The sequence below is a fragment of the Eptatretus burgeri genome, chromosome 2, assembly GCF_056783735.1.
Source record: "Eptatretus burgeri isolate ZD-2024b chromosome 2, Ebu_testis_v1, whole genome shotgun sequence".
NCBI lineage: Eukaryota > Metazoa > Chordata > Myxini > Myxiniformes > Myxinidae > Eptatretus > Eptatretus burgeri.
Window position 1 is genome coordinate 138,086,265 of NC_140962.1, and position 144,179 is coordinate 138,230,443.

The window sequence follows — 144,179 nt, forward strand, 5'->3', positions numbered from 1 at the left end:
TTTGGCTGTATTTCAGGAACATACATACATGATGAGAGTTTTAGTAATATAGAGATAGATGGTGCGTTCAAAATACGAAGGTCTCCTCCTTCTTCTTCTTCTTCTTGGCAGCTTAGTTGCCGGGTAGCTATCATTTTGTTGGGGCACGGCTGTGCCACAGATGCAATGCCCCTATACCAGTACACTGGCAATCATTTTGCCGACCTTGGAAGGATGACAGGATGAGTCAACCCCACCTGCTGTTAATTCAATGACTGACAGGAGCTCAAACTCAAGACCCAAAGATCGCAAGCCAGCCATCCCAACCACTAAACCAAGCACCAGGTATAGCCAAGGCCTCCTAATTTATGTCAAGCAAGTAAGCCTTCCAGAAATGACACACACTTCACTCCTCAACATATTCCTTGAGGAGTGCGACACATTTTGGCAGCTATTCATCCATGACATGAAAGTTGAAGCAAAACTTTCTTCAGGCATAAACAATCACACGAAGTCTCCTCTCATTTTCACAGGTCCTCCTTGATTGGGCAACTTCCTCCATCTTGGAAAGTTGCAAACATCACTGCTATCCATAACAAAGCTTCCAAAATTTAATCCCTCAACTACAAACGGATTAGCTTTCTCCCCATAAAAAGCAAAGTAATGGAACCCATCATTGCAGCTGACCTCAGCCCCCATCTCTTTTCCAACCTGCTCATTCGGCTTCTGACCTGGCCATTTCACCTTGGCTACTTACTCCTGACACCAGTGGATTGCCCTGAAACACAAGCAAGAGCTTCGGGCCATCTCTTCAGATATATCTCAGCCTTTGAAACTGTCTGGCATCCAGCCGAGATTTTAAATCGTCTTCCTTTGTTATTTCAGGCCCCCTGCCGATTTCCTATTTGGGGGGAAACAGTGAGTGGCCCTTGACGGTGTCCCTTCCCATGAACTTTACCTTCAGGCTGGAGTTCCACAAGGCAGGGTCTCTGAAAGTACATCATTCTTGATCTAATCAATGACCTCTCTGATTATATGGAACACTAACTTTACAACCAACTGGAGTCATCAGCAAAATTGTAATCTCCACTTGCGTGTTTCAGAAGGTGGAACGAGTCCTCGCAGAACTCAACGTATCTACCTCCAGTTTCGTGCAGAGTGACTCAAGTGCAGAATATTATTTGCAGTAAGGCCTAAGTCACATTTGCTCTACGGCGAGGATACGGTGGCCGTACGTCCTCTGAATTGACAGAAATGTGTGGCGGCCGCAGTGTTTCTGAGGTGGCCTCAGGGTGGCCCTACGCCGTATGGCTATATTTTACAGGCCTGGGGTCGCCGTGGAATTATAGCGCGGAGTTATAACTCTTTTCATTTCTACGTTCGCCGTCGCAATTCGACAAGCCGAAACAAAAGAACTGATAAAAAAAATAAAGAAAAAAAAGAACCCACTCGTTTCCGTCCGTCTGGCCGAACGTTCACCTTTGGGGCCCTGCGGTCGCCTTGCGGGCACCTTGCGTCTGCCTTGAAAATTCTATGGCCGCCGCAGGAACGCCCTAAGGTCACCGTGCAACATCAAATCAAAGACCGTACGGCACCCGCACGTTTTCGGTCTCCACAATTTCTAAATACGCCGTGCAGCTCCCCGAAAAATAAAAACATATGTGACTGCTACATTGTGTGACCGTGGAAAGATTCCTGACCAGACCAAGCTTGTCATGGTGTATACAAGGCTTTCATATGAAGATACCGAGAATATATGGCTCCTTGATCTGTTGTTGTTGCCCCTGCTTCACAATTTGCTGTCTTGAGGTGGTCAAAACAAAGCCTTCCATATCATTGGAATCACAAGACAGGAAGCAGATTCCCAAGGATTGTCACCCTCTCATCAGCTGAAAAATTGGTGGGGTCTATTTTTTAAAAGCCCACATCTGGCCTTGTATCTCCATCCCCCTCTTACCTCTACCCTCCCAAAGCTGCCCCTGGTCATGCACATTCTAAAAGAAAACGTCAGCTGCTCACGTCCAGGTTGGTTGGCAGCTTGCATTCATTTGCACCACGACTGTATTCTCCCAAATGTGGAACAGTCTTCCTGTGTCTGTTACCTGATCACCATCATTCAGTCTTTCAAATGTGCTGCCCATCATGACCTCAAACACACAACCATGATCGTTTAGACAACAGAGATAAACCATGATTGTTTCAACAATACGACAGTAGAGAATGTCAAAGGGGTGAGCAAAGGTCATTTGGCCCATCTTTCTTGCATCACAGGCCACAATCCCAGGGCTCCATACCACACGCACTCAGAATGACTACAAATCTGACACATAGTGATGTGTTCATTGAGTTGCAGATGTCACAAGGAAATTAAAGTGTAAAAGAAATAAAAGTGAGGAAGGAAAATATAGTAAGGATAATATTGAGTGATAAGGGAGGGTGAAGTGTTTTTTGTTTGTTTGGGATCCAAGAGATCGAGTGGGTAAAGGAGAGGATGGAAAATAAAGTGGGTGGAGGGTTATTGTTGGGAGTGGAGTATGGAATGAATGGTTGGGTTTCAGAAGAACCATCATGTATAGTATCCACCATTGTTTCATCCCAAACTTTCTAAACCTTTCAAACATCCGTTCTAATTTGTCGCCTTGAAGTAGAATTTCCAACTTTTGACTGTTTTTAGCTCCAAGGTTTGTCGGGCATTACTCCAAACATTTAATATTTGCCTCACAGCTTCTGTTCTCCCTCTACTTCACACTTTTCTCAATTGAATTGTTTTGCATTAAAAAAGAAAAGAAGTTATTTAGCAACAACTTTTTTTTATCAATTATTAGCTCACCTGGAACATCATTCCAGGGAGCTTATGGGACAGCACGTCGTCCGTCCACAAATACTTGCAACTTCTTCTCTGAAACTACGCTACAATTTCGATGAAACTTTACCACAATGTTCATCACCATGTATCAAATGTTGTTCATGGCATTTAAAAAAAAGATTTAAAAAATTCGGGCCCTGGGGGGAGGGGAGGGATTGCTCTCCAAAATAGGTATTTGCTATAACATTGGTAGGTACATTTTGCTGATTCTGTCCCACAATGATTTCCTCCTGAGTATCATTATTCTACCAGGTGAGCGCCCAGGGGTATTGCCCCTACGTTTCTGCATACAATCATGTGTTTGTCAAATTTTAGTGTTGTGAGACCAAATGGGGTCAAATTAAGAGTGGTATCAAAGAGTTTGAACCTCACCTCAGCTTTAAAAGCCATCCAGATATCACTCGGTTCATTTGAGAAGCATTCTGCTTCTCTTTTCGGCAGCATGTCATACATTTTCTTCAATGCCCATTCTTTGTTGTCATCGAGTTCCATCGACACAATCCTGTTCCATACAAGGAGAAAGTTAATAACAGAGCAATTGTGAAGGTACACATAGCTTTTATTTAATATCTAAGGCTGGTGGAGGAGATTGTACATGTATCACTTCCAGAACAAGGACATTAGGACAAGCAAATAACATCTTATATATTATTTCCCAGTTTAGCCTGGTGTTGGCACAGTGGTTAGGGCAGTGGCTTGGGATCCAAGAGATCCTGAGTTCAAGCCCCGTTGGGCCACTGAATTAATACACCAGGGGGTTCACTCAGCCTGTCATCCTTCCGAGGTCGGCGAAATGAGTACCAGTATACTGGGCCGGTGTATACCCCGGTTAAAATCGGTGTACCATATCCCTGTGTCGTAAGAGGCGACGAGGGTTGCATCAGGAAGGGCATCCGGCGTAAAACATGTGCCAAATCACTATGTGGATCATACGGATGATCCGCTGTGGCGACCCCTAACGGGAGCAGCCGAAAGAAGAAGATATTATTTCCCAGTTTGTGGTTTCGTGTCGCGCTATCTTCGACTTTGTTCTGTGCTCGAGTAGTGTGATATTCGGCTTACATTATCTCAAAGACCATATGAGGTGCATGGTACAAAAAAAAAGTAAATAAAATGGTTCTGAAACAGTGAAATCGTATTCCACTTACTGCATTAAAGTAAAATGACTGCTGATACTCTGCATCAGTTCCTTTCTCAAACACATCCACCCCAACATGTCGCGCAGAGCGTGGGTTATGCTAGTGGATTTTGATTCTGAAGTCTTAGCAGAGTTCAATGCTCCTACAATAATAAAATGGTTGCCTCAGGAGGAGAAAGTTAAATCAAATGCATTCTACAAGAATGGACAAAAGTAGTTTGTAAAATGACGTATTTGCAACTTTAAAATATACAAATTAAGGGTGTTGCTGGCAGTCCTTGTGCATCCTGCAGAATCTGGGGATGGGGGGAAGGGGTAGCACGGAAAGAACAGAGAGTGCAAGACCAGAAAGAAGGCAATAGAAAACAAGGGTACCACTGACCTGTTTGCAATAGGAAAGTAATAGGCCTATGTACTCAGCTTCATCATGGGAGATTCCATTGATATTGAAGGCTTTGGTTTCCATGGCGTCAAGCTGAGCAAGGTATGAGGCAGGGGCACCAATTTAGAGGGGAAAGGAGTACTCCATCGAGCTGCCGATGAAAGCCTTGTAGGTGATCAGAGTTCAGGTGTGCCAAGTAAGGACTTTGCACAACAGAGGATGCCCAGTCGGCGACTGCCTTTGGAGGTGAACTTCGTCACGTGGTTTGGCCAAGGCTGATAATGAAACCCAAGAGTTTGAGAGACTGAACTTGTTCAAGAGGATTGCTAAGAAAGTAGATTGGAGGGTTTGCCAGACTGACCTTTTAGAGAGAGATAGTGAGTGTGTGGGATTTGTCATCGGGATTGAAAGACATATTCCAACTGTTTGGGTGGGATGCAGACTGTATCGAATGCTCGAGATACTGCATGTCTGGAGAGATGGCCTGGATCTCATGTCTGACATTGAGAGCTTCCATCCATTGTTGAGAGAGCAGAGACAGCATGTTCAAGGTAGAGTGACCTGGTCTGAAACCAAACTTATGGTCAGAGATCAGGCCGTTTCAGAAGAAGAAGGATTTCATATCAACTGCATTTATGGACTCCATGACCTTGCTGATGATTGGAAGTAAGCTGATAGGTGTGTAGTGAAGGGGATCAGGTTTTATACCTGGGTTATTGTGATGCAATGATGTAGGGTGACTTCCAAGCAGATGGAAGGTTATACCGAGGGAAAGGTATATGGTGAACAGAGCAGAAAGAGAATGTGGAATCGCAGCCGAGCAAGTTTTTAGGACACGTGAGCCGATGCCGTCTGGTCCAGTTGAAGAATCAGAGTCGGGGGATGCAAGAAACGTCTCCACCTTCTCAGGTGAAGAAAAAGACACAGAAACCAGGAGCAATTGGGTCGACAGGGAAGGGTGGGTACAGAGGGCAAGTGTTTGGGGACACAAGATATGGAAGCAAACACAAAATTGAGGCATTCGACTTTCTCACAATTGGAGTCGGCTGTGGTGATATTTGAAGGGAAGGAAGAAATGGAGGGGGATCATACACCAGAGATAGACTTAAGGTGCCACCAGGTTTTAGAGGAGGGAGACAAGTTTGAAAGTTCATTCTTGAAATTGGACAGATGGTGTTTTCTGGCTCTACTGAGAGGGAACACACACTTGTTGCGGGCTTTGTGGAATGATCTGACGTGGCCTTCGGTCGGATTTGCCTTCCAGGAGGAGAATGCGAGTTGTTTCAAGGAAACTGCCGCACCACTGCATTCGGTGTACCATGGGTGGGAGGATGGATATGATAACTGAAGACAAGATGGGATGAATATGTGCATAAGGGAAACCAGGTTTCTGTGGAAGAATTCCCAGGCTGAGTCAATATTGGGGTGGCGAATATAGGAGACCAGTCCTGAAGTGAGATGGCTGCTTGCAGTCCCTGCCAACCTGCTCGAGGGAACTGCCAGACTCGCCGGCAACAAGTATTTTCTCTGAAAATTAATAGCGAGAGAGATGTTGACCTTCACAAGAACATGCTCAGATGAACCAATTGGAGCAGAGGAAGAGCAGGAGACATTAGCAGGGAAAAAATCCGGATCAGAAAGTTCACAGCTTGAGTCAGTCCCATGGAGTCAAAGAAGTCCGTTGCTGAAGTGCCATAGCTGGGGAGAGAGGTACCAGCACCCAGCCAATTGGCATGGTGACAATTTAAATCACCACATCCGAGGAAGAAAGAGTTGGGATGAGTGATTAAAAGTTGGTCCATGTTGTCTGAGAGAGAGAAGTAAAAATCGATTCATCGTTGGGAGAACGGTACAACACACAAACAAGAGGTGGGAGGGTAGAGAAAGTCGCAGAGTAGAAGAAGTGATTGGTCCGTGTACATAACTTCTGCAAAATTGACTTGTGAGGATTCCCAAACTGGACTTATGGAGAGAGACTTCATGGGAGGGGTGGAAAGATTAAAGGAACTGAGGAGAGTGGAGCTGCACATATGAGAGGAGGGTCGATTAACTAAGTGTTCAGGAGTGAAAACGTTTTGGGAAAAAAGCTTTGTGAAAAAAGGACAAGAATGCTTGGATTGTTCCTGATGGAGTAGGAAGAATGATGCATATTAAAATTAATGCATTTTAAAGCATTTTTTCAAATGTTATTAAGAACTTTAAAAGGAATAAATGTTTTATTAAATGAAGGCTCAGCTTGTGGATATTGAAAAAAGAAGGGAGAGAGCATGAAGGAGGAACTGTGCATGGTAGATCGAGTTCATATTTGTTTGTTTTCTTGGAGTGAAGAAGAGCTTTTGTTATTTGTATTGTTACGTTTGTGTGTGTGTGTGTGTGTGTGGGGGGTGGGGGGGAGTAGAGATTACCTTAGTACATAAAGAACCATATGGAGTAGTGTGGTCCACATGCAAGTAGTTAACCCACATAGCTTAAGAATTGCCTGTTTAAAAGTGCACCATACAGAGGGTGGTGCATTGTGATAAATCGGGTTTAAGGTAAGGAATCGTACGTATAACCTCTTGTATATCCCAATGGATGAGGCACCAAGGCGAGGTCAAAGCAAAAAAGAGAGAAAGGGCTTTAAAAGGGGCTGCACCGTCCTGAGAGCGAGGGGAGGAGCTTTTAATCACCTCCCGAGGGGGCAAAGTTACAGTTGCCTCTGAAGAGGCGGAGTTCGTCTTTCCGAAGGGAGAGCTCGCAAGATCCAGGAGAGTTGGAATCGTCTCGAAGGGAGAAGGAAATCGTGTGGAGAGGAAACAGTTGCTCTGTCCGTGGTGCCTGCCTGACTACCTGCCTTCTTTCTCATGTGCCTGCCTTCTCCTGTTCCTGCACTTGACGTTGCCCCATCCGTTGTGCCCGATTCCTCGTCCCTGGCTTCTGCTTGTGTGCCTTCGTCGCTTGCTTCATCGTCTACTCATCTCTCTAGCCCGTGGACCTGCTCCCTCCTCGTCCACCATTACAGTTAATTCCTCATCCGGGTTTTCTCATTGCTCATCCCTGTCTGTGTTTGAATCCGGTGTGTTGTGCAATAGGTTTCAGTGTCATTATACATAATTATTTATCGATTCAGTGTTCCCCCTCTTTCTTCCCCACCTCAATCCATCGTCGTCTCTACCGTCACGTCTCCACTGTTATTTGTTCGGGAAATAAACCCGTTGGTTTTATAAGAGTTAAGAGTATCATTGCTTCTTGTGATTCCTGCACACGCAAAGCCGCCATTGTTTGAACGCAGTCCAACGGAGTAAAAGCCAGTTTGGTCCATCCGTCCAGCGTCGGTCTTAATCGGCGTGGACACGACAGTATTTTTGGAGCGAGGACGAGGGAAAAGGATCAAGTTGAAGGATACAATACTTGGGAGAAAGGAATTGAAATAAAAGCACTGGTTGTCAAAGCAGAAACAGAAGCAACATGCCAACTATATCCAAGCCGCAAGCGAGTAGACCAGAATTTAACAAGGACACAAATCTGACAATTCAACGCAACTACGTACCGTTTGACATAGAAAATTGGATGAAAACATGAACAGCAACACATGAATGAAAATTTCAAAAAAAGGAAATAAAATACAATGGATCTGCTCTGGGAAACTTCACTTTGATGAGCTGGAGGGAGGAACTCTCGAACCAGCATCACACGTGAAGGCACCCGAAACCGGTTATGGCATTATCAGTGATCTCACATCTACAAGGTCCTTTTGGGATTTAAAGTACAGGCTAATTATCTGTTAAACACACCTGTGATTCTTGTATTTCTTCTTGGTATTGGTCTTTCTCTCTAAAACGTTGGAAATATGTTCCAGGAGGAAACTCTTTCCACAACCCTTGTTTCCTTCATAAACAAGAATATTCTTACTGGTGGATGACTTTTTGAAATTCTTGAAGATCCTCATCAACTTTTTCCACTTGGTCCCTGTGGAACAGTGACACAATGTACACAATCAGCATTGTCATTCGCTGGATGTTAAAAAAAAAAAAAAAATGTTCCAGATTATAATGGGTGTACAAAATTAGGAACGTTCGGGGTGAAAATCTAAAACATCAACTCTCCACCAATTCTCCGCAGGTAAGGCAATCCCAACCGATGGCAACCTGCAGCCCCTCTCTGCACAGGTCGGAATCAATGTGTATCTGTCATAACAAGAGCCAGGACCCCAAAACAGGCTCATCTATGAGACAAATTATCCAGCCTCTCACGATTCTTCAAAGGCTGGTGGGAGCTGGTCAGTATCTGGTACACATCCCTCTTTCATTCCTTCCCATCTTCATTCCTAAAGGATGGAGTCATGCTCGATAACTCCGTCTTCAATTAAAAGACCAATGTCCAAAATCCATCCCTTCCTACATCCACCCTTTCCACCTTTCCAGATTATTCCTGTCAGCATGTTGACTTCTGCCCTGCCACAGTCGAGATGTTTCTTAGCCAGCTCCAATTTCTTCCGCAATTGGTCGTGACGGCATTAGTGCTTTAATCCTCAGGAAATGCGCTTCGTTGTTATCAAACACTCTTTTTCTCTCTTGAACAGGTCCTTCTGGGACAGGCAAATTCCTCCTTGGGAATTTACAAACGTTACGATTCTTCCTGCTAAAATGGTTGCCCAATTTTCTCTTTGAGCAGAAACAACAGATGGTCCTTTATGGTGTCCTTTCCCGTTATTTTTCCTTTCAAGTTGGCGTTCCACAAGGCAGCTTAATAATAATACCATTCCATTTGTTCTGTAAAGGTGCATAGGGCTGCCGAAGCAGTTTCATTGGCAAAGAGTACAGACAGTCCTGGATGGGTCGCCACTCTGACGCAGGCTACCCTGAATAGTGAAGTTATCACCCCAATACACTGATGCTCATTTCGCCGACCTCGGAAGGATGACCCTAAGGTTCCAAGCCAGCCACATTAACCGCGAAGCCAACACCAGGCACAAGGAATCCAAGGACCTACATTATTCTTGATCTATGTCAATAATCTGTTTGATTCTCTGAAAAACAAACTTCAATATTTTGTGGATGACTGAATCCTGCGTAGAATGATCACAGTTGCAGACCTGAATAGGATACACTGCTAGTCAGCCACCAAAAACACCAATAAGTCCCATGCTCTCAATCTTTCCAACTACACTTGGCTGGACAGCCACTGGAAGAGGTGCAGTCATTGGAACTCCTTGGCTTCACATTGTGCCATAACTTTTCTTGGGAAGATCATATCACCAAGCTAGCTAGTGTCGGAGGCCAGTCACTGTCTAGATGTTCTCCAGAGCTAAGGCATTCCTCAGTCACGCCAAGCTCACGGTGTACAAATCTTTCAGAAGGAGCTCCACAAATTGTGACTCCACATTCTGGACTGGTGCTCCTGCTTCCCACCTTGCTTCTTTTGCAGTGGTTGAAAACAAGGCCTTCCCCACAATTGGCATGTTTTTGTGTGTATGTACATAATTGAGGAGAGTGGAAGGGCTAGAGCATAACTACAGAAGAGAACAAAATGGAAAGGGGGAAAGACCAACAGCAGAGTAGACATCAGAGTGAGAGCAAGTTCAAGGGGAGGGAGAGAAGAACACGTGGGGGTGAACAAGCTGCACACATGCTGAAACACAGCAAGAAGGGGAAAGGGAGGATAAGCAGTAACAAACCAACTGACAACTAAAACAAAATGAGGTGAGGGAGAAGAGGACCAATAACCTGGAAAAGGGAGTGCTTGGCAATGGGGTCATTTGGGGAAGAAAAGATCATGAGTGTGGATGAGGGGGGGGGGATAACCTAAGATAGTGGTGAACAGCTGTCTTGAATCCCTGGAGGCAAAAATGGGACTGAACAGACTGGGGAAGTTAGTTCCACGAGCAAGAGAAAAGATGAGTAAATGAGGAGGTGAGCAGTGAGCCTGGATTTTGGGAGTTTAACATAAAGAGGATTACTGGCAGACCATGTGCACCCTGCTGAAACTGAGGAGAGCAGAGCTAAGAGAGGACAGAGGGTGCAAGACCAAAAAGGAGGAAGTGGAATATAGAGGTCACTAACATGTGCTGTGTGAAAGGAACATGTTCATGGAGGAGGAAAATTTGCAAAGACCCACTCTCTTACTGGCGGAAAGTCAGTGGATTCTCAATTTTATACAGATCTCAACCTCTTATGCATTCCTTGGGAAACCCTAGTCTTTTCAGGTTCAATCTGTTCAATCTACTGTTGCATTGAATATGCCTCCTTTGACGTTTCTTCCAGCATCAAAAATAAAATAAAAAACCAATGTCACCCCCAGGGTGACCCTATCTTGCCAAAAGGTGACCACGTGTGACTTATTTAAGGTCACACTGACGTGAACAGAGCTGCTATCCACCAGGAGCGACTCCTTGAGGAATATCTGCCTACGAGAGATTCCGATGAGAATCGTTCTACAGAGTAACCATGAAAAATATGCGTTTGCCTCATAACGTCATAATGTCTCAAGCTTGACATATCTAGAAAGCACTCATCGAGGTGTTCAATTTGAGGTATTACACGATATGGTACCTAAGATTAAAAAATTTGACCTTGGGGTCAAAAAAACTTTCGACCTGAAGCGCTAACCATGAAGGTCAAGGCCGATCGCCACCAAAAATTAATCAGCTGAGCGCCAGATCATGAACTATATTCCCATGAAGTTTGAAGACGGTCCGATCAAAATTACTCCAAAAAATAAGGGTTTCGTCAACTCCCCTGATTTGCGACAAAGTGACCTTGACCTTTGACCCTGAAAATTTTATGCGCTGAAAGGGACCTCGATAGGACTCTGATATGCGAAGTTACAAAAATTTCCAATGATAACTGTGCTCTGCAGAATGATCGATACGCGATTACAGACAAAAAAAAAAAAAAACATTCAAGCTGATTAACATATCTTGCAAAAACTTCGTTTTCGCAACATAAAAAAACGATCACAATGGTGAGCAGGAAGAAAAGTGACTTACTGGAAGCTTGAAATGTCTGTATCCCATTGTTCATCAACTCATTCCTGTAGAAACATGAACAGGTGTTAACGTTTTTATTTTCAAGTCATTTTCTCCAAAGAAAATCATTTGCATATAAGTCACAAAACAGAAATGTTTCATATTACAAAATCGGGCTGGGCATTGTGGAGCCTGCTTTGGCTTTCCATGAGCCCATAATTACCCCCGTCACTGAAAGTGGAAGGAGGTTATGTTTTCACCCTCATCCATCCATCCATCGGGCCCAAATTCTGCACAGAGCATTGGTACTGCTCTCAATGCTGATGCAGTCTCCTGGGGCTATTGGGCACAATCCTGGACGAGTCTCCACTCCGGCACAGGATACTCGAATGACTCAATCATCCCAGCAAGCTGGTACTCATTTTGCCAACCTCGGAAGGATGACAGGCTGAGTCAACCCCACCTGGTATTAATTCAACAGCCAAGTGATATTTGAACTCAGGACCCAATAATCCCAAGCCCACCACCCTAACCATTAAGCCAACACTAGGCATACAAAGTTCTCAATCTTCATGTAATTAATAGGTTTGTCAGACTGAGAGAATGAGAGAATGAGAGAATGAGAGAATGAGAGAATGAGAGAATGAGAGAATGAGAGAATGAGAGAATGAGAGAATGAGAGAATGAGAGAATGAGAGAATGAGAGAATGAGAGAATGAGAGAATGAGAGAATGAGAGAATGAGAGAATGAGAGAAAGAGAGAAAGAGAGAAAGAGAGAAAGAGACAGGAGGATCTGTGTATAATAGAAATAACTACAATAACATTCCTTTGTGATGACTTAAACACACAATAAATGTATAAATCAGATCTGTTGTGTGAGAGAACTCTCCAGAGGTGTAGAGTAAACAATACCATCTGTCTTTCTGCATGATATCTCAAAAAGTTGTGGACAGATATGGATGAAATTTTGTGAGAAGATTGGGTGTGTGATAAGGACAAACTGATTACGTTTTGGTTAAGATCTGGATTTGGCTACTGGAATTTTTAAAGTGGTTCTTCACCATTGAGAGGCAGGGCCAAAATAGTGTATAGAGAACAATATCTCAATAAGTTGTGGATGGATTTGAATGAAACTTGGTGGACAGGTTGGGTGTTTAACAAGAACGAATTGATTTGATTTTGGTGAAAATCCGAATCCGGATCTGAGGTTCATTTCATTTTTAAAGTGATTCTTCAGCATTGAGAGATAGGGCCAAAAACTGTACGTAGCCGAGAGGTACACCTGCTCGCTCTAAGCTGTCTCACCTGGTTTCAAACTCTGACCCAACAATAAACTGTGATCCTGGTGTTTCCCATGTGCCATCTCTCGGATGGACGTTAAACTGGGCGTCACATCTGCCAGAATCCTCCCTCTTTCCTCTCCTCCCCTCCCCCCCTCCTCTCTCTCCTCTCTCTCTCTCTCTCTCTCTCTCTCTCTCTCTCTCTCTCTCTCTCTCTCTCTCTCTCTCTCTCTCTCCTTCCAAAGTATATCTCTTTATATATCAGGAAATGTAAGCTTAGTTGAGTACAAATCATTGTGGATGTTTACATCTGTGGTACCACACAATAAATATTCTTTGATCAAATGTACTTTTCCTTGTGGACAGTGGATTATTTGTGTATTACAAATTGAGGAATAGGATTTACACCGAGTTGGTTAAGACAACAAAATTCCACGACAAATTGGTGCCGTGACTCGGATGTACTAAATCCCTGGAGGCAGTCCATGGTCCGGAGGGACGGCAAACGCTTGAGCATCGCAGACTAGAAGCTGTCAGATGCCAACGAGATGCCATCCCTGACGGCGGACCTGTTCTTAGCGGGTAAAGTACATCGACATCGACAAAGGAAAGTACATGTCAGAGAATTTTTATTGATAGGCCTGAGGGGATCCTGCGGTTCGAGACCGCTTAAGCCTTCGGGGCTGAACAGAGCTCGGGGATTTCTTCACAGGGAGTTCAAGTCTTCACCGTACCTTGAGCGAGTTCGGTACTCGGCTCACTGAGCTGTACTTGGTACAGCAGAGGCAGAGCGGAAAAGGCCAATTCCCTCTGGCCAAAGGGAGGGGGTTGGAATCCCACCTCCTCAAAGAGAGGGGTTCGAGACCCAGCTCGCTGTGTGATAAAGTGTGATTGTTATGTGGTTATTGATTACTATGTGATTGTGATGTGTTATGTGGATTGAGGTTATGTGGTTCGAACCAACAGTACTATATAGTTGCTTTATCACAGTGCTGACCAGGATTTGTTGTATTATCGCTATATTGAAGTGCATATTATATGGCATTTGTGATCTTGTAACGGTTTGCAGGATGGGAAATCCTGTTGTGATGAGATTGGGTATACCGAAGCAACCGCCCCAGGCCACGCAGAGGGACATGCGCGAGATATATGTTCGATAAATACGGACCTGATTCTGTGAGAGACGTTGCAAATTGGTGCGTTTGAACTAGGAACAGTAAATTGCCTTTTCCTGAGAATGGTACTTTTGATTGGGATTGTTTGAATCACCTAAGGAAAGTTCTGGAGGAAAAAGGAAAGGACAAAAAGGCCTCGAGGCACGTACATTGGGGAGCATACATGGATTGCATGGAGGAGTGTCAGGACAGGGTCGAAAATACGCGGCTGTTAAACCTGAAGGGTCAGCTAGACCAGGTGACTAAGCAGATGCCCGTGAGACTTGAAAATAAATCAAAGAGAAAACAGCGAGCTGCCCCTGTCAAGTTTGAGGATGATGGAGAGGAGTCAGATAGGTGGCCAGACCTCATTCCAGGCATAGTTCCAACGGCGCCGCCGCTCGAGGACGAAGAACCAGGCGAAGAGGGAGATGATGGTACAGGGCAGGAAGAGCATCAACGAGGAGCCATAGGAGCAGTATCAAACGAGGAGCCACAGGAGGAGTATCAAAAGAGGAGAATACGGAGATCGTGGAGAGGAAGGAGGCTGCGACATAACGACAAGAGAGGGCTCTTCTTGGTGACAGGGTCGGAGTGCAGACCCGATCCAGATAGGCCACCTTGGAGGCTGCGAAGGAAGGAGATGAGGAGGCACCGTTAGGTATGTTCCCATTGCGAGATTACCCGGGGGGGGGGCAAGAGGCCTGCAAGCATTATGTCGGCCATTGGGTTCTGAGTTGAGTGCCATTGCAAACGAGATGCCGAAGGTACGAGAGGATCCGCAAAAATTTATCAGCAGTTTATCGCTCATGCCTTTATCAGCGGGTTGGCAGCAAAATTGCAGAACGAGATCAAGCGAGTGTGTATCGGCTGGGAATCAAAAGATGTGAAGGATCTGATGCCCTATGTGACCCATTGCAGTTCATTGATCGAACAGCGACATGCTCAGACGGAGGCTAAACTGATGCCGACCCAGGTAAACGAGCAATGAGAATGGGCAAGTGGGAGAACGAATAAGTGTTATGAATGTTTGTTGAGTTACCCGTTTGGATTTCTGTTTGTTCATGGAACTCACTGGAAGTTTGCTTGCTGTAAAACTGTTGCATTGTATTGTGTGGAGGTGTTACGGATTCGTAAATCCTATCGTTTTGCATCAAGGAGTTACCTCTTTGGACGGATTTGTGAATGCTTTGTGATTGGAAAGGTTGAGTTTTGTGTTAAGGACGCAAGTTGAGTGTTCCAACCTGGAACTCTTATGTGTTTGTATTTATATCTGATTTGTATGCACAGATTTGCATTGATCCGCATGTGGTACTAGGTGAGTGTTAAAATGGAGCATGTGCGAATCGAGTAGATTTTACTGGAATAAAACGTGCTGTTGTGTATTGTGACCTGTGAAGCTTATGGGAATGCATGAGTACAGAAAGTGGAGATAAGGATTGGTCGTCACCGTACACTGTGAAGACTCTGGATGAGGCGAAGTGCACACGCTGATTGCAGAGGAAAAACGATGACGACTGAATCTGCATGCACTGTTGCATCTTTGGCATGGACACAAATAACTGAGTATATGTAAGCTTGTATTGAAAGACAGAGCCCAAGCATTGTGCTGCGATCTATTTAGAGTGCAGGGCAGATGTCGTTGAGAGTGTTTTAAGACCAGATTGAGAGGTGTGTGTTTGTGTGTGTGTGAATTCAATCTTGGTGAAAATCTGAATTTGAAGCGATTGTGAGCTCGATAAGGAACTGAAGATTACTGTACGATGTCATACATGATAAATGATATTGCAACAACGAAAGAAACTTCAGGCAGGGAGTTAAAACAGCCTGTCTGTTCGTGGTTTAGTTACTGGCTCATGATGAGACCACTTTGGCTTGGGGCCACTTGCTTGGTGCTGATAAAAACCAAGGTCACAAATCTTCCTGAACGGGCTAACACTAAACTGGAACATCTGTGCTTTACCAGCAGGGAAGTGGTCCAATTAGGAGACTCGCTATCGCCGGCATTATGAGACAAAATTAATCAAATAGCCCTTTGTTCAGTACTGATGAAATAAATGGATGAAAAGTGGGAATTTGCCTACAATGACTCAGCCCAGCAAGCTGAGGTCTTAGAAGCAGCTGTTCATACTGCAAGACAAGATTTATGGGTACTGGAACCCCCCCCCCCCAATTCAATTCATATGCGGATTCAAGCACGGGGGGGGGGGCGGAAGGAATAATGCCCCCGAGAAAAAATGGCCCCAAAATGCGAGTGCCATCGTCATAAAAAAACCTAGCGTCCCTCAAGTGTGTGTGTGTGTGTGTGTGTGCGCGTGTGTGTGTGTGTGTGTGTGTGTGTGTGTGCGTGTGTGTTTCACCCACGGCACAGTTTGGGAGGGTGGGGGCTACTGTGTTGAAATGCACATGCGTGTGAGAAATGTTTCCAAAATTTTGATTTGAATAGTAACCATTGTACTTAAAATGTGATCGAAATATAGAAATGTGATTGATTTGGAATGATTTTAAAGTGATTTGATGATGTTTAGCACACAGGGGGATTCACAGATGATGCATGATCCCTCGGATGGACGTTAAACTAGGCGTGCTGTCTTCATTAGTCTGTGAATGTTAAAGTTAATAAACGACATTGGTTGATGGATGTTAAAGACAAATTCCTGCCAAACCACTGCTGGGAAGGCAATGGCAAACAACTCAGTGTAACCCTTTGATCGATTCAGGCAGGCAAAATTCATTGCATATATGAATGAAATAATGTTACCTCTTAAGGCCCTGTCACACCTTGACGTTTTAGCCAGCATATGGCAAGGTCTCAAAATGTATGTAAAACGCTGGCATACACTGAACTATTGCTGTTTTTTTAGGTTTTGGGTGTATAATAACGTGTTGGACGTATGCATAACGTTTTAGTAACGTACACAGAATGTTTTAAATCACATATAGATAACTTATACAAACGAATGCTGAGCGTGTTGTCGGCGTTCACAACCTATGCCCAACGATAGTCTAACTTATGCATAGTGCGGCAGCGTATCGCCGACGATCACGTGGCGTAGGCTATTCATAGGCTGCGGCTCGGCGATTCAAATCATAACCGCACTAGACATCGAAGTGTGAAGCCGCTGTCACACCTTGAAGTTTTAGCCAGCGTATGAAAAATTTGCTGAACCAAGCTGGCACACGTCAAATACGTTATGGGTAAGCTTTGTATACGTTAAGAGCACGCTGGCATACGTCTTTGTACGCCGAGTACGTCAAGAAATTTTCAGCATGTTGAAAATTTCTCGACGTACGACACACGTTCCGCATACGCTGGCCATAAGTTGTAGGCACGTTACGCGATTGTTGACACACGTCGACATACGTTACTTGCAAGGTACTCATAAGTCGAAATATGTCGAGGTAATGGTTCACGTCAGTGTTCCAGACTCCCTGGTTTTTTTTTTTTTCTTCAGTATGACGGTCATGTTGACACTTTGATTTCTCGTGCGGTTATGATTGAAATCGTTGAGCGGCAGCCTTCAAATTATATTATATTATAACCGCACTATAAATCGAAGTGTCAACATCACCGTCATACCGAAGAAAAAAAAAAAACCAGGGAGTCTGGAACACTGACGCTAACCATTACCTTGACGCGTTTTGACTTATGAGTACCTTACAAGTAACGTGTGTCAACGATCGCATAACGTGCCTACAACACGGTACTCATAGGTTAGAAATAAGTTTCGGTAAGCTAAACATTACCTCGACGCGTTTCAACTTATGAGTAACTTACATGCCTACAACTTACGTGCCTACAACTTATGGCCAGTGTTATGCGGAACGTGCGAGTCATACGCTGGCATACGTCGAAAAATTTCAAGCATGGAAAATTTGTCTAACAGCTCGGCATACTACGACGTATGCCAGCGTGCTCTTAACGCATACAAACTTATCCATAACGTATTCGACGTGTGCCAGCGTTTTAGCCAAATTTTTCATACGTCAGGCATACGTTGGCTAAATCGTCAAGGTGTGACAGGGCCTTTACAATGATTGATCCGTTAACCAAGTACATCAAGTTGAGAAGAAAATTAGGTTAAAATCCAGACAAAGCTAGTGCTCCTGAGATGGCTTTTGTACAGACTGGCTGTCTGGTGCTCCTTAAACACACACAGCCGTTGCAGGCCTTATCAAAAGAACATTCCAATCCTTTGCCTGCCAAGGTCGAGCTTTTTGTACGGGAAGCAGACAGAAAAAAAAAAAAAACATATATGGCCTCTATCTGTCAGGGTAAATTCATTAGATTTAATTGGACAATTCTATTTATTGTCACAATGATAGACCATAAAGCTGTTTAAGTGAGATTGGATAAATAATGCACTCAAAAGGTGGAGTTTTAACCTCATGGCCATCAGGAGTAGCCAATCAGGAGAGAGAGGGACCAGTTGGGAGCTAAATGCTATTCGCCTGATCACTCAATTTTGACAAATGATTTGACAATTTTTGTACACCTGTTTAAAAACAGGTTTATTTTTCCGAGATATTTCAGCTCCATTGACCATGAAAGAAATGGATGCTTATCAGGTTGATGAAACAATATTAGCATTTGGTATAAATAAACTGGAGAAATTTTGTATTTCGTAACCATATTGGCAAGTTTTGTTCCTAAATGTTTGCAAATGAACGCTCTGCAGCCAAAGTGTGGTCTGCAGCTCGGCAACTCGATGTCAAGGCTGAGCGGCGTGGAACTCTTACTATGGGGGAGTTTGCAGAGCTGAGAGCCCGAGAAAGACTTCCAAAAGACTCACCCTGTGATGACAATGATAGTCATGCTACTTGTTAATTAGTGTAATTATAACAACCTAGTTTTGAATTACCAGTGTGCTTTGACCTGAATGGTAATGATGGGATACTCTTATGGTCAATGGGACCAACAAGTGATACTCATGATAATGTTTGCATGCACCGGGTTTGTTGTCACATGCATTAACATGGGGAACAGTTAGTAACTAATGGAAGTTGTGTATGGGAACTTAGTTAATTACTTTCAGACTCAGCTCATAAAAAAAGAAAAGAAAAGGGAACTCATTAAGAACACTGGAGGCACATGATTTTTCTTCATTGTGTCTTTTCCTCCATGACAATTCATATTGGCATTCAAATCATCATGTTTCTTTTGGTTATAATTAATATCAACTTTTTTTTTGAGATTACAAATTGAGAAACCTTTTATCATACAAGTCTCGTAATCTTAATTTAAATGTATTGGGGTCTTCAAGTGACGGAGTATTCTCCCTATCCGTTTTTCCTAACTTCTTCTTGAATGGATCAAAATTTGCGGAGTAATTAGAGTCCGTATCTTTGAACCAGTAACTTGGGACGGATGTGAATGATTGGTTATATCACAGTTAGGTTATTGATAAGTTGTAGTGATTGATTGATATATTGTCAATCACTGTAGCTATGTACCTTGTTGATCTGTTAATTGAGGGTAGGGAAAAGTTTCTGAGAGTTGAATCGAGATAATATATTAAGTTGAGGTACTTACAAAACATTGAAAGAGGGTCTCTGTTATTAAATTGATCGACAGATTGGTCAACATTACATATTAAGAATCATAAGTTAACTGCAAGGGAAAATCAAGACATGAGGGAAAGCAGCATGGTATTTACATAAACATATTGCAGAATGGCTGGAAGAGTGGCTAGATCAACAGCAATTATGAAATCAATTAATGGAATAAGGAATTGTACCATGTACTGGAAATGCTTTCATATTTTGTGGGGGAAAAAAACAAAAAGGAGAAACAAGAATTATGCAGAGTACAGAAGGCATGACCATGTGAAATGAATGTTAAATCGGTCAGAATTTAAGAATTATATTATTGACAAGTCTGAAGACGACGATGGTTCACAAGCGGTATTTGACGATGTAGATTGTCTCATCCTTGACTTCTGAAACAATGTGATAATTTTTGACCAAGTTATAAAAATGATCAATATGATGTGGTACGAGTGACAGGTTATTAGCTGCAAAATGTCGAAAACTCGGTTTCGTTCAAAATCTTTAAAAATTTGACCTTTGCATAACCTTTAAAGGTCACAAAACAATGTTGTGGACATTAAAATAAGGAAACAGGATACGTGCTATAGCTTATTGGAGTTAGTTCGTCGAAGGTCGAAAACCCAGTTCGATTCCCACAACTTTGAAAATTTGACCTTTGTGAACTTTAAAGGTCAAAGGTCAAGGATTATGACCTTTGGTGCAAAACTTCCTCTGGAACATTCCAGGAACAATATAACGTCATAAAGGCTATATGGCATTTCGCACTCCTCGGATTATCCATACTTTGATGAAATCAGCGTAAAAACAAACTTGAAGGGGGTGCCACGGGCAAGGTGTTCGAGATAGAGCAAAATGGTTTCAAGACTTTAGGTGGGGAATGACCTCAAGATTATGCATAAAAAAATATTGTCATCCCAGCTCTCAAAGTTTGGGCGGCCGTATGATTTTTATGTCAAAATTCGCAATTTTCTAAGTTTGTGACCTTGTGACCTTGACCTTGGGACGAAAATGAAAAATCGAGCTCCGTGGGGCAATGCAGGTGCCATTGGGCTAACCAAATACCGAAACCCCTGCCAGATTCGACAAACCCCCTCAGAGAAGATGTAAATTGAAATCGGCTACCCCCTAAAAACACGTTTTTTGGGCGTGGCTCTGCCCATAATGGGCGCACCACGCCCATTCTCAGGAAAACATAACTTGATCATGATATAAACCTTCCACCCAAATTTTATCAGGATCAGATCAAAACCCACGGAGCTATGCTCGGGACAGACAGACAGACAGACAGACAGACAGACACACATACACACCAATAACGAATATAGTGGCCACTTACTGACTCATGAACCAAAAAGAGAGCAATGATGCCACAAGCCAATTTAAATATTACCTGTTTTATTTGTTTTCTGATTAATTGGGCAGGTGCATGATTTTTGATTAAGTAGTACTTCTTGTACGTTTACTTAAGTAAGTTGAGGTATTTCTAACACTGACTTGACCATCTTTCATCAGTACAGAAGTGCTAAGTTAGCTGGGAAAATAAATAAATAAATACATAATGGCAGTTGCTCTGGAACTGCTTGTGAATGAAACTGTCAAATGTTTAGCAGATATGAATGTTAAAATGATTGCAAATGTTAAAATGGTAACTGTGCAAAATCGAATCGCTTTGGATTCGGTACTTGTTCCAAAAAAAAAAAAGGGGGGAACCTGTCCTCTTGTTGAGTTTGAGTGTTGTACTTATCGCTCAGACGAATTAAAATACATTGAAGAAGAAGAAGGAGCTCACTTTCATAATTATTGTACAGATGATAGAATATTTTTCTTGACTAGAAGGGATTTTCTTTTTGAAGGATGGTGAAAAGAATTATTGATTGCAAATTGGAACCCTGAAAAAGACTGTTGCCCTTTCAACATGGAAATAGCAAATGAAATGAATGTTTTTGAGTGTACATACAACTGAGATTTCTGTATATTTTAGCATGTCGTTTAGGTGCAAAAAACAAGGAAAGGAAAGGGATAAAATTTTGATATAACATATAATGCAAGTTAAATGCTTCTATAAGAACCTTTGTCAGTCTGATTGAAATACATGAGCCCATGACGTTTATTGGTTGGCGTGTTTTATCGATGCTTAACCTTGATTTTGTTTGTTTCGGAGTGTTGAGAGCAGTTGAACGATGCAGTGTACGATTTCGTCTAATGAAGCTTTGGAAGAACTTCCACCAAAAGATTGGACAATGGGGAGAACTCAGATTTGGGTGATTGGGAATTCAACACGTGATCATGACACTACCCCCTTACTGAGGAGATAAGATGAGCATGTTAAAGAAAAAAGGGAAAAAAGAAAAAAAACCCACTGAAGAGAAGGTTGGACAAGTCAAACCACAGCAAGGCAAAGATTTAACGTCGCCGTTGCGTGGTGCCTGCATGGAGGAATGTCCCCAACTACACTCGCAAATTGCTGCTCTGCAGATACATCGTGAACTTGCCGTGGTTGCACAATGCACAACGAAGGCCCTGAAGGTCCACACGGCAAGTCATCTGCAACATGTTTTCAATGGTGAGGGTGGGGCTCGTGCAGCCATCGCGGCTGCCTCCAACGTGCACAGCTCGCCTGGTGAATCAAACCTGATTGCACAAACTGCTGCTACGAGGCCCCATACTGTGCTGGGGCTGGATCTCTGGGTCACATCTCGAGACCTTTTTGTCTCCTTCAACCCAGTGTCGGGCCCAAGCTCGTACCTGCCAAGATCTACCTTCTCTGCAGCTCAAGGAGTGCCTCGACTGTGTTTCCCGTTGGATGCTGCTCTATCTACACCCTGACCTGCTTATCTTCTGGCCTCGGGTAACATGTCTTTTCGATTTGTGACACATGCTGATGAACAGGCCATGAATTAAATGGAAACACACTCACTAGCACTCGCTGCCATTGTTGATTGAACTTGTGTAACGGATATCTTTTCTCCTCTCGGAATGGGGTATGGTGATCATGTGTAATATAATTATTAAAATTTTCCTGACATGGAAAAAATGGGGGAATTGTGGAGGAAAAATAATTATATTCATGTACTCTCAATTATAATTGTTGCTGGTGCTTTATAAATTTGATTTTTATGCTATAGTCATATTGGCTGTCAGTTATGTTTCCCTTTACGTAAATATTGATAAAAGGAATGTCTTACGATGAAACAAGGTGACCTGGTTGATAACACTACAACTTTTGCCATGATTATGTCATTCTCTTTCACCCAGTGGACACGTATTGCAGTTTGAGTTCTTTTGCCTAATGCTTATGAGACCCATGTACTCACTGCCTTTTTATATACACAATTCCTTATATTCATTTCTTTGTATTCAAAAAGTATATAATCACATTCTTACTAAGACCTATAACCTAATATTTTATCTCCCACCTATCCTCTACTGTCTGCTTCTTAGTATTTTGTATGACCAGTAAAATGCTTCTCGTGTGAAACCAATCTCACCAAGGCCAGCTGGAGGTCATCATTCATTCTCTCTCTGTTCTACCAGACCCCTCCACTCCTACCAAAGTATATATATATATATATATATATATATATATATATATATATATATATATATATATATATATATATTAGGGTGGAGTGAAAATGAATATTTTTTGTAATTTTCATATTTTTGATCTGGAATAGTTTTTAAAAGATGTAACATAATTAATAAGTGATGGACTAAATTTATTTTTAATTTCTTTAATGACTTCAGGTAGCCCAAGTCTCTCAAATATGACAAACAGTAACAAAAAAAAAATAAACGAATATGGATATTTCAGATAAAACTAACTTGATAAAAGTTAATCAAACAGTCATTGCCATTAGTAAATATGCAGTCAATGTCAGAAAATCACATTTTATATTCTTTCTTGGTGTTAAACTTTGCCATCTTGTTCCTTGAGTTTTGCCTATTTCTGATCAATCCGTCTCTCGATGACTCGCCGTACACTAACTTTGACGCCTCGATTACGAGTTTGATTCCGCGCTCTACGGCTTGTTTATGGCAAGGGTAACGCTTAAAGTCTACTTATGGGATTTCAGTTTCATTTATTAATGCCCACAGTTCATCATTCGTCATGTTCCACAATATCGGTGGTTCCGTCACTTTACACGACATCAGGTCAGGTCAGGTATGGGAGCATGTGCCAGAACAGCGCGTCGCTGCGTCCACTTTCCGCCGGTACTCCAGGGGCCTCCATCTGGCCATCCCCCAGGCAGATGCCAGGCCCATCCCCATCTCCTTGAGATGATGGTCAACCTGCTGCAACCACGAGGCACGTGGTCGGCCCACTGGCCTCCTCAACTCATGAGACTCCCTCGCTGAGAGAATCTGGTGAGCAGGATCAGCGTCAGGAAAACGAGCCACATGTCCATACAGCTGCAACTGACGCTCACGGACGATGCAGGTAACAAATCTCATCCGAGTCTCTCTCAGCAACCGCTCGTTGGACACAAAATCCGACCAGCGATAGCCAAGGATTCTCCGAAGAGACCTGGTACCAAAGGAATTAAGTCTCAGTCTCAGATCCTTGGTCAGAGTCCAAGTCTCGCATCCATAGAGCAAGACTGGAAGTACCAAGGACCTGAAGACTCGGACTTTTGTCCTCCCGCACAGGTACCGGCAGCACCACACCCCATGATCCAGTGAATCCATGACTCCCCAGGCGCGACCCAGACGTCTATTGACCTCTGACTCGCAGCCAGCAGAGACATGAATATCACTGCCAAGGTAAGTGAATCTCTCCATGACCTCAACATCTTCACCACAAACAGACACAGACAGGACAGCAGCATCCAAGATGTCACCGAAAGCCTGGATCTTAGTTTTGACCCAAGAAACCCGTAATCCCAGCGGCTCCGACTCCTCATTCAGCACCTCGAGGGCCCCCAAAAGGATATCTAAAGTCTCCGCAAAGATGACTGCATCATCTGCAAAATCAAGGTCCGAGATCTTGACATTCCCAAATGATGCACCGCAGCTTGATCTCTCCGACATCCTCCCTAAAATCCAGTCCATACATGTGCTGAAAAGTGTGGGGGCCAGTACACACCCCTGACGAACCCCAGTATCAACTGGAAATAAGTCAGAGATGGTACCACCACACTTCACAGCACTCTCAGTACCAGAGTAGAGTTCAGACATCAGATCGATCAGTTTTGTGGGCACCCCACGAAGACCAATAATCCTCCAGAGGACATCCCGATTCACTGAATCCAACGCTTTACAGAGATCAACATAGGCTGCAAGCAGCCCCTGCCGAAACTCTCGTCTGGGTTGGGTGAGGACCTGAAGAGCAAGGATACGGTCAATCGTTGACCTCTTTGGTGTAAAGCCTGACTGCTCTGGACACTGGTGCTCAAGCAGATGGTGGCGAACCCTATCAAGAATTATCCGAGCAAAGACCTTGCCCGGCACTGAGAGCAGCGTCACCCCTCGGTAGTTGTTGCAGTCTTGGCGATCACCCTTCCCTTTCCAGAGAGGGACAACAAGGCCCCTCTTCCAATCAGTTGGGATGATGCCTGTGTTCCAGGCAGAGCACAAAACTGCATGCAACGACACGAGTGCAGCATTTCCACCAGCCTTGAGAAGTTCAGCATGGATGCCACAGATCCCTGGAGCTTTGCCCCGTTTCAACTGGGTCACCGCAGCCTGTGTTTCCACAAGCGAAGGTGGACCACAGTTGATTCGAGGGACAGCAACAGGGATTGTAACACCCTTGACGTCCAACTCGACAGCTGGGGGATCAGCCTGGTACAACCGCTCAAAGTAACCGGCCCAGCGGGCCATCACTTCAGACTCCTCTGTCAAGAGCCTACCACTCTCTGCTCTAACTGCAGTGCTCCGAGGGATGGACTTGGATGAACGCAATGTGCGAATTCCCCTGTAAGTGGGACGAGAATCACCTGTCCACAGGTGGTGCTCTACCCCCTCACAGATTCCTCGCACATAGGCCTCCTTGTCCTCCCTCAGTGCACGTACAGTTTTACACCTCAGCTCCCTGAACAGCTCAGCTCTGCCATTCAGCCTGGCCCTGCGACTCTGGTCAATGGTATCCAGTGTCCCTTGAGAGACAAAATTCTTCTTTGCCCTGCGGTGAGCTCCAAGACATCCACCGGCAACATCAAAGACGGTGGTCTTGAAGGCATTCCACAACTCTTCAGGACCCCCCAAAGCACCCAGACCCCCCAAGTGTCCACTCAGCCTGTTCACAAATTCCTCAGCTACTCTCTCATCCCTGAGCTTGCCAACATCCAGCCTCGGCTGGGATGGTACCATTCTCCAGGATTTAAGGTGCAGCTTTAGAGTTGCTACAACAAGCCTGTGGTCAGTATTGAGGAACTGAGCATTGAACACGACATCCACTCCACCATTTCTGTGTAATCCTTCGCATCAACATTCAATTTTGGATCAACAAATTGCCGCACCGAACAATCTGTCTCATCTTTCTCTTTCCGTGCCTTCAATATTCTCCTCAGAACCAACTCGCGTATGGGTGCTCTTTCATCTCTCACCATACACAGCAGAAGATTTTCGGTGTGTGCAAAGTACGCGTTTCTCTGAATTACAGGATCGATAAGCTTCTTGTGAGCAGGCGACATGTATCGTGATTTCTGAATCATGTTAAACACATGACGAGCTCCGTCCTTACATGATGGCTTGCTTTTGATGGCAAACCACATAGGTGCATACACACGCATGATGAACGTGGCCAAATGAACAAAGTTTCTCGATGGCTTCTCGGTTGGGACATACAGACGCAAAAGGGGATTCGCCGTTGTTAGCCATCGTGAGATGTGAGATGCACGCAACACACAGCATGTTACACTGCCAAAATATGTACTCAATGTCTTATCATAAGACAATAAAACACATGCCATGCCCATGTTGCTGAGCAACCACATGAGAGAGGGTCCTATGGGTTGGCAAAGACAAGCTGGTAAACTATGCCAGGAATTTTCCATTGCTTGCAATAATTTTAATATAATGGGCTCATCTGCCACATTATTTACATTAATTTCTGGTGTAATATTATGGTACACAATCAAAGTAGTAATTAAATATTTAAACTGTTTAAAACAAACAGATTTTAAATTATTATGCATACTGCATAGTTGTATAATATCATTAACACAGGCAATATAAATTGCAAAAGTAGTTTCGGAGTTATCCCCCTTGAAATATTTATTTTCGCGAAAGTTATTAATATTTTGAGTGAGTTGGGCTACCTGAAGTCATTGTTTTAAATGATTATAATTTTGCATGATGAGTCATTAGTGGGTCCTATATCTTTTACAAACTATTCCAAAGGCATCCTGCATATTCTTATATTTCACTCCACCCTAATATATATATATATATATATATATATATATATATATATATATATATATATATATATATATATATCAGGAAATGTAAGCTTAGTTTAGTGCAAATCATTGTGGATGTTTACATCTCAGTGTTTTGGACTTCGTGGTACCACGCAATAAATATTCTTTGATGAAATGTACTTTTCCTTGTGGACAGTGGATTATTTGTGTATTGCGAATTGAGCAATAGGATTTACACCGAGTCGGTTAAGACAACAAAATTCCACGACAGGAGGTTCAAATGATTTATGTAATCAGCGTCAAATAATCACTTGAGGCCACACATCCACCTTTCATTTTGTGATCCTGGTCACCAGCCACGGTTCTTGTTGACTCGGTGACGACTAATCCAGGATGAACTTCCTTTTCTTCTTTTATCCATAAATGGGCAAGTTGTGAATCATTACCTTATTTTTCTAATTTTTAAAAACGACAGACAACAACACACAAAGTAGTTGTACTCATACTCTGCATACCGTAATGACTGTTTTGTTACCTAAGCCGCATCACAGCAACCGTCAACTGCTTTACCTCCCCAGATAAAGTCCTTCATGGCCCTCGCCATTTGGAATTTCATTTTGGTACCTTTCAATGACGACATGACACAAAGTATAAATGAAGAGGAAAATGCGATTAAGGTGTGATTGGCTTAACCAACTTACAAGGCATTTTTGTTTGTTTGTTTAGCATCACAATGTCAAGAACAGTTCTTTGTTATTACTTACTTGGTCTGATGATTATTGGGAAAGCCATTTGTTTTTGGTCTCTTGTTGGAGCCGAGTAGTCTTTTCCACATGTTCCTAAGTTGAAGAGACGAAGAAAGAAGCAGTTTGTTGTATATGCTGAGGAAACTTTATCCAAAAGAGTGAATACCAAGATAAAAAGGTGTAACTTAAGTTTTAAGAGAAAGAGAGAATGTTTATTACCTGAACCATGTCCAAAACGTTTCCTTTTTAGTTTCGGGTTTGAAGAAGGTCACTTTTGGGCCATGTTCTGGAAACCAAACCTTCTTCTGTGATTTTTTTGGGATCATGTCCACCTTTGTCTCCAAATGTGTTTGGCTTGCCTGAAAAAGAAAAGAAATCCACATTATAGTAGAAATGTGTGAAACATTATCTTTTTCACAAGCCTTTCCTTCCAACAAATGTACCACAATGTGCCCTCCCTTCCATAAGATGTCAAAGAGAAAAACAAGCGAAGGTGTAAAATCCCCCCAAAATTAAAACATGCTTTACCTCACCTGTAGTGGCAAAGGAAGCTGTAGTTAAATGTAATTATTTACAATGCATTGCCAACTGCTCCAACAGCGGTGAATGAGTGTCGAAGGTATGGTAAAAAAAAAGAAACTTGAATTAACTGTGATCCATTTGAATTTGCACGTAAAGCGAGTGAGAAAAAGCAGCCGTCACCGCAACAAAATTGAGCAAACCTGAACTTTATCAACACCTCGAGATGTCGTTAAAGGTAACTGTCATGTTATGGATGTTCAATACTGTTATGAAATTTGTATGACAGGTGTTTCCCACAAAGCTGCTAAGAGGATATTAATTAATATCATTGGTCAGGATTGTGTGCCAATTTATGTAAATATCACAAGACCTGCTCCCTGGAATACACTTAATTTTTTTATACTGTAAAGGTCAACAAAAGAGCTGAAGAATTTATGCTGTTGTCAACACTTTTGATTATGAGGTTCACCTGAAGACAATATAATAAGTGAATCATTGATGGTCACATATATCGATGTGAAACCCCAAGCCAATGAATCTGCAACATCGACTGAGATCTCTCTGTGAACCAAAGCAATCTTCTTCTTCTTCTTCTTCTTCTTCTTCTGTCTTGCAGCTTGGATGCTGGGTAGCTATCATTTTGTTTGGGAGCAACTATGCTGCTGATGCTGTGCCCTAATACCAGTATGCTGGTACTCATTTCACTGACCTCAGAAGGATGACAGGCTGAGTCAACCCCACCTGGTGTTAATTCAGTGGCCAACGGAGCTCAAACTCAAGACCCTAATATCCCAATGCCAGTCACCCGAACCACTAAACAAACACCAGGCTTACCAAAGCAATGAATTGTTCGCATCAATTTGTATTTTAATGCAGTACTGCAACCAACACTACTGGCTAGGAGACAACGTTTACGGTGTTCTATCGAATTAACATCAAGCCAAAGGGAGAGCAGTTTTGTTTGTTTTTTAAACAATGTCTCAGGCTCATTGTAGAGGTGCCCCTCCCCCCACACACACACACACACACACACACACACACACACACACACACACACACACACACACACACACACACACTGAGCTTGGGGGAAGTGCTGTCACTTAGTGGAGCACTGGCAATACCAGCAACGTCAAGAAGAATGGCACCACATTTTTCACCGCACTCAGTGGGGACTTTCCCAAGGAGGAATTTCCTCCACCTCATGCATGACAACCTATGGGGATTGTCCATGCTCTTGTCCTTTTAAATGCTGAATGTCAAGTAAGGAAGCAGCACGTGCCATTTTAAAGGCTTTGGTATGACTTGACGGAGTGTGAACCGCCGACCTCCTTGACTCGGAGCGGACGCTCAAACCATTACACCGCCGAGTCTGGTATTCCCAGGTTTCTGTGGAAGAATTCCCAGGCTGAGTTAATATCAGGGATGGTAGCTAGGGTTAGGGTGGAAGTTAGGGTTATAGGAAACTAGTCCTGAAGTGTGATGGCTGCTTGAAGTCCTACCAGTTTGCCTGAGGGAACTGCCAGACTTGCTGGCACTGAGGCTGTTCTCTGAGAATGGCCAGAGAGATGTTGACCTTCACAAGCACATGATCAGATGAAACAATTGGGACAAAGGAGTGAGAGAGATACATTGGCGGTTTAACGTTTACCGTGTTCCATCAAATTAGCATCGAGTCAAAGGATAATAAAGATCAGCAGTTTTCTCTACTAACCAAGCTCTTAAACACATTTGTCCACCTGGTAAATGTTTATGAAGTTGAAGGTAAATTTGGTGAGCATTGTAGCGAAGGGGGATGTAGGTGTACTGGATGAAATGCCTGCGCCAGCTACAGGAGCATTGAATCGAAACTGGGGTGGGGGGGGGAGCTATTTTGTACCAAACACTTTGTACCCAGTGTACCAAACAGGGATCGAGGGAGATGTTTCTACATAGAGAGGAATCTTGCCCCATCTTACACTGTTTTCCAGTGAAGAGCAATTTCATCTTGATGGACTACAGGGGCAAAACCTTCAAAGACAAATTATGTTGTCAAACTTCAACATGATGCAAGATGGGGGAGAGAGAGAGGAGAGATGCTGCATTTTATTAAGAGGGGAGAAAAGTGAGGAGGGGACAGATAGAGAGAGAGGGGGGAAGGGAGAAAAAGAGAGCAAAGGATGAGGGGCGGAGGGGGAATTAGCAAATAATGTTATGTGATGCTTTATGAATGCACGTGCATGCACACACACGCACACACATACCATTTGATGTCATAAATGCATTCCTGGAAAACATAATTTATAACTAAATCATGTAAATCAAAATTCAAAATCTTTTTGACTTAATGTATTCCTGACAGAAAAAAAAAATTGAGTGGAAACTTTTCAAAGAGTAAATTAATTAAAATATTATTACAATAAAATACTACACATAGGGGTCTGTTCGTCTTATTTTTTTTACTGTGCAGAACAAGGCTGCAGCTAGCTAGCATCATTGACTGAGGGTGTGGCAGTGCTGCTGATGCAGTGCCCATCCAGCTTAGAGCAGGAATTTGGAATTTGTTCAGGGTGCCAGCGACGACAGCTCGTCTACTCTTCGCAAAGGACAAAATCCACCAAATAATAGCAGCAGCCAGACGGGACTCCCATTTTAACGTCCATCCAAGGGACGGCGCATACACATTGATGGATTACCCTGCCTGTGAAACTCTGGGATGACAGTTTACAGCAGAGTCATGTAATTTTTTCCCACATACGTATCATCTTTATTTCCTGTTCATTTATAATTGTGTTACTCCACCCCTGTGGTGAATAATAGTAGTCATGGAATTGGCCCCCCACAGGGGGAAGATCCTCTCGTGGACAGGCCCTTGCTGCTCCTATGGCTGGCAGCGAGTGTCCTGGAAGCAGCAGGAGAAAGAGAGTGGCATCTATATGTGGGAGAATTGCATATTCAGCCAGTGGGTTGCCCAGATAGCTCAGCACTGGTACGGTTTTCCAGAGGACCTGGGTTTGATTCTTGGTCTGGGCATCGAGTCTGGGCATTTTTGCCACAAATACAGATAAAATTCACTTTTATAGTATAGCTAACCACATATCGCACTAAAGTGTGTGCCCGGCATTCGGAATTATTTTGGGAAAAAAAAACTCAACAAAAACTCATTATTTTCCATTTTGATTTTAGCTAAATATCGTTCCCCTTTGATAGTACTGTATCGGAAGAAGATTACCAAATCGCTTTGCTCACAGATTTAAACAAAAGACCCCCTACAAAAACAAACACATCCCCCGCCAATTAATGAAATGTAACCACACCGCACGCAGCTAAGTGTGTGCAGCCCGCACGGCAGCTTGGGAGATATTTTTGATCGCGTAATCGCATTCCCCTGTAGAACGTTGGAGTGTACGACCAAGGTATTGTCTCTGCGGCGAGCTTCAGCTGCTTTTCCTTTTCGATTTCAGCTGAATGATACTGCTTCAGAGGATTACCCGTCACTTTGCTGATGAATTTTGACAAAAGATGGCACGTTGTATCCTTCAAACATTCTGCTCTATTCACTCTCATCATTTCTGCCTGAGATCATCTTCATCAACCATCCTTGTTGCATATATATGGCATGAGCAAAAATCACTTCCTCTTTGCTGCGAAGCTCCGTGTTGGATCATTTGGTTTCAATCTCCGCTTAAAATGAGTAAAGTGAAACACTTTGAAAATTTCCAATTATTCTCACTCAGGTTTCAACATCACTGTAATGCATATCGATAAGTTGTTTAAACTTTCTTTTCCTGTATAAGAATATTTGGACAACCAGCTACCACCAGGTGATGCTATACGATACACATTTACATAGAGAGTTGAGGTCTTCCTGTGTGTGTGTTATGAATATATATATATATATAAATATATACATATATATATATATATATATATATATATATATATATATATATATATATGTAGATGTACATATATATATATATATATATATATAGATGTACATATATATATATATATATATATATATATATGTAGATGTACATATATATATATATATATATACACACACACACACACACACACACACACACACACACACACACACACACACACACACACACACACGGAAGATGACGAAGATGAGGTCTAGATTCGAGACGATGAGGATAAATGTTTTAAGGATTTTTAATACGAGTGCGGGCCCGGCCCATCGGGGCGGGCCCGTAGGGGTGTGCCAGCATGTGCAGCTTCCAGTACATTCGCTGCCATTGACCATTGCCACTCCTACGCCACGTTGAGGCGACAGGGTAGGTATTCCATGTTCGAATTGTTTTAGTTTTAAAATAGTTTAAAAAAAATAGTTTGCAACTCTCCTCCCCACTCTCGCACCTCCTCTCTCCCCCTCTCTTGAATTGTGATGCCCCCCTCTCTCGCACCTCCTCTCTCCCCCTCTCTTGAATTGTGACGCCCCCCTCTCTCACCCCCTATCTATAATTATAGATAGATAATCTATATAACTCTCCTCCCCTCTCTCGCCCCTCTCGCACCCTCTCTTGAATTGTGACGCCCCCCTCTCTCGCACCTCCTCTCTCCCCCTCTCTTGAATTGTGACACCCCCCTTTCTCTCTCGCCTATCTATAATTATAGATAGATAATCTATATAACTCTCCTCCCCTCTCTCACACCTCCTCTCTCCCCCTCTCTTGAATTGTGACGCCCCCCTCTCTCTCCCCCCTATCAAACACACAGACATTAATATTAATATTAAGACACACAGACATTAATATCAAACCTTGAAAAGGCACATCAGCGGGTTCCCAGCAATATTCCTGGCAAGTTTCAATCAGATCGGCCCGTCAATCGTGCAAAAGAAATAAAAATAATAATAAATAAACATTAATTGTGACGTCATTCGTGACGTCATAGCACCGTGTCTTGTCATTGGTCGACAGATAAATGGCCGTAACTTGGGAACCGCTCGTCCGATTAATATCAAACCTCGAAAAGGCACATCCACGGGGCCCCGGCAATATTCCTGGCAAGTTTCAATCCGATCAGACCGGCGGTCGTCGAGAAACTGCGGTCGCAGACAGACAGACAGACATACATACAGATACACACACAGACACACAGACACACACTGCTGGAATTATAGATAGATGGTTATGAATGGTTTTTAGTGGCATAAACGATATACTGTATGTGGTAACTCTGTCACACTATTTGCTATATATTAAAATGATTTCCCTGGACAACACTTGGCATGAACAATTTGACATTTCAGTGAGAATGTCAAGTTTTTAAATGATCACTTCACAAAACATTTCTCAATCACAAAGGTAAAGGTCCATTGGAAAAATTGTGTACATTACCTCATGCTGCTGTTGCTGTTGCTGCTGTTGCCGCTGCTGCTGCTGCTGTTGTTGCTGCTGTTGCTGCTGTTGCCGCTGCTGCTGTTGCTGCTGCCGCTGCTGCTGCTGCCGCTGATGCAATCCTTCATCAAAGCTATCTTTGCTATAGTTAAATATGGCTCTCCTGCCCATCCTGATCCAAGCATTGACGTGTTTCATATCCTCTGGTTTCAGGTTGCCCTTTCTCAGCTCACGAAATATGTCAAATGCCTCACGTGTGCACGTCTCAAACCGTTTGTACTTTGGCATGAAGTTGGCCACAAGATGCTCAAAATCTGGACAATTATTCTGCAAAAGCCACCAGACAAGAGCACACCCATTCTCGCATTTCACACAAGCAATTCTCAGTTTACACAGAAAATGAGGTCAAATGTAAAAACATGGTCAAAATCGAATCACTGCACTTAGACACAGCACAACACATCACAAACGGGAACAGCACTCGGTAGAACGCATACCTCCACCAGGCTGAACAGTTTACATTTTGTATCCCACCGACTGATGTATCGTTTTAGCCCGTTTTATCGTTTTAGATTCTCAATGGTGAAGAATCAAATTTAAAATTCTAGTATCCAGATTCGGATCTTCACCAAAATCGAATCAATTTGTTCTTGTAAACACCCAACATGTCCATCAAGTTTCGTCCAAATTCGTCCATAGATTTTTGGGATATCATGCTATATATAGTTTTTTGCACCCATCTCTCGCGGTGAAGAATCATTTTCAAAATTCTAGTATCCGGATCTGGATCTTCACCAAAATTTAATCGATTCATTCTTGTCAGCCACCCAACTTGTCCACCAAATTTCGTCTGAATCCATCCATAACTTTGGACATATCCTGCTCACAGACAGACAGACAGACAGACAGACAGACAGACAGGGGTGAAAACATAACCTCCATCCACCTTAGGTAGCGGAGGTAACAAAGCCCCTCAGCATCAGATCAATGTACACGTTGCTGTCAGTCACATCATACCAAAACAAACCTTATCAGGTAAGCTTCTCTGTAAAGAAGTACTGACGTGCTTCCTTTCCTGCAGATGTTGTTTAACAGCCTTTTTCCGGTCTCGTAGCTCCTGCTTGTACTGTTCATTCACGTGATTCACCATCGTCTTCGGCTTGATGTCCCTCGCTTGATTTGCGTACTTCAATGACGTTAATGTATCCAACGTAGAGGCTGGGTTGATGCATACGATCATCACAGTTTTGGCATTTCCCTCGAGAGAGTCCTTCAAAATCCTCGTCAGTTTAGAGTTTCGAAAAGGGATGTGGGCCTTATCTGTGTTTGGGATGGCAAGGGAACTGATAACTTGGGCAAGTGTGGAAAGGCTTTTGTTTATGTTGATCGACTCGTTGAAGCGCATTTTGTTTTCTGAACGACCCATCCTTTCGTGCCCAGCGAGATCTATAAACGTAAACTTTGATATTATTTCTTCTCCTTTCACAATTCCATCCTTGGTTTTTTGGCTGTGGCCACGCTGCTGGCGAAGGAAGATTGTGAAAATCGTATGAGACCTGCTGGACCGCTTCCTCAAAAGTGTATTACCAACACGCCTCCTGGTGCTGCCTTCTTCAAGAAAATGGAGAAGATCTTTCTTGGTATTCACAGCACATTCTTTGACTCCACACAAAACTAGAGGAAGATGGAGAACACATATTTGTTGAATTTTATCAAACGTAGAGTTTTGCCGATATCTCCATGATTGTTAGTCCTCGAGGACACATCATTGTGTTAAAATAACACCTATGTGCAAATCAAGCATAGTGTTCAATCACTGACAATATGTGCTGCAGTTACAATTAATATGTAAAGCTTGGTTTGTCCATCTCACCCGTATTCCCCCATTTGTCATCTCGAAGAATGATATTCATGTCGTTTTTCTTCTCCAAGAGGTCTCGTAGTTCCTCGTTGTAGATTTCGATGTAATAGGTGGCCAAGCTGTATTTAATGCCTTTTTTCTCATTCAGCAAATTGAAAATATCGTCAATGGCTCTTGGAATAATCCCCAACTTAACTTTGGAAACATCTGTTGGAGAACAATTAGCTTTTGGTAACAACAAAAAAGCATCATCATTGTTATTAATTACTCATGTGCAGAGCTGTGAAAAAAAAAATGAAAGTGGAATCATCAATTCCAAAAAAATGAATTGTCCATTGTTCCAATTGTACCAAAATAACAGGACAAAATTTTAACTTTACATAATGTACTTATAGTAAATTTGGGATACTACTGAATTCTGACTTACTTATGTTCTGTGTGTGATGACTGAAGAAAGCAAACAGGAAAAGTGACGCTTGCTGACTGGTTGGTCTGCTCGCTAAACCCATTAAATTATCAAAAGTTACTTGTACAGAAAAATATAATAACAAATTTTTTTTAGTGGCAATTTATTTATTTTTGAAAAGTTTTTCAGTGCCAATTCACCCCACCTATTTAAATCTACCTCCTCCTAATCCCTCACCTGTTATCCCTTCTAATTACCCCTCCCATCTTGCCCCTCATCCTACCTCTGCTTTTGGCACATCTTCACTGTCTTCTACTTCAGCATCAGCTCCTCCATTGTCCCAAAGTGTGTGGTGTTCAAACATCTGTGGGCTCCATTCTAACCTAACAGATCTCTCTAGATCTCTCTCTGTACACTCTTCATCACCACAAACATGCTCCTTCCTTCCTCTCAGCACAACTCCCCATCTTCCCAACCGCACAAATGTTGTACCTACCCCTACCCACTCCCTTCTTCACCATACCTCCTCCAAGTCTCATTCTTCCCCTCCTTCCACCTCTCCCATCGCCCTCCTGCACCTTGGTGGTGCCTGCTCTCATCGCCTCCCCTCCCTCCCCCTCCAAGCTTCCCTCTCACCTTTCTCAAAAACTCCCCCTTCACCCTTCTCCCTCCAATATCCCCCCCTCACTACCCCTTCTCAAAGTCCCCCCCTCCTCACATCCACAAAGGTGCCTCCTTCCCCTGCCCTCTTTCCTCCATCCCATCACTCCACCTCCTCCAATGTTCAACTGCCCTCCCGCTGTACCTTATCCCATCACCACTGAGCCTTTTTTCCTCCTCATCTGGCCATCCACCCGAGCTCTTCTGCAATCCCCCACACTCTTTGAACAACTCTCCTTACCTGCCCCCTCCTACCTCGTCCTACCCTACCCCTCCGCTCCCCTGCACCCAAATTCCCCTCCCTTCCCTCTTCTTTAACAGAGTGGACCTCAAACATCTGGGGCCTTCGCTCAAACCTGACAGATCTTTCCATGCAGGTTGCCATTGACAAACCAGACATAATCTGCTTAAATAGAAACGTGCCTCCTTCAAGACGTCTATGACTCCCAAATATCTCTCCCTGGTTACTCCCTCCTCCGGTATGACAGACCTGAGCCTCGTCCTGGTGGAGGAGTTGCTCTCTTCATCAAAGACTCTATTCCTCACTCTCCATGCACTGCTCTCACTCCCCCACACCCCCAGGAATACCTATGGCTATGGCTTCCCCTCCACTCCCACCCCATGTTTATATGTGTGCTGTACCGTTCACCAATCAGTGATGACTCCATTTACACCTTGCTCTCTGAAAACATGGACCAGCTTCTATCCTCTCATCCCATCTCTCTCTTCCTCATGCGTGGTGACTTCAACTGTCATCATGCCAGTTGGCTGGGTGTTAGTACATCTCTCACCTGCCATGGCACTTCAGCATAAGACTTCTGCGATTCATTGGGACTGACTCAATCGATCAATTTCCAGACCGGGATCTCAACCAATGGTACTCCATCTCTTCTGGATCTGACTTTGGCCAATTTCCCTGAAAAAAAATCTGCTGTTCTTCTTCCGCTCCAATCGGTTCATCTGACCACGTGCTTGTCAAAGTAGACATCTCTCTGGCTGTTATTAGAGAACCAGCTCAACACCGTCAAGTCTGGCATTTCACTCAGGCCAACTGGCAGGGACTTCAAGCAGCCATCAAACTTCTCGACTGGTCTCCAATCGCTACTTTCTCCGACATCAACTCATCCTGGGAATTCTTTCATAGAAACAAGCTCTCTCTAATGCACAGATTTATCCCATCTTGTCTTCAGTTGTGCTCCCCTTCCTCCCATCCTTGGTTCACTGAACCTTGTGGCGAGACAGTTGTCCTGAAACAACTTGCCTTCGCTTCATGGAAGGCAAATCCAACTGAGGGTAATCTCAGTTCCTTCCATAAAGCTCGGAACAAATGTGTGTCTACCCTTAAGAGAGCCAGAGAACAACATCCTTCTAATCTGAAGTCTGAATTCTCAAACCTCTCTCCTTCCTCCAAATCCTGGTGGTGTCTATTTAATCTGTTTCTGGTGTATGGTTCCCCCTCCATCCCCTCCCTTTCCTCAAATGGCCGCACAGCTGACGCCGCACGTGAAAAGGCTGAATACCTAAACTCCGTGTTTGCTTCTAAATCTTGTGTCCCAAACCCATCACATTCTGTACCCACCTTACTCAGTCGCAGTCAACTGTTCCTGGACTTCCACCTCATCTCTCTTCTTTCCACAGATATCCTCATGTTTCTGTTCCACACTGTTTTTGTCTTTCCATCTCCCACCATTCTTGTCTCCTGTTCCCCTTGTTGTACATTCTGTGTGTTAGCTCTCATACGAGCCTCGACATTGTTTCAATTATTATTATTATTTTTTTTTAAGCAAAACCAAGTCGCAAGTTGGAAAATGAACTCCACAAAACGGCGACGTAGAAGCAAATGAGTCTGCGAGGCGACACTGGAAAATCTTGGATATATGCTGGAGGCCTCGGTGGGAAGACACGTCACGAGATATGAAGTCTCCATGGGAGAAAAGATGAATGCATAGGGCTAACACAAACAGCATAGAAGAGTAAATACTCCACAGTAGAATTAGCATTATCGAAGCCAATTCTATGCATGCATGTTCCCGGTATGTAGAGATCGCAAATTTCTTCCGTGTTCACCGTGTGATTATGACTTGCAGTTTTAGTTTCTAATGAAGTGTTCGCATTGGCTATTTTGGGTATTCCTGTTTGATTTCACCAAGAATGGCATGATACTTCAAAATCGAAAAATTATTCACCAATTTCCCTCAATTTTTTGCATGAACTATCACATATTGCTCCGCAGTCGTCTCGTTTATATCCCTGGGGAGTGACAGGGGGTTTCTGCTCCTCGGTTACGGCTGCTATGTGATGTGAATAGATCGCTGACCCGTGTGAAAGTCGCCTCCCCTCTCAAATCTGGTCTCTCGAGCTCTTTGCGCATGCTTACTCTCTCGATGTGCTTCCGTTCTCTGCTCAGTGCATGAGCATTGCGATCAACACATCTGTGCGTTTGTCTGTTTGTCGGCAGAATAACTCGACAATAGGAGCAGCTGCAATCACTAAATTTGGCACAAAGCTTAATGTTGTACTCACAGATGCGATCATCGTAATACTCATGTGCCGGCCTATGGCCACAACATGAGTAAATAAATACAACCCTGTACTCGATTTCATTCAACTGTATAGTTTTCCTTGCGAGTTCAAAGATCAAACTGGTCTGAAACTTGTAATGTTGCGACGATAACATATTTTTTGACGCACAATTTTTCTCTTAGGATTTCCATCTACATCCCTGTTCTTCATTGCACGGCCCGCAAGCCACCGGCAGCCCCTGGTGGCCGAAAGTGTGGCCCCTGACGTGTGGCCGATAATCCACAAATGTGAAAACACCCCATAATAATCCACCATAAGTGTTATCAAATTGACCGGATGGTTTCAAATGAGTGTTCCAACATGAAGCATAAAAGTAATATAACTACATCAGGACATGGTTGCAGGATTCAAACAATTACACTTGCAGCCCAGTTAACCACAACGAAGAAGAGTATGTGGAGGTGGGGCCAAATAGCAGCCATTATGGAGTCCTGCAGGCGGTGTAGCGGCTCTCGCACTCATGTCTTATCGGCAAAAGCGGCCCTCCTCGAAAACACAGGTGAAGATCACTTCTCGACATCAACATATTTTTCTCAAAAACAAAAAAGCTCTTTCATTGAATGAGATCAATGAATCATAAAACTTCACTTTATCAATCATAAAATTTTATCGTTATCACCATTTCTGTAAAATGTTTCATCAGGCATACGTTGTACAAGGTCATAAAGAGTTCATGGGGTGGGGAGAGGGGGGAGTGGAAAGGGATTTGTGGAGGTTGGGGTTGGAAGAAAGAGGTATCCACCTCTTTCTGGCGAAAGTAACAATATCAACTTCCTTCTGTTAAAACCAGGAGGAAAAAAAAAAAACAAGTCTTGTGGAGATGAATGAAGGAAGGATCATATTATCGATGGGACGTGAGCACACAATACCACCCACTCACTTTTAGTCACCGTTCCCATGGTGTATGTCTTCCCAGAGCCAGTCTGTCCATAGGTGAACACTGTGGTGTTGCAGCCTTCAATGAATCGTGGAACCAACGGGTGCACGCAGGTATCGAAAACATCCTTTTGTGTCAAGTTGGGACCAAAAGCATGATCGAAATTGATGACTTCTTCCGGTGTGTTGACTTTCACCTGATGCTGACCGTCAACAATCTGCACGCAGACTTCCTCGTCCTCGAGGATCTCCCCACGACACAGCGGACGGATCCGTACTGCCACTCTCATGGATACTTCTTCCATCCTAGAGGAGATACAGCAAAAAAATTAAATAAATCATACTTTAAGTCAATGTGCTAACAAGTCATCGCACTATATTAAATAAGGCTCTGCATGTATGTACATCTGGAAATCATCGAAATAAATAAATAAATAAATAAATAAATAAATAAAGGACTGGCTCGATCTCCACCAAATTTTGCACACCCAGTCAGATAATGGGCATAAATACCCCCCCTCCCCCGCCCCCATGAGTGTTGGGGAGAACAACTTGCCAAACAATGCGATTCCTTCAGTGGTTTTGAGCCCAACCAGGAAGAAAAAAAAAGTCCCATATCTCGAGTGCATCCTGTTTTGAAGAAATGAACTTGAGATATGTGCAACAGGTGAACTGGGTGAAGCCTTGTTGCGTTCCCCTCATTGGGGTGGGTTTGATTCCGACGGCTACTCAGTAAAAAGTTCCACACCATGTGATGGAGTGGGTAGCTACCCAAGCAGAAACAGGTTGACTTGCCTCGAACCGGTGATTTTCTACCGTCACGGAAAATGAATGGAATTCATGAAAATGGTGACTGGAAAGGACAAAGTGAATCTGCCGTGGGATGTGGTGACAGTGACACATGATGTGGCGATCGTGACAGCAGGTGATACAGTACATTCTAGACAGTTAAGTCATGATCAAGTCGAATTATAAATATAATATAATCACTGTATTGTCTGATTTCTGCCTGTCATCCTTCCGAGGTCGGCAAAGCGAGTGCCAGCTTGCTGGTATCCTGTGTCGGAGTGGTGACCCATCCAGGATTGTGTCCAATAGCTAAGGAGACTGCTTAGGCAGCACCAACGCTCTGCACAGAGTATGGTCCCCAATGGATGCATTGTCTGATTGCCACCGCAAGTGAAGGAGGTTGTGTTTTTACCCCTGTGTTTGTTACTTACGAAATCTAAAGATTTCATAAGTATATTGATGACTTCCGTCCTCTGTTTGTGTATTTGTTTGTAGGCACGATAACTCGAGAACAGAAGAAGCTACCAATGCAAAATTACACCACGTGATTCAGGAGGGTGATGGCTCATGCTGATTAGATTTTGGTCAAAATCGGTCAAAGGTCAAGGTCACAGTGAGGTCAAACATCCAAAAAAAAAGTTATAACTCGAGAACGGAAGAAGCTACCAATGCCAAATTACACCACGTGATTCAGGAGGGTGATGGCGAGCGCTGATTAGATTTTGGTCAAAATCAGTCAAAGGTCAAGGTCACAGTGAGGTCAAACATTTGATTTTTGATGGTTTGGTACAGAATCATCGTAGAAACTTCTGGTTTGCGTCGCTACCTTCTCGAGAGACAGCTTTTATTAGACAAGGTCAGAGGTCAAGTTGACGATTTCGTAAGTACCAGTCGATGACTGCTTGTTTGTTTGTTTGTTTGTGTGCAGGATATCTCAAAAAGTTGTGGACGGATCCAGATGAAATTTTGTGGACAGGTTGGGCTTGTGACGAGGAAGAACCGATTAGATTTTGGTGAAGATCCATATCTGGATCAGGCTACTAGAATTTATAAAGTGATTATTCACCATTGAGAGATAAGGCTCAAAACCGATATATAGCACGATATCTCAAAAAGTTGTGGACGGATTTGGATGAAACTCGGTGGACACGTTGGGTGTGTGGCCATGACGATTCGATTCGATTTTGATGAAGATCTGAATCCGGATCTGGATACGACAATTATTTAATGTTTAAAGTGATTCTTCACCATTGAGAGATCGGGCCAAAAACGATGTAGTACTGTGGAGCAATGGTGCTTAACCCGGGGGTCACGGGAAGATTGTCAAAACAAATAAACAAATATATAATAAAGAAATTCATAAATATTTTTTGAAAATGATTTTTCAATTAAATCTCCCATACAAATGTTATAATGTACTCGTTATTAAACAGATTTGAGCAGCAAGTGAAATGTGTGTGAGACAGAGACGAAGCACAGTACAGTGGCGGGTGCTGAAAGTCAATGTTAGCGCCAGCTAACGACTGCAAGGTGGCTGAATATGGATAGGTGGCTTGTCCAAAAACGTCTGCCAGCTCAAGATGTGGACCAAGACGACGCATGTGAAGGTGGGCCAACTGTTACAAGTTCAACTGAAAAACGTAAGGCGCTGGGCGGCAGATTTGGCCTCCAACAAGCGTCGGAAATATCAGACTGACTTTCTGCAGTACGGATTCACGTGCCTAGCCAAAAATGAAGTGGAATATCCACAGTGTTTTCTGTGTTCAGAAGTGCTTGCTCACGAAAGCTTGAAACCAGTGAAATTGAAGAGATATTTACAAACCAAACACCCATCCTACATTGACAAACCATTAGATTTTTTTCGTCGTAAGGAGGGAGAACTACAGAGCCAAAAGACGACTGTACGTGAGCACTCTCCAATCCCTGTCAAAGCCCTGTTGGCTTCATATGAAGTGGTATACCTGGTTGCTCAATCCAAAAAGTCCCATACTATTGCAGAGAGCCTGATCCGCCCAGCAGCGATTGCAATGACCAGAGCTATGCATGGTTAAAAAAAAAAATAGCTAGCACACTTGAGACTATTCGACTGTCTGATGACGCAATGGCGAGGCGCATTGGTGAAATGGCCAACGACACTAAAGAGCAGCTCATTGACCGAGTGAAGAAAAGTGGAAGATTTTCCCTCCAAATTGACGAAACAACGGTTGTTTCCAGTGATGCACAGTTACTCGTTTTTGCAGTCTCCAGCTTAAAACCAAGAATACAGGTGCTTTGTTCAAAGAAACAGGTCCAGCCATCCCACGAAAATGAGTCGGTGAATACTATCTGACAATACAAGCCTGTGCCTTTACAGATGTAACTGTTAAAAAAAGAATTATTGTGTGTTACTGTGTGTCAGTATTATATGAATTATTGTGTTCAATCTGAAAACTCATTGAGAATCGTTTTTATAAAGGGGAAAATGCAAAATGAGATGAATGATAATTGGCTGCAAGCCTACAACAGGCATATAATAACTGTTATAAGAACTGTGAATGAACTGAGAATAATAAGCCTGTAGGGACACTGAAAGGTATTTGCACTGTGCTTGAAGCTGTTTTGCAGGCCCAGCTATATGAGAATGAATGATAATAGCCTATTGTCAGCAGCTTGTACAGCAGTCCTGTTGCCTCCTTCACAATGAGTTGTGCTGTCAGATGTTGAATAAAATTTAAAACTGTACTTAAAGCCAAATTGATTTCGTTTTTGTTTTGTCGTTTTGTTTTCTGTACATTTTTGGTCAGTAATGCAAGGTTTGTGTACGTCTGGTAGCCGTCATGTGTGATAGTAACCTCTGTCTGCAGCAGAGGATCGCTCAATCTTCCAGTCCGTGTCCCGTGCATAAATAGGCCACATACCGCTCTTTGCAATTACAGAAGCCTTTTTTTTTATGAACGTGGCTGGCTGTTTTTACTCTGTGTTATACATCAGAGTATAAATAATTAATTTGTGATGCCAGTTTAGTTTAGTTTAGTTTTAACAGCTGGCAGTACCTAGGCGTTGACCAATGTGCTCCAGGCACTGTGGATTTTTTTTATGCGCTCTGTGACGTCACTGCAGTGTGTTTCAAGTGCGAGTCGGGAGAGGGGGGGGGGTCACGAACCCCAACTTAAATTTTTTTGGGGGTCGCGGCTCCAAAAGGTTGAGAACCACTGCTGTAGAGCACGATATCTCAAAAATGTATTGGGACTGATATGTTCTCATGGATCATGCATTACATGGCGGAGGTATGCGCTCTACCGAGTGCCCTTCTAGTTTTGTTTATGCAATTATCCAGACTTCATTCACACGACGTGATTACGAAAAGTAGTAAAATCACAATTTCAATGTCCATCTCTACCCGGAGCGCGAGCACAGCCGATGCTCCGTTGTCGCTGTGAACCTCAATATTGATTGCTGACACTAAATACCGAATAAAATTCCATCTTGTGTTATTTTTTTTACAGCTCTGGAGAATCAGTCCGCCAATATTAGCCGGTAAAAGTCGAAAAGGTCGAAGTTTGGGTGTCAAAGCTGAATTTTTGCACACTGACCCGGGAGACCTGTTAGATATCCCACAAAAAAGTCCCGAAGAATCCCATGGGGCGTTTTTCCAAAATTCAAGATGGCCGCCACATCGCCGCTCAAATCATGAAATCAGCATAACTAGTAAATTATTGATCATAGGATACTGCTTTTGGTGTCTACTTCCATGTTTTGTGACCCAAGGAATCCAATGGAAGCAAAATTAATCACCTCCAGCCATATTTTTCACATCATAAGCCTCCCTTTTCATCACCATCAAAGTTTATCCACGCATTTGTGCAATCACGAACCTTCTGCCAACTCTTCTTGGAGAAACTGATGATTTTTAAACGATAGAGTTTTCAACGAGGCATCAAACAGACACTTTTTTGGACGAAGTTACGTCTATCATTGCATCACTCGACACCGACATTTTGGCGGAATCTCACTGTTCCGCCGCCTTAAGAGCCCATGGCAAATTTGATTGGTTGACAGTGTAAAATTTTGCCCAAGTACGACGAAACTGAAGATTTTTGAAAGTGCAAACAAAGAGATTCATGCTCTACTGTGTTCAAATATGTAATTCAACTTGAATAAGAATGAAAAAAATTAAAGGCTGCAGAAGCAAATGACACAAGCAATGAATCTAAAGTTTACTGCCATCGATGCACCTTCTTTTACACCACAAGAGGGTGGGGGGAGGGGCTGAGGACAGGCAACGAGACGAGGGCACAATGTGGTGTGACAGGCGAGGGCAAGATGTGGTAAGATATGGTGAGGGCAAGTTGTGGTGAGATAGACGAGGGCAAGTTGTGGTGAGATAGACGAGGGCAAGTTGTGGTGAGATAGACGAGGGCAAGTTGTGGTGAGATAGACGAGGGCAAGTTGTGGTGAGATAGACGAGGGCAAGTTGTGGTGAGATAGACGAGGGCAGGTTGTGGTGAGATAGACGAGGGCAAGTTGTGGTGAGATAGACGAGGGCAAGATGTGGTGAGATAGACGAGGGCAAGTTGTGGTGAGATAGACGAGGGCACGATGTGGTGAGATAGGTGAGGGCAAGATGTGGTGAGATAGGTGAGGGCAAGATGTGGTGACATAGGTGAGGGCACGATGTGGTGAGATATGGTGTGCCGGGGCGAGGAGGGTAAGATGTGGTGAGGATAGACTGCTATTTTTTTTTCCTCCAGTGCTCTCACGTACAGTGTGTACAGTGTGTAGTGTGCAGTGTGTACAGTGCCCCAGCTAATGATGTACCCCCATGTCCAAGTGGAAGATAAGATAAAGCTCCAGATGTGGGGGAACGTGCATCCCAGAGGATGGGGGGAGGTGGCAGAGCAGGTGAGCACGATGTTTGCCCCACACCTTCACAACTCATCGGAGTGAGGACAGGTATCGGAGGATTGGACACAAACAAATACGTAACCTTTGTTTGTTCATCAAGGATCCAGTGTTAAACCATCGAGATCAACGTTAACTATCAATGAAGACCCAGTCTCGTCACAGAGGGATGAGCGATGTCAACAGGCGACTTGGGAAAGGAAGATTTTCCCTCAAAACACCGAGATCCTTCGATCCAAGTTTCCCGCCATCGGCTCGTTTGGAAATCTTGACTCGATATATTTAATTACCAGCGACGTCCAAATCACAAAATTATTAAAAAAAAAACACACAATCGTTAAAATCACTGAGGTAAACCATGATCGAACCTGAAAGGTCGACCTCCCTCCGGATCACCGGCTCCGTTTATTTACCATCATGGAGTCGGTTTCCAAACCGGTTCAACGCTCCTCCCACAACCGACCCCATCAACCGGCATCGTCGACGATTCGGCACGAAATTGAAATGGAAACATCGACCGAGCAATTTTACCCGCTTTAAATAAACATTAAACTTAATAATAACGAGGTATTTAGAGGTACCTTATCCTTCTTCAGAGCTTCCAAGAAGGTCCGGCGAGAAATACCGTGCAAGGCGAGCGTTCCGTCGCGCAGCAATGTTAATAATAGTAACCATGGAAACCGGAATGCAGCTCCGCCCACCCATTATGACGTATTCCAGCGCGCGAACGCTGACTCACTCGCTCACTCTCGACGTTCTGATTCACGAGGAAAGAATCGTTTTCGTTCTGCTTTTCACTCAATAAGTTATTTTTTTTTACTTTATGAATAAAAAAAAAAAATAGCAATGGATTCCTTCGTAAAACAATTAGCGCGTCAGAAATAAATTAATAAATATCCTTCATCTCGTGATTTCGAATGAAGTGACGTCATCCGAGCAGCGAAGGTCGCGGTTCATGAATGAAACTGAACGAAGAAAAAAAAAAACAATAAATGTTCCCCAGAAAAAAACTCATTCGCACGATATCAAATAAATCGAGCCGTTTCCATGGCAACGTATCGAAAAAAACTGAACCGTTGCACCGACATCAGTAAATTAATTATTTAAAATGTCGTGCTCTTCTGAGTTGATTCGGCTGATCAGCCACAAAGAAGCGGGAAGAATTCCCACGTTTTAAACGCACGCCTTGTTGAGGTGTATTGAACAGCTAAATCGGTCCTTCCACCACCTGGCATTCTGATCACAAAATTAATACCAAAAAAAAAAAAAAGATAACGACGTCCAAATCAGAGTGAAGGTGAGCAGTGAGAAGGAATTTGCTAACTCGGAGTGTTAACCTAATTAACCAAAAAACACCTTTTTGATCATAACTTGAATAATTTTCTTCTGATTTTCATGATGTTGAGTTTTTTTTTTTTTTTTTGGATAGACTGCAGATGGGGATACATTTCCTTAATCCACACTCCATTCCGAAATTTTGAAGTTCAAGGTCATATGATGGTCATTTGAAGTTCAAGGTCGTATGACCATGAAAAATCATGTAAATTCCTCCAAAAAATCTTCTTCTCCAGACCCAGCAGTCAGAATGCTACCAAATTAGGGTTACAACATTTGGACAGGGTTGTGATGTTAAATTGTGGAGGTCATGGCGATCAGGTGACCGGAAGTGTCAAAATGGCGGTCGTGCAAATTCCTTCAAAAATCTTCTTCCCCACACCGTGCAGTGAGAATGCGACCAAATTAGGGTTACAGCATTCGGCCAGAGCCAAGATGAGCCACAGGTCGAGTGGTCCCATTTTTAAAGTGATTCTTCACCATTGAGAGATGGGGCCAAAAACTATATATCTAGCATGATATCTCAAAAAGTCATTGGGCCTGATATGTTCTCCTGGATCAGACATTGTGTGCTGGAATTATGCGCTCCACCGAGTGCCGTTCTACTTACCAATGAATTTAGGTGACTTTTTTATTTATTTTTAACTGGTGGGGTAGCACCCCAATGCCTCCTCCAGCCCAGCCACCTTTGAATCTTAAGATTCCTCTTAAGATTCCTCCTTTGTCCTCTTAAGACCAGCTACACTTGTTGATGATAAGTTACGATTTTCCAAGTGGTAATTACAGACTCTGCCCCCAGTTTAGTGCAGGAATCCCCAAGTCCGAGAGCGTTTCACTCTCCACCTTCATTGATCGACTCCATTGTCAGTGACATACATTCATGGGACATGTCAGACTCGGTGGGATAATGGTTGGAGCGTCCGTCCTGAGTCTGAAAGGTAAGTGGTTCAAACCTCGACTGAATCATACCAAATACTTTGTAATTAATTAATTAATTAAAAAAAGATTTTAAAAAGATAGTAAGTGCTGCTTTCTTGCTTGACATTCAGCATTTAAAAGGATACATCATGGACAAACAAGGCAATGGCAAACCACCCAATATAACCCTCGTCAAGAAACTACGTTGGCAGCACTGACGCCATGTAAAGAGTATGGTACATCACGATAAAAAGTTGCCTGACCATTCTGTCTGCATTTTGCACCCTGAGAATGGATTTGGGGTTTTAAGTATTCTTGAGTTTACTTTAACCCTTTCAACCCGAGCAGCCGTTTTACCGGCTGCAATTCAAACCTCCATATACCCGAGCGGCCGGATTTTTCTCCAGGGAGTACAGGGTGGGGGAGCCAAAAATCCAAGGAGTTTAGGGTTCAAAGGGTTAACCTTTTGTGCATTGTTTGTTGACATATTTCGTTTACAAACGGGTTCATGATGAATAAATAACTTGGATGGTGATTTGAGCCGACGTTGCTTGCTCCTGTCTTCTATTTCTTGGTAGATACCTGACAATTACAGACTATATAGTCTATCTATCAATTTTCATTAATTGCAAAAAAAAACAAACTTAATGAACCTCTGTCATGTTAAAACTGGAGGATGAGTTCAACTGCCATTCATCTCGCTCAGTTTGTGGGAAGAGGTAAAGAACTGTGATGACCATGAAACCTAACGGCCTAAAACTTTGAATGCATACGAAGTGAACTCCAAGGGAGCGCACGAGTGAAAATTGGGTATTTGGGTTAATTAAAACACCCCTTTTGAAGATAATTTACAACCTTATATAATTATATCCTTCATCAAGGCTTCATCCTTGGTCAGCTCGCTGTCCCTCGCAGGGTTCTTAATCCGCCATATTTTTTGGCCTGCTCAACAATGCTTTGACTTGGAACAGGCCGCAACAGATTCTTAATGATAAAGTGATCAAAGTTTTTTTTCCACTTTCATCGCTCGTATCAACGAATGTCTCATCTACATTCTTCCGAATCGCTGTCAATACATTGCTTTTGTAAGTGCTATAGTTTTCAAATTAGGAGCTTGGAACGATTTTATGCATACGGTGAGACTTTCCACGATCTACTCTGATGGACTAATTCAATTATAAAATCGAAATATGATTTCGGATTTGAGAATCGGATCCCGTGGACTAAATAGCTGTGGAAATCTGGAGTGAAATCTGAAATTTTAAAGAATTTAGCGGTTTTGAGTTTTTGCGGGTGCGTCCCATTACCAATCAGCTTGCTGTCACTTGCCAAACCAGCCGTTCCTTATGAACCATTTTGTTGGAGTGCTTAAGTCACGTGGCGAGGGCTCGACAAGCTTCGATGTAATTGACATCCCAGCGGTTGTCGTTTTTTCAAATAAAATTACAAAATAATATTCAAGGGAAAACAAAGTGTTCTTCACCCGTTTTGTTGGAATGTCTATACAGGGTGTCCACCTTGAAATGAAACAATTTTGAAGCCTTCTAAATTTTATTGAATAATGCAAAGAGGAATATTCACACAGCTCAGTCAGTATGCTTGAGTTTCATTTGGTAATATGGGAACATATCATGAGGGTACATGAGAGTAAACATTCAACATGTGCACCATTTGTAGCACAGACCAAGTCACAACGGTACTCATTTTCCCTCCACACAATTTATAACATCCCAGGGGTTACAGAGGCCATTGCTGCTGTGATGCGCTCTTTCAGTTGAACAATGTCCTGCACCTTTGCACTTCACATATAAAATTTATACAAAACGAGAAGGGCACTCGTCGACGTCGCCAGATATGCCTCCATCCACATTATTACATCATTATACAGACTAATACCAAATTTAATTTCAATCATTGAACGCAGATTCAAAAGATTAAATAATTCTGGTTGCCAGACCATGCATCCAATCAGGTTGAAATTTAAGACATATATTCCCCATGACTTCGACATCATAACTGCAAGGTTTCACATCGATTGATGAAGTGGTTCAAGAGATAGATTTTTTTAAAAAGATTTTCGTTTAAACCAATATGGCTGCCAGATCATTTGACCTATTAATTACTAGTAGTAATGCCTGGCATTGCTCGGGCTAGCAATAAAGCCCGGTGTTGCCCGGGCTTTCTTGCAAATTCCCTGAATAGCTGTTAGCGGTTAGGTGTTAGCGGTTAGGGTTAGCGGTTAGGGTTAGCGGTTAGGGTTAGCTGTTAGGGTTACTAACCCTAACCCTAACAGCTTGGCGTAGCGGAGGTAAACAGCGCCCGGGGCAAAGTGGAAATTTGCGTCCCCCGTAGGCCTTAAACTTGAGTGGATTTGAATGGAAAATCCCAGAAGGGATATCGATTTATCGATTTTTTCGAATATCGGAAGTGTTATGGAACAAATTTATAGCCAATGACCTAAGTTGGACCAAAAGCCATAATCGTACCGAATTTGAATGGAATCCGTTGGAGTTTGTGAAAATGCATCAAAACGAATTTTGAGGAGCCTTTTAAGGAAGACGATATCATTAGTATATGTGCCAAATCTTGTTTCATTTCATGCAGTAACAAAAATCTGATGGTGGAACAAAGAAAGGGGCATGCCGAAATATTAATATAGATTATTATTCATGAACAACCTGGTATCCCCAAGGCTTGGGGAATATGTGGGTGAAGTTTCCCCTCGATCTGTCAAGCCATTCTGAAGAAGATTTTAAAGTTTATTCTTAAAAAAAAAATATCATACCTGCCAAACCATGCGACTCATGACATCATAGGTGGAGAACATTTTGTTCCTCATGGATAGGTGATCATACCTGTAAAGTTTCGCCTTGATCTGTTCAAAAATCTTCTCCAAAATGGCTGAAGTTTTTATGTTAAAAAGAAATATGTCTGCCGAACCACGACTGATGACATCATCAATTCCCTCCCCTCCCCTCATACAATTTAGTCCTCGATGACGCTCAAAACTTTTCAAACTGATCGGATAAAGCTTTCGACATATACAATGACATCGTAACAAAGTCACCCATGACATCATCCCTGAACCCAGATTCAAAATATTAAATAAATAATTCTGGCTGCCAGACCATTCATCCGATCAGGTTGAAATTTAAAACACATATTCCTCATGACTACTAGATCCGAATTGGAACGTTTCATGTCGATTGAAGAGGTTCAATAAATTTTTCAAAGACTTTCATTGAAAGCAATATGGCTGCCAGATCATGTCACCTATTAATTATTCGTAAACATTCTGGTATCCCCAAGGATTGGTGAGCATGTGGGTTAAGTTTCCCCTCGATCTGTCAAGCTGTTCGGGAGGTGGTTTTTAAAAGTTTGAGTAAATCTTATATGGCTGCCAAACTATGACCTATGACATCATAGTTGGAGAACTTTTTGTTCCTCGTGGATAGGCAATCATTCGTGCAAAATTTTACTTCAATCTGTTCAGCCGTTTGAGATGATTTTTGTCGGTTTTATGTTAAAAACAATATGGCTCCCGAACCACGTAACCAATGATGTCATCAACGTTTTTTCCCCCAATTTCAATTTGGCCCAAGATAACCGTCAAAAATTTTCATACTGATTGGATAAAGAGTTCGTTGTATGCAATTATGATGTCATAACAAAGCCACCTATGACGTCAAAATTTTTTTTCCCATGGCGCAGTTTCAGAGATACAGAAGTCCAAAGCTTTTCCTTTTTTTTCTCCAACATTTCTGCCACACCATATGACCTATGAAGTCATAATTATCATCAAAACATTCTACATGAGTGATCGCACATATGGTGAAAATTTAGTTTCAATCGGATAAGTGGTTGCAGAGAAAACCGAGAAAATTAGCACATACGTACGTATGTACGGATAGACAACCCGAAAACATAATACCACCGGTGACTTCGTTTTCAGGTCTCAAAGTTGTTTCGTATTAACATGAACACCCAGTATATTAGGTTAGATTCAGTGGCGTGATGATTAGAGCGTCTGCTCTGAATCTGGAGTGGGAGGAGGGAGGTGAAGGGGGTAGGGTGGGATTCTGGAGAAAGCAGAGTGGGGCTGGGAATCCGGATGGAGGGTTCAGAGAGAGATGAAGGAGTTGGGTGAGATGGGAGGATGGACCCATCGTTGCTGGGCAACACCGGGTACTCCTGCTAGTATCCAATAAAGATCAAGTGCAAGCGAGGTACTTTTTACATTCCCCTCATTATTCAATTGTCATACCTTGCCATCTGAGACATCAAAGCACGAGCTTCTTGAAGAACTTGTGAAAACTTTGGCAAATTATTTTCCACTTTGACACAGGAATAGGGTTTTCATCAAGTTTTCAAATCGATAGCTGAGGTCGATGTCTGTAGTTCGATGAGGAAAGCAGGGAGTCTGTGACCCACCTCGGCCCCTGGAGGCTCTGGGGATATAGGCGCTCGAAGAGGCCATCTGAGCATATTTTTTCTTGCACAAGTGTTTGAACGGTTTTTACCGTGATCACCTGACCTAAATCGGGAGATTTTGAGCTCACCCTGGTGAGGGGGGCGGGGGGCACTTAGTCCCCCTCATATCTCAGCCCTGGATTGTTTGATGAACTTGAAAATTTGCATGTGCTTAGATTATCATGTGATGAGCAAGGTGTGAGACAGGGGAACCAGCCCAGAAGGGAGAGCAGTTCTCCATCAAGCTGCAGATGAAGTCCTTTCCAGGTGGATAAGAGTTCAAACGGAGCAAAGTGGACAACTTTGTTACACCTGTTTGGAAAGGGTGAGGTGGAATGGCATGCAGTAAGATGAGACCCTGTCCGCGGAACTCACCTCTGGGACACCGACAGGTGTGGTATGGACCACTTGCCTGCCCCCCCCACCTATTTTTTGCCCCCCCCCCCGAGAACAGGAGGGATCCCATACATGGAGCCTGCCTGGGGGCATTTGACCTATTTGCAGACCCCAGAAACAGGTGGGATCACGTCTGTGAGGCCCACGATTCTTTGCATACCTAAGGAGCAAGTTGGATCCTATCTTGGAAGCCTTTTTAGCATTCCAATCAAAACCGATGGATCATGAGGCTCAAAGCTTCTTGAGATTCCTTTACTTGGCCATTTTATCCCCATATTCTCCCAAATTTGGAATAGTCTTTGTGTCCTATTTTCTCATCCTCATCACTTCAGTCCTTCAAATCTATCATTACCTCGTCACCCCTGCACATCCACAATGTTGTATGCACGGTGATCCTTCCCCATTCTCTTCCTCTCCAGGCCATTGTTACTGGTCTTTGGGTTAGTTCTCGTGTATCATTTCGATAGATGGCAAGGTGACTACAGAGGCTGTGGTCATGCTCATTCATTCTCAACATAATTTTGGTGCAATTTTGATGCTTTTTAAAGATAACATTTCTCGTGTCATCATGTGCAAGCTTGAGCACTATCTGATCAAAATGAACGCAAGAGTGTTGGAGATAACCATTCTTACCACAATATTAATGTGTAGAATATGTCAGAACTCCTCCCTTACCCCATTCTCCCCCCCCCCACCAAATGGTAGACATAACATAGAGATGGCCTTCTCTAGAATGTGAAGAAAGTAAAGCAAAAAGTGGACAATTTTTAAATGCCACTTTATTTGATTCATGACTTTTACAGTCCTTAAAAAACAGAAGTTTTTGAAATTTGGTGCACACAAACAGTCCTTCTGTTCAAGGTTCAACCACAGCAAGATAAGGAAAAAGCAAGGCCTTTTCCAGGCCAACAAGCTTCCTGCAGCTCCGAGTCATATCCACACACAGGACAGTGCCAATACGCGTTCAGTAGCAATGTCTACAGGACCCATTACACCATTGGATGCTCATCGGGTGGCCGAGTGGGCATGTCTGCAGAATAAATTCCAATTAAATTAGAGTATGCGGCAACGAAGGACAGGCGGAATGCTCCACATTGGCAAATGAAACGGGTTTAACACATCAGCCATATCAAAACAACGAGCGAGCAGAGGGTAGGGAAGAACGATGAGGGTTGCACCCTCCTGAAGGAAGGACCCATCTCCTCCAATAGGACAAACCAAATCCCAACAGAGCCAACTTGGCAGATTAGGGAAGAGTGAACAAGACGCGGTGCCGGAGGATGGGCGGTGGGGAGCACGGAGGGACACGCACGTAACTCAACGAAAGTTGTACTTCACATAGGGCACTTCCACGTCCTCTTTGCTCGTGTCATTGCAACAGAGTTCAAACACCAGGGACCTCACATGCTTCCCGATCTTCTTCTTCGACACTTTCGTGACGATATCTGACATCCTGGAATGAGAAGTTTTACAATGAGAGAAAAATGGAGGCATTTATTGGATGTGATCATACGTTAAGTTGTATTTGTAAATAAGCACAGAACAATTGCATGACTTCATAGTGATGATAACCTTGGCATGAGCGAGGCACAACTTATTATTGCTCAAATGAGATGAATGCAGAAATGGAGTTTCTCTACTACATGAAGTGTGGGGGGAGGGGGGAAGGGGTATTCAAAATTGAACCTGGGAACACTTGTAAAATTTCAACTTTTTAAACAACACATTGGGATCCCAACTTGTCAAAAACATGTCACATGGTTTCCTTTCCAAAAGCTTCACTGTATTTCAGACAGCAGCAATCTTTCAGCTGCTGTAGCTGCAAGGGTTAAGACTGAATTCTACTCTATCCTTTTTTGGTCTTGCACTCTCTGCCCTCTCTTGACTCTGCTCTTTGAGGTTTCAGCAGGGTGTACATGATGGTCTGTCTGCCAGTAATCCTCTTCTTGTTAAACTCGCAAAATCCAGGCTCACCTCATTTATTCCTCTTTTCTCTCACCTGTGGAACCAACCTTACTTCCCCCAGTCTGTTCAGTCCCATTCTTCCCTCCATGTCTTCAAGACAGCTGTTCCCCATTATCTCAGGTCATCACCCATCCACACTCGTGAATTATTCTACCCCAAATTACCAGATTCCCAAGAAACACACCATTTTCTTGGTTTTTGCGATTTCCTCCCCCCCCCCACCTCTTTTCTTTTGTTCCTTTTCAGTTTCATCCCCACTATCCCCTTATTTCTGTGTTTCATTCAGCTTGTTCACCCCCATGTGTGTCTTTCACCCCCTTACACTGCTGCTAGTGTTTCTCCTTTTTCATATTGTTCCCTTCCATTCTGCTCGAGCTCATCCATGAGCTTAAATCACGTCCACACAAAAAAAGGTCTTTTTTTTTGTATACCTTGTCGGGGCTCGTATGAGAGCTAACACACAACGCACAGCAAGGGGGCATGAGACAAGAGGGGCGGGAGTGGGATGGACAAAACAGTGGGAAACAGACACATGAGGAGATCTGTGGAAGGGAGAGGGATGGGGATGGGACGGGGAACATGGGGAAGAAAAGATGGACATTGCAGGGACTTTCAGGAAGGAAAGCAGGGGAATTGAAGGAAGTGGGCTTGGGTGGATTATCGGGGGAAGAAAAGATCGAGGGTTTGGATGGGGGATGATAAGAGGTGGTGGTGAACAGCTGTTTTGAAGGCCTGGAGGGAAGAATGGGAATGAATAGAGTGAGGGAGTTTATTCCAAAGGCGGGAAAAAAGAGGAATGAAAGAGTGAAGGTGAGCAGTGATTCGTGATTTTGGTAGTTTTACCAGAAGGGGGTTGTTGGTGGACCTTGAGCGCCCTGTGGAAAAGTGGTGGGGACAAATCGCAGAGAGAGCAGGGGGGGCAAGGCTGGAGAGGAGTCGGTAGAAGAGAGAAAGACCACCGACCAACCTGCGGTGATTGAGTGAGAGGCCCAAAGACTCAGCATGGCAGATAGTGAGACCCAGAAGCTTGAAAGAAAAGACTTCTTGCAGAGGATTGTTGAGAAAGTGGATGGGGGGGTTTTCTAAACGGTCCTTTTGAAGAGACATAGTGAGAGTGTGAGATTTGTCTGGATTGAAAGACTTGTTCCACGTGTTGGACCAGTTTGTGATTTTATCCAGATCTACAGTGAGCGAAGAAGCTGCTGCTTGCTGGTCTGAGGGATGACAGATGGTACAGCAGAGGGTGGAGTCATCAGCAAAGAGATATAGAGGATTTTCCAGAGAGTCGGAGAGATCATTGATGAAGACCAGAAAAAGAGCAGGGCCTTGAGGAACTCCAGCCTGGACAGGAAGAGGGGATGAAAGAACTCCATTTAGGGCCACACGGTGACTGCGACAGGAGAGGAAGTCTGCGAGCCATGAGTGCAGATGGCCTTGGATACCATGGGAAGAGAGTTTGGTGAGTCGGGCAGGGTGCCAGACTGTGTCAAAAGCACGTGATATGTCCAGGGATACGGCTCGGATTTCCTGTCTGGCATTGAGGACCTCCATCCATTGATGGGAGAGCAGAAGCAGCATATCCAGGGTGGAGTGACCTGGTCTGCAACCAAATTGATGATCGGAAATCAAGTCATTGGAGAAGAGGAAGGATTTCATGTTTGAAGCGATGATGGATTCGATAACCTTGCTGATGATTGGGAGAAGGCTGATTGGTGTGTAGTTGCAGGGATCTGTTTTTGCACCTTTTTTATGCAGGGCAGTGATGTTAGCAGATTTCCAAGCAGATGGCAGATGACCTTTAGCAAATGAGAGGGTGAATAGAACAGAGAGAGGGTGAGCAAGAGCAGAAGAGCAGGCTTTGAGGACACGTGGGCTGATGCTGTCTGGAACGGTTGCAGAATCTGAGTCGAGGTTTGAAAGCAAGCTCTCCACCTTGTTAGGAGAAAAGTACACAGAGTCCAGGGACAGTTTGGGTGCGACTGGGTAAGGTGGGTAGAGAAAGTGATGGGTTTAGGACACAAGATTTAGCTGCAAACACCGAGTTAGGCATTCAGCTTTATCACGTGTGGAATCAGCATTGCGGCCATTTGAGGTAAGGGAGGGGATGGAGGGGGAACATACACCAGAAACAGATTTGATTAGACACCACCAGGATTTGGAGGAGGGAGAGAGGTTTGAGAGTTCAGACTTGAGATGAGAAAGATATTGTTTTCTGGCTCTCCTGAGGGTAGATACACACTTGTTCCGAGCTTTGTGGAAGGAACTGAGATTGTCCTCAGGTGGGTTTGCTTTCCATGAGGCAAAGGCAAGTTGTTTCAGGACAACTGCCTCGCCACAAGCTTCAGTAAACCAAGGGCGGGAGGAAGGGTAGGACAACTGAACACGAGAGGGGATAAATCTGTGCATGAGGGAGAGCAAGTTTCTTTGAAAGAATTCCCAGGATGAGTTGATGCTTGAGAAAGTAGTGATAGGAGACCAGTCTGTGAGTTTGATGGCTGCTAGGAGACCCTGACAGTCGGCTTGAGTGAAATGTCAGACTCGACGGCGGTGAGCTGGTTCTCTGATGACAGCCAGAGAGATGTCCACTTTGACAAGAACGTGGTCAGAAGAACCGATTGGAGCGAAGGAAGAGCAGCAGACATTGTCAGGGAAATTTGTCAAAATCAGATCCAGAAGAGATGGAGTACCATTGGTTGAGATCCGGGTCGGGAAGTTGACCAATTGAGTCAGTCCCAATGAGTTGCAGAAAGCTTTTGCTGAAGTGCCATGACAGGTGAGAGAGGTACCCACACCGAGCCAACAGGCGTGATGACAATTGAAGTCACCACATAAGAGGAAGAGAGAGTTTGGATGAGAAGATAGAAGATGGTCCATGTTTTCGGATAGTGAGGTGTAGATGGAGTCATCACTGTTCGGTGGACGGTACAGTACACATATAAACATGAGGTGGGAGTGGAGGGGAAGCCGTAGCCAGAGGTATTCCTGGGGGTGTGGGGGAGTGAGAGCAGTGCATGGAGAGTGAGGAATTAAATAGAGTCTTTGATGAAGAGAGCAACACCCCCACCAGGACAAGGCTCAGGTCTGTCATACCGGAGGAGCGAGTAACCGGGGAGAGATACTTGGGAGTCAGACACATCTTGGGAGAGGAAAGTTTCTGGTAGGCAGATTATGTCTGGTTTGTCAGTGGCAGCCTGTATGGAAAGATCTGAAAGGTTTGAGCGAAGGCCCCGGATATTTGAGGTCCACACTTTTAATGAAGAGGTTGGGGAGGAGGCTTTGGGTGCAGGGGGTGGGGGGAGGGGAGGGTAGGACAAGGGATGAGGGGGAGGTAAGGAGGGTTGTTGAAAGAGTGTGGGGGATTGCAGAATAGCTAGGGGAGGGGGCCGAATGAGAAGGAGAAAAGGCTCTGTGGTGCTGGGGGAGGGGGGGGACAAGAGAGGGGGAAGAAGGCAGTTGAGGATTTGAGGAGGTGGAGTGAAGAGATGGAGGTGAGAGGGCAGTGGAGGGAGGCAGCTTGGTGGATGACAGGGGGAGGCAACTTCGAGAAGGGTGAGTGAGGGGGATGAAAGGTGGGAGAAGGGTGAGGGGGGAATTTTTGAGAGAGGTGAGAGGGAGGCTTGGTGGGAGAAGAGTGGGATGGTTGCTTTGAGAGTGAGAGTGAGGGGGGTGGGTTGGCACTGAAATTGGAAAAAAAGAATGGTTGATGGAAAGCGAACATCCATGGTAAACTGTGGTTTTTAAAAGTTTTAGGTCAGAGATGCGATTTAACACAATTATTGATGGATGCAATAAAGGCGAATTCAGAGAATGGAGAGAAGAAGCGCTGTAATAGTTGGATTTTTTAGGCAAGGAATGAAGAATAGGTGGAAAAGAGAGCAGTCTGTTAAAAATAGCAGAAGAGTGGTGCATTATGAAACAGTAAAGAGTACCACTTGTGTGAGAGAGGAAGATGAAGCATTATAAGATCGTTTTTGTTGTTATTATTAATGTTTGAGAGAGTTTTCAACAGATTAGGTCATGGAAGTGTTGTTGAAAAAAAAAAAAAAATCGAGGAAGAAGACGGAGGAAGATAAGAGGAAGAACCAGAATCGGGAGAAGGTTAGCATGTTGTTGTCGTTGTTGATTTTTTATTATCTTTATTTTTTTGAGATAAGAAATAGAGAGATTAGTTGGGAGAATGGGGGACGTTAGGAAAGTGGGGAGGATGAAAATTGAAGGTAATGGGGAGGATAGAAATTGAAGGTAATTTTAAAGTTCATTACACCACCTGTTCGCTGCCCAATGTACTTAAAGGGGATGGGAGGAACAAACACCACCTGTCCAAGGATGCAAGTTCTAAAACTTGAAAACTCGTATTGCAAAGGGAGGAATGTTTGACCCTCGACTTGACCTTGAATGACCCACTTACAAAAGACTCAATGATTCATCTTCGTGCTGCTGTTCAATGACCATTTCAGGACAATCCAATTATTACTGCCACCGAAGGTGGAGTCATGGAGGTTCTGTTTTCACTTGTCTGTCTGTTTGTTTGTGAACAAAATATCTCAAAGTTGTGGACGGATTCGGACGAAATTTTGTGAAAAGCTTGGGTACATGACAAGGACGAAATGGTTAGATTTTGGTGAAGATCCGAATCCGGACCTGGATCCGATAATTTTTTTAGTGCTTTTTTGAGAGATTGAGAGATCGGGCCATAAACGACATGTAGCAGGATAGTTCAAAAAGCCGTGGATGGATTCGGACGAAACTTGGTGGATGAGTTGGTTAGGTGATAAGCCGATTAAATTTTAGTTCAGTTCCGAATCCAAATCCGGCTCATCAGTGGGATACAAAATGTAAACCAATCAGCCTGGCGGAGGTATGTGCCTGACCGAGCGCCCTTCTAGTTGAATGATGAAATTGCTTAGTGTGTGGTTTTGGAGGCAGGAGAGAAAAGAAGAGGGGGATTAGAAATTGACTTTTGCATATGTAACGAGAAGGGCACTTGGTGTAGAATAATGAGGTGGATAGGGCGATTCAAGAAAAAAAGAAGACTCTAGAAAAGGATATTTGGAAAATTTGGAAAAAGGGAGGGGATAAAGAGGAATACTTCGTGGCGAAACGTAGGGCAAGAAGGGAAGTTTACAAGGCCAAAGAATTAGGACAGGATTCACTTTCAGATGTGATAAATAATGCAGATGTTAAAGGGAAAATGTTTCAGATAGCAAAGCAAATGATCGGTCAAAATAAGGATCTCATAGGAGAACAATGTGTGAGGGATGATATGGGAAATGTACTGGTTCACCATGGGGAGATTAGAAATGCTTGGAGGAATTACTATGAGCACCTGATAAATCAGGAGTTCCCTTTGAACAGGGATATTCTAGAGGCAGTAGAGCCGGTGCAGGGCCCAGCACCTGATATAATGAATGAATAGGTGAAGAAAGCCATTGATGAAATGAAGAATGGTAAGGCGGTGAGCAGCACTGGTATTGTTGTAGAGATGCTGAAGGCATCTGGTGATATTGGAGTGAATTTAATCACTAAATTCATAAATGCAATTATGAGGGAGACATCTGTCCCAGATTATTGGTTTAAGAATATAATGGTGAATATTTATAAAGGGAAGGGTGATGTCTAAGTTCAGAGCAACTATTGGGGTCTGAAGTTGCTGGACCATGGAATGAAAGTGGTAGAGAGAGTCATGGATAAATTGATAAGACAGTGTTAATATACATTAACTGCAATTTGATTTCATGCCAGGAAGGGGCACGATGGAGGCAATTTTTATAGTTTGGCAATTACAGGAAAAATATCTAGGGAAGAATGAACAACTGCACTTTATGTTTGTGGATTTGGAGAAGGCGTTCGATAGGGTGCCTCAGGAAGTGGTGCAATGGTCCAATGGTCCAAAGTTATGTGTGGAGGATTGGTTAGTTAGGGTAGTCATGGCAATGTATGATAGCCCAAAAACCTCTGTGAGGGTAAATGGAGTGCAGAGTGAGGATTTTGAAGTGTAAGTGGGTGTTCATCAGGGGTCAGTCTTGAGCCCAATTTTGTTCATTATGGTTCTCGAGGCTGTATCACATCCAATTATCACAAGAATTTAGAGGAGGCTCACCTTGGGAACTCTTGTATGCTGATGACCTGGTGCTGATAGCTGACAGTGTGGAAGAGGTAATGGGTAAATATACAGGATGGAAGGAGGGTATGGAGGCCAGAGGACTAAAAAGTGAATACAGAGAAAACGAAAGTACTGATTAGTGGTGTGGGAGAAGGAAATGTGGGGGAAAAAAAGAGGGAGGTGACCCTGTGCTGTCTGGAGAAAAGGTGGAGGTAGCAATTCAACATTGTGTAAATCCTGCAACTGCTGGGAGCACAATCAGTGTGGTGGCATCAGGGGTAGACTGCAAGTGGTTCCTGACTTCAAATGTGCTGTTTGCGCAGGTAAACAAGTGACTCCATTTAGAGTGGAAAAGTTAGTTTATGGGGATATATCTCTGGAATACGTCGATAAATTCTGTTATCTTGGTGATATGATTGGTGTAGGTGGTGGTGCAGAAGCAGCAGTGATTGCAAGAATTAGAAGTGGCTGGAGAAGTTTAGGGAGTTGTCAGCCCGATTGACATCAAGAGGGACCTCTCTCCGATTAAAGGGAAAACTGCATGCAGTTTGCGTTAGAAGCGCGACGTTGTACGTCAGTGAAACATGGGTGATCAAAAAGGAAGATGAACGGAGATGTGAACGAAATGAAATGAGAATGGTGAAGTGGATGTGTGATGTGACACTGAAGGATAGGAAGTCAAATGTGGAATTAAAAGATAGTTTAGGTATAGAAAGCATGAGTGAGGTGATGCGTAGGGGAAGGTTGAGATGGTTCAGACATGTGGAAAGGATGGGGGTGGGTAGTTGTGTGAAGAGGTGTATAAATATGAATGTGAATGGAAGGAGATCTTGAGGTAATTCGAGGAAAACATGGGCTGTGTTGCTGAGAGACGATCATAGAGTTAAAGGCCTAACAAGTGATCGTGCAGCCTGGAAAGCAGCCATTAGTTGAAACAAGGCTTCTACGTGCAAGCATGGAAACGGCCATAAAAATGATGATGATGATGATGATGATGATGATGATGATGATGATTGTGGGGTCCGCTGTGGGAGAAGCTTTTAGCACAAGTCTGTTTGCAAGTTACAACTGGTCCAGCCTAACATTCGATTGAAGGTGATTTTGGCATGAATTTGGAATTTGTTCGGGATGCTGGAGACTCTGTCTGGAGAGATGCTGGAGATTTGTTCGGGATGCGGGATGCTCGCTTACTCTTTCCCTAAAGACACCATAGGATCTTCAACATCAAGCAATTAATGCCGGTAGATTGGACACCCAGTTTAACGTCCATCCGGGGGACGGCACACACATTGATGACTCACCCTGCCTGAAAAACACCAGAATGGCAGTTTACAGTTAAAGACATTGAAACCCAGGTTAGACAGCTTAAAGGAAAGTGTGTGTACCTCTGGGCTAACCTGTCAGCCTGATATGAATCACCATTGCTTCTACACATTCCCATTACATTGCAATCTTAACTGCCATTTCCTCTCCCTTTTCACAAAAGCATCCAAACTGGTCTGCCTTTTCGACATCGAAGAATGGCATTTCAGCAACATGGAATTTTCCAAAGGAAAGGTGGAGGAGGTAAACCAATGGCTCATATGCTGGTCTGGTGGGTGCAAAACATACTTCTGATCCATTTTCTCTGCAAGTTTGGCAGGCGACATGAAGAAAGAGTACAGCATGGAGACTCCATGAGAGAGCATTGTGATTTCAAGTTTATGTTTGTTCTGCAAAGCAAATGCACCATATCATTTGTCATCATTTTGTCCCATCAGATTTGAAAAACAAAACATAACAAAACAAGCATGCAAGTCATCATCGAAGACGCCTTAAAATGGGGGCATCCAGATTAGTATTATTATTAATGTATATCTCAATTTGTGTGTTTGTTTGTATATGCTTCAAAAACTACAAAACAAACAAATATTGACCAAATAAAACCAATTTTGCTTGTTGCACAAGGGTACCCAAAGTATGGTTTGCCAGGGTAGCATATTGTTGTGGTTGACGAAATTCGCAAACCACCATTCAGGTCCCGTAGGTGAGATATCTCTGTAAGTATATGTGTAGTTAGGCCCAAACCCGTTGTTTAGAGGGAATAAATGTCATTCATTCGGGCTGCGACCCTTTTAGATAGCCGTTTTTCTTTTACTATCTTTATTTTGGACCAGCCGCCATTACTACCACCACAACCACCACTGGCCACGTCTCAACAGCCATCACACAACAACCACCAACCGCAACGCCGCTTCACGACAACAGCCACGACCCTTGCCGTCACATCTCGCTCTCGCAACCATCGCATCACCGCCATTCCCGCGCCGCTTGTGGGCACCGATCCTGGACTCGTACAGGGCGCGCACCGAGCAGCGGGTGCAAAAACACCAGCCTTTCCGAGAAATCGGATCAAGAATCATTCACGCCCACTTTTCCTCTGTCCAATGGGGAGCCAGCCAGAGGTGAAGGGTCGAAGGTGAAGGAGCGAAGCCCCGGGGGCTATAAAGGGCCGCGTTCGCTCGCCGAAAAGGCAGTTGTTGAGGGAGTTTCTGAATCGGGAGAGAAAAAGAGTTTCTGAATCGCAGTTGGACGGAGTTGAGAAGAGTGGAGAGTGGGAGAGTTGGAGAGTTGTGGCGGCGGCGAAGGCAGTCAAGAGGGCGCTCGTGTCAGAGTGGGGGAGCTGCGGAGAGGGGAGGCCGGTAACGCGACCGAGGTCGCGGTGGAGTCGCTCGTCGCGGGACCCAAGCCAGCGAGATATCCTCATTTCCCCGAGCATCAACAACCCCCTCCTGTTTCCCCCCGCGCTGATATAGTGTGAGAAGGGGGCCCCGTTCCCACCCCATTCCAGGCAGTGCCAGCGAGGCCCGCGGAGTCGGGGCGCCGCCGCCATCTTGCGGCTCATCACCAGATGGGTAGGCTCGACGCGGTCTCGGCCCCAGGCCCGTCTGCTCCCTTGTAGTTGAGGGTGGTCCCTTTTTCTTTTGCTTTGAGTATACGTGTTGTCGGCGCCGTCTGTGAAGTAAAACTGTACAAGTGTTGCCGTGTGCTCGGTAGTCGGTAGTAGATCTGCATTGTTACATTTGCTTTTTGTGCAGAATTGTTGTGCTTCTTCTACTTTTACATTTGCTTTTGGTGTATAATTGTATATGTGTGCTTTCCGTTTGCTGCGGAATAAATGTGCTTTATGTTGAACTGTTTTCTCCCGTTTCGCTTCGTCTTTTCTCTAATTGAATCTCCATCTTACTTCACGTAAAGGGTTGGTCGTGGGCTAAATACGCCCAATAATTAATCGAACCGTCGTGGTTGACGATAACACCGCTCGGTTATCCCGATAGTACGGAACGGGTCGCTTAAAGTGGCCCGTGTCCGAAGTCGACCTGCGGCGAGGTGCGATCGCCCGGTCTACCCTCCGTGTGGGTACTTAGGTAGGTCGAATTTGGCGAACAACCCTATCCCACGCGGGGGGGCCGATTGGCACGATCGTGGTGAGGCCGAAAGGCCCACCCGTGACTAGTTCCCGGCGTTAGTCCGAGAGGGTCACAACGGGATTGTCCGTCCGGTGGGCGATGTGCCGCGATTCGAGTTACGTGGCCGCTCGCACGCCGGCGGGCGTGAATCCGCAACAATATCTTGGGGAGGGGGTTCAGGGTGGGAAGACCCCAAATCTCTCCATGTAAATGTGTATGGTATAGCTCAACCCCGTGGTATCCGGTATTACAAATCATCTTCTTGTACAAGGAAAGTTCGAACAACGTAATGATAATTTGAAATTTTCAAAATGTTTCATTTCACTCATTTTAAGTGGAGGTTCAAACCAAGGAATCCAACAATGGCCTTTGTAGTGAAGCAGATTTTTGCTCACACCATATACAAGCAGCAGGGATGGTTGATGAAGGTGATGTTAGCCAACTTCCATGCATATCGAAGATGACCTCAGGAAAATTATAGAGTGAATCGAGCAGAATGTTTGTGAAGTCCAACATGTTGCTTTCATCCAGTCAGTCAGAAAAGTGATGGTTACTTTTTCTAGTACATGTGTATGTATATGTATATTTATGTATGAGCAGGGTATGCTTGCACATTGCAAGCAATAAAAAAAACAAACAAAAAAAAACCGTACTTCCCCATTGTCTCAGGTTGCTCACCTGCATTTTTTTTTCATTTATATATATTTTCATTTTGGGATGCTTTCCCACGGTTCAGTGTATCGGCTTCGATGTCCATCGGCACGCAAAATTTCAGCTTTCTACATCACCCGGACGGCACCGATCTTTAATATCAGTCGGCAGTCAGTCAGTGGTTAGAAAGAGCTTTATATTTTAGATTGAGTATTTTTACCCCAAAACCACACTTGGGGTACCCTTGGACAACATGCAAAATTTGGTTGAGCAGTTTTTAGTTTTTGAAGCATATATAAAACAAACAAATGTACAAATTCACTTTTATAGGACGTATATAATATAACACACTCACGAAATAAATAAATCCAAGTTGTGTGTTGGTCACGGAGATGGATGATAAAGTAAATCAATAAATAGTTAAAGGTGGAATGTTAACAGAATAGTAAAGAGTATATAAATAAATAATTCAAGATGGTATGTAGAAGGTGGAATGGTAAAAAAAAGTATGCAGATAAATAAATCAAGGTGGTGTGTCAGTCGTGGAGATGGTAAAGTGTATTTAAATAAATAATGGCTCCCAAAGCATGTACAATAATGTACGATTCTCTACTGTAATTATTATTATTATTATTATTATTATTATTATTATTTAATGCCAAAATTCAGAAATCAAACCATGCATCCCATCACTTATGGCTCAGATCCCAAAAATCATTTGATGTGCCTCATATGCCCAGATGCTATTGCGCCGAATAGGAAAGAAATGCGTCCAGTCATTTTTGAGCATCGGCTCTAGATGGACACACAAACTGACAGCACCCAAGGTATAAACCTTCATGCCGAGATGACGCCTGCTTGGGAGCTTGGCCAACACCCCACCCCCCCTCCCCAACCAGACAAAAAAAAAAAGACCAAAACTCATTTTGGAATGACCGTCTAAATAACTGGGTTGCACAAAAGCACCCGTGGAAGCACTCACTGCAGGTGCTTCATGATGCGTATCAAGACCTAAACATGAAGTCGAAGCCATGACTAAGGAGCAAAAGGATAAAACATCAGTTCCAAGCCTTACCTGAAAGTAATCCAGGAATTCTTGTAGAGTCATTTCCTCACCATCTGCTTTGATTCCATCTACCTCAAAGCGGTCCCACAAAGTCCATTCCTCCTCATAGTACTAAGAGGAAATATATATATATATATATATATATATTTTTAATAAATATATTTTTAATACAGATGAAACAAAGGCATAACGTTGATGCATGTGTCAGGCAGCAATAACAATGGACGGTATCAAAGCATTCATAAAAAAGTATAGTGGTGGAAGAGTAACACAGATGGTTAAATGAGTGGTGGATGCAACAAAAGCTAAGGATGCTACAGGACAAGAATGAACATGAGAAAAGAACGAAGAACCAAGGCCAAGACGGGTATTCCTCAAAAAATAAAAAGGGAAGTTGTTTTTTTCCATTGGAGAGAAAAACAAGACTTCGGTACAGGGGAGGATAAGCACCTGATGTCTGGGAGCCGCAATGGGCGAAGAAAAGGCGTAGAAAGGCAGTGCCAGGTTAAGGAAGCCATTCTTGTAGGAATCGAGATTTTTGACGCCGTGAATCACTTTGTACAGCTCGAGGCATACGAGGCCAACTATGGCAGCAGTAGTTGTGGCGATTGCTGGAATTATCTTCCCAGCGATGAGCTTGCTCTGTGGATAAGGTAATAGTGTTACACAAAACTTCCCCTGGCAAGGCAATACAGTCGAGACCCTCGTCCAACGTGGGGGTTAGGTTCCTGGAAAACCGCATGTTCAGCAAAACAGTGTTGTGCAAGCTTAAGATCATACGGGATAAATAGGATAGGGGAACGCGGCCGCAGAACCGAACAGACAGAGAGAAATATTTTATACGCTTTCTTTTGTTCATAAAAAACCTCAGAGGGAATCGCTATACATGTGCTGTATATAAATTTGGAGGGTGGGGGTTAATTGTTTGAGGCTGTGGGATCATAGTCGCTGGTAGGCATGTTGCGGCACGATAAGTTTGCATTTAAAAGTCGCCGGATGCATTTCCACAAAAAAGTAGTTCGAGATGATCCTTGAAAGACTTGAACCTCGCGTGCTACCTTCTGCTCCTTGGAGATATATGTCCAGCCACCAATTTTCTTGTATAAAAGTCCTATTTCGTCAGAGTTGAACACCTGTCCAGGGGCAGAGCCTTTCTCTATTATAAACTCCAGGAAGTCGGTCAGGCTTGAACAAATGGTGCATATGGTGGACTCATTCACATGATACTCATGGCCGAGTGATGCTACTCTCATCTCGCCACGCAACTGGGTCAAAATCGCAATTTTCTCTGCTCGTGTCATAACCTTGTGGGATTTCTTCACTGCACTACCATTTGGAGAGGTGTGACGTTTCGTTGCCATACTGCATTTAAGGGTAAAGCATGTGGCTAAATAACGTTGACTTAAATAAATCTCCTAGGCACAAGCTCACTCGATTGCGGTGCTATTCAGACTGAAAACACTATGTGGTAGAAGATGGCGGGAGACGTCGCCTCAGCGCATGATATGGTCACGGTGCCACATTCTAACCCGTGTATGATGAAGTTTTACGCACGTTCCAGAAATAAGCTTTGCATTTGTTCCCGTGTGTGTAAACGAATCTGCGTTGTGAAGACCAATGTTGGACGGAGGTCTACTGTCCTGCTCAATGGTCAACTTTTTGGATTACCTTTTACGTTTCCTTTTGAATGGTGCACTCACTGTTTTCTCGTAGGTGGAAACGGACCAACATGCGATGTTGCCATATCTCAACAGTCGCATTGTGATGTAACCTTTATGGTCAAGTTAGGCAATAGTTCAGTGGATCGGCAAACCATTCTTCCATTACAAATGACCCCAACACCATCATGCCGTCCAGATACACAGTTATCGAGAACTTAGTGTTCGATTTTCACGTTGCACCCAAATGGCAGACGTCGTCATCGTCATGGGGGAGAGCAAGATATGGACAACAGATACAGAACACGAGTTTTCTGGGAAATTTATCTTCCGCATGTCTAGCGTCTACGTCTACATCTTTTGATGTCCATTGGCATCTCCAGACTTCTTTGTAATATTTGAACCAAATTAGTGGAGAATTAACAACCAAACATGGATTGGGAAACAAACTAGAGGGTTCATAGAACACCTTACTTAATAGTTCAAGTATATAATTCAATAATTTTATTTTATTTATTCAATTATTTATTCAATGAATAATGATTTTAAAGGTCGTATAAAAAAAAAAATTCCAGAAGTTTACCACCATTGATGGTGTCTTATACAACACGTTATTTAACATGTCCAAGTACTGCTAAACTTGAGCCTTTTGGAAGCAGAAAGAAGATGATTTGACTTTTACAGTGTTCATGTAAATAATTCAGTTGAAATAAAATAAAGATTTTAAAGATGGTAGAAAAAAAATTAATTCCAGAAGTGTCTATTGCACCATCGTATCCAACATGTTACATTAGTCCTTCGTGCCTGTTGTTTGTGTCCTTTATGATGTCCTTAAAAACAGGAAGTTTCCTGTTTGGAATTATTTTCAATTTGTTTGACTGCCAGGCAGGCAGGCAGAGTAAAAGGATTATCTTACTCCTCCCTGTGCATGCACGATCGGAACAAATTCAGAGCAAACGTATGACAAAACGACAGGCTTGGTTTCCGATTAGTGTTAAAAATGTAATATTCAATTGAAATCAAGTTGTTCCTCGATTATAAACTGACATTTGCAGACAGAGACACAAGTTTAACTCCGCTTTTCGATTTGCGTGCATGGGGTAATAAAAACTTGTGTTTCAATGCCGGTCAATGTCAACGTGTCGGGAATGACGCATACAATTTAAGCGTGATGAAGCAATTGTTGCAAGGCTCAGTAAACAAGGTTAAATTATGGCTGATGAACAAAAGAGGCTCTCAAATGAATTTATCAATCGCGGCAATCAGCTGACGCCGCGACAAGTTACAAAACCATCTCGAACCTAGACTTCCCGATCAAACGACATGTGGGCCCTGCAACAACGTCCCTTTATAATGGCATGTTATTTGTGCGCGACATGCAATCAGTTCACCTTGTGCCTATCCGCCGGCGCGATGCTGTAGTTCTCTGCACGCAGGTTGGAAGCTGCCACGATGAAATCCATGTGGAAATTTATCTCGTCGTCCTGTGTGCACACGGAACACTCGTCTCCAAAGAAACGAACTCGAACCGTGCGTGAAAGTGATAATTTAAGCAAGTTCAAGCCTCGATTCATCAACGGGACTCCGAAACAAAAACACCTGATTCTTACCTTCTCAAACTCGATGGGATCCATCTTGAAATTATTTATAGAATCACGTGGTGGAAGAGAATTTTTCAGTTCCTCTAATTTGGCATCATCTGGAAAAATAAAAATAAAAATAAAATACAGTAGTGGCAGTCTAAAACAAATATCACTTGTTTTATATTAAACAGAGCCTTAAAGCCTTAAACAATGTATCTTCAAACCTTACCCAGAGTGATCTGGTTGCTTTGAAGCTCTTGATCCGAGACGTGAATCCGAACACCAGACCGAGGTGTGAAAACGGGCACGCGCACCTGGTCGAGGACGTCCCGCAAAGCAGCCCGATCTGTGTTGCCTGGAAGCTCATACGACTGCGCCAGTAGGTGAGCTGCAGATACAATGTAGTCCATGTGCATGTGCTAGGGAGGGCAGCACACAGGAAGGGATTATCACCAAAACAATGGCAGAGGATAATAGGCTCTTGTACAATGACATGAGTCGCTCTTGCACTGTCAACTCACGTTGTTAACGTCAAATGTCAGCGGGCGAGGGCAGCGTTTCGGACCAGACCAGAACGGAGCTCCAGAACTGGTTAGCTGTGGGTGATGAAGAGTACAGATTGGAAGAAAAATGCAACAATAAATAAGACAAAATAAATTTATTAAATCACATCATGGGAAAAAAAAAATGAATAAGCAAACATAAGAGAGATCAAGTCGCAAATACACAATTGAATGAATCTTTCGGGTGTGCAGCTCAATTCTCTTATTCCAGGAACCGACAATTCAGTTCGCTTCAAGGAATTTAGATACACACTGCAAGCAGATTCTGGGGTGTATCCTACCTGCAGACATAATAAATAGATCGTGAAAGAGCTTTACGTATTTGATTAAGCAGATTGTGGGCTTGCATTCTGGAAGCAACTGAATAAATCAAGTAAAATAGGTCAAAGGTTATACACGAAAACTATTGTTTAAATTAAAATCGGTTGATCGGCAATGCCAAGAGACGGAGTTTTAAGATTCTAAGTCGAAGACAAACATGAGGAGGTGGAGCTTATAAACCAAAGTGGAACACAGTGATTACTATATTCTTGTAGCTGTTCCCACGTCACACGTCATGAACAGAGCCAATTTGAGTTAACATGTTAAGCTAGCATTTTCCCTTTTTGATTCATTGATTTAATTTATATTTGTAATGTTTGTGCAATGGGCTGCTTGAGATTGAGAGTGATTCTATGTCTGATCTGGGTCAAGTGTCTGACCTGATGAAAAACGCACAAGTACAGCACAAGTCATTTTGAATGCTTTGAATAGACGATGTAATGAAGAAGGCATGCCTGTTTATAAATGCTTACTGCTTCCTACCACTGCACACCATCTGTCAATGACAAAAACCCACAGGCACTTGTCGAATCATACCATTACAAAACAGAGAAACACCTGCTCCCTCGGGGGAGCAATCGTGCCTGTGCAAGATCACGTGACGTGCCACCGTCTTTGATCAGGTGACCCTCTACGAGTGGGAGTGAAGCTGCACTGACCGACGTGTTCACGGACATTTTTGTTGAGGACAGTTTTGTGATTTTTCCTGCAACCTTGGATTTGAGTTGCATCAGCGTGCAATATTTCAACTTTCCAGCACACTGAAAAAGTACTAAACATTTATATGAGTGAATGAGTGACGGATAATTAATGGTTGGAAAGAGCTTTATATATTAGATGAGTGACCGCAGTAGCACCTGTTCTGGTGGAAAGTTGTGAAGGAGCTGTCGGATATTGTCATTGTACTGAGTTTGCCAGTGGCGCCGTGCCCAGCTCACACAGTCTGCAAAATGTGCCGGGCGCTCTGAGACAAGTGCACGATATAATGCGTCCACAGTTTCCAAAGGTTGGCTTCCAGGCAGCTTCATTGTCCGCTCCATGAACTTCGAATCCCTGCATGGCAAACAAACTGTTCATAACAAGCCTGCATCTCACAAAAATCAAGAATCAAACCAGCCATTTATATTAATCATTCCACCCGAGATAAACAATTTTTTAAAAAACAAGTCTGAAGACAACGATGGTTCACGAGCGGTATTTGACGATGTAGATTGTTTCAGAAGTCAAGGATGAGACAATGTGATAATTTTTGACCAAGTTATAATTAATTATAGTGGCCTTCAATCAACAGCTGCAAAACGTCGAAAACCCGGTTTCGTTCAACAACTTTCAAAATTTGACCTTTGCATAAGCTTTAAAGGTCACAAACCAATGTTGTGGACATTAAAATAAGGAAACAGGATACGTGCTATAGCTTATTGGAGTTAGTTTGTCGAAGAAGGTCGAAAACCCGGTTCGATTCCCACAACTTTGAAAATTTGACCTTTGTGGCCTTTAAAGGTCAAAGGTCAAGGATTATGACCTTTGGTGCAAAACTTCCTCTGGAACATTACAGGAACAATATAACATCATATAGGCTTTATGGCATTTCACACTCCTCGGATTATCCATACTTTGATGAAATCAGTGTGAAAACAAACTTTAAGGGGGCGCCACGGGCAAGGTGTTCGAGATAGAGCAAAATGGTTTCAAGACTTTAGGTGGGGAATGACCTCAAGATTATGCATAAAATATATTGTCATCCCAGCTCTCAAAGTTTGGGCGGTCATATGATTTTTATGTCAAAATTTGCAATTTTCTAAGTTTTGGACCTTGTGACCTTGACCTTGGGACAAAAAATGAAAAAAAAAAAATCGGACGACAAGTTTTAGACAATTCATTTTGCGATTCAAATACGGAAGAACCCATTCCATGCAGTCAATTCCCGAGGAGAAGATAGATTTTTAATCCGACTACCCCCTAAATATGGTTATTTTTTGGGCATGGCTCCGCCCGCAATGGGCGTGGCCAGGCCCTCATCCAGGAAAATACAACTAGATATTGATATCGAACACATAACCAAGTTTCATCAAGATCGGATCAAAGTCCATGGAGTTATGCTCTGGACAGACAGACACACAGACATAACGAATATAGTGGTCACTGGTTGGCGCTCGTGAACCAATTAATAAATAACACTTTCAATATCCCATGTGTGCAAAACACAATCGTTTAACCTTCACTTACTGCAAGTACTGGTTGACGTTGTCTGCCGGTTGTTTGAACAGTCCTTCAAACTCGTCTCTTGCCCACTGCGAAGAGAGAAATTCAATCGAGTGAATAGCAAGACAATGAAAAATAAATCTCATTCCACATGCAAGTAAAACTATATTTTCCCCAAGCAAACATGGACTTCCGCTCACGCAAAAGCATGTAGCACAACCATGGACAAGGCACAGTGCAAAAACTGGAAAGGCCAAAACAAACGTTTTCAAACATGCACAGTGCCGACGCAAGAACACACACTTACTTGCAAGGTATGCTCAATAGCATTGGGAAAATTTTTGAGGGTGCAGATGGGGATGGACTTCTCGGGAGGATCCTGGCTTGAACTGTAGGACTCGGTCAAGAATGGCAGCACCACCTGCACATTACCCTTGGTGCCCAGTGTGCCGCTATCCAGCAGTGGCTTGCGGTAGTATACGCAGCGGCGGTCCATGTACATACCTGCACATGGGCGAGACATTTCCAGGAGAAGAAGTGGAATGCAAACAGGCACCCGGTGAACTCTTCCGAATTTTAAATTCTTGCAAGAAAGTACGGAAACAGGAATGGATCTGAAGTAAAAAGTGTCAAGATATTTGTTCTGGCCAAAGTAAAAAATCAAAGATATCAAAATTTTAAGGGACAGTTAAGAAAAAAAAAATATATAGAAATATATATTGATCCACAATCATGAATATTCATCATCATGGTTGTTCATTCATATCAAAGCTGAGAGCAAGGCTGTGCCACTGACTAAGTGGATAATGCATAGGTTAATGCAGTAATCTAAAATTTGTTCAGGGTGCTGGCGATTGCTCGCCTCCTATTCACGAAGGAGCGTGGGATCTACAACGTCCACAAAGTGCTCACAGATGGGTCCTCAGGCTCAACATCATGCCGATGGATGACGCACACATTGATGCATCACTTTGCATGTGAAACATCAGGAGACAGTTTATACCTGTGTTGACAAATTTATATACCTGCCCAACCCTATTTAGCCTCGCCAAAGACCAAGTGTTTACACAATGATCTAGTGATCCTTTTAATCCCTCTGTTGTTTTACCTTTGGATGGTCCGTTGGTGTTCCCCTTGGTTGCTTGAACCCAAAATTGAATCAGTTTGTCTTTGTATTGCGGTTCCTATTTACACCAAATTTAGTTGAAATCCATTCAGTGGTTTACAAGTTATTTGGATAGCAAAATTCTTTTCAATTAAAGGGTACATGCCCTTTGACCTTTGGAACCCAAAATGGAATATGTTTATCTTCGTTATCCATTCCATGCTTGTACCAAGTTTAATTGAAATCTCTTCTGTGGTTCACAAGTTATTGCAGGAACAAAAATATTCAAATAGAGGGCACGACAGAGGACCTTTTGAACATAAAATCCAATCAGTTGATCTTTGTATTACAGTCCGTAGTTATGCTAAAGTAGGTTGAAATCCCTTCAGTGGTTCACAAGTTAGTGGAAACAAAAAAAATAAACGATAACGGGCGATGGAGAGCCCGAAAATATAATGTCTGCGGCCTTCGACTGCAGAGGCATTAAAAAACAAACAACAAAACAAACAAAAACACAGAGATACACTCAAAGGACCAGCGAGCAGAAAACTCACGGGCATCCACATTATCAAGGGCATTGTTGACGCAGTCCAATCCTTGGAAGAAGGAATCGTTGTAGATGCGCTCCGTATCGGGGCCCACGCGATTCTGGTGCGGCGTGATGTGCATCTTTGGGTTCATGCGAAGCACAGCCACAGCGGCAATTTCAGATTTCATTTTCTAAAACAGAAAAACGAAACATCAAAGCTAGTAACAGCATCTGTACCTTTCAAAGAACGACGAGGCAAGTTAAGATGAAAGAACAGTCGTTTCCCATTGGTGCGATGGCCACCATATACCTGCACATCCCAGCTGCGGAAGAGAAACTGCCGATTGAGGTTGGATTTCTCGATGGAGTCCATATCTGTGACGGTTACCATGCCCCCGTTTCCACAGCCAATGCCCATCATGGCATAGTTCTTCAACAATTCACAGCCAATGGCACCTGCCCCAACCTGGGGTCACAGCATCACATCACATCCTCTCATTGTCGGAATCATAGCAACGTTTTGAAAGATCCTCAAAGATAAAACAAATGAATTTGTCATAAACCAAGTGGTCTCAAGGGTGTGATATGACTCTCTTCACAAAAAAACCTTCACCGGTTCAATGATCGCCCAATTCTGGCCTTCGGAACACAAATTAAGATCATCAATGGACACCAATTAGTCGTATGATTTTTGTCATGTTGTCAGGAATAAATATAACAAGCAACCCACCAAAATAAGCAAACAAACGAGAGAGTTCATAGAGTATCTTACCGCATGCAGTCTTGAGAAACAAGGACATGGGCGGGGTCTGCGAATAGCAAATTTGATTTGTCGAGATGATATAAAAGGCTGTAATGGTTTGTCCAAGTGCTGCTAAACGGAAGGGTTTTGAAAGTTTTAAAAAGGCGATTTGTGTTCTGCAGTGTTCTAATATCTAATTCAATTGAAATAAAATAAGGATTTTAAAAGTCGAAGGAAAAAAAAAAAAGAAGTTTCGGAAGCTTACCACCGTTTTACCCAGAATCTTATACACCACCTTGTTTAACACGTTACATTAGTTATTCGTGCCTGTTGTTTATGTCTTTAGGATGTCCTTACAAACAGCAAGTTTTCTGTTTGAAATTATTTTCAATTTTGTTTTATTGCTCGACAGAGTATAAAAAAAAAATATATATATATATATATATATATATATATATATATGTTTATATATATTTATATATATATATATATATATATATATATATATATATATATATATATATATATATATATATATATATATATATATATATATATATATATATATATATATATATATATATATATATATATATCTCCCTCCTCTGTGCAAATGGCATGATCAGGACACGTTCAGAGCTAAAGTACTGCTAAATCACACACTCATTTTCCCGATTCAAGATCTGGATTTGTGTTCAAAATGTAACGTTCAATTGAAATAAAGTTGTTCCTCGATCATAAACCAACGTCTGTAGACAGACAGGACCGACACAGTGAACCAATCGTAGTGAAACAATTGCTTAACCCCACTTTTCGCTTCGCATGCACGGGGTAACAATGGATTTGCGAAGGTCGAGTTCTACTTTGACAAAATGCCAACGAGCAGCAAACGTTTGTACGAGGAAGTCTTACCTTTTTTTTCACCAACAAAGGAATTTGTTCTGCAACGGCAAAACTCGAAGGAAGTTGTACAGCCAGTGTCACACATTTTTCTTCCCCAGTGGTGTGCGCATCATACCATTCAATAATCAGTGGAATGTTCTCGTAATTTATTGGCCAGGCAATTTTAAGTTGACCGCAGTTTCCAAAAGGTCGAATATAAAATGCGAGTTGGCGAACATGGTGTCAAATGTGACAAACTCACCAGAAATATGTTTTGCGACTCCAGTGTGTGCTGGAACGACTTTCCAAACACCGCAACCTGCCCATCATAACGAGAGTTTTGCTGCAAAAAAAAAGAAGTTTTAAAAAAAAAAAAAAATTTTAAATGTGCATTATTAAATAAATATAACAATTCTTCAAGCTAATGCACACTCTTTTTAACTTTGTCATTCAAAAACCACAAAAGCAAAGAACCCGCAGTGATCGCCTAGTGCAGTGATGAGTGTTAGCAAGGTACGCACCGGTTGGCAGTTCTCCTCGGTGAGCAAGCTCTGATCCTCTGGCAGGCACTCGAGGGCATCAAAATAAAGCCACTGCATGATGGGCATAAATTTCCCAGTGCAAGCCTAGGCACAGCACCACAAATTGTGAAAAAAGATAACTTTTCAACTGCAAAGGAATGGGTAAAAACCCAACTCGTCGTTCCAGATTTTTTTTTTTTTTTGTATACCTTGGTCGAGGCTCGTATGAGAGCTAACACACAACTCACAGCAAGGAGGCATGAGAGAAGAGGGGCGGGAGTGGAAGGGACAAGACAGTGGGGAACAGACACATGAGGTGAACTGTGGAAGGGAGAGGGATGGGGTGTGGTACATGGGGTATACAAAATGGACATTACAGGGACTTTCAGGAAGGAAAGCAGGGGAATTGAAGGAAGTGGGCTTGGGTGGATTATTGGGGGTAGAAAAGATCGAGGATTTGGATGGGGGAATATAAGAGGTGGTGGTGAACAGCTGTTTTGAAAGCCTGGAGGGAAGAATGGGAAAGAATAGAGTGAGGAAGTTTATTCCAAAGGCGGAAAAAAGAGGAATGAAAGAGTGAAGATGAGCAGTGATTCGTGATTTTGGTAGTTTTACCAGAAGGGGGTTGTTGGCGGACCTTGAGCGCCCTGTGGAAATGTGGTGGGGACAAATCGCAGAGAGAGCAAGGGGGGCAAGGCTGGAGTGGAGTCGGTAGAAGACAGAAAGACCACCGACCAACCTGCGGTGATTGAGTGAGAGGCCCAAAGACTCAGCCTCATCGCGGGAGATGCCGATGATCTTAAATGCTCTGGTTTCGACAGCGTGAAGCCGAGAAAGGTGGGAGGCAGGAGCACCAGCCCAGAGGGGAGAGCAGTACTCCATCAGGCTACGGACAAAAGCTTTGTAAGTGGTCAGGAGCTCAAGAGGGCCGAGGAAGGACTTTGCACGACGGAGGATTCCCAGTCGGCGACTGGCTTTTGAGGCGAGGTTGGAAATGTGACTTTCCCAGGAAAGGTCATGGCAGATAGTGAGACCCAGAAGCTTGAAAGAAAAGACTTCTTCCAGAGGATTGTTGAGAAAGTGGATGGGGGGGTTTTGTAAACGGTCCTTTCGAAGAGACATAGTGAGAGTGTGAGATTTGTCTGGATTGAAAGACATGTTCCACGTGTTGGACCAGTTTGTGATTTTATCCAGATCTGCAGTGAGCGAAGAAGCTGCTGCTTGCCGGTCTGAGGGATGACAGATGGTACGGCAGAGGGTGGAGTCGTCGGCAAAGAGAAATAGAGGATTTTCCAGAGAGTCCGAGAGATCATTGATGAAAACCAGAAAAAGAACAGGGCCCAGAACGCTACCTTGAGGAACTCCAGCCTGCACAGGAAGAGGGGATGAAAGAACTCCATTTAGGGCCACACGTTGACTGCGACAGGAGAGGAAGTCTGCGAGCCCTGAGTGGAGATGGCCTTGAATACCATGGGAAGAGTTTGGTGAGTAGTGCAGGGTGCCAGACTGTGTCAAAAGCACGTGATATGTCCAGGGATATGGCTCGGATTTCCTGTCTGGCATTGAGGACCTCCATCCATTGATGGGAGAGCAGAAGCAGCATATCCAGGGTAGAGTGACCTTGTCTGAAACCAAATTGATGATTGGAAATCAAGCCATTGGAGAAGAGGAAGGATTTCATATCTGAAGCGATGATGGATTCCATAACCTTGCTGATGATTGGGAGAAGGCTGATTGGTCTGTAGTTACAGGGATCTGTTTTTGCACCTTTTTTATGCAGGGCAGTGATGTTAGCAGATTTCCAAGCAGATGGCAGATGACCTTGGGCAAATGAGAGGGTGAATAGAACAGAGAGAGGGTGAGCAAGAGCAGAAGAGCAGGCTTTGAGGACACGTGGGCTGATGCCGTCTGGACCGGTTGCAGAATCTGACTCAAGGTTTGAAAGCAAGCTCTCCACCTTGTCAGGAGAAAAGGATAGAGTCCAGGGACAGTTGGGTGCGACTGGGTAAAGTGGGTAGAGATAGTGATGGGTTTAGGACACAAGATTTAGCTGCAAACACCGAGTTTAGACATTCAGCTTTATCACGTGTGGAATCAGCAGTGCGGCCATTTGAGGTAAGGGAGGGGATGGAGGGGGAACATACACCAGAAACAGATTTGATTAAACGCCACCAGGATTTTGAGGAGGGAGAGAGGTTTGAGAGTTCAGACTTGAGATGAGAAAGATGTTGTTTTCTGGCTCTCCTGAGGGTAGATACACACTTGTTCCGAGCTTTGTGGAAAGAACTGAGATTGCCCTCAGTTGGGTTTGCTTTCCATGAAGCAAAGGCAAGTTGTTTCAGGACAACTGCCTCGCCACAACCTTCAGTAAACCAAGGGCGGGAGGAAGGGTAGGACAACTGAAGACGAGAGAGGATAAATCTGTGCATGAGGGAGAGCAAGTTTCTTTGAAAGAATTCCCAGGATGAGTTGATGTTTGAGAAAGTAGTGATAGGAGACCGGTCTGTAAGTTTGATGGCTGCTCGGAGACCCTGCCAGTCAGCTTGAGTTCCAGATTTAAAGTAACTGATAAGTAGAAGCAACACGATAAGCAAAGCAAAGCTAGGCTATAAGAACAGTGTATGAACCATGGCACAAGAAGATGAGTTGCTGGTGAACGAGTGGACCGAGTCCCAAGCAGGTAATGAACAGAGCAGAGAGAACATTACGTTGGCAGTAGTCTTGGCAAGAAAAACGAAAGAATAATTAGACTTTGGAATATGGTTTCACATGTGCGACAAGGAGGGAATGAATGAATGGAAATCGTGTTACTTTTGGTCAGGGTTCCTGCATGAACACGTGTGACCTGCAGGGACAGAGGTTGAGCAGAGAGGTAAAAAGGCAAGAGAAACAGCACCAAAAGATCCGGTAAAAGACTGTGAAGCCATTAATCTGCCAGTAGTGAGCAAAAAGAAACAGGCTTTGAGACTCCAGGTGCCAGTCATGCATGAAGCCTTGGACTCCACAGCTGTTCTACCTCAAGGGAGAAAGGTGAGAAGAAGAAACACAAGTTGAGAGGAGGGAAAAACGAGACTCCAAGACACTGCAGATCAAGGCCTGGCATATGTATGGTAATAAACTGAGGAAGGCAAGAGGAAGACTTTGACCTGCATAGAATCCAAAAGCAGTGACAGCAAAGAGTTTATAGTTAATGCTGAAACACAGGATCTCTCTGAAATACAGGTAGCGGACACAACAAGCTCGAATGAGCTAAGATCCTCGTCCTCTTAATGATGACGTCATAAAAACGAATATGACGTCATTGTGATGTATCAGGTTTGCGATAAATTATCTGTGCTAATGCCCGGCTTGATTCCCATAAACAAAATTCAAACAGCTTGCCGAGTTTCGGAGATAATGGTCTAGGCGATTTCCATTAGCGGCGATATTATGACGTCAACTTTTGTTCGAGGAAGAATTTCCAAAATTGGAGATGGTTACTGCCTGCGCGTGGGCTTTCTGCATATACGTGGCAAGTTTCACAAAGATCCGATTAAAACTCTGGGTTGTGAAACAAAAAATGTCAAAAAATAGGAATAACGTCATAAAAATTGATATGACGTCATAGTGATGTATCATATGTGCGGTAATTCATCTCTGCCAATGCCCTATTTGATTCCCGCAAACAGAATTCAAAAAGCTTGCCTAGTTTCGGAGATAATTTTTTAGGCAATTTCCATTCGCGGAGATATTTTGACGTCATAACTTTTTTTGTAGGAGGAATTTTCAAAATCGGAGATGGTTACTGTCTGCGCAGGGTATTTGTACATATATATGCCAAGTTTCAGGAAGTTTTGATGAAAACTGTATAGTAGGCTGTGAAACAAAAAAAGTCCACAAGAACAACAACGTGAGTAAGACTTAGAGATCCTCCACAAGGATCTAAAAATGGAAACGCCAATGTAAAGTCACTTAATATGGCGTTGGACCACCACGTGCGACCAGTGCAGCCTGTATGCACCGTGGCATGGAGTCCACCAGCGTCTGAAATTTGGCACCATTTTTCCACGACAAAGTCAATGAACTCACACCTGTTTGATGGAGGTGGAAAAAAAACGCCATCTCAAGCGTCTTTCCAGAATATCTCATAAATGCTCGATTTGGTGACTGAGAAGGCCAAGACATATGGATAACATCATTGTCATGCTCCTCAAATGATTGGGTGACCACAAGTACTCTGTGGATGGGGGCATTGTCATCCTGGAAGACACACCTCTCGGCAGGAAAGAAATGCTGCAACATGGGGTGAAGATGATCACTCAGTACCATTAGGAAGCGATTGGCATTGACCTTGCCTTCTAAGGGAATGACTGCACCCAAACCATGCCAGGAAAATGCACCCATAACACAACAGAACCACCAGAACCCTTCGCTATTGGAACCAAGCACTCAGGGTTGTAGAGTTCTTTCGGTTGGCGACAAACGTGAACTTGTCCGTTTGTCGAGAACATGGTGAAGGATGATTCATCTGACCATATCACATTTCTTCACTGCTCGGTAATACATTGGTTGTGCTCTTTGCACCACTGGACTTGTAAACGTGCATTGCCAGGTGTGACGAGTGGTTTGTGCACTGCAACCCGATTGGTATCCCGCTCTGTGGAGTTCTCAGCGGACTGTTTTTGATGAAACTGGCTGCTCGCACCCCAGGTTGAAATTTCCAGTGAATTGATCTGCAGTTACTCGCCTGCTTTTCCTTGCACTTCAAATTAATGTACGGCTTTCACAATCCTGGAGTATGCACTTCCAACCACTGTTGCTCTTTGCTGATGATGTCTTTCCCTCAGAGTTCTATGCCAACATCACCTCAGACACCATTGGTTGTGAAACATCAGCAAGGTGAGCTGTCTGTCACTGACGCACCCTGCCAAACACGCCCCACCAATCACCCCTCTTTCAAAGTCACTGAGGTCTCCTTTTGCAGCCAGAATTATGGGTAACCAGGCCTATTCAGTATTTTATACATGGCCATAAGAATGCTGGGATGTTATTTGCTTAACACATGGGCCACACCTGTATGGAAGCCAATGCCTTCAATATACTTGGGATCCTTCATTTACCCAAGAGTTTCCTTTTTATTTTTTTTTCTTTCCAGCTGAGATTGACTACAGAAGTATGAGGCATGTCTATACTTTCCAGGAATGAGATGCTGACAGTAATCCAAGAAATTGAAACTTTATTTATTCATAATACAGCATGTACTGCAATTTTCCATGATGCTGGCAGAATTCCCCTGTAGTTGCATTTTGTGAAGCGTATGGCCAATCAGCAGGATTCCCTTGGTACCCCCAGTACAAGGCTATGATATTGCCAACTGAGGGTTGTGCACAAAATTTCTTGGGCAGCAATTTCAGAAAATAAATTAAAAACACAAAAACAACGAGAATATCTTGCTTCAACAAGTGTCCACCCCCCTTAAAAGAGCAATTGTAAATTAGCTCAGGTGTAACCAATCAACTTTAAAATCAAGCTGTTAGGGTTGGAGGTTTCCTCTGCTGGGTAGTGCATTTCACAGCAAAGACTCAACCGTGAGCACCAACAAGCTTTCAAAAGACCTCCGGGATAGTTATGGAAAGGCACAGATCAGGGGATGGGTATAAAAATATTTCAAAGGCTTTGAATATCCCTTGGAACACAGTCAAGACAATCATTAAGAAGCGGAAAACGTATGGTACCACCAGCACCCTGCCAAGATCAGGCTGTCCTTCCAAACTGGATGACCAAGCAAGGAGGAGACTGATCAGACACGCCACCAAGAAGCCAATGACAACTTTGGAAGAGATACAGTGGGGAGAACAAGTATTTGATACACTACCGATTTTGCAGGTTTTCCCACTTACAAGGCACGTAGAGGTCTTTAATTTTTATCAAAGGTACACTTCAACTATGAAAGACGGAATCTAAAACAAAAATTCTGAAAATAACATTGTATGATTTTTAAATAATTAATTTGCATTTTATTGCATGAAATAAGTATTTGATACATCAGAAAAACAGAACTTAATATTTGGTACAGAAACCTTTGTTTGCAATTACAGAGATCAGACGTTTCCTGTAGTTCCTAACCAGGTTTGCACAGACTGCAGCAGGGATTTTGGCCCACTCCTCCATACAGATCTTCTCCAGATCCTTCAGGTTTCTTGGCTGTCGCTGGGAAACAAACTTTCAGCTCCCTCCAAAGATTTTCTATTGGGTTCAGGTCTGGTGACTGGCTAGGCCACTCCAGGACCTTGAGATGCTTCTTACGGAGCCACTCCTTAGTTGCCCTGGCTGTGTGTTTCGGATCGTTGTCATGCTAGAAGACCCAGCCACGCCCCATCAACAATGCTCTTGTTGAGGGAAGGAGGTTGATGGCCAAGATCTCACGATACATGGCCCCATTCATCCTCCCCTCAATACGGTGCAGTCGTCCTGTCCCCTTTGCAGAAAAGCATCCCCAAAGAATGATGTTTCCACCTCCATGCTTCACGGTTGGGATGGTGTTCTTTGGGTTGTACTCATCCTTCTTCTTCCTCCAAACACGGCGAGTGGAGTTTAAACCAAAAAGCTCTATTTTGGTCTCAGACCACATGACTTTCTCCCAGTCCTCCTCTGGATCATCCAGATGGTCATTGGTAAACTTCAGACGAGCCTGGACATGCGCTGGCTTGAGCAGAGGGACCTTGCGTGCGCTGCAGGATTTTAATCCATGATGGCATAGTGTATTACTTATGGTTTTCTTTGATACTGTGGTCCCAGCTCTCTTCAGGTCATTGACCAGGTCCTGCCGTGTAGTTCTGGGCTGATCCCTCACCTTTCTCATGATCATTGAGGCTCCACGAGGTGAGATCTTGCATGGAGCCCCAGACCGAGGGAGATTGACTGTTATCTTGAACTTCTTCCATTTTCTAATAATTGCGCCAACAGTTGTTGCCTTCTCACCAAGCTGCTTGCCTATTGTCCTGAAGCCCATCCCAGCCTTGTGCAAGTCTACAATTTTGTCCCTGATGTCCTTAGACAGCTCTCTGGTCTTGCCCATTGTGGAGAGGTTGGAGTCTGATTGATTGAGTGTGGACAGCTGTCTTTTATGCAGATAACGAGTTCAAACAGGTGCAGTTAATACAGGTAATAAGTGAAGAATAGGAGGGCTTCTTAAAGACAAAAGTAACAGGTCTGTGAGAGCCAGAATTCTTGCTGTTTGGTAGGTGATCAAATACTTATTTCATGCAATAAAATGCAAATTAATTATTTAAAAATCATACAATGTGATTTTTGTTTTAGATTCCATCTTTCACAGTTGAAGTGTACCTATGATAAAAATTACAGACCTCTACGTGCTTTGTAAGTGGGAAAACCTGCAAAATCAGCAGTGAATCAAATACTTGTTCTCCCCACTGTACATGCCTTTATGGCAAAAACTGGTCACTGTGTGCATGCGACAACAATATCCCAAGCACTGCACAAGTCCCAAGCACTGTATGGAAGGGTGGCAAAAAGGAAGCAGTTACTCAAAAAAGCCCACCTTGAGTCCCATTTGAGGTATGTAAAAAACCACTCCGGAGATTCTGAAGCCATGTGGCAAAAAAGATTTTGTGGTCTGACGAAACGAAGATGGAACTTTTTGGCCTCAATGCAAAATGTTACATTTGGCACAAATCCAATACAGCACATCACCCAAAGAACACCATCCCTACTGTAAAGCATGGCAGTGGCAGCATCATGTTAATGTGATGTTTCTCATCAGCAGGGACTGGGGCAATAATCAGGATAAAAGGGAAAATGGATGGAGCAAAGTGCAGAAAAAAAAAACAAGAGGAAAACCTGCTGCCCTCTGCAAGAAAGCTGAAATTGGGACGGAAGTTCACCTTTCAGTACAACAATGACCCGAAGCACACAGCCAAAGCTACAATGGAGGAACAAAAAGATAAACGTCATTGAGTGGCCCAGAGCCCTGACCTCAATCCAATCGAAAAATCTGTGGCATGACGACGATTTATGTCCATCAACGCTCCCCACGCAACTTGACTGAGCTTGAACAGTTTTGTACATAATGGATAAATATTGCCCAATCAAGGTGTGTAAAGTTGGTGGAGACCTATCCCAACAGATTCACAGCTGTAATTGCTGTCAAGGGTGTTTCCACCAAGTATTAACTCAGGGGGGTGGACACGTATCTAACCTAGATATTCTAGTTTTGTATTTTTAATTAATTTTCTGAAAATTGTCGAATTTGTGGGTTACAATGTGTAAATATAGGTGGAAAAGTCTGAATAATGGAATTTAAGTCCAGGCTACAAGGCAACAAAAGGTGAAAAAATTGAAAAGGGGGTGTAGACTTTCAACAAGCACTGTACATTGTGGCGAAGTGGACCATAGCTCGATTAGACAGTGACCAAACACCGTGGGCTGCAATGGGTGACAACATATTGTGAAATGCAAAATCAAACCTTTTTCTTTAAAAACTCCATTTCACTCATTCATGCTGATAAAAGAATAACGTAGCGACGACTTCCAAAAATATTCACCTTCATGACTTCTTGAGCAGCTACTCCTCCGATAAAGGCATTGATGGGTGCGAGGTCACCTGTCGCAGAGAAAGCCAACTGGCGGACCAGCTCAACATTGAGCTGCTCCAGATGGACTGCAGGTGGCACACGAGCATTGACCTCCTCTGCCAGTGTCACCAAATCAGTGGCGTCGGCCTGACAAAGACAGCTTTGTAAACCAATGGCACTAAATGTACCACCAACAACAACAAAGAGCCATTTTGACTGGTTTTAAAACAGTTAACACAAATCTATTACTGCACAATTGCACTCTCCACCAAACCATAGCGCAATCAATGGTGACCATGTATTTTGAACAGCTTGGCCATAGCATGGAGTAAAGCCTTTGTTGTCATTGTTGCATTACCCTCACCGACAATGGATTTGATTCCCACAACTGCGAGGCCAAAACAGCTGCATCTTGTAACAGAGTGGCCATCTGTTCAGGATTGGTTCTTTGCCACCAAAACAATCAAGCCAGCCCTCCCAAAGAAGAGAATATAAACAATTGGGCGTCGATCAGTGGGGGACATAGGGAGACATCGAAAAACAAACAAACAAACAAACAAACAAAAAACGTGCATACATGCATACAAAGGATGATGAAGCAGTTTTCCTCTTAATTGATTTAATATATTTCATGAAAAGTTTGGGTGAGCAATTAACTACAAAGCGAGTGTAATATTAATACATTCTATGCTTCTTTGGCATACGGCTCAAACATTAATTATATATGGCTGCAACCACTCCGTATTGTGTGCTGTATGTGTGACACTTGAGCACACCAATTGACACTTGAGGGCTCATCCAATCACATGTACTACCGGTCAAAACTTTTAGAACACCCCCATTTTTCCAGTTTTTTAATGAAATTTAAGCAGTTCAAGTCCAGTGAATAACCTGAAATGATATAAAGCTAAGCGGAAAACTGCCAGAGGTTAAAAAAAAACAAGGTTAGGTTACCAAAAACTGAAAAATAATGTAAATGTCAGAGTTGTTAAAAAGGCCCTTTTCAGGGAACAAGTAATGGGTTAGCAACTGCAGCAATAGAAGTAAATTAAGCCTTGAAAGTTGATGCAAACAATTCCTTCAAGTGTCCCAACTTTTGTGGATTAGTTACAAAACCTCTGTCTGTATAAAAGCAATGTTGGAACAGACTGTTTCTTCACCCTCTGAAGCATTATTTGGACAATATTGCACTGCAGGAAGTCGTATATTGCTGTCATAATGGCAAGAAAAAGACAATTAACAAAGGAAGACAGACAGACCATGATAACCCTTAAAAGTGTAGGTCTTTCCTTTAGAGAAATTGCAAAGTGAGCCAAGGTGTCAGTGAGTAGTTTCCTACACCATCAAAAGGCACTTGGTAACTGGAGGAAACTCTGACAGGAAGAGGTCTGGCAGATCCAAAGGCACAACACAATCAGAAGACAAGTTTCTGAGAGTCAACAGCTTGCGTGATCGGCGGCTCATAGGACAGCAGCTTCAAGCACAGCTGAACACTGGTCGAAGTAAGGAAGTCTCAGTTTCAACTGTGAAGAGAAGACTTTGAGCTGCAGGTTTGACAGGTCGAGTGGCAGTAAGAAAGCCATTGCTAAGATGGCAAAATAAGAAGAGTCTTGCCTGGGCCAGGAAGCACCGCCAGTGGACTACTGAAAATTGGAAGAAGGTCTTATGGACCGTTGAATCAAAATTTTAAATCTTCGGTTCATCACGCAGGGTTTTTGTACGCCGTCGAGTAGGTGAAAGGATGGTTCCTCAGTGTGTGACACCAACTGTAAGACATGGAGGAGGAAGCGTGATGAGCTGGGGCTCTTTTGCTGGATCCAGAGTCGGCGACTTGCACAGAGTGACTGGCACTCTGAACCAAAAGGGCCACCACAGCATTTTGCAGCACCATGCAATACCCTCTGGTCTATGCCTAGTTGGTCAGGGGTTCATCCTACAGCAAGATAATGACCCAAAACATACCTCCAGGCTCTGTCAGAACTACCTTAGAAGAAAAGAACAAGACTGTAGGTTTCAAATCATAGAATGGCCAGCACAGTCTCCAGACTTAAACCCCATCGAGCTGGTTTGGGATGAACTGGACAGAAGGGTGAAAGCAAAGCAACCTACAAGTGCAACACATTTGTGGGAACTTCTGCAACAGTGTTGGGAAGAACTTTCCGAACAATATTTGATTTCCATTGTGGAAAGAATGCCACGTGTATGTTCGGCTGTTATATCTGCAAAAGGTGCCTACTTTGATGAGTCAAAATTTAGATTAAATTTTGTCCAACAAAACGATTCCATGATTTCTTTTTTATCTGCAATCGTTTATTTGTTCTATACTTTAATTTCAGAGTATATTGAAACATTAAACTGCTTAAATTTCAGTAAAAACTGGAAAAATGGGGATGTTCTAAAACTTTTGACTGGTAGTGTAATCATCATACCAAAATAGGCAATTTGGAGTCTTTGGTCATTAGTTATCCAATCTCAACCAAGGGGGACTTGATATCATGATACATAGGTTGTAGTTTCTTGGTTGCCCTCCCCCTCCCCTCACTGGGGGGTTCCAAAGGGTAGGGGGGGGGAGGTCGATGCAAATTCTCTATGTAAATATATGGTGTAGCGACAGGACGCCCATCTCGATCGTTTTTGCCTTAATCTTACATTTTTAGACATTCGTGTCAGTCTATTATGTTGCTTCAGACTCGACTGCAAAAGATCTGGAGGAATTCCAAGGTTTTATTTGCCTCTTCCCTCTTGGGAAAACATTCACAGCTTGGAGCGTCATTTGTGACATCCAGCTGCTGTGCTCATCGCACCCTCACTTAATTGGATTTTTAGGTCATTTGACTGTTGTTCCTATTCCTTTATTTTTGGACTGTAAACAAAATAAAGTTGACCACCCCTTATCCCACACCACCCCACCAAATAAAAGAAATTCCCAGAAAAGGTAGCACAAATGGCCATAAAAGTGCTCAGAATCCTAAATGGCACCGTTTGGACTATGTTGAGGCAACTTTTACCAATTTTTTTTTCTCTCGAGGAGCAGTTTGTTCAATATTTCTGGAGGGGGTGGGGGTTGGGGGGAGGTGTGGCAGACAGCATTGGATAGCCAATCTCCCTGAAATGAATATCAATTGCAATGTGGAAGGAGAAGTGAAGGAAAGAAATTGGGTCTTTATAAAATCTCCGAAGTTTGAGAAAAGTCATAATCGACCGAACGAAGTACAAGATCTGTTGCTCTTGCATCATAGACAGGTTTGTGGACTCTGTTTTACCGCCAAGCACTCCTTCGGTCTAGCTCCCTCTGCCCTCAAACCTTCCCAGCAAATCCAGTATCTTACAATATCCAAGCATGCCGCCCACCTCCACTCTTTTGTTCCTCACTTCTCCCGTCTGTGGAACTGCCCGAGATGGTTCAATCCCATTTTCTCCAGGGCTTCAAATTGGCTGCACCACTATTTCATGTCACACCCCCCCCAACACACTCTTTTCTCACCAGTTAACCCTTCTACCCCCACCTCGAAACATCTAACTTACAGGTGACTGTTTCCTCCCCCTCTGTTCATTTCCTGGCCGTTTTTGTCCAACTATTGCCCCACTGTCACTGTATTTTACTCTGTCATCATGCTCTTTCATGAGGCTAGATTTGTGTGTGTATATTAAATAAAGCTCTTTCTAACGACTGACTGACTCATTGACCGATATTAAATATCGGTACCTTTTGGGTGACGTAGAAAGCTGAAATTTAGCGTGCTCATGGACATCGAAACCGGTACACCGGGGGGCAGGGTGAAATCAGAGAATCGAAAAACATCCATAAATGAAAAACAAAATTGCAGGTGAGCAACCCAAGACAATGGGGAAGCGTGGTTCGTATGTGTAATATATATGTATATATATATATCTATATATATCACACACACACACACACACACACACACACACACACACACACACACACACACACACACACACACACACACACACACACACACACACACGTGACAATTCATGACAGAAAGTATGGACATACCTCACTCCGAGGTCGTGGAAGCCGCGAATATTTGGCAACGTACTCGTGCAGGGCTTGGAAGGCGATATGCAAATGCCCAGGTTGCTCCATCTTAGCGAAGTCCGTTACGAGGAAGGATGGTTCATTCAACGAATCCCGAAAAGATTTCTGTTGCAGTACAACGAAACATCAATGCCATGATCATGACAGGGATGTCACATCAAAACCCATCAATAAAAATTACCCCCGTGTGCGGGTGACGGTCATCTCTATAATACCACAAGTTCTCAATGTTCAGTTCAGGTAACCGCAAAACAGTCCAAACTAACCGTTTAGATTGAAATAGTTCACAGAGATACACTAGGATAATACTACTAATGACATAATTAATAAATATGTATTGTTCATTTAGTACCCGGATTAACACATCAGAATCACCAGTAAGTGCAATACGTGGTTTTCTGGTCCGTCCACTCTCTGGGGACATTTCACTTCCGGTTGTCGAAAAAAAAAACGAAAAAATAGGCTTAGCTCTCGGAGATTATGATAATCCTGTAGATTATTCTTCACTGATTATAATGCAACTTTCAGAATGAAAATTGGTCAAGTATTTATAGAGATATTGAGGTTTGAAAAATCGTTAGAGCCAGCAAATTCATAAATTATTAATTCCACCGAAGTTTCGTGACACTGCACAAAGTAACATGTCAGGTATGAAAAAAACATTTTATATGCCAGATTCATTAACTATTAATTCATTAATTATGGAATGTACTCATTGATATATTAAGCAGAAAGCCCGAAGCATGTAGCATAATTTATCACATCCCCTCATCCGGGATCCGTGGCCTCGCCCCACAGCCTGCAGCCCTATGTCCACCGGTGATTATGTTAGATATCGGCACGATCGAGAGGAGCCTGCGAATCATCCCTGCTGATGCACTGAATTGATGCAATCGTTTGGCCAGAATATTCGTTGTCAAGATGTTGCGTGATTAAATCACCAATACAGTCACTCAAATTTATACCGCCGACATACTTCTTAACAATCACCTTCGCCCCAGAAACCACAGTCAATCCGAACCACGCTGGCCACTGCATTTTGACCGGCATTTTGGCGCGCGCGCACGAAATTATATTTTGAAAATAAATGCTGACGTTTACATTTCGGGTTTTGAAATTTTTGCACCTTCGGCGGAAAATGTATAAATATAAAAGCTAAAAATGTGTTTTATGTTTATATTTCATTTCTCCTTCCTTCCTTCTTTGCGAATCACATCGGCGTTTTTGGCCATCTTCCAGATCATGTGACGATCAAACGGTAAGGAAATTCAAAAATCTGTCCGGTTAGATACAAGATAATATTTTTTACTATCATAATCAATAAACAGTTGCCGAATATCTTATAGAATGGCAGACTAGATAGGTTTTGAAAATGGCGATTTTTATAACTTACGTAACCTCGTCCCTGACCTTGAGCCCGGACAAAAGTTATATCGTTGTGCAACACTCATCGACCTCTACCCACATACTAAGTTTCATTAAGATCGGAAAGAAAAATTGACAGACGTACGTACGTACGGACGGACGGACATTTGGTCCGGCTTTATTAGGTCATCTCGGTAGAGATGACCTAAAAATGTAGTTACCAATTGCGCTAATTTCACCTGTCAAACAGTAAAGAATAACACAAAATAAAATTAGCACTGCACTCGATAGAGCACATACCTGAACTATTCACGTTTTGTACACCCACTGATGGGCAGGATCTGGATTTGGACCTGAACCAAAAATCTAAATCGGCTTATTATTGTCACCTACCCAACTCATCCACAACATTTTGAAACATCGTCCTACATATCATTTTAGCCCTCTCACTGGTGAAGAATCACATTAAAAGTTCTAGTATCTGGATCCGGATCTTCACCAAAATCTAATAATTATGTCCTTGTCACACACCCAACCAGTCCACCAAGTTTTATCCGAACCTGTCCATAACTTTTTGAGGTATCCTGCTCACAGACACACAAATAGACAGAGGTGAAAACATAACATCTGTCCACCTTTGGTGGCGGAGGTAATAAAGGCAGGCAAACAGCTACAGAAGACAGGCTATAATAAATAAATAAAAAATCAGAAACAAACCTTTTGAGAAACCAAGTCAAAAATCTCTCACCCAAGATGGCAGCTGTGACCGATAATGCTCACTTGTGGACTCCTGGCAGCTGTTTGTAATGGGGAATTCTGGGTACAAATGGAAACTTCCTGCCAAGTTTAGAGCAGAGCTAAGTTTGAAAGAAGGCGACTGAAATGGCATCCTTAAAACATCCTCAAGATGCCACAGAGTACAGGACTTTTGAAATGACGTATGAATGCCAACGAGGCTTTTCGTGCATGGTGTGTTGTTTCAGTCGCTCCGTTCTGATATCGTAAGCACTTTTAACCTGCCGTTGTTGACGTGAAATCTGTCATTCAAATAGTCTTTTAAACTTGACGTTCAGCTCATTTAAAAGAAAGATTGGCAATTTCAAAACGATTAGGGCTAAGCGCATGTAAGTGGTTACCACTCTGTTTCAAAAATGAAGTTTGTTCCATTGCCTTCTCACTACATTTTCCTGAAAGTGTAAGTCTAACTGAGTTCAGAACAAAAAACCGTATAGTTTAATTATATATATATAATATATATATATATATATATATATATATATATATATATATATAAAATATATATATATATATATATATATATATATATATATATATATATATATATATCGAAATATGATACTTTGAAGAAGGGGTACCGATTCTGATGGTTTTGTGAGTTTTCAATGAAATTACCTAATTTTTCTTTTTTGGCAAAATAAATGAAGGTCATAGTATGTAACTTATTCTACCAACGAATCCAATAATCAAAATACCAATTTCTGGGATTATTAAGAAATAATACATGCCTATTTTTTTATTACTGCTCTATTCAGTGACTGTCAGATGCTGAAAAGCACTAAAAGAGAGATTTATCGAACAAATTCTTGGATGTAAATTTTCAATTCAATCAATTCTGGGAGTAACAAAAAGCTCTCTAAATTCACCAAAACTGTTTTAACTGCCTTCTTAATTAATAAAATCTTTTTTAAATACCTGGAAAAATATTTTAAATTTTTTTAAAGAAAATTAACTTTTTTATCAAATTCAAAAAAGTGTGACGTGCAGTCGGACAAAAATGCAAAATTACTCTAAACCAAAGCCATGCATGTTTTCAATATTTTTTTAATACTAGTATATCTATATCACTGTGCCCCATTTGTAAAAAAAATTTAGTGAAAATAATCTGATGCACAGAAGAATGAAAGCATTTTTTTTTAAAACGTGACGTGCAGTCGGACATTTGGGTTGGAAAGTTCGGTCAAGCCGCTGTAATTAAGTATCCACCCGGATAATCTCAATTTTTTTTACATTGATTATTGGTAATAAGTTGAATAATTTAAGACATGTAAATATGAGTTATTGATAAACTAGTCATTTTGTTAGGGGATTTCATAGTCCCAGTCTCTAAAAGGGCAATAAAACAAGAAAAAAACAAAATATGCCAGAATGTGCATATATCATGCGAATCCACCACTGACCGACACAAATGCTGATTTTCTCAGACGGTGGGTGACAACCTTTTGATTCGATGAGAAATTTCATATAGAATGTTTTATATGTTGTACTTTTGCATGGTCTAATATATGTCATATTTTAAGGTGAAACAAGAAAAAAGGCCAATACTGGGCATGTATATTCAATAAAAATTCTGTAGATTCAGTAATATACATAATAGACCCATGAACCTATATATTTTAAGGTCCTATGGAACACTGTCTGCGCAATGAACCAAATTTCATGACCAGTAGTAGTCTTTGTGACTTTCAAAAATGCCACTCAAGTCAGGGTATGCCCTAAAATAGGGGTGGTAAGGCCTAAGTCACATTTGCTCTACGGCGAGGATGCGGCGGCCGTACGCCCTCTGAATTGACAGAAACGTGCAGCGGCCACAGAGTTTCTGAGGTGGCCTCAGGGTGGCCCTACGCCGTATGGCTATATTTTACAGGCCGTAGGGTCGCCGTGGAATTATAGCGCGGAGTTATAACTTTTTTCATTTCTACGTTCGCCGGAGCAATTCGACAAGCCAAAACAAAAGAACTGGTTAAAAAAAAAAAAAAAAAAATGAACCCACTCGTTACCGTCCGTCTGGCCGCACGTTCGCCTTAGGGCCCCCCTGCAGGCACCTTGCGAGCACCTTGCGTCTGCCTTGAAAATTCTATGGCCGCCGCAGGAATGCCCTAAGGTCACTGTGCGACATCAAATCAAAGACCGTATGGCACCCCCACGTTTTCGGTCTCCACAATTTATAAATACGCCGTGCGGCTACCCGAAAAATAAAAACATATGTGACTGTTACATTGTGTGACCGTGGAAATACTGCGGCCGCCGTATAATTGCTAGTGGCCGTAGATTTTGGAGACCCCACGGCCGCCGTGGCAAATGTGACCTCGGCCTAACCACTTACATGCGCTTAGCCTTAGGTATATTCGTTGTATTTCTGGATACAAATTGGTCTCACAAAAATACAGGAAATACGAGAAATATCTCTGGATGTGAGGTGTCGAGTTCCTTCCATTTCCTGTTAATACAGTAGAAGTTAGCAGCGGCAGACGTAAACAGACACACATGCCGCACACTTGTTTTCGCAACAGATGAAAAAGATCTAATATAATCTCTCCTGTGGCCCCAAAACAAAAAGTATCTTCAAAACTACACTTGCAACTCCCAGAGCCCCCCTCCCTCCCCCATTCGAAGTAAATATAATAATTTTAAAAGTTGATTTCCACCTGACCATGTGCATTCACAAGCCCCATCTATGACCTTCCCATTAGTGCTCGGAAGCACCCTAACCAGATACGGTGTCTCCCTCCAACCCAATAATGAGGTGATCTCTGGTATCCAACCCGATCTCAGGAATATTTCCAAGTATTTTCTGCTTTGTTGAGAAGCTCCAGACATTTTAGGTAACCCTCATCTGCCACACACTTTACGTTCTACATAAAGCCTGTATCTCACTGGGCTGCGACAGCTCGCGACAAAATGCGAACGGGATTCTCCATAATGTCTCGAAACGTTCGCGGTGGTTCTCAATTTCCTCGCGCGAGTCGCAGGACGTCGCTTGAATTTTGAACATGTTAAAAAAATTTGTGCGACAAATTTTCTCTCAAAATAGTCGCAGAGTCGTCGCGGTTGTCTCGAACCGGTCTCGAACCCTTCTCAATTTAGTTTCTGTGAGTCAGAAGGTGCGACAAATGTGAGACAACTTTGTGAGGGATTGGCGACCTATGAAACTAAATTGTGACCGATTGGAGAAAAAAAATGATAATCTGTCTTGGGACCCCTGAGAGTTTCGTAATTATATCGCAATTTGTTCTCAATGACGTGAGACATACGCAAATGTGAGATATTTGTGGGACATACACAAAAATAAATTCAGTGTGATTCCAAGTTAAAATTATTGCTATTTTATCGCAATTTTGTGTCTCCAACTTGTCACGAGCTGTCGCAGCCCAGTGAGATAAAGGCTTAAACCGGTTTCTCAGGGTTTCTGCACATGTGCGCCGAGCATTCTGTGGTGGACTTCGTTGTTTTGAAAGTCCCATATTGAAGAAGAACAAAAGCGAATACAGCAAACTCTCGAACATTAAAACTAATATTTGTCCCGGGGACTAGTTGATGTAGTGAAAGGCCCATTTAGAATGGCTTGTTTGTTTAATAACTTTGAGTTCAGTAGTGGGGGTGAAACTTATGTTTGCGTGCCACAAAACCCGACGGCACATCATACAGGAACTAGCAAATAAGGCCATAAGGGTCAAATTCCAAGCACACTTTACACATAAAGTACAATAAATATTCCAAATACGATAACACCACAGCACTCTATATACATACTAAAAACAAGGTATTGGACTTCATTTACCTGTCTGGCCTTCAAGGTAACACATGCAGTGAAGTGGATTAGAGCATGGAAATAAACAGGGCCCAAAACGATCTACAGGCCCAGATTTACCCAATTTCAAAACATATTCTACATGGCTGTAGTCTACACAAGATAATTCAAAACGGTTGTGCACACATTACATAATATACTGTTATGGCTGCGGGGGTAGATGGAGGAATTTCATCAGAAAGTTAGGATTGTATAGAGTTGTTTGGTCCGTGGACATGTAGAAGACATTTCAATGTAAATGAAGTAGGGAAACTGTGAGCTTTAGGGTTACTTGTCACCACACGGGGGGTAGTGCGGTGTTAATTAGGTAGGGATTAAGGACAATTTCTCCCCAGTATGTAATTGCCCCCTGTGACTTTCCCCTATATTTTTGTATTTACAACCCAGCCAAGAAAGAACGACGTTTTTATAACAAGCAAGCAAGCCAAATGTGCTGAGCAGGCAGAAGCCCCGCCTTCCCAGTGTTTCATGCGAACAAGCCACGCTCGGAGGTGGAAGAAGGGTGAAGTTCGAAGAGTAGACAGTAGTTGTGAAAGGAATGTGGCTGGGACGGAGGATCTCATTTTTGCTCTCCTCACGACACAATGAAATGACGGCACAATTCTCGTATTCGTGCCGAAGCGAATTGGCTCGCGTGGGTGAGCAAGACGCTGGCCATTGACTTCTTGGTTGGGTCGTGTGAGACAGACCTCGAAGCCTCGTGTATATCACTGAAGGGAGCGGCGCCATTCTGCAGAGAGTAGCGACGTCGCTAAGCGTGATCGACGAGGAAGCCACATGAGGGTTAGTAAGCCCTGGTATTGAATACCACCTCACGAATTACCTCACGTATGTTTCCCACCCAGAGAGCGGCTCGGTGCTATTTTGGGCACGTCTTCCCACGCAAGACGAGGTGCCTCAATCCCAAAGTTCAATAAAGACAATCTCCAAACAAAGATAAGTGCAAGAATAAAGGGAGGATTTTCTTTTGTTTCGTTTTCCCTTTGTCTGTATTAAAGTCCGTGTGTAGACGCGCCTCGACTTTAGACCTTAATGTACTTCATGTATTATTACCCTTGTAATCTGAGGATCATGTGTCCGCCTCCAAGGAAAACTGCTCCGCGATTCGGCCTGGTCGGTGTAAACCGCCCGTCCACCACAATTTGGTCAAGGGATTAACCTAACCGCCAGACCTGCGACAATACATAACAATACGTTGCTTTTCTCCTCCTTTTGTACACAGTATATGGCTGCAGGTAGCATCATTTACTGGTGCCTGTACCGCTGATGCAGTAGGAATTTGTAACTTGGCCTGGGTGCTGTCCATATAACTCACATACTCTTCAAGAAGGACACCATGGGATCCTTAACATCCACCAAATAATAAGTATACACAGGATGCCCAGTTTAACATCCATCTGAGGGACAGCACACACATCACTGCTTTGTCCTGCCTATGAAACACTGGGATGGAAGTTTATAGCTTCGTCGGGATTCAAACCCAGGCAACAAGCTTAAAGGCGAGTATGCGTACCTCTAGGCCATTCTGCCTGGCCAACGTTGTAATGCAAGTGGTTTGCTATTCAGTGTCACTCGAGTACCCAGTGTACACTTATTACATAAAGATTTAGATGACAATTATGGACCGGTGTTCAAAAAACCAAAATGTCGACAAACGTTTCACTTCTTGAATGCAGCAGAAAATCATTATTTGTGGAGGGATGTGTATTTTTATGTACAGTATCGTATTCTTCATCACCAGAACATGGTCTCGGCCCACGATTTTCCTTTTTCAAACAGAAACATGGTGGGATCTTTAAGCCCAAACAAAACTCGCTAGCCACGATCACAAAGTGATCGCCAAGGGAGAGCCAGCTTCCCCCGATCAGGGGAGACTTACCTTTGGCGATCGCCCGCGACTTACCCTTTGCCCGCCATCCAATGATGGCCATATTTTGTTTGGACGACCACATGACACTGACTTTCAACATTTAGCGATAGAGTGCATCCCCATCTACAATCTATCCATAAAACTCAACATCATGAAAATTATTCAAGTTATGATCAAAAGTGTCTTTTGTTAATTAGATCACAATCCGAGAAAAGTAGGTCAAGGACACAAAACAAATATCAGGTGCACATCAGTGCAGGTCCACCATTATGATGCGAGAACTTGGAAAGCCAAGCGGTCTTTGAGATTTCACAATGGCAAAAAATATATATAATAATAATAATATTTTTTTTAAAAAAAGATGCATATGTTGTTTTTTTTTTGCAGACTACCACATGCAACCACTCACCGACTGTTTTGAACAGACCTTGACCACAATTTTCTATTTTTTAAGACTATCTAGATTATGCAATTTCATACCAATCGGACAAATCTCAGTCAAGTTATGGTGAAAAATGTTTAAAATAGCTAATTGGGTCATGACCTAAAAGTTAGATCAGGTGAAAAAAAAACTGTCAACTCCACGTACTTTCTATTCCCATTATTTATGGAAAATTTCATTCCATAAGTCCCAGCTGAAGCCGAGATACAGCTCGGACATTGGTAGAAAAACCTAAATGGTGGTTTAGTGTTCCCTGGAGTGTAAAACCTTAACCTTTAACCCAGAGAAGTAGGATGTAAATTAAATTTAAATGCGACTTGCTCAAAGCTATCCAGAAAGGGCAATTTTGGTCTGATCAGACAAATTTTAGTGATTAATGTTTAAATGTCTATAATTGGGTCATGACCTTAAAATTAGGTGAAGGCCAAAAAAATGTCAACCCCGCATTGTTTTTATCCACATTAATAATGCAAAATTCATTCCGAATGCCCCAGCCGGCTCTGAGATACAGCTTGGAAATCAATACAGTTTTGGAAATTGCAAGTGTTGGGACTGGAGGAAGAAAAACAAACAAAAAAAACAAACAGAAAAAACAAATAAATAAACAAACTTTTATAAAAGGTGGTTTAGTACTCACAGGGGTCTAAAAAAAAATTACCCCCGTGTAGGGGTGACGGTTATCTCTATAATACCACAAGTTCTCAATGTTCAGTTCAGGTAACCGCTAAACAGTCCAAACTAACCGTTTAGATTGAAATAGTTCACAGAGATACACTAGGATAATACTACTAATAACATAATTAATAAATATGTATTGTTCATTTAGTACCCAGATTAACACATTAGAATCACCAGTAAGTGCAATACGTGGTTTTCCGGTCCGTCCACTCTCTGGGGACATTTCACTTCCGGTTGTAGAAAAAAAAAAAAACGAAAAAAATAGGCTTAGCTCTCGGAGATTATGATAATCCTGTAGATTATTCTTCACTGATTATAATGCAACTTTCAGAATGAAAATTGGTCAAGTATTTATAGAGATATTGAGGTTTGAAAAATCGTTAGAACAAGCAAATTCATTAATTATTAATTCCACAGAAGTTTCGTGACACTGCACAAAGTTACATGTCAGGTATGAAAAAACATTTTGTATGCCAGATTCATTAATTATGGAATGTACCCATTGATATATTAATCAGAAAGCCCGAAGCATGTAGCATAATTTATCACTTATCCCCTCATCCGGGATCCGTGGCCTCGCCCCACAGCCTGCAGCCCTATGTCCGCGGTGATTATGTTAGATAGATATCGGCACGATCGAGAGGAGCCTGCGAATTATCCCTGCTGATGCACTGAATTGATGCAATCGTTCGGCCAGAATATTCGTTGTCAAGATGTTGCGTGATTAAATCACCAATACAGTCACTCGAATTTATACCGCCGACATACTTCTTAACAATCACCTTCGCCCAAGAAACCACAGTCATCTGAACCACGCTGGCCACTGCTCAGACGCCATGACCGGACTACTGCGCAGTTCTACTACGCAGTTTGGTTAAAGATGACTCGGCATTTTGGCGCGCGCGCATGAAATTACATTTTGAAAATAAATGCCGACGTTTACATTTCGGGTTTTGAAACTTTTGCACCTTCGGCGGAAAAGGTATAAATATAAAAGGCTAAAAATGCGTTTCATATTTATATTTCATTTCTCCTTCCTTCCTTCTTTGCGAATCGCATCGGCGTTTTTGGCCATCTTCCAGATCACGTGACGATCAAACGGGAAGGAAATTCAAAAATCTGTCCAGTTAGATACAAGATAATATTTTTTACTATCATAATCAATAAACAGGTGCCGAATATCTTGTAAAATGGCAGAAGAGATGTTTTGAAAATGGCGATTTTTATAACTTACATGACCTCGTGACCTCGTCCCTGACCTTAAACCCGGACAAAAGTTATATTACATCTTTGTGCAACACTTATCGACCTCTACCCAAATACTAAGTTTCATCAAGATCGGAAATAAAAATTGTTGACGGACGTTCGTACGTACATTTGGTCCGGCTTTATTAAGTCATCTCTACCAAGACCTAAAAACCAACCCCCCCCCCCCCAAAAAAAAACAAAAAACAACTGTGGTACCATTAAAGTAAAATAAAATAAAAGTTTCATGTAGAAATAAACCTGACAACAGCAATAATCCTTTCCCTGTGCTATAGAGGAAGGCTGAATTGCAGCAAGGAGGACATATTTGATGGTTATGATGATAAGAGCAAGGCTTGCCCCGAGATGAGGGTCATTTTTATACATTTCGACAGCAACCAAATGTTCAAAATGCTACTTCATCGAGCAAGACTACTCCGGGCTTGGTTGGCACTCAAGGTTGAAATGCCATTAAACATTCGTTCGCTTATGGATGGTTTGTCACATGCAACCTTCCTAAAAATAAATAAATAGTAGCCGGGAGGTGACAATGGTTCGCGGGCATTATTGAACAATGCCACGATAGGTACAATAGAGTTAGTGGAAGCTTTTGAGGAAGCCCTACCGTAAAAACCTATCTCTTCCGTCAAAATTGACCAAATCAGATTTTTTACATGTTGTACTTATGGAAATTACGCACAGCTTCTAGGAAATGAAATTGTGAGAAAAAAAAAAAAGAGAGAAAAAAATACAAATAAATAAGAAATAAATAAAAAGTTCAAGTGGGCGTGGGACGACCCTCATACAAAAAGACAACTAGACCATGATATCCAGCTTGTGTCCAAGTTTCATCATGATCGCATCAAACGTCACAGAGCCTATGCACTGGAGAGAGTCACAAACAGACAGACAAGCCGGTAGGCGGACATGGGTCGTCGATAAAGTCAAATTTAGTCGTTTTTCAGCCGTTACAAGCCAATAAAAGCGTCCATAGCAACGGTTCTCTTTCTCACACATAACTAGGACATACCATGAACCAACCACACGAGTTTCATGTATATCTGACTCAGTCTCTAAGATAAAACGAACTTCGTTTTTTATTGTTTTCGACCAGGGTTCATTCAGTCTATCTTCTCCGACAGTTTTCATAGGATCCAGCTGGAAATGTTTGACAATATGGCTGAATGTACTGCCCAGTCGCCCGTGGCCCGATTTTTGAAGAAAAAAAAAATTGAGATTTTTTGAAAATTTCAAAGGTCCGTTGCTAGGCAACAGATGGGTCCATAGCAACGGTTCTCATTTGCACATAACTAGGTCATGGTATGAACCTACCAACCAAGTTTCATCGAAATCGCCATTGTATTAACGGAGCACTGGACCGAACAGACATACATACAGATGGACAAACATATCGACGGAAATACTGATAATAAGGGTAGACTAGATCGACTATCCAACGGACAGACACACAGACACAACAAAAATAGTGGTCACTGCTGGCACCCGCCAACCAAAATAGAAACATTGCAGGTCATCATACAATAAATCTACCGGCCATCTATCATATGGACGCAACTCTTGAGCCTTCTGAAATAAAACCACTCACCTTCTGTTTTGAACAGATTACATCGAGTTGCAGTGTACAACGATGTGATGTGGTGAGAGGGTGGAAAGATACAGGGTAGATCTGGTACAGGCATATCTCGTGGAATTCCCATATCCAGCATAATCTTCCATAACAGTATGATCTCCATCTCAGAGTCCATTGGCATCATTGTGCAGGTATTGGTTCGCGGGCACCAGCAGTGACCACCATTTTCGTTGTATCTGTGTGTCTCTTTGTGACTCTCTCCAGAGCATAGTTCCGTGACGTTTGATAAGATCTTGATGAAACTTGGACACAAGCTAGATATCATGGTCTCGTTGTGTATTTTTGTATGAGGGGCGTCCCATGCCCCCTTGTGGGTGGAGCCACGCCCACTTGAACTTTTTTTTTTTCTCGCAATTTCATTTCCTAGTAGCTGTGCGTAATGTCCATAAGTACAACGTATAAAAAATCCGATTTGATTTGGTCAATTTTGACGGAAGAGATAGGTTTTTACGGTAGGGCTTCCTCAAAAGCTTCCACTAACTCAATTGTACCTATCGTGGCATTGTTCAATAATGCCCGTGAACCATCGTCGCCTCCCGGCGAGTAACTACCTTTTTTCTTTGGAATCAAACATTTTTTTTGTGTTAATACGCCGTCCATCGTTGTCACGAGTTATGAGAACAACCGTCACGTGACGTGATTACGTCACAATTGGGTGCACGTTTTAATCGACATGTACTCGCCACAGAGGAAGTGACAACTCAAATATAACTTTGAAAATGGCTCCATTCAAATAGTATGGTATTTGAACGAGAGCCTACCATTGTCAAGGATGAACAAACATGACAAATGACATCAAATGGCATAACATCTGTTCTTACATTATATGTTGGCCTATTTATCATTATTTGCTGCAAAATGTGTGTGAGTGAGTGAGTGAGTGAGTATGTGTTACCAGGCCATTGGCCCAGCCTCATTTTCAATACATTGTGGAATCAAGATGTACACGTGACTATTATGATAACACAAGCGGCTATATAATCTCCACAATGAACAAGAACATTCAACAAGGCAAGGATGCCCATCGTTGCTACAGCAAAACAAGTTTCTAGGTGATCTTGATCCATGGAGAATCAATCGCACAAATGACAAATGCTTAAGCAAGCAGAGGGCATTAATTAAACCACCTTACCGTCCCAGGAGAAGGCAGGCAGTATGGCCTCGAGGTATGCACACTCGCTTCAAATCTGTCTAGCCTGGGTTTGAATCCCAACCCAGCTATAAACTGTCATCCCAGTGTTTCACAGACAGGATGATTAACCGGTGTGTGCCGTCCCTCGGATGGACGTTGAACTGGATGTGCTGTCTGCCAGCATTAGTTGGATGACATTGAAGGCCCATGGCTTCCTTCGAGAAGAGGAGGCAAGCCATCGCCGACACAACGAACAAATTGCAAATTTCTGCCCTCAGCAGCAGTGGGCATTGCATCAGTGGCACAACTGCGCCCTCAGCCAATGATGCGACCCTGCTGCCTTTTGTGCTGCATACAAAAGAGGAAGAGGGGGTCCCAGAAAAATTCTGCACATCGATTACACGAAGAGCAGGAGGAGAATAGCAACCACACATAATGGAGTAACAACATCCCCCCCACCCCTGAACTGAAGAGAAACTTACAAAGGAAATTTTCTTCGGCATCTTGACTTGAGTAACAATGCCTCCACGGACGTAATCCGAGAATCCCGTCGTGTCCCCAATACTGAAGGTGTAAGGGCCTGTAGGAGCATTGCTTATGAAATTCACACATCCATTACACTAAGAGAGAACAAAATTTCAACTTTCAAAGGACATTGAGGGTAAGGTGAAATAATCCGCATTTTTTTTTTGGGGGGGAGGGAGGGGAGGAGAAGAAACAAACTACATTTCATATTTAATGAGCATCAAATTACGAAACAAGACTGGGCATTTAATGCAGAGTCTCATGTGGGTGTGTGTGGGTGGGTGTGTGTGATATATATATATATTAAAAAAATAAAAATAAAGAAAGACCCACCCACATCTCTCACCTGTGAATGGAGGGAATAACCAATCAGCTTTCACCTAATCAATTAAACCCAGGTGGCTAGGATTATATAGATAAAGACTCTTGCCATACTCTTCTTACTAAGGCCGAAGTCACATTTGCTCTACGGCGAGGATACGGCGGCCGTACGCCCTCTGAATCGACAGAAACGTGCGGCGGTCGCAGAGTTTCTGAGGTGGCTTCAGGGTGGCCCTACGCCGTATGGCTATATTTTACAGGCCGTAGGGTCGCCGTGGAATTATAGCGTGGAGTTATAACTTTTTTTCATTTCTACGTTCGCCGTAGCAATTCGACAAGCCAAAATAAAAGAACTGGTTAAAAAAACAAACAAAAAGAAACCCACTCGTTACTGTCCATCTGGCTGCACGTTCACCTTAGGGCCCCCCTGCGGTCGCCTTGCGTCTGCCTTGAAAATTCTATGGCCGCCGCAGGAACGCCCTAAGGTCACCGTGTGACATCAAATCAAAGACCGTATGGCACCCCCACGTTTTCGGTCTCCACAATTTATAAATACGCCGTGCGGCTACCCGAAAAATAAAAACATATGTGACTGCTACATTGTGTGACCGTGGAAATACTGTGGCCGCCGTATAATTGCTAGTGGCCGTAGATTTTGGAGACCCCATGGCCGTCGTGGCAAATGTGACCTAGGCCTTAAGAAGCTGCATAAAGCAACCAAGAAGGCCGACGCAAGGTAAGCCCTTTGCTGTATCAAACCCTTCCCAGAGTTTCTCCACAGCTATTAAGACATTCATAAGTAGTACACACATGAGAATACCAATGCTATACACCTCTTCAGCTGCCGGACCGGTTTCATCACTTATTGGCAAATCATCAGCGACAGTGCAGACAGCAATGCATACCAATGAGGTTCCCAAGCATGTACCACATGTAAATGTCGAAAGCAGTCAATATATAAATGATTAAGAAAGACCCACTCACATCTCATTCAACAAACAAGGAAGGAATACAAAACAGCACTATTCCTACTGCCAGAGGAAACAAAACTAACCCGTAAATACTAAGTGCTCTCAAATACCCAATCCACATCAATGAAAATGTCTATCGGCACTGGTGCTGATACCGAGTGGCTTTTCATGAGACTTGCTGCGGTGTAGTTTAAGATCGATTAAGTTACGGTGTCGTAGTTTAAGCCACTATCTGGTCTGCTTCAACAACGCAGCAGCACCAGCTCCTCAATTTAATGCGGAGTGATAAAGGTCAGAGTTCATTCTTCAGCTATCTGCACGCGTAACACCAGCATGGAAAACTTGCAGGCATCAACTCATCGTGACACCCTCGCCCGAAACATGCGGTCTCACGCTAAATGATCTCTGCAGTTCTTCAAAACGCAAAAAAAAAAAAAACACTATTCTGAAACTGCACCCTGTTCAGAAATAATCACATTGTCAAAACTTGAGAAACAGACATCTTTTTGTACATGTTGTTAACCGCCATATTGCCATGCTGTAATACCACAATGCATTGCAGGACGTGCGCAAGAGGTATTTTCTGCCTGTTCATGAAGAGATATCCGGCAGGCTAGGCATGACTGGTTACCTCGTGACAAATGCGGAAACGATCCTGTCGGTGCAAATGGGTCCCAGATAATTTGATGGGGACATTTTATGACTGATACACTGTTTTCAAGGTGGGGTTTACAACGGAGTGTCACTCGGTTGCAGCATCGGTGTAGTTGATGTGAAGAGGGGTAAACGTTGTAACACAAGTCTCCATCCAACAAACAAACAAAATAACATAGTTACAGCCTATGGTTTGGAACCTATGCCACCGATGACATCACCATGCATTATCTCGAGAAAAATGCTTTATTCAAATCGATCCTCAACTTCAGAACCAAGTTCGCTTTTAGGCCACTATGAAGTGAATATTGGGTAATCGATCTATCTACCCTTATTGTCAGGCTTTCCGTCGTTATGTCTATCTGTCTGTTTGTCTGTCCAGGCCAGTAATCCGTTAATCGTAGGTCGATTTTGATGAAACTCTGGTGGTAGGTTCATACCATGACCAAGTTGTGCGCGTTTGAGAACCGTTGCTATGGACCCCTCGCTTGCCTAGCAACGGGCCTTTGAAATTTTCAAAAAAAAAATAATCAAAAAAAATAAAAATATCGAAATTCAAAAATCAAACCATGATCGTTTGTGGGCAACACATTCAGCTTCCTTCACAAAAAAATTCAGCCCGCTCCCATGAAAACTGTCGGAGAAGATAGACTTTGAATGAACCCTGGTCGAAAAAAATTAAAGACTACGAGTCAGACATACATGAAACTGGTATGGTAGGTTCATGGTATGTCCGAGTTATGTGTGAGAAAGAACCGTTGCTATGGACGCTTTTGTTGGCTAGTAACGGATGAAAAACAACTGAATTCGACTTGATCGACGACCCATGTCCGCCTACCGGCTTGTTGGGATATGGATCAGGCAGTGCTGCAGCCGGCCAGAAAGCAAAATGTTCAACATGGTCCGAAACCACCGCCGATAAAAGATCAAGGTCACCCAGCCAGGCAGCGATGGGTTCCCCCCACCCCCCCTTTCTCCCGGGTAGCACTTGCTCGGTAGTTCATAATAAAAAAAATTGTATGAGAGTTAATCAACTCTGCTATAGCTCAAACAAGCAGTTCGCAAATAATAAAATAAAATAAAACAAAACAACTAGTAGCACATACCGAGAACCTTTATTTCTCGTGGCTTGCAGCCATTCACTTGGGTCATGCCCTGCACCTCAGAGAACGCGACAAAGTCCCCGGTCTCAAAACCATGCCGAGCCTCGTCCAGACACGTCACAATGCCTGTGCTGTCCTAGAGAGGGCAAGAGGGGAAAAAAAAATAAAATAAAAAAATCGGAGGAGAGGCTGCAACAAGCAAACCAAACAAGAGCGAGAATTGCTTTGCAATACATGTCCCCTACAGGTCTCAATGAAGAAGAAGAAACCCAATTATGGGTGTTTGGGTATATTCGGCAAAATAAATAAATAAATAAATAAATAAAAAAGAAATTTTCATTTTCCTGATATCTTTTGAAGGCGAGAAACAAATAAAGACAACTAAGATAACAAACTGGATATAAAAAAAAAAACTTACTTTGCTTTAACGCATGCTTGAGCCGATACCGGAACCAAAATGAAGAAGAAACCCAGTCTCGAACCCACAGAGTTTCGCTAGTTTATAGGTTTTGTCCATTTCATATTAAAAATAACCCAACGTACATACATGAAGCAAAGACATGTGTACGGCTTTTGCGCTTATATAATACATCGTGGTTATATACCTGGTATCATTCCAATTGGACGAACACCCATGCCGAAGGCATGAGGCCTGCCGATCTGTGCTGCTTCATGCAAAGGCAGCGCATGATTTTCATGGGGTGGAGTCAGGGCAGCTGAACACCGACCCGTGTATAATATGTGATATTTTCGAAGTTTAAAAAGGGCATAACTTTAAAAATTGACGAAACGCCAGGAAACTCGAACTTGTTCTGTAACTCATAATGATAAAGCCATGTTCGAAGTTTCAGTGAGTATGTTAAAGACTATTGGGGGGGGGGATAAATAAAAGTCTGAAAAACCACAGGTGGAACGGACGGATGGATGGACAGATGGACAGCAAACCTAGTCCCTTCAGGTGAAACCAGTAGGGGACTAATAATAGATCAACACACAAGCACAGATAGAGCTATACCAAAGGGTTTCATGAGGTAAATCACAAGCTTTTTCACAGAAAGGAAGAGCAACATTTTAAAGTAGGAGATGAAATTATCTCATCAGGAAGTGGCTCGTCATATGGGATTTATGAACAATTGAGGTTTGTTTTTGTTTTTTTTGCAGAAATGTAAACGAGGTCAGCAGTTCAGTTCTGACCCAGACAAAGCCATACTAAAGACTTTGGTCTGTTATATCATGTCACAAAGGGGGTACCCTAAAGGTCGGACAGGAGGGGGAGGGGGGGGTGGAAGGACAAATAATCGATTTCTTGCCTCAGCCTGAGAGTTAATGAGATGAAGCGCATCGGTTACATGGCGACGGTAGCAATGTGACAAAGCTGCGGCTTCAGCTCCGAGCACAAAAGGTAGAAGTCATGGTGGAATTAAAAAAAAATGGAGAATTTCGAACATGACATATGAACGTATCGATGTGAACTCCTGGGGGACATTTTTCTTGAAGGATCAGCAAGTAACAATTCTGAAAATTCTTCTGGATCCAAATCTTCAGATGAGGAGTTAGAAGTAAACTGTTGCAAAGTGGAGGTGTGCTCTACGGTCTCAATGGGCCGAACTCGCCATGATCCCCTCGATAAACCAAGTCAGACCGTTGCAGTTACAATTACTAAATCGGTACCACTTTGAAATACATAGTACATTGTGGTTAGAGTGCCTGCTTTGAATGTAGGCAGTCAGCAATTCAATTATTACCATGGCAGAGTCATACTGAAGACTCAAAATGGTGCCGCTTCCTCGCTCAATGCTCAGAATTTAGATGGAGCATGGATTGACTACGCCACGGTGAATACGGAGAGAAGAGCGACGTCACAAGATGGCATCGGTGGCACCTCGTCTGCTCTGGGAAGTTACATCACTTCCCCCAAGATCACCGGCTGTGCATATGAAGTTAAGTTCGGTGTTTTCTACATGTAATAGCTCCTCCGTAAGCCTTAGAACCTGTAAAAATAAATAATAAGAAAGATGTCCAAGTCCAGAACAGCGTGGGAGGCACCACACTGACTGTAAAGTTGATTAAAATACGCTCCAGCACATACTGTGCACCATGATTCGTTTGGACTTTCCCATATTTATAAGTACCGAAAGAGTGAACGGCTATATATTTTTGCTGCAAGTTTCCTTCAACGGTACAATATGCAGCTTTTAAATTTAAATTTGCAAACGACACCGTGTTCTGCAAATGACTTTTAGGGGTTAAAGATGCTTTAAGCAGCATAGCTATTTCTTTAATGACTGTCCAGCATAAACATGGAAGTAATTGAATGTGATATTACAAATGTATTGCTTTTATGTATAGTTAGACACGATCAACCCTCCTCATGCACGTATTGAAAAATGATCATCCCTTTTCATCTTTTATTTAATGTTTTTCCCTTTGGAATCTGTCTTAAAAGTGTATTGGCCCTCGCCAGGCCACAAGTGCAAGTATAGGCAGGAAAAAACTAAATATATATATATATATATATATATATATATATATATATATATATATATATATATATATATATATATATATATATATATATATATATATATATATATATATATATATATATATATATATATCGGCCCCACAACACCAAATCCATTGAGGTGCGGGTCAGCTCAGGGTCACTCCACCCACCAGGCCAATGGTGAGCGAGCCGGGAGGGCAAGACATGACATGGGCAACATACCTGGGGTGGAGGGGGGGGTGGAAGGGTAATAAAGGCAGGTGCACAGGTGGAAGCAGGGGGGAGAGGACTTGGCGGGGAGCATACAAGAGGATGTGTGGAATCAGCTCAGACAGAGCCATGGACTTTGACCGTGCTGCTGTGCCCGAGTCACACCTCCCCCAGCCCGAGCCGCACCCTCTCCTTCCAAACCAAGCTGTGAAACACGGTGGACCCATTCCAAGCCAGAGCAACCGGACCTGGTGTGGGCAGTCACCAACTCTATCGGGTTCGCCCGTCAACTCTTTCAGTCTTGTCAGCATTCCCTCTCTGTCGTGTGTGTCTGTCATGTGTGCATGAGGTCTTAATAGAAGTAATTAAAGAAACCCGTTTGTCGTTATATTGTGCGTGCATATGATCAGATGGAGGGTCAAGGGGTTTAATTAATACATACCATTTTTCTGCATTGCTTCCTTCTAATTTCCTCTCCCATTGCAATTTGCCATTTGTTATAACAAACCTGACTTGGTGTCAGGTAAATTCTGGTTGTGGTGATGGCTTCATTTGGTGGTGTCTCATGACACATGAAGGTGACGATTGGTCCCGGTCTCTACACCGCGTAAAGATCGAGTCACAAGATTTAGGTTGCTCGGCTTGAGATTACATCAGTCACGTGATGCATAACGGCACAGCACTGTGCTGCTTTAGGATTTCCAATCTGTACGGTAACACGGTTGTCAGATGGAGATCCAGCAGGGAGGTCTTGAAGCGGTCGACTGTCGTGGTCGCTTTGATGCGACCCTCCGGATTCGGACCAGGTAACTGGAAAGATCGGCGGCTGTTACAATATAATGCGAACCAACCGGAGTGCGTGTGATCATTCAAGGCAAATACTACACTTGCATTGTCGGAAAATTAAAAGGAAAGATACCCCTCTCAGACATTTCCCTCATAATTCTCAAGCTTTGATGCAACATTTACATTTGTTGAATATAATTGGTGTGGCATCTGGTTTTTTGTAGGTTTATTACTCACCGATAGCCAATTCGTTACACCAGACTTGGTGGTGTAATGGCTAGAGCGTCCTTGATACTAAAGACTTGAAAAATTGCATGTGCTGCTTCCTTGCTTGACGTTCAGCATTTCAAAAGGTTAAGAGCATAGACAACCCCCCATAGGTTGGCATCCATTGGGAGGAGGAAACTCCTCAGGAAATGCCCTACGGAGCGCGATGAGAAAGGCGGCATAATTGCTGTGGTGTCGCTGGTACCCCAGAGTGCTCCGGGAAGTGATGGCACATCCCCCCCTCCCCCAAGCTCAGTGGCTGACTGTCTAGTGATGTAGTCTAACAATCCTGTGTTGTGTCTCGTATATTCGTTAGTATCTCCATATATGCGAGATGTGTGCGTGTGTGGCAGCTACACTACGAGCCTTTGACCCTGTTAAAAACACAAAAAATAATTGCAAGATCCTCAACATTTCTCTCACAGCAACAGCGTTCAAGATGGGGTGAACACACTCGACTGTGCTTCATGGCCATAGCGAAATCCTCCTATTTAATGTTGTGTCCAGGGTTACTCAAAGGATCCTTCAGGAAGCAAAAGGAAACAACTCCTGAACCCTAGATACCGCCATGACAGAAAGTGCTATTTACCACCGCATTATGTTTTATTTAAATACGCCTTATTCACAACAACAGCAGCGCTCTTCTAGGTTTGTCGTGCAGCACTGATAACGAACTGTTCCTGAAAAAAAAGTGCATAATTAAATAACTGCCAATCAATTGCTCCCGCACCTCAATGGATTTGGTGTTGTGTTCCCCCTCAATTGTTCCCCCCCCACCCCCACCGCACCTCAATGGATTTGGTGTTGTGGGCCCGACTTTTCATGCCTATACTTGCACTTGTGGCCTGGCGAGGGCCAAGACACTTTTAAGACAGATTCCAAAAGGAAATTGACAATCAATTGTTGTGGTGTATTTTGTTTGCTGGTTTGTTACGTAATTAATAAGACAAAACTAGAACTGCCACTTTATAACTGCTGGCAGTGATGACCGGGTACCAAGACATCCCGCTTTGATGACCTTAACCCTCACCCTCTTTGATCGGACACATGACCCTGACCCATGGCATTTATTATTATTAAACTGATTTTAGAATGCGATTAAAATAAATTCAATTCAAATCTGCAATGCTTCCTTCCAAGATCATCGGCTGTGACAACCCGATAGGAAGACCAAATAGGTACAGTCCTGCATTGGAGTAATTAGAAGGAACCCAAACAAGCAAAAAGCAAAGATTAAGTCATCAGGAGGAACCTGGATCGGATTCACATTTCAGCTGCTACTCCTCAAGCTTCAAACCCATCCACATGCAGCCAAGTGAGCCTTATTCAAAATTCAATAAATAAATGAATAACAAAATAACTTATAAAAATTTTTTTTTAAAAGAACCCAGATCACAATTTTTTTTAAATAACTCTGGCTGCCAGACCAGGCATCCCATCAAGTTGAAATTTAAAACATATATTCCCCATCACTATGAGATCATAACTGTGAAGTTTCACGTCGATTGATCGAGCGGTTAAAGAGAAAAAGGTATTTTAAAGGTTTTCGCTCAATCCAATATGGCTTCCAGACCATCCATCCATTGGGACCAGACACCGTGTAGAGCGTTGGTGCTGCCCAAGTAGTCTCCTTGGCTAGTGGGTACAATCCTGGACGGGTCGCCACTCCTACACAGGATACCAGCAAGCTGGCACTCATTTTGCCGACCTCGGAAGGATGACAGGCAGAATAAACCCCATCTGGTTTTAATTCAATAGTCGAGTGGGATTTGAACTCAGGATCCGAGGATCCCAAGCCCACCACCCGAACCATTAGCCCAACACCAGGCTTCACCAGACCATGTGACTTAGCAATTATTCGTGAATACCCAGGCATCCCAAGGCTTGGGGAACATTTGTGTGAAGTTTCCCCACAATTTGTCCAGCCGTTCCAGAGAATAAGATTTTTATGGGTTTTAGAATAAATCCAAAATGGCTGCCAAACCATGTGACATATGACATCATATGTGTGAACCTTTTATTCCTCATGGATAGGCGGTCATACGTGTAAAGTTTTGCCTCGATCTGTTCAGTCACTTCAGAAAAAAAGATTTTTTTAAGGTTTTTTTTTTTTTTAAAAACAATATGGTTGCCGAATCATGTGACCGATGACATCATCAAATTTTTTTCTGTGGACCATTTTATCCATAGATGACCCTCAAAAATGTTCATGCTAATCAGATGTAGCGTTCTACATACGAGGCGCTGCAAGGAGTGATGTAAGCGACACATCGGCCATTTTGGAGTTAATGCCATATAGCACTATTTTAACCCTTCCCCTATCATCATCAGCGCACATCCCTTACACCAAAACTCCACCCGAAATAGGGCTGAAAGTCTCGCGAAAAAAACTTTCACAAGCGCTGTCTCGCCAGCCACATCTGGCTGGATGCTATTTCGAGGAGGAATGTTGTAAGCGCCCGAGGCAATCTTCCTTTGTGGGAGGTGGCGTGGTGCAGCGTAACTATTATTACCATTCTTCTCGTAACTATAACTAGTTTTGGCACTACCATAACACACAGTTACCCTTCCATGACCAGTAATAATAGGTTTTTGGTATTGTACTTCACTACAATCATGGAAAATAGTGCTTTGGTTAACATGTAAACCACCCGTTTATAATGTAAAATTTCGTACCCTACTGGGTTTTTTTGCCCCTCATTACATGATCAGCTTCGGCTTGAAACAAGGATTCTTGTGGTTTTTAAATGATGTTTCTATCTATAACGATAACGAAATTACAGCATTTGAAGTTGCGCAAACTTTGACTTGGATTTCTGACGTTTTAAAAAAATGTCGCTTACATCACTCCTCCGGGTCCTCATATGAGTAGAGGATTAATGGGGTTTCTGAGGCAGCCATTAAAATGAATGGGGGGAAAGGGGGAAAAAAAACAAAAAAAAAACTTTCTGACTTAAGCCCCAAAAGTCCAAAATAAGAGACTGATTTCCTCCCCCGCCCATACAAGCAAATGTAAAATTAAGACTTACTGATTGAAGCACTTCTTCCCTTCTTCATAATAAATTATCATCATTATAACATTCTACATTAGTCACTCCAGTTGTGAAAACTTTGTCTCAATCTGACAAGTGGTTGTGGAAAAAAAAAACAACCACTAAAGTTCTATGTGGACAGACAAACAGATGCAATATCCTCTCCTCCGGCGAGGGTAATAAAGACTAACAAAGGAACAGTTTTCATTGTCATATACGTCTGTCAGTGAATGTATGGAAGCAATTTGAGAAACAAGCTATGCAAATTCATAAAACAACAACTTAAATGGTGCCATAACCAAACGAAGCTCACAAAACACAAATCCCAGCACAGACCTTGGTGATAGCCGATATCATGGCACTCAATGGCTGCTCCCCATTTGTGTCCAGCACCGCAAACTCGTCTCCAAAATCACAGAAGATATGCCTGTGGAAAGTACAGCAAACCTGCAGCGCCAACATCGGAGTAGCAGAAGGCCCAATGTATGTGAAAATCAGGGGTCAAATACCTACCCAAACAGGCCCTTCGTGTCTGCAAGCACAAGTTTGATCCCTCTTGAGTGGCATATGCTCCCAATTCGACGATATTCATCCATGGTGGAGTTTGTCAACACGACCACCTTTTAGGGTGAAGTATGAAGGACATGGACAGAAAGAGTTACCAATCAATACAACGGAGAGGAGAGGAGAGAGGGGATGGGAGGGGAGGGGAGGGGAGGGGAGGAGAGGAGAGGAGTTCTAAACCTATAAGGATCAGTACGGAACAGTCTTGATCAATAACACTTCTCACATTGCAGTGGAATTCCTTTATAAGGAGATCGTGGCAGAAACGATGAATGAAGTGCACTCATTCATTCATTTCATGCAGCAGACGGTTCCTGGTTTCATTGCTCGGGGTGGGGGGGGGGAGGGACTGCGCTGCTGATGCAGTGCCCCCTGAAGGTGAGTTGGAATTTGTTTGCGTGACAACTCGTGTACTTTTCACGAAGGACACCGTGGGATCTTTTAATGCCCACTAACAAATGCCGGCAAATGGGACGCCCAGTTTAACATCCATCCGAGGGACAGCACGCACACCGACGACTCATCCTGCCCGTGAAACACCGGGATGAAAAATTTAGAGCTGGGTCGGGATTCAAACAAAGACGAGATAGCTCAGCGAGAAGCTTGCGTACCTCGACACAAGGCTATTCCGCCAAGGTCCCATGCAACGCATCAGTTGTACGCAGCACGTCACAGTCTGAATTTTGAAATGCGAGTGTGTCGTAGCATCACAGCATTTTAGTGGTACGTTAAAGTACACACACCAACACGAAACAAGCAAACATTAATAACTTATATTGTCGTCATCGCAGACCCTTGCCAGGACTTGTTTTGTGTGTTGCATAATGAATAACAGCTGTAATTAATAGATTCCAATACGTAATTAATAAACATACTAACATTGCACGAGTACAAAATTAAGACGGTGCCATGTTCCAATGGGACGTAATTAATAGATGTAGTAACATTGCATTAATATGTAATAAAGACATATCATTCACATTATCATCATTATGCACCATCATTTCAATAGTACATAGACATATTCATGTTGTGTGGACAGATGGACGGACAAAACAGATGGACCCAGATGCAATGCCCTCTCCTGCCCTCTCGATGTGCTCAGTCAGATGGGAACACAAAACAGACCAACATCGCCAACCACCAACACCGGATCATTGCCAGAGAGGTGTGCAGCTCCAAGACCGGTCGGTGCACCCTCTCCACTCACTTGGAAGTCTGTGAGGAAGTCCTCGTTAAGCTTCCCGGTGTAAGCATTGACGGGCACGTACGAGTTCAACTCAGCAAGTCGAGACTGAGTCACGGTGGCTCGGTTCTTCCCGAGGTCTTCCACTCCGATGTAGAACTGCAACGGCAAGGAGTTGGCCACTCTGCTGTACCGCGCTTGGTGGGGCAATGCAGCAACAACGAGCATGACATGCATGATGGCTGATCTTGCCATTGTGGAAAAAAAAATTTATGTGAGATCACATGACCCAACCAGTTGAACAAAAGGAATCAGAGCTTTGCCAAATGCATCAAAAAACGCAAACAAACAAACCTATCACCTACATGGGAAGCCATGTCAGCATAGGAAGCTACTCCTTGGTCGTGCACCGTGACAGCTTTGACACCACCCAGGACTATATTCTTGGCGATCTCCAAGCCGAGTCCACGCATCCCAGACACAAGGACTGCCGACGACTGCATTCGCTTCATGGCAGCATGGCCAAGTACATATCTGCAAGGACGATGTGAAATGCAGGGCTCCTCCCCCCCCCCTTCCCCAAATCAGCATTCACTCCATGATAAAACAAGCCCGTCAGGAATGCGTGTGAACCATCATCATGTTCACAAATACCGTACTTCAAAGGACACCTGGATATTCAAACACTCACAATTGCCGGGAATACAAGCCCTCGTCAATGTCTGTTTCGTTTCCTCCATTCTTTGCCATTTCCTGAATGTGATGCACAAATAATAACCATGGCACCCCTTTTTCACAGTACATGCAAAAACAACACAAAAACTGTGAAACGTATCGACCCAGTACAAAACAACATTTTTAGTAAAGTTGGAAAGATAGCGAAGATTATAACACCACATTCCAAAGTACCACCCAACACAAAAAAAGGGTCAACGGGACGTGCACGAGGGCACACGGAGTTCTGGCTGGAGGGGAGCACACGGGACGGGCAAGGGGTCTGGAGGCGAGCACAGGGGACGGGCAAGGGGTCTGGAGGGGAGCACACGGGACGGGCAAGGGGTCTGGAGGCGAGCACAGGGGACAGGCAAGGGGGGCTGGGGGCGAGCACACGGGACGGGCAAGGGGGGCTGGGGGCGAGCACACGGGACGGGCAAGGGGGGCTGGGGGCGAGCACACGGGACGGGCAAGGGGGCTGGGGGCGAGCACACGGGACGGGCAAGGGGGGCTGGGGGCGAGCACACGGGACGGGCAAGGGGGGCTGGGGGCGAGCACACGGTACAGGTGAACGGCGACTGGGGGCGAGCACACGGTACAGGTGAACGGGGACTGGGGGCGAGCACACGGTACAGGTGAACGGCGACTGGGGGCGAGCACACGGTACAGGTGAACGGCGACTGGGGGCGAGCACACGGTACAGGTGAACGGGGACTGGGGGCGAGCACACGGTACAGGTGAACGGCGACTGGGGGCGAGCACACGGTACAGGTGAACGGGGGCTGGGGGCGAGCACACGGTACAGGTGAACGGGGGCTGGGGGCGAGCACACGGTACAGGTGAACGGGGGCTGGGGGCGAGCACACGGTACAGGTGAACGGGGGCTGGGGGCGAGCACACGGTACAGGTGAGGGGGGTACATAATCCAGAGAAAGGTAATTATAGAGAGTACAGAGTGCGGGGGAAAGGGGGGCAGGTAGAGCGCCGTTGTCCAAGCGTTGTTGATGGACCCGTCACCTGGTTCCGCACAGAGTTTTGCTCAGTCATCGGCTCGGAGTTCGACGATTACAAAATGCAAATCACTTCCCCGTTGAGATGTTCGCACGCCCCGCCCCCAAAGTGACGTACACGCCCCGCCCCCAAAGTGACGTGCACGCCCCGCCCCCAAAGTGACGTACACGCCCCGCCCCCAAAGTGACGTACACGCCCCGCCCACCCACCAGCGTGAATCATCAAATCCCAAGACCTTCATCTCCCCAGTCCCACACAAACGAACCTCCCAAGGGGTTTACCTTGAACACCTGTAATCCTCGCAATTCTCCCAGGACTCGTCAAAAGTTCCGTACGTAATATTTAAATCCTTCAAACCGAAATCCCTTCCCGGGTCGGGATCAGATCCCGGTCATATCCCGTGAATCCCCACGACGAACGCCTCGTGTCGCGACACAGGACACATCCAAACACGGGTTCGAGTGAACGTTTTACCACAGACGGACGGGAAGGAAAAGCAAAAGGAAAAAGCCCGTCTTTGTTTCGAGCTAGGCCGCAAACACAATGAAACGTGTTGTCCTCGAATGGCCGAACCCCTGAAGGTTTGTGGGCTCGAAGAGGCGGACGAACAGGGCCGTGGGTGGAGCGGGAAGGAACGGCGACCGGGCGAGAGGGGGGAAAATGGCGACGTACACTGACCGCGTCCCGGTGCGGCCTGTGAGCAGACAGCCTGTTCGCCGTGTCCGCGGTGCCGCCGGAGACCGGGTGCAGACAGCGCCGCTTGCCCGGGGGCGATGTAGACATCTACGAAGCGGCGCCGAGAAGACGGCAGCGCCCCGGACCGAGGACGCGCACGAAAGGAACGTGACGCGGAAGGAGTCGACCGTCGAAAGGATGAGGAAAAAAAAGATGCAAAACGAGGATGAAAACTGTGGGGGGGGGGGGGGAGAGAGGTGTGCGCGAGCGCCGCCTGGTGCTTAACGCTCGGAAAAATGGACAAAGACAAAATGGCGGCAACACGTGGTCTCCTGTCGCATCGGCAGCTTCTTCTTCTTCTTCTTCACGACTAATTTTTAGCGTTCTCTTCTTCTTCTTCTTCTGCTTCTTCAGTTTTTCTCTCAGGTACAATGAATGACGCGGCAGACCGACCCAGTCTCGAGCCGCGTTCGTCGTTCGTCGCAATCAAGAATCATGGCGACATCCGCAGAGCAACATTATTTTGGTGACAACCCCACAGAAAAAAACGTGAACAGAAAACATACGAGTCTCCCTCCCTGGACCCCCCTCCTTCGTATATTTACCCAAAATAACAACCCCAATGGGTTCAGGCTGCTCCGTCATACATTTTGAACAAACATTTCCAAAATACATTTGATCTGAGTCGTCGGTACATGGGAACGTTTAATCTTTGGGTCTTCAAGTCCCTGTCTGCACAAAGACCGAGTCCAAAGGGATTATTCAGTGTCCACTGAGAGGTCTGGACACGGCGAACCATCGAGAAGGTCGGTGGATCAAAGCCCGGTCGAGTCCCAACAAAGACTTCAATAAATGTCCAACGAAACACTTGAAAAGATCGAGCACGGACGAACAACGCCGGGAAGGCAATGGCAAACCCACCTAGGATCACCCTAACCCTAACAGCTTCGGCAGCCGATTTGGACACAAATTTGTAATTTGTTCAATGGGCCGGTGATGGCTTGCCGACCCTTCAATAAATAAAAGGTGGGATCTTTAACGAACGAGGGACAGCACACTGTGATTTTACACCCTTCCTGTGGAACACCAATCCAGCAGTTCATCGTCTCGTCTGGTCTGGTCGGGAATCGAACCCATACTAAACGTCTGCACCGTCCTGTTGGGCAAATAATTTATTTTCCTTGAGTATTGATGTCCAGTCGGCCTAAGGTATGGTGGACAGCCTGCTTGGGTGGGAGCCTTGTCACCGTCAACATGTAATTTGCCAACATGGGTCGGACCCCATCTGAATTGATGGCTCATGATGTTTGGAATCCCGGTTCAAATCCCATATGCCACGTGTATCCCCGTACGTTGTCTGCTCATGTCCTTGTGATTCACGGAAAAGTACACCGACGTCCACGAAAGCTTTGACCTACATGTGATTTATGATTGTACATCCTCGATGGTCAATGCAAAAATATATTCATCTGCAACAGCATTCGGTAGAGCACATACCTCCGCCAGGTTGAACAGTTTACGTTTTGGATCCCACTGAGAGGCCGGATCTGGATTCGGACCTTAACCAAAATCTAATCGACTTGTTCTTGTAACCTAGCCAAGTCATCCACCAAATTTCGTCTGAATCCATCCATAACTTTTTGAGATGCCGTGCTGTATATATCGTTTTTTGGCCTTATCATTCAATGTTGAAGAATTGCTTTAAAATTCTCGGATCCAGATAAAGATTTTCACCAAAATCGAATCAATTCTTCCTTGTCACGCACCCAACCTATCCACCAAATTTTGTCTGAATTGGTCAATAACTTTTTGAGATGGCGTGCTATACATCATTTTGGCCTTATCACCCCAATGATGAAGAATCGCTGAAAAAATTCTCGTATCTGGATCCACATCTGAATTTCCACCAAAATCGAATCAATTCGTCCTTGTCACACACCCAACCTATCCACCAAATTTTGTCTGAATTGGTCAATAACTTTTTGAGATGGCGTGCGAAACATCATTTTGGCCTTGTCACCCAATGATGAAGAATCGCTGAAAAAATTCTCGTATCTGGATCCACATCTGAATTTCCACCAAAATCGAATCAATTCGTCCTTGTCACACACCCAACCTATCCACCAAATCTCGTCTGAATTGGTCAATAACTTTTTGAGATACCATGCTATACATCATTTTGGCCTTATCAGCCAATGATGAAGAATCGCGAAAAAAAAAATTCTCGTATCTGGGTAGAGATTTTCACCAAAATCGAATCAATTTGTCCTTGTCACACACCCAACATATCCACCAAATTTCGTCTGAATCCGTCCAGAACTTTATGTGATATCGTGCTATATATCGTTTTTGGTCCGATCTCTCAATGGTGAAGAATCAGTTTAAAAATTCTCATAGTTGGATCCGGATTCGGATCTTCACCAAAATCTAAATAGTTTGGCCTAATCAAACACTGAACCTGCCCACCAAATTGCATCCGGATCTGTCCACAACTTTTTGAGAAATCCTGCACACAGATGGAATAACAAGAAGACGTCATGCAGAGCATGACGCTTGTAAAATCCATCAAACAAATTTAACATCAGAAATAATTGGTTGTTGAATTCAATGACCAAATTTGCAATTGCTCTTCAAATTTCAAGTCAATGGGATGAAAATTGAGGATTTTAGAAATTCCAGCTTAGTTGTTGACCTTTGGCCAATATTGACCTTTTGGCTGAGGTCGACCTCATAAATAATTGGTGGTTGAATTCAGTAACCTTGATATGAAAATCCTTTTCAAATTTCTAGTCAATCGGATGAAAATTGAGGATTTTAGAAATTTGACAAATTTGTTGACTTTTTGACCTCAAAAACAATAGGATGCTTGCTTAGGCCTAAGGACGAAGTCACATTTGCCACGGCGGCCGTGGGGTCTCCAAAATCTATGGCCACTAGCAATTATACGGCGGCCGCAGTATTTCCACGGTCACACAGTGTAGCAGTCAGATATGTTTTTATTTTTCGGGAACTGCACGGCGTATTTAGAAATAGTGGAGACTGAAAACGTGGGGGTGCCGTACGGTCTTTGATTTGATGTCGCACGGTGACCTTAGGGCGTCCCTGCGGCGGCCATAGAATTTTCAAGGCAGATGCAAGGTCGCCTCAAGGTGCCCGCAAGGCGACCACAGGGGGGCCCTAAGGCGAATGTGCGGCCAGACGGACGGTAGCGAGTGGGTATATATATATATATATATATATATATATATATATATATATATATATATATATATATATATATATATATATATACCTGTTCTTTTTTTACTGAAATAAAAATAGAACAGTTTAGAATATACCAGTACATGGTGCCCCCAGAATCCGAATTGAATTCGTTCCAGGAGGCTGTTCGGATTGCAAAAAGTTCGATTCCCAAACTATTTTCCCAATAAGAAATAATGGAGTGAATTAATCTGTTCCTGGACCCCAAGAAAACCCACTTTCAAGACACTTTCAACTGAAATTCCCCATGTTTAAGGTAAAATAAGATGAGTAAATGACCTTCGGTGGCGGTGTATTGTATGTAAACTGGTACAATCACCACATCCAAAGGTCCACACAGGCTCGTGCTCCGGCCTGGGTTCCGATCGCTCGCGCACTCTGCGAGCGCTGCCCCCAGGGCAGCTCATCAAACATGATGCCCCCAGAACCACAATCACTTTCATCAAACGCATCGGGCTGAGGTAAACATGGATATTCCAAATTACAACCGGTTTTCTGTGAAATTAAATCCTTGCCCGACAGTCCGTCACACCACGTGATCGGATTGCTTTTTTGTTATTAATTAAAACACAAGATAAGTAAAATTAAAAAAAATAACAGCACAAATCAAGGTGAAAACACGAGGTAAAGTAGAGATCGACACACGAGAGAAGCTTTCACGAGGACTTCCACCGACGAACTGAATGAACAAAGCGCGAAGATGCGGCTCGAATGGGTGGGGGAGACACGTGAACAAACATGAACGCTTCGTTGTGTTCGGTTTATGAAAATGTATTCGGTTTTTAGGGCAAAATTCATTTTTCATTGATAAGAGACGATGGCAGCCGCACGAATATAACGCAAGCCCACCGTGCGCCCTACGTACGGTCGACGTGGAACACAACTACGTCACAACTACGGCATGTCGAATTGCTACGGCCAACGTAGAAATGGAAAAAGTTATAACTCCGCGTTATAATTCCACGGCGACCCCTACGGCCTGTAAAAGATAGCCATACGGCGTAGGGCCACCCTGAGGCCACCGCAGAACTCTGCGGCCGCCGCACGTTTCTGTCAATTCAGAGGGCGTACGGCCGCCGGCCGCCGTATCCTCGCCGTAGAGCAAATGCGACTTAGGCCACAGGCCTTATGACAAACTCGACCATGTGGTGAGTTTCATGAAGATCGGTTTAAAATTGTGACCTGTCGGGGATTGACAGACAGACAGACAGACAGAATAACGAAATCGACTGACCAATATATTTGAAAAATCTTCGATTTTGCAAGTAACGAACACACAGACAGAGAGGGGTGAAAACATAACCACCTTCACCTTCGGTGGCGGAGGTAATAAGCCAGGTGTTTGGCTTAACGGTCAAGGTGGCTGGCTTATGATCTTAGGATCTTGAGTTTGAGCCCCTGTCTCTCCATTAAATAACATTAGGTCGGTTGACTCGGCCTATCATCCTTCCGAGATTGGCAAAATGAGTACCGGCTTCACTGGAAACAGTGGCACTGAATTAGTGGCCCAGCCGTGCTTCCAGCCAGCAGGCACATTCGAAATAATTAAAATGATGACATTCATTGAAGAATGTACCCAATATGGATTATGATGACATTCAGGTGAAGCTGCCATCCAGAGTGCCTTCTTGTTGAGATATTTTGTCTGTACCGACACGAAACGTGCTCACACCGTGTTTGTGGGTGTCGCTGCCTGGCTCCCAGCGTTTTGATGCATCGTGCTGGAGAAGAAGTGACCGAAACTTCACCCATCGAGTTCCCCCTCAACCTCACCACCTTTCCGGCATTCGGTCCACATCTGCAACCTGGGACCGGGCAGCACAGTCGGCTGGCAACGAACATGCTGCAACCATCTCCTGGTCAGATTTTTCTGTTCGTTTGTGGGTGAAAACACCACTTCCAAGCTCACTTGTTAACCACACCTACATTCATGAGCTTAAACCCTTGTGTCCCTCCTCTACCTACTTTTATCTATGTCTTATCAAGCATTGGTTCACGAGCACCAGCCAGAGTGACCACTATATTCGTTATGTCTGTGTGTCTGTGTGTCTGTCTGTCTGTCCAGAGCATAACTCCGTGGACTTTGGTCCGATCTTGATGAAACTTGGATATGTGTTCGATATGTTGTGTCGTGGAAATCGATATGGATGTCTCGTTGTGTTTTCCTGGAGGAGGGCGTGGCTATGCCCATTGTGGGCGGAGCCACGACAAAAAAAATAGCCATTTTTAGGGGGTAGTCGGATTAAAAATCTATCTTCTCCTCGGGAATTGACTGAATGGAATGGGTTCTTCGGTATTTGAATAGCAAAATGAATTATCTAAAACTTGTCGTTGTCCGATTTTTCATTTTCGTCCCAAGGTCAAGGTCACAAGGTCAAAAACTTAGAAAATTGCGAATTTTGACATAAAAATCATACGACCGCCGAAACTTTGAGAGCGAGGATGACAATATTTTTTATGTATAATCTTGAGGTCATTCCCCACCTAAAGTCTTGAAACCATTTTGTTCTATCTCGAACATCTTGCCCATGGAGCCCCCTTTAATTTGTTTTTACGCTGATTTCATCAAAGTATGGATAATCCGAGGGGTGCGAAATGCCATATAGTCTATATGACGTTATATTGTTCCTGGAATGTTCCAGAGGAAGTTTTGCACCAAAGGTCATAATCCTTGACCTTTGACCTTTAAAGGCCACAAAGGTCAAATTTTCAAAGTTGTGGGAATCGAACCGGGTTTTCGACCTTCTTCGATGAACTAACTCCAATAACGCTATAGCACGTATCCTGTTTCCTTATTTTAATGTCCACAACATTGTTTTGTGACCTTTAAAGGTTATGCAAAGGTCAAATTTTGGAAGTTGTTGAACGAAACCGGGTTTTCGACATTTTGCAGCTAATAACCCGTCACTCGTACCACATCATGTTGATCATTTTCATAACTTGGTCAAAAATTATCACATTGTCTCATCCTTGACTTCTGAAACAATCTACATCCTCAAATGCCGCTCGTGAACCATCGTCGTCTTCAGACTTGTCACTCCTCATTTATTTATTTCAATGGAAGACTTTCCTTTTCCCGATTCTCTCCTATTTTCTTTACATTACGTTGGACACAGACTGCTGAAGACATGGACGCTGCCCGTTAACCTCAAGTGGGTAAGAAGTTCCAATGATCCACATATAGTCGGTTTGCCTTCCCTGTTGTCATGTTATGGCTGTTTCGTTGCCATGAGTTATAAGGATAATACTCGCTGAGCCGAAAATGAATAGCTCGGGAACATCCTTTGATGTTCTGGTGTTGACTTAACAGTCAGGGTAGCTGGCTGAAGATCTTAGGGTGTTGAGTTTGAGCCCCCCCTATTGTGCGGTTTGAAATAACACCAGGTGGGTTGACTCGTCCTGGCATCCTTCTGAGGTTGGCAAAATGAGTCCAAGCTTACCGGTAATGGGGGCACTGCCGCACTCCCAGAAAATGATCGGTGCAGCTTTTGGTAACCTTTCGAGCATTGCTTCGAGACTGATAGAAACGTTTCTTCACTCCTGAAACATCTCGTGGGCTTGTAAAGAATATGGGCCTCCAGTTGTATTTAAATTAATATTTGTTATACGTAATCACTGGAAATGATCCTGGACCATTGGAAATTCCCCAAACGCTTGATGAAGTCATTGCCATGTGGGTCAAGTTGCTGCTCCAGATTTGCTACCCAGAAGAGAGATAATCCGAGCAGCTTTTGACATGTTGAAAAGTTTCCATCGTGCGCATACGCGGTATGAGCAACCCCTGTTGGGGAGATTCAGAAAACTTGGTATTTCCATTTGGCCACTTTTATTTATTTATTTATTTGTTTATTCGTATACAGCATGTGGCTGTTGTGGTTGCATCATTTTCTGGGAGCACGGCTGTGCCGCTGAGGCAGTTGCCCCCGTTACCAGTAAGCTAGTACTCATTTTGCCGAACTCTGCAGGATGACAGTTTGAGTCAACCCACCTGGTGCTAATTCAATGACACAACAGGGGCTCAAACTCAAGACTATAAGATCTGAAGCCAGCCACCTGAACCATAAAGCCAAAAGCAGGCTTAATGACCACTTGATGCTCAGGCTTGACGTTCAAAATTTCATTCACCGTTGATTCTTTCATTGCCTTCTTGTGTCCTTGTGCAGAGTTGCCCCATCGTTGTTGACACTAACGTACATCGTCTACTCATCACAACCTGCTTTTAAAAAACAGGCGTTGGCTCTCATGTTGTGCCCACACAGGATATGCATCATAAGAGCCATTTATCAACATGCCAGAGCCATATGTTTTTTGCTCATCAGTAGATGGCAGTCTAAATCCGCAATGATAAACTAGAAGGCCACTCGGTGGATCGCATACCTCCGCCGGGTTGATTAGTTTACGTTTTGTATCCCACTGATAGACCGGATCAGGATTCGGATTTGGATATTCACCAAAATCGAATCATTTCGTCCTTGTCACATGCACAAGTTGTCCACCAAATTTCGTCTGAATTGGTCAATAACTTTTTGAGATGGCGTGCTATACATCATTTTGTCACTCCAATAGCAAGTCACTCCAATAGTTCCTCAAAAAGTTCACAGGTTAGTTTATATCTGTGTCTCAGATCTCCTCCTTTTGCCATCAAATGACAAAACTGCAGTCTTGAATCAAAAGGCAACTGTCGCTGTCGTATTTGAACAAGGCCACGAGAACTGCTTCTCAACATTCAAGGAGTGACTCGGTTAATCCAAGTAACAAGGGAGACGTGTGTCTTGGTGATTGCTCGAGAACGTGCATGCCGTCTCCTCTTTTATGCCTGGTCTTGGCTTAATGGATTGGGTGGTGGGCTTGGGATCCGAGGCTCCTGAGTTCAAATCCTGCTCAGCTGTTGAATTAATACCAGGTGGGGGTTGATTCTGCCTGTCATCCTTCTGAAGTCGGCAAAATGAGTGCCAGCTTGCTGGTATCCTGTGTCGGAGTGGCGATCCATCCAAGATTGTGCCCGATAGCCCAGGAGACCGTTTAGGCAGCACCAACGCTCTGCACAGGGTATGGTCCCAAAGGATGGATCTCCTCCTCTTTTGGTCCGACAAAGGGCGAGGCCCGAAACGTCAAGCTTCTCTTTTATTCACGGCGGATCAATTTCCATTTGAGGTATTTTATGCCATATTTGTTTTGACTACTCTCGCCGCCCATGCAGATCACTCACTTTGTGCTGAAATTAGCGGTTACAGTCTTTCTTCAATCCAACTTCCTAACTCGCACATCACAGAACGGCACGCGTCGCAACAACTCACAAGACAGTGGAGCCACTTACGGCACCGCGTGACACCTGTGACAAAACTTTAGATCACACTTCTTTTTTTCTTTGCAGGAGTGAGGCTGATACAGAGTGGAGAGGACCAAAAAGACCTCATTTCACTTCCTCAATTTGGCTGCTTGACTCGGATCTAGCACAGGACCTATATTCCAAGAAGCCTTGTTCTGTGAATTTTTCAAACCTCACTTTCGTTGTTGATCTTGTTGGATGAAGTGTGAGCCACAGAAGGTGAACGGCATGGCTTTGGGGCCTGAAGCCAGTTCAATGGCAGCTGCAGCTTACATCCCATTATTGACAGTGCTGAAGAGCCCCTGTGGTGGCATGCTTGGTTTCCCTGTAAGTGCTGAAGAGTCTGTCGGAGGGCCATCTGGCATGAACAGCAATGAGTGAGGTGCGTTTGAATACCAATGTTTAAGTGTTCGATTGAACCTTTTTACCACCCTACCACCATACCCCCTTCACCATGAGCTTGGGAAGAATATGTAGCAGCACAAATATGTTTAATCCCATTCTCACTGAAAAATAAATTGAAAATCAACTGTGTGCCATTATCTCTGGTAGTGCCATGCGGCAATCCCCAGTTGGTATTTTGTGTGTCCAGTGTGTCAATAATGGTCTAAAGTGGATGACTGACACCACGGGGGAAAACCTCAGACCATTCTGAGTGCAGATCATAAATAAGTACAAGATAATGTTGGTGATGAGGGACGCAATGGATTTCTCAACAGATGAAAAATTGCAGGTGTTCCCAGGGGGGCAAGATGGACAGTGACTGCCTGTAATGGAGCTGGGACAAGCTGTCCCAATCTGCTCCTGTCAAGACGAGTTGTAGAGTACTTGGCCAGTGGGGATGATGGGAAAGGTCAACAGAGAGGCAAAGAAAAGTGTTTGAGAGAGTTGAAGACGCAAAGGTCATAAGAGAAGGTGGTGGGATTGGGAGTGGGAAGTTACGACAATGCGAGAAGCGAAGGGATGAAGGGAGGATAAGAGAAGGTATTGTCAGGAGGAGTTGGCTAGAAAGTGAGATGGGGAAGGAGAAAATAAATAATAGAGAGCATGGGGAGCCATCCTTCATATGCAGCACAAGGCTGAAGGTAGCATCATTGGCTGAGGGCACAGCTGTGCCCCGATTACCAGTACACTGGTACTCATTTCACCAACCTCAGAAGGATGACAGGTGAGTCAACCCCACCTGGTGTTACTTCTACAGCCAACAGGGGCTCAAACTCAGGACTCTAAGATCCCAAGCCAGTCACCCGAACTGCTAAGCCAACACCAAGCTTACAGAGGGCAAGGAGGACGAGAACGAAAATGGACGTGCAGTGCAGAACGACCGTGCGCGACCAACTCTTTTTAACCTGAACATGCAGCACGACACTGAACATTGGAAGATGTATGGGACTTAAAGAGGAATCAATGGACACTAATGCTTAACAATGTTCCAGCCAACTGTGATAACAGGCGGACACAACCAACCTTTATATCGGAATAACAACTTTTGGAGGAGAGCAAAAGACATGCCATCGAGTCGCTTCAAACTGAAAGCGGACGAAGAAAAAGCATTGTTCGTCGGCATTAAAATTCCCACAGTATATTATTGTTGGCAATCGAATGCCAGTCAAATATACCTCCCTATTATTGTTATCCTGGGAACGCAGTGGTAAGCCATCCGATCGACTGCGCGGCATCTATCAAGATGGCTTCAGCAGCACTTCCGATGCACAGGGTAGATGATATGTATTTAGTGGCATTGCGTGTTTGGTAGTGGGATAGGTAGTATTTTAATGGCCATCCCGATTTGTCCTGAGGACGTTCGGAGTTCACACCAATGTGTGGACTGGCAACTGCACATCAACACCAGACAAGGAAGGGCAGGCAGATTGCCCCCGTCCCCTGAAAGTGATCATTAATGAGCAGGGTTGAGTATTTTCCTGACAATCCACAAGCTCCATGGTAATTATCCTATTATATGCATCAAATACAGTCTTTCTGAAATATTTCATTCATTAAAACAGGATTTAATGTTATTATGACCGAATTTTTTTTAGCAGTAATGACATGATTGTGTGTGTGTATGTGTGTGACAATGGTGAAAGTTCTTGATGAAGGTCATTGCTAGTCCATTCTAATTCTGATGTACCATACTCTGTTGCTGAGCATCTAGGTGCTGCAGAAGCATTTTCTTGGCAAAGATTAAACTGGGTGGTTTGCCATTGCCTTCCCAGCCTTTGTTGGGGGAGGAATATGTCATTTGTTCAGGCTGCCGGCGATTGCTCGCCTACTTTTCACAGACACCATGGGATCTTCAACATCCACCAACTAATGCCGGAAGACAAGGCGACGCACAGTTTCGCGTCCATCTGATGAACGGCACACACAATGATGAATCGCTGTGCCTGTGAAACACCGGGATGACAGTTCATAGCTGGGTCGGGATTCAAACCCAGACGAGACAGCTCAGAGGTGAGTGTGCATACCTCGAGGCCATCCTGCCAGCCTTTGCTCATCCATAGCTCCTTAACAAACCCCTTGAAGAAATTCAGTCCCTCGTTCCTCAAACCTTTGGCGTTTGGGCCTCACCATCATCCACAATCTTTATTGGACAATGCACATATCGAAATTGGCCTCCAAAGCCAGTTGTCGAGTTCACATCCTCTGTCGTGCAAGGTTTTTGCTTGGCAAGTCCGAACTTCAAACAACTTTTCAATGACCTTGTCCTGCAGCACAATGGAGTCCTGTTGGTCTTCTCTTTGGGACGACGCCCCTGTCTCAGAGTTTTCACGTCTTGTTGCTGTGGGGTATTTCATCGGGGTATTTAGGCCCTCAAAATCAGTGGAATCTCTCGCGATGAAGCTGAATCTCTGGAACTGTTACTCCTGCAATGCAGACAGGTCGGTGACCTCTCTGTATTCTACCACTTCCTTTCTGGTCTTGTGTAGCTTTTGTGTAGCAAGGTAAGCGCTTTGTGTAGCTTTTCTTGGTTGCTTCATGCACCTTTCTTTGGTTGGAAGAGAATTTTCTGGAAATCTGGAAATCTGGACAAGGAAATCCTTGTCACCTGGGGTAATTGATTAGGTGAGAGCTGATTGGTTATTCCCTCCAATTATGGGTAAGAGATGTGAATAGGTCTTGTTATTGGGTCGCCAAAATAGGTGACCCTTATTGTCAGTAATTCTGTCTGCTTGTTTGGATGTTTGTTCGTTTGTCATCAGCATAATTGGTAGTAAACGTGGGCCGATTTTGACCAAACTCGGGTGGTACGTACATCTTATGACCGAGTGCTTTGGAAATTGTGATGGTTGCTAGGGACGCTTTGGTTCCCTAGCAACAACCGAAAAACCTTCAAAATCGGTACCGTTCACGCAAAATAAATTCCAGTAGCCATTATCCCACGTAGGGTTATGAAATTTGGCACGAATGATCTCCAGGTGATGCTCTATCAAATAGATTCCGGTTTTTGTGATATATGGAATACTTTACCCGCAACACCCCCTACAATTAGGATATGCGCGAAAATTGGCGAACATTGAAGGCCCCCTAGCGACCAGGTGAGTGCATCGATATGAATGAAACTTTGCAGGTTCATGGTACTCAATGAGTACTACAACTTTGCCTCAGGACATATTGACCGATTTCGCTTAGGTCAGGGGTCAAAGGTCAATTAGTGCAAAAATCGATAATATGCGAGAGCTGGAGGTGCCTTCACGCCAAATGCTACTCCTCCTAGGGTTATGGTCGGATGGTCATGAAAATTCACACTAATCGTCTGGAATACATTGTGCACAAACGATTGAGCCGGATTTTCGATTTAGATCTTTGTTCACCAACAGCACCCCCTCGAACTTTGCGGATTTCCGATTTCAAACCACATTTTCGGTACTTTTCATTCAAATGGATACCGAGTAGTTATTAGTAGATGGAACTCGATGAGATTTGATATGTATAATCTTAAGGTGATTCCCTATCCGCTATATGACATCCATTTTGCTCTATATCTTATAGTTTCCATGCTCGGCGACCCATCACCGCCTACCGCCTACCTTCCTTTAGTACTCGGGCCTATACCAGCCCCTTTTCCTGCCTAAACTCCTGGTTTATGGCCTAGTAAACACCTTTAAAAGCACATTGAACAGCCAGAGGGAAGAACATGCAATAAAGGTCAAACTTGATGTGATCTCATGTTGGACACACACTGGGGTGGGTTTCACATTTCTTGCCATACGAATTGGTGACACATAATCTACAATGACATTTCATTATTTCACACTTATTCAAGACACTCAATATGGGAATAACTTCATTATAATAAGCATTTTATTCACTCATCGGAGACAAATTCACTATATATATATATATATATATATATATATATATATATATATATATATATATATATATATATATATATATATATATATATATATATATATACACATGCAGTATATTGTTACGGCGATGGGTTTTGAGTCTACTCTGATGGAGTATCATCGGCTTCCCTCAGACTTACCAGGCCTGAGGCCACCAATTGTGCATAACTCTGCATGCTGGCGGGTTGCTAATCAACCATGAGCACCGATTGGTATCGTCAATCCTGGCAGGGTTTCACTACTTCGTGTGGGTACTTTACCGGTGGACGGCTGCGCCAAGTGGGATCTCGTGCCCTCGATGTGTACTCGAGTTAACTTATCGTATCAGGTGCAGCCAAACGGAGCTGCCAAGTATGCACCGGCTAACAAGAGCCAATCGGTGGGGTAAAACATCCTGGCTAAGATTACGTGTGGACTATGCTGGACCGATGGAGGAAAAGACATGATGAACAAAGGGGGAAGGAGGGAAGGAAAACTGAGGGTGTCTAAGGTGTGTGGTCGGAGGAGGTACAATGAGGTGTGTAGTGATTGGCGGACGAGGTGCAAAGAGGAGGCTGTGAAGATGTGCATCAGGGGGGTTGGAAATAGAGCAAATAACATGTGAGAAGATCGTCCTAACATGATGTGTAAAGAAGTCTGTACGTGTAATGTCTATCCTGTTTAACTGCGCTCCGCCTGGCATCTGGCTCTTCAGCTTGGTCATGGACTCTGTTCCACTCAGTTCACTCTTCCAGTCTTCAATGTGACCCAAAGAACAAGAAGAGAATGAACCAGAGAATAGAGCTCGTCTTTATAATCCACTAGTGGGGGTGGCGCTTGAGAGCGGAACAGGTGGAGCGATGGGTGTTCTGCAACACCCCCATTGGCGTGCGGATGCTTATCACGGCCTTGGCAACACCCAGGCAAGGATTTGGCACTGGAAATGGCTTCCATCACTCTGCACCTTGCCATGCAATGAAGCTATGAGAATAACATGGGGCAAGGTACTCGATCGCGCTCCTCAACCATGAGTGCACCTCCTCATTCCCATTGGTCCCAAAAGGTGGTGGCGGTTTTTCATGGTAGTGTCAGCACAGCGACGACTATAGTGATGAGCTTTTGGCATGGTGATTCGTGGTGGTCTTTGAGGTTGTGGCATTAATGGTGAGTGTAGGTGAGCTTGGGTTGTGATCCAGTGCTGTGGGGATTTTTACGAAGGCATTGTGGTGGTTGGAGAAATGTTGTAGCATTGTGGTCCGAGTCTGGAGAAGGTTGATGTGAAGTGTCCGTTTGATAATGGCGCTTTGTTTGAACGGGAAATGGAGCAAATATGCAAATGGGCTACTCTTTTGCTATGTGTGCATGCATGTGTGAAGGGAAGGCTCCTGTGTGTAACAAAGTAAATGAAATGGATAAAGGATGGGAATAAAGAGCTGCCCAAAGCCCACGTAACACTAATGACCCATCAACCCACTAGACATAAGGAAAGGGCTATCTAAAACGAATACTAATGAAATAACTGTCTCAAGACCACTATATGTTGTGTGCCATTGCCTTGGTGCCCGCAGAACTGCAACAACATATGCAGTATATCATACAATTCCATTGACAACACATCTATTTTAAGCTTCATCATGTCATGGGAAAGGTTAAACGACAGCGAATATTGTCTTTTCTTTCTGAATAAACCAAATTATTCTGGTCTTGCTGAAGTAATTCATAACTAATTGCTTTCGGCGTGTAGTCAGATTAATTTTGGATTGCTTTGAAGGAGACATTCTTTTCACTATCTTAATCCCCTTCCCCCACCTCCCTTTGCTTTCATTATGTATTCTCTTTGGAAACTGGAAATGGCTGAATTATTCAACCTTGTAACTATATCCTTACTTCTAGAAAATGTGCCATCTTGTTTTTACATGTACATGAAAGCAAAAGACAAAATGTGATTTTGAAAAAAAAAAGGGTTTAACGGAATCACATTAATGAGATTGCATATTAAACAAACTTTTACATTAATATTTCACACGCAGGGAGCATTATTAGGCGATTGAGAAAGTGGAGATTTCTATGGTGGCCTATTTGATGCTCAAAAGGATGGACAGGCATGAAGGAAGCAGGCCTTAGATCCAGTGCTACATACGTCGTCGTTTTGTGTGAGCGGCCTTCAAAGAGCCATTGATTAGGAATGTTATTTGCTCAGATGGTCGGCTATTTCATTTGGGTTTGGATGAGAAGACGAGGCAGCGGATGAGAAATCCGTCCTATCAAGTACTGGTGAGCTCTTTGGCACTGGGCCCTCGATGCATGGGAGTCAGAGTGTGGGAGGCTTGGAGATCTAGTGGAAACAGAAGGAAATTGTGCCGGCCATGAATGCAGGAAATCGCGTCCAGTGCTTGGGCCAGAAATTTCGTCTGATCTCTGCAGTTCCCACCATTGAGATTCCTCGGCTGTGCAAGGCCGTGGATTTGAACCCTTGTGACGTTCAGACAAATAGACCATTGGAAAAAATGCTCAGAAAACATTGGCCTGATATCAAAGGCCAATGTTATGAGCAGTTTTCTTTTCATTTAAAATTTAAATCGTGATCTTGAGGCTCATGGTGGAGCCAGTGCGAATATCACCTGTAAAATGGAGAGGTCATCGGTATAAGAGAGCATTCGGCCAATACATGTACTTTGACATGATATACAAGGGTATCGGTAGACAACATGGACAAATCAACACATTATATGGGATTTTTTTAAGCTGGGATCCCTGCATGACAAGTTGTGTCTTCCGGTGGAAATGCCGATCAGACAAACTCAATTTTTTTTGTCATTTTAATCAATCTATTAAATTTACTCAATCAGCAGTTTGTAATAAATGTTTTTAATTGTAAAACAGATAAACAATGAGAATCAAACTCTATGAAGTGAAAATCTATACTGTTACATGGAAAAAGGGAGGGGGGAGGATCCATAGCTAGACTGTGGTAAGTGTAACATGGTTTGTGTGTTTCGCATAGGTAAGATTGCCATGTGGCAGGGATCTTTCAGGTGTAACGGGGATTGTGTCAGATGTAACAGAGTAAGTCATTTTTTTTTTGACTCGTGATGCTGAGGAGGCAGCATACGTAATTTATAGACAGGAGAGTTAGGGTAATATTGTATGCGTAAACACCTCTTGTTTGTGGGCGAGGCCAGATGAGAACTTTCCATCGCAAAAGGCACACGTCACACGTGTGTGAAAAGGCCGTCACAATCTGTCTGGCCAGTGTGTGCGCCAGTCGTGGTGGCATAATGCACTGTTAGGCCTGGAAGCAGGCAATGGATTTAATTTTATTGGAGCCACCCCATGGAGATGACTCCTCCCTGAAGGACAAAGAGGGTCAGAGAAAATGGACACACCTGGCCTAAAGGAGGACTCCAGACAAGAGGGCCAGAGACGAAGGAGAGAACGGACACACTGGAGCTCCCGGCATGCAGGAAGACTGTAGTGTGAAGAAGAAGAAGAAGAAGAAGAAGAAGAAGCATGGAGGATCGAGACCAGAAAGAAGGGCCTTGAAGGGAGAAAAAGGACTCGCAGGAGGACTTGAGGGTGAATGAGAAGCACCTTGAGAGAGGGTCGCAAGGATTGCTTCAGGGTGCATGTCCAGAGGGGCTGATTGTTGCTGGCACTTCTCATGGCTGGTTTATCTCATCTTTGGGCTCACTTCGTCACTGGCTTACTTCATATTTGGCTCATGTCATCGCTGGCTCTCATTGTCTCACTCCTGGCTTCCAAAACAGGCTGCGGAGAGTCCTGCATCTACAACCCCCATAGTCAAAGGAAAGTCCTCGTCTGCAATTTTAATGCTTGCATAAGTGTGATCTGTGGCACCTGATGTGGGTTAGATTTTATTTCTTTCTTTCTAGCAAATAGACCCCATCACTTCGGTGGTGGGCATATTAAGGGGGGGGGGGGGTGGGGGGGATGGGAGGGAAGGGGGAGCGAGGAAGTGGTGGAGGAGCGAGGAAGGGGGGTGGAGAGCGAGGCCTCACCACACGTCGCTATACACTCTGGGAGGGGTGAGGGAGTCAGGACGATGGAGCAGAGAGGGGAGTAGTGGGGCGGGGGGAGGGGTGAAGAGGTGTTCCAGACATGTGCTTGATAGGGGGACTTGGGGGAAAGCTGCGGGGAGGGGGAGTAGTCCCCTTCATTGGTTAGTGTGACCCGTTCAAACAGTTCATACTAACCAATGCCCGGACACCACCCATAGACGTCTGTGGGGGGGGGGGGGGGTGGGGTGGGGTGGATGGACTTTGGGATGAGGTAAGCGTGAGGGAAAGGGAAGGGAAGGAAGGGCGTTTTCCTTCAATCTTTGAAAAAGCTGCACCAGTGTTTGTGCCTTTATTTAATTAACACACATATGATAAGCTCGAGAATCTCTTAACCTGAGACAAATTGCGAAATTGATCCGAGAAGCAGATCAGACTACTTAAAAAAAAAAGCATTAATTTGTCCAATTTGCACATTCTTTGATACCCCTTCCTCTCCTCGACCTCCGGAGAGTTGTATGCTTGTGGAGGGGGTTTGGAAGAAGGATAGCATGAGGGGAGGGGAAGCGAAGGCAGTGTGAGGGGAGGGAAGGGAAGGCAGCTAGAGGGGATCAGGGAAGGCAGCATGAGAAGAGGCGAAGGCAGCATACCAGGGCATTACCAGGGTGATAAAACATGCCCAAACAGAAATGTTTTCATTTTAACCACCGTGTTCTATATAAAACCAGGTGGGATCATTTAAAAATTCAAACCCATGCTATCTACCTGGCAAAGGCCTGCCTGCATGCATGCCCCCCCTCCCCTTCCATGCGCATTCCTCCAACGTCCTCACATTCCATGCTAACCATGCACAGGCACCAGCGATATACTCATCCTTTCACTTGCTCACATGCACGGATTTATTCACACCCGCACTGCACGGTGGCCCATCCTACGTGGCTTCGATGCCGCAGCATGTACGCTCCCCATGTGGATTTGACAATGCAGCACGTCTGCTCCCCTCGTGCAGAAGCACATTGTTTGTGAGATGGCCGCATAACCTCCTCCACAGCGCCACGCACCATGGGCCCGGAATTGAGTTCACGTTCGGACCGTGTGCCCATGAAACCTGCGCACTGCACACACATAACCAAGCATGCAGGCACGCACATACCCCATAGATAATCATTTGGGGGGCAACCCCTCTGTAAATTCCCATAGACCTCAAGTTTTTTAAATGGTGTGAACAAACTTTGGTGCATCACGGGTGATGATGGTTGTGGTCAACTTTCATCGAAATTGTGTGTGTAGTTTCGGAGAAGAAAGAAAATACATATTTTTGGGGGCAACCCCCCACATCCCCCACTCTATAGACACCGATTTTCAAAATGGTGTGACCAAGCTCTGCTACGTCACGAGTGATGAAGATTGTGGTTAAGTTCCATTGAAATTGTGTGTGTAGCTTCAGAGAAGAACAAATAAGTATTTTGGTTGGCAACCCCATCGTAATCCCCCAAATCCCAAACTTTTTTTTAAATGTTGTGAACAATCATTAGTACATCACAGGTGTTGAAGGTTGTCATCAAGTTTCATTGGAATTGTGTGTTTAGTTTCTGAGAAGAAAGCAAATACCTCTTGAGGGGGGGGGGAAGGAAACCCCCCTAAAAAGCTCCCTCCGTAGACACCCTCAGACCGCCATTTATTTTTTCATGACATGAGCAGAATTTGGTACATAACGGGTGATGAAGGTTCCGGTCAAGTTTCATTAGAATCGCATGTGCACTTTTTGAGAAGAAAGCAAATACCTATTTTGAGGGAAAACCCCCATAGAACCTCTTTGGGGCCAATTTTTTTTAATTCCATGAGCAAACTTTGAAACATACACGTTGATGAAAGTTGTGGTAAAGTTTCATTGAAATTGTATGTGTAGTTTCAGAGAAGAAGTTGCAAGTATATGTGGATGGACGGTCGAACGACACACCATCCCATAAGCTCCCTGGAGCTATGTTCCAGGTGAGCTAAAAATATGGCCAATACCCCTGAGTGCTCACCTGGTAGCAGATGGACAAGAAAACCAGGGAACCACTGGTAGACATGGATGACCCACAACATATGTGACAGGAAAGAAAGTAAATACCTATGGATTTTATTTTAATGCTGTCAACAAACTTTGGTACATCATGGGTGATGAAGGTTGTGGTCAAGTTTCACCAAAATCGTGTGTGTAGTTTCTGAGAAGCCAGAACATTCCAATTTGGGGGGGGGGGACCACCCTCCCCCACCCTCTAATAGACATCCTTTGACCTCGACTTTTTTTAATGGCGTAAAGACACTTTTGTACATCACGGGTGATGAAGGTTGTGTTCAAGTTTCATCGAAATTTTGTGTGTAGTTTGTGAGAAGAAAGCAAATATATTTTCTGGGGCAACCCATCTGTAGACCCCTTTGGACCCCAATTTTCTTAATGCCATTACCAAACTTTGGCGCATACTAGGTGATGAAGGTTGTGGTCAAGTTTCATCGAAATTGTTTGTGTTGTTTCAGAGAATAAATTGCAAGTGTTTGTGGATGGATTGGTGAACTGACGGCTGACGGACGGACGACACACCATCCCATAAGCTACTCGGAACTAAGTTCCAGGTGAGCTTAAAAATTAAGCTTAATGCTTTGTTTAAATAAGTACACCTGGTTATAAAAATCTCTAGTTTGTTGAAATTTTCAGATTTCACTCCAGATTTCGACACTTATTTTGTCCACGACATCCAATTCTCCCATCGGATGTAATATTTCGATGATGTACTTTAAATAGTGTGTAAGAGTAGATCCTGTTTCCAGATCAAGGCATGCTTGAATCGGCAAAATAAAATGGCGAATTAAGACCCGAGCAAGCTGGCAGAGGGCTGAGCAAAAGATGACGCCATGATAAAGGATAATTAAATAAGACCATTAATTATCTTCAAAAGGGGTGTTTAAAATTAACCCAAACACCCAATTTTCATTCATGCATGTCCTTCGGGTTCTCTTAGTATGCATGTAACATTTGGGGCCTCTCGGTTTCATGGTTTTGGAGTTATTGAGGACACACACACATTTATTAGTATAGATTTTCCTGTGCATAAGTTTGTGTGTCCCAATTTCCTTGTTTGTGTTTTTTGATTCGTATGATTTGTTCCGAACTGCTCGTCCAATCCATATTTCCTCCCATATTCATTATAAACAAGAAGGGCACTCGGTAGAGCACATACCTCCCCTTGTAATGCCTGATCCACGAGAACATATCAGGCCCAATTTATTTTTGAAATACCATGCTATACAGTCCTATATCGTTTTTGGCCATATCTCTCAATGGTGAAGAATCACTTTAAAAATTAAATAATTCTCGTATCTAGATCTGGATTCGGATCGTCACCAAAATCGAATCAATTCGTCCCTTCCATACACCCAACCTGTCCACCAAGTTTCATCCGAATCCGTCCCCAACTTTTTGAGATATCGTGCTATATATCGGTTTAGCACTATAAATGGTGAAGAATCACTTAAGAAAATTGTCAGATCCCGATCCGGATCTTCACCAAAATTGAACCAATTCTTCCTTGTCACACACACAACATGTCCACCAAGTTTCATCCGAATCCGTTCACAACTTTTTGAGATATCCTGCACACAAACAAACAAACAAACAAACAAACAAACAGACAGTAAGGGATGAAAACCTACCCTGTACCTTCGGTGGCGGAGGTAATAAATCCTTGAAAGATAAGAAAACATCTTCCATCCATCTGCCTTCCATGCAAGTGCCATCAATTTTGGCTCATTTCGGTGACCTTGAAGAACTGTGAACATTAAAGAATAACAGCATGCAGCAGTTTAGGAACCGATTGGCCATTTCCTGTGACAATGGATCCTGGTGCTGAGGAATATCACGTTAGTGAGCCTCAGACGTGACAAAATATAATGCAGCAAGTGTATGTATATTGTTACGGATTTGGAAGCCTCTTGCACACAGACAGTCAGCAGTCCCAAAGTTCAGATATTTCGTTAAGTATATGTGTATAGTTAGAATCCATCCCATGTCTAAGGGAATTTCACGTGTGCGCTGCGAGTTATTTTGTGGTTAGTTTTTTTTTATATTCCCTAGCAACAACATCCTGCTTCGTTCCGCCACCCAACCAAACCTTCGTGCACCGACTCCATTATCCACGTGTTTTTGGCTGAAGACGTGGGCGGAGCCTCCATCGCCTCAGATCGAGGCTCCGTTCCGAAGAAGGGCAGGGAGTGCTTCCTCCAGCCAATGGACGAAGAGCGAGCAAAGCCGAGGCGCTCCAACCAATGGGAAGCCAGAAGGCCAGAAACAACTACAGAGCTTCTTTGGGGGGCGGGCCACCGACATGCCACCCATCCAATGGGAGGGAGAGTTACCTCAGGACGGATCCCTCCCACCTCGCAGAAGGGGTTGAATAATTGTTGGTGCAATTTGTCTGCGTCGTCTCGTCTGGTCTGCTGGCCATCTTCCGTCTTGGTGCTGGTTGGCGTCTGCTGCTTCGTTTTGGTTCCTTGGCGCTTGGTGCTAGGTTGTTCGTGTAGGTTTGAGTCCCACCGTGGTGGTTGGAGCGTCCGATCTTCCCAAGCCCTTCCACAAGAATCCCGAGCTCCACAAGGGCAGGTCGGCAAGCCGTGCGAACGCGGCCAGGTACCAGCAGAATTCTGACCCTCCAGCCTGTCTATCCCCTTGGCTTCGAGGGTCGAAATAAAGACAATCCGGATCCATTTTCTTTTGGTGTGTGTGTGTGTGTGTCTGTGGTGGCGCCGTCCTATAAGTAGAAATCGTATAACCTGTGTTGATTGCTCATTGTACATTTTCCTGCATATTCGTGATTAAGTCTGCTCTGTGTCTCCCTCCCTGTTATAAACTAGAACGGGCACTCATAGAGCGCATACCTTCGCCGCCACTACTTTTTTTGTTCTTGGTATGAGTGTGGGGAACTGGTTTCATATGAATGGTCTTATGACACAAACCACATATCTATAATGTCATGACCCCGCCCCCCGACTTTTGGGGGCTACGGACTAAACAACAATCAACTCACGTCGTTTTGGCGAGTCTTCACTCGCAAGCTCGGTGAATACAACGTTTCAACAAGAGAAGGTAATCTCGTTTGATGCTGGTTTCATGCAAATCGAATAAGAATTGACTGAGTTATGCCGAAAACCGCATATTTTTCAAGGGCGTGACCCCCCCCCCGACATTTTACCCCAACCGGTGACATGTGTTATGACGTCATTGTGTCACAAGATTGGGCATTAAATTCTGAACATTTTGGTGCTGGGTTCATGTAAAGCGGACAATAATTGACCGCGTTATGACAAAAACCGCATATTTTTCAAGGTGACCCCCTGACCTTTGACCCCTAACCGGTAACAAGAGTATGGGCGTCATTGTGTCATATTGCATATCACAAGATGAGGCGTTGAATTCTGAACATTTTGGCATTAGTTGCATGCAAATTGAATAAAAATTGACCGTGTTATCGTAAAAAGACGATTTTGACCTTTTCGTGACCTTGACCTTGACCTTTGACCCGAACGATCCCAAAATCTAATCGAATGCTTCCTGGCTAATAACCAATCATCCCACCAAATTTCATGCAATTTGGTTTAATACTTTTTGAGTTATACGAATCACAAGATTACAAATAAATAAATAAATACACGCGACCAAAACATAACCTTTCGCAGAATGCGAAGGTAATAAACCCCTGTTAAATGTACCAGCTCGTTGCCTGTCGTTTCTATCATTGACCCTATCTATCGGTGCGGGCTTGAGAAATAGTGAGGCCGTTTGTGCCGTAAGTTGTTATTTGGACCGGCGCAGCTTTGGTAACTCCCGCTTGGTTACGCCAGATCCGAGTCGGTAACAGCAACTCGATTCGGACAAAGCCGGCCAAGGGTGTGGCTTCCCCGGTAGTTAGATGGCGTGAGTACTTAGGTAAATTGGAATAGACAAGTGGACCCGACCTCACACTGTCGAAATATTGGTGACCACGGTCCTTTAAGCGACCCGTCGATCCAGAGTTATTCGGGGTGACGACCTTCCAATTCCGGTGTTCGGTGGGAGACTGCCTAACTGCTCCATCTCGCGGTCATCCTCACCACCGAACCCGGCACCACAACAATATATCATCCACTCCTCCAGGTCTGGTGTTGCTTAATGATTAAAATGGCTGGCTTAAGATATTAGGGTCTTGAGTTCAAGCCTCTGTTTTTTTTCCCTGTTGAATTAACACTCGGTGGGTTGACAGCCTGTCATCCTTCTGAGGTCAGCAAAATGAGTGCCAGCTTACTGGAAACAGGGAGCATTGCATCAGCAGCACAGCTGCGCTCCCAGCAATGATACAATCAGTAACCACCGGCTGCATACAAATAAATAAATAAATAAAATCTACTCCTCTGAGAGGATTTGACCGAGGAAGCGGAAACTCTCACCACTTTCATCGGTCTTGGGCCCACATTCCGATTTTATTCCAGGTGACCTTCATTCCTTTCATTTCCTTCTCCGCAGTCCATCACCAGATCTCTCTTGTCTGTCCAACCCTTCTCTTCTCGTCACGTTCCCAGCCTATTGCTCTTTTTGATGTATTTTGATCATCCATGCGCAACATGTGACCAATCCATCTCCACTTCCTAATTTTTATCTCTTCTATCATGTTTTATTACCCAAAGCACCAATAACTTGTAATTCTCAAAAATTGCTGACATAGGGGCTTTGCTTGATCCACGATTTTCTTGGTGTACGTTTGGGGCTCGGAGAATGTTTACTTCACCGTCCTCAGCAAACTGTACAACTCGAGGGAACAAGCAGAGAAAGCATCATGCTAGCCCTGCACACTTCTTTAGCCTCAAGGAATGTGAAATTTGCTTTCATAAGGTGGGGCTAAAGTGGAGAAACCATCTTGAAGAATGTGGGGTTTTAGGCCAGACTCAGTGGCATTGTGGTGAGAACGTCAGCTCTGATTCTGGGGTGGGTGGTCGGCGGTTCGATACTGACCTGAGTCATGACAAAAACGTGAAAAATGGTATGTGCTGCTTCTTCAGTTCATGCCCAGCATTTACAGGATAGAGCATTGACAAACACCGTGTCTTGGCCTCCTTTGACGAGTCAGATTTCTCCCTAAAAATTTCTACTGATCGTGGAGAGAAAAGTGCTGCCACTAGATTGTGCCACCGACAACTCAGTATGTTCTGAGAAGTAACTTCCCACAAGGTAAATAGTTGTGTTTGTTGATATCAAGCCCTGTGTTGTCTGCTGTGTGTCTGTAAACGAGTATGTCATTTGTCTGCATCACAGATCTTCCATGAACCTTAGAAACTGTCGAAAAAAAAAGAAAAATAACGGATGCTTATCACTGTTATAAGCTACTCAGAAACGAGACCCGATGAAGTTTGTGGGTCATGAATGGAACATCACCTGAGACGATCTGCTCTTTCCTGTTTCCATGAATGTTCTACACTTTGCTAAGATTTCGTGAAAGTTGGAAGCCACTTCGATGACAGATTGTAGGTAGAGCTTGAGAAGCAGTTGGAATATTTACGGTGACCTCTGCATTCCTGCAGCTACACTTTCAATGAGGTTTGTACTTGGTTAGCGCATTATTGGGTGACGACTTTGCATTTTCTTGCACGAGTCATATTAACCAGTGCAAGTAGACAGAAAGTCCCAAAGAAAGATGTGGGGATGATTTCACATTATCACATATGTGTGTATGGGAGAGGGATGTTGTTCAGTGTGATGTGTGGTGCAGCTCTATGTTCCTTGGTGTAATTTGTTAAAAGAGTGACTGTTGATTTTGAGGGAGCTACTTTCAGTCTGTTGATGGTGAGCCAGGTTTGTAAGGTGCTGAGGAAGGGTTGAAGTTGCGTTGTGGCGGTGTTGATGTTGCTATGACTGGAGGTTAGAGGTTGTCTCGCCTACCTTGTTTACACACTTTTTGGCATACCCATCCCTATTTCCTCTTACATTTAAAAAAAAAAAGTTTTTATTACTTGTATACATAGTCTGAATCCAACTATTTCCCCCTTCTGATGAATGTAACAATTTTTTATTTATTTTAATGTACCATACTCTTAATAAAACATCAGTGCTGCTGAAGCAGTTTCTTGGAAAGAGTTATACTGGGTGGTTTGCTTCTTATCTGCTGAGCACCGAGCAAGAAAGCAGCACATTCGATTTTTAAATGGTAGGGTCACAAGTTGAGTAAATAAATGGTAGGGACGGAGTTTGAACCACCGACCTCCCAGACTCGGAGCGGACGCTCCAACCGTGATGCCACCAAGTGTGTTTAACGTAATAATACAATTATTTTTACTCTTAAAACAACAGAGATTGTTTGAAAAACTTTATATACCTGACATTGCAATGCATTTAGGAGAGTATAATGGCATTGTACATGTACTTTAATGATCACTGAAATTTTTTACTTTAAAAAAACTTACAAGCCGATAGAACTTTTGGGATGACCCTCATAGGCCTGCTGGTGTTCGGAAGTGCCTTGGCCATGCTCGGTCAAATCAATTTCCAAAAAGCCACGTTCATCCTCGGTTGTTGTTAGTTTGCATCATTGGTCAGGAGTACAGCTCCACAGCTGATACAGTGTCTCCTTCAGGCTAGTGCAGGAATTTCTGGAACTGGCCAAGATGCTGGCAATGAGTCACCTACTCTTCGTCAAAAGACACAATGGAATATTCGATGTCTACAAACTAATGCTAGCAGACAGTACGACCTCCATGCACTTTGTGATGCAACGCCCCTTCCTGAAAAGCAACAATCCGCAAGTTTATATTCAGGTGGAGAATCCAGCTTAGACTATAGATGGCTCTCAGGTGAGTGCTCTATCTCAGTAGCATCTTGTCGGGACGAGCCATCCGTTAAGTGATCCGACCAGTTTGTCTTCTCTTCATTTCTTTATTGAGCATGTTTGGTTGACGGGGTGCACAAGAACCCCGGCTAGATTCCACACGTAGTCACAGCATAATATCTGCGACCAAATCAATAACCTCTCGCACTTGTTCCTGCAGTTTCAACCCCTTGTTCACCTGTTCTTGATACCGCATGTACAGTAAGCTGTTTATAAGAGAAATCACGAGGCCCATTGGGGTCGATAGGAACATTTTTAGAGATAGGTTTCAGGATTAAGAGAAGACCATCTGGCTAGATTGTAAAAAACAAAAAAAACTGTTAAACTAAAGCGGATCATTTTACAAAAGCAGCAGACCCATGTGACTATCGATGCAGATGGAGTAGAGCTGGATGTAGGCAAATCAAATAACCTTGTCGTGCGTCCAAAAAGGATTAACTTCAAAGTTTGCCCTCAAAGGCTTATAATGACATGATATTCCTCTACCGCCTCGCTTCCTAACCCCCACTCTAAACCCCAATACCCCTCCACACAAACGACTTGTTCATCTTGCCGCGCCATATTAAAATACCTTGATAGATGTTTGCAGACGTGGATGACGATCTCTATTTTATGGACACCTTTTGTTCAATGATATTCATGGACTTTATGACAAACCTTTTACTACCCGCTTGTTGCAGCGAAAGCAGTAACACTCAGCCAGCACTTGAAATTTGCAACACAATCACATGTTTTGTTGACTTTTTTTTGTTTTAGGACAAAATAGGTATGCCCACTTGAGGCATACCTAGTTTCATCACAACACAACAACACAGCGTGTTTATCTGTGAATCTCATTGAGGATGTTGATGAACTGAAACACGTGAAAAAGGATCTTTTTATAACATGTGTGCCTGGTGTTGGATTAATGGTTAGGGTGGTGGGCTTGGCATCCTAGGATCGTGAGTTCAAATCCTGCTTGGCTGTTCAATTAATACCAGGTGGGGTTGACTCTGCCTGTCATCCTTCTGAGGTCAGCGAAATGAGTACCAGCTTACTGGTATCCTCTGTTGGAGTGGTGACCCGTCCAGGATTGCGCGCAATAGCTAAGGAGACTTCTTCGGCAGCACCAACGCTCTGCACAGAGTATGGTCCCAATGGATGGATGGATGGATATAACATGTGGTTACCATGTGAATCAAAAAGCGGGGTTAACCAAATACTGCACTTCTGTCTTTCCATCTGTCTACAAATGTCAGTTTATGATCAAGGAACAACTTAATTTCAATTGAATGTTATAATTTGTACATTAATTGGAAAATGAACCTGTGCGGGTTTAGCATTACTTTGGCTCTGAATTTGTCCTGATCTGACGTGCACAGATAGGAGTGGAATGATTTTTTTTAAAATTTTATTCTGTCTCCTTGCCTGGCAGTGAAAAAAAAATTGAAAATCATTCCAAACAGGAAACACTGTTTTTGAGGATGTTATAATGGATACAAACAACAGGCACGAACAACTAATGCAGCGTGTTAAATAAGGTGGTGTAAAAGACACTGGGTCAACAGTGGTGAACTTCCGGAATTAAATGTTTATATGACCTTTAAAATTTTTATTTCATTTTAATTGAATTATGCACTTGAACACTGTAGAACACAAATCACCTTCTTGCCACTTCCAAAAACCTCCAGTTTTATATTACGGTAAAACCACCAGTAACCCTTTAGAATGAAGCGTGGCGGACGAACGGACGGAGGCTTCTCCTTTTAGTAATATATTTTTTTGATCTTTAATGCTTTAACAGTATAACAGATACTGATGGAATTTTTCAGAAACTATTCTTTCATTCATACATTTCAACCCACCCACAACTTTTAGTACCCCCCCCCCATCCCTCATTATCTCAACCCTATTACTTGCAGGATGAAGTGTTTCCTTCCCTCTTGTCTCTCCTTTTTTTACTTACGAAATCTTTATTGATGACTTCCGTCCTCTGTTTGTGTGTTTGTGTGTTTGTTTGTAGGCACGATAACTCGAGAATGGAAGAAGCTACCAATGTCAAATCAAATTACACCACGTGATTCAGGAGGGTGATGGCTAGTGCTGATTCGATTTTGGTTAAAATCGGTCAAAGGTCAAGGTCACAGTGAGGTCAAACATTTGATTTTTGATGGTTTGGTACAGAATCATCGTAGAAGCTTCTGGTTTGCGTCGCTAGCTTCTCGAGAGACAGCTTTTATTAGACAAGGTCAGAGGTCAAGTTGACGATTTCGTAAGTACCAGCCTATGACTGATTGTCTTGTTCATTCGTTCCCTTGCTTATTGTGTCCAAATTTTGCCTCAATGACCCGCTGTCAGTTCATACCTTCCTGTTATCTCGCTCTTCAATGAGCCTCGATCTTGCAGGGAAGGAAAA

At 43.5% G+C, this 144,179-nt stretch overlaps 2 protein-coding genes across 7 annotated transcripts in view; both read right to left on the reverse strand.

Annotated features, from left to right (window-relative positions):
* The window catches only part of LOC147033270 (kinesin-like protein KIF27), a 54,874-nt gene extending 8,824 nt beyond the window's left edge, over positions 1-46,050 (reverse strand). For 2 of the 3 annotated variants that reach the window (XR_015055508.1, XM_085871458.1), the window contains exons 1-10: positions 45,920-46,050; positions 39,673-39,974; positions 35,156-35,350; positions 34,310-34,956; positions 33,283-33,609; positions 27,629-27,768; positions 27,428-27,502; positions 11,333-11,376; positions 8,139-8,313; positions 3,218-3,347 (exon numbers count right to left, since the gene is read on the reverse strand). Coding sequence is in view for 2 of the 3 variants with exons in the window: in XM_085871458.1 (XP_085727584.1) it covers positions 3,218-3,347; positions 8,139-8,313; positions 11,333-11,376; positions 27,428-27,502; positions 27,629-27,768; positions 33,283-33,609; positions 34,310-34,956; positions 35,156-35,350; positions 39,673-39,973 (2,034 nt within the window). In the remaining variant the exon portion in view is untranslated. Of the gene's footprint in view, positions 1-3,217; positions 3,348-8,138; positions 8,314-11,332; positions 11,377-14,217; positions 14,375-27,427; positions 27,503-27,628; positions 27,769-33,282; positions 33,610-34,309; positions 34,957-35,155; positions 35,351-39,672; positions 39,975-45,919 lie in introns of those variants that run through there. The other variant, XM_085871459.1, reaches the window with a different exon arrangement.
* Positions 46,051-53,218: 7,168 nt separating this feature from the next.
* UBA1 (ubiquitin like modifier activating enzyme 1) lies at positions 53,219-116,205 on the reverse strand. 4 transcript variants are annotated; one of them, XM_085871455.1, is made up of 25 exons: positions 115,954-116,205; positions 114,242-114,303; positions 113,916-114,084; positions 113,575-113,709; positions 112,314-112,420; positions 112,137-112,227; positions 105,003-105,135; positions 101,908-102,005; positions 88,392-88,538; positions 84,341-84,517; positions 75,798-75,902; positions 75,539-75,619; positions 73,963-74,118; positions 73,678-73,843; positions 72,326-72,522; positions 72,043-72,107; positions 70,674-70,869; positions 69,454-69,528; positions 69,162-69,351; positions 68,960-69,048; positions 68,741-68,833; positions 66,142-66,333; positions 65,701-65,802; positions 62,137-62,237; positions 53,219-53,910 (listed from the first exon to the last, which is right to left on the reverse strand). In XM_085871455.1, exons 1-25 carry the CDS (start codon positions 116,056-116,058, stop codon positions 53,775-53,777), a joined length of 3,168 nt encoding a protein of 1,055 aa, XP_085727581.1. In that variant the 5' UTR covers positions 116,059-116,205; the 3' UTR covers positions 53,219-53,774. The 4 variants fall into 4 exon arrangements, with proteins under 4 accessions (XP_085727581.1, XP_085727580.1, XP_085727583.1 ...); XM_085871454.1 differs by having other exon boundaries at positions 115,948-116,203; XM_085871457.1 differs by lacking the exon at positions 115,954-116,205 and adding an exon at positions 115,557-115,578.
* Between the last annotated feature and the right edge of the window lie 27,974 nt (positions 116,206-144,179).

Coding starts and splice junctions, on each gene's coding strand:
- UBA1 (XM_085871454.1), bottom strand. CDS start 116,058: ATGTCTACATCGCCCCCGGGCAAGCGGCGCTGTCTGCACCCGGTCTCC. Junction 75,903..84,340: donor CTGCTCAAGAAGTCATGAAG/GTGAATATTTTT, acceptor TGCTGTGCCTAG/GCTTGCACTGGGAAATTTAT. Junction 69,049..69,161: donor AAGCAACCAGATCACTCTGG/GTAAGGTTTGAA, acceptor TTATTTTTCCAG/ATGATGCCAAATTAGAGGAA.